Source organism: Ptychodera flava (genome assembly GCF_041260155.1).
Source record: "Ptychodera flava strain L36383 chromosome 3 unlocalized genomic scaffold, AS_Pfla_20210202 Scaffold_26__1_contigs__length_13983176_pilon, whole genome shotgun sequence".
In the NCBI taxonomy this organism is placed as follows: Eukaryota; Metazoa; Hemichordata; class Enteropneusta; family Ptychoderidae; genus Ptychodera; species Ptychodera flava.
Window position 1 is genome coordinate 10,066,298 of NW_027248280.1, and position 136,656 is coordinate 10,202,953.

General features: G+C 39.6%; 11 protein-coding genes and 1 long non-coding RNA gene across 12 annotated transcripts; 5 read left to right on the forward strand and 7 right to left on the reverse strand.

The window, feature by feature from the left end:
* Positions 1-23,741: 23,741 nt before the first annotated feature.
* LOC139125946 (tripartite motif-containing protein 2-like) lies at positions 23,742-30,880 on the forward strand. The gene is made up of 5 exons (XM_070692022.1): positions 23,742-23,799; positions 24,030-24,125; positions 26,758-26,853; positions 28,195-29,403; positions 29,982-30,880. The coding sequence occupies exons 1-5, from the start codon at positions 23,742-23,744 to the stop codon at positions 30,878-30,880; spliced, it is 2,358 nt and encodes a 785-aa protein (XP_070548123.1).
* A 4,356-nt stretch (positions 30,881-35,236) lies between these two features.
* LOC139126022 (tripartite motif-containing protein 2-like) lies at positions 35,237-44,394 on the forward strand. The gene is made up of 6 exons (XM_070692090.1): positions 35,237-35,397; positions 35,641-35,739; positions 35,988-36,086; positions 36,509-36,598; positions 38,664-39,872; positions 40,433-44,394. Exons 1-6 carry the CDS (start codon positions 35,340-35,342, stop codon positions 41,302-41,304), a joined length of 2,427 nt encoding a protein of 808 aa, XP_070548191.1. The 5' UTR covers positions 35,237-35,339; the 3' UTR covers positions 41,305-44,394.
* Positions 44,395-49,150: 4,756 nt separating this feature from the next.
* On the reverse strand, positions 49,151-51,987 carry LOC139125988 (E3 ubiquitin-protein ligase TRIM33-like). The gene is made up of 2 exons (XM_070692059.1): positions 51,855-51,987; positions 49,151-51,271 (listed from the first exon to the last, which is right to left on the reverse strand). Exon 2 carries the CDS (start codon positions 51,258-51,260, stop codon positions 49,989-49,991), a length of 1,272 nt encoding a protein of 423 aa, XP_070548160.1. The 5' UTR covers positions 51,261-51,271; positions 51,855-51,987; the 3' UTR covers positions 49,151-49,988.
* Positions 51,988-55,757: 3,770 nt separating this feature from the next.
* On the reverse strand, positions 55,758-58,629 carry LOC139126029 (uncharacterized). Its single transcript, XM_070692095.1, has 3 exons — positions 58,250-58,629; positions 57,710-57,850; positions 55,758-56,607 (listed from the first exon to the last, which is right to left on the reverse strand). The coding sequence occupies exons 1-3, from the start codon at positions 58,443-58,445 to the stop codon at positions 56,378-56,380; spliced, it is 567 nt and encodes a 188-aa protein (XP_070548196.1). The 5' UTR covers positions 58,446-58,629; the 3' UTR covers positions 55,758-56,377.
* A 7,830-nt stretch (positions 58,630-66,459) lies between these two features.
* On the reverse strand, positions 66,460-70,812 carry LOC139125880 (claudin domain-containing protein 2-like). The gene is made up of 3 exons (XM_070691966.1): positions 70,214-70,812; positions 68,737-68,877; positions 66,460-68,339 (listed from the first exon to the last, which is right to left on the reverse strand). The coding sequence occupies exons 1-3, from the start codon at positions 70,404-70,406 to the stop codon at positions 68,119-68,121; spliced, it is 555 nt and encodes a 184-aa protein (XP_070548067.1). The 5' UTR covers positions 70,407-70,812; the 3' UTR covers positions 66,460-68,118.
* LOC139125882 (uncharacterized) lies at positions 70,802-71,492 on the forward strand. The gene is made up of 2 exons (XR_011550397.1): positions 70,802-70,940; positions 71,296-71,492. It is a non-coding gene; the product is annotated as an uncharacterized lncRNA (long non-coding RNA).
* Positions 71,493-72,134: 642 nt separating this feature from the next.
* LOC139125947 (claudin-11-like) lies at positions 72,135-73,062 on the reverse strand. Its single transcript, XM_070692023.1, has 2 exons — positions 72,876-73,062; positions 72,135-72,283 (listed from the first exon to the last, which is right to left on the reverse strand). Exons 1-2 carry the CDS (start codon positions 73,060-73,062, stop codon positions 72,135-72,137), a joined length of 336 nt encoding a protein of 111 aa, XP_070548124.1.
* A 1,386-nt stretch (positions 73,063-74,448) lies between these two features.
* Positions 74,449-79,582, forward strand: LOC139125881 (peripheral myelin protein 22-like). Its single transcript, XM_070691967.1, has 3 exons — positions 74,449-75,134; positions 78,298-78,438; positions 79,046-79,582. The coding sequence occupies exons 1-3, from the start codon at positions 74,924-74,926 to the stop codon at positions 79,240-79,242; spliced, it is 549 nt and encodes a 182-aa protein (XP_070548068.1). The 5' UTR covers positions 74,449-74,923; the 3' UTR covers positions 79,243-79,582.
* Positions 79,583-82,655: 3,073 nt separating this feature from the next.
* Positions 82,656-89,465, forward strand: LOC139125792 (claudin-11-like). Its single transcript, XM_070691885.1, has 3 exons — positions 82,656-83,003; positions 88,515-88,661; positions 89,147-89,465. The coding sequence occupies exons 1-3, from the start codon at positions 82,802-82,804 to the stop codon at positions 89,383-89,385; spliced, it is 588 nt and encodes a 195-aa protein (XP_070547986.1). The 5' UTR covers positions 82,656-82,801; the 3' UTR covers positions 89,386-89,465.
* A 6,019-nt stretch (positions 89,466-95,484) lies between these two features.
* On the reverse strand, positions 95,485-97,677 carry LOC139125948 (tripartite motif-containing protein 2-like). The gene has a single exon (XM_070692024.1). The coding sequence runs from the start codon at positions 97,675-97,677 to the stop codon at positions 95,485-95,487; it is 2,193 nt and encodes a 730-aa protein (XP_070548125.1).
* Positions 97,678-105,845: 8,168 nt separating this feature from the next.
* Positions 105,846-108,023, reverse strand: LOC139125949 (tripartite motif-containing protein 2-like). The gene has a single exon (XM_070692025.1). It carries the CDS (start codon positions 108,021-108,023, stop codon positions 105,846-105,848), a length of 2,178 nt encoding a protein of 725 aa, XP_070548126.1.
* Positions 108,024-120,461: 12,438 nt separating this feature from the next.
* Positions 120,462-122,399, reverse strand: LOC139125950 (E3 ubiquitin-protein ligase TRIM71-like). The gene has a single exon (XM_070692026.1). The coding sequence runs from the start codon at positions 122,397-122,399 to the stop codon at positions 120,462-120,464; it is 1,938 nt and encodes a 645-aa protein (XP_070548127.1).
* Between the last annotated feature and the right edge of the window lie 14,257 nt (positions 122,400-136,656).

Below are 136,656 nucleotides of genomic sequence, written 5' to 3' on the forward strand. Positions count from 1 at the left end.
GTGTTTTTTTCTTTATTTGCATGAGGGCACCATTTAACGTTTGGGCAAACGTTTATTATTTATCTTGCTCAAAATTGCACATGCAGTCCCAGTGGACAGTTTATCATACTTGTATAAATACCCCTCAATGAGTACATTCCCACGAACTTGTTTAAGTTTGGAAGTAAAATCACAAAAATAATGCTCAAACATACAGCTACAGGGCCTTTAAGGTATGCGCCTTGAAAGTGAAGTACTTGGACTTGTGCTCAAACTTTCCTCGATGAAAATTTCGACCACTCTAACGCCAAATCAAGGACAAAAATCAGGGGTCACTGTTCAAAATTTGTTACTAGAGAGACAAATTAACAAAGATTTCCCGATATTTGAATTTCAAAATGACACTATCCCTGTGTTTACTCGATGGGAAAACGACATTGTCGATATCCGAAATACTAACTTATTCGGTGGAAACTTCTCACACCAAGCACTTACAAACGTAGAGAGCGCCCTCGAACGATAAATCTTTCATATAGTAGGGAACCAGAATGAGCAAGAATCTACGAAGGAAAACCACAACTTGATAAATAAACTTTGCTACTCCGGGTACTAACAGTAGGAATGCTTTCGTCAATAGTTCAGAAACTTCGATATATTTTTACAAAACTCCAAGTATTATTCAAATAGGCCAATGAATTTTAAACAATATTTATTCACCTGCAGAAATTCTCAGTAATGTCTTTTTCATTCAAAACTTGAACGCCATTTAAGTTATGAACAAAGTTGATAATATACGTTTTACTAATTATATATACATGTACCAATTAGCCAAGCACTACTTAGTAAAGAATTATTGTAGAGGGTCTTTAAGGTGGGCCCGTAGACAATATTTCACTTTAATGTAGTTTATTAAGTCGTGTTATTTTCCCATCTTTTGTTTTTCAAGTTAACAAAGCGCATATTGGACATACACATACATCAGTGTGTACGGCTTGACATTTGCTGAAATAGTGTGTCTTTACCATGGCTTTACCCTTTTTACTGAGATACCATGTCTCTACCACGGCTTTACCCCTTTTTCTGATCATATGTCTGAAGTAGGTTTAGGATGGAGCTAAAACGAACAGGAGTTGTGAGCCGAACACCAAAACCAGGTTGAGATCGATATCTGTCCATAGGTCATGCACAAACCAACGTGGTATCCGAGACAACATGATGACAAGTAATCAATATCGGGTGTGGCCCAGCTCCGTCATTCTAATTTCTTATTTGGCAGTTCGTTATGCCATGGAGGTATGTTCATACTATGTTCGTCGTACGAGCAAGAGTAGTGGCTTGTGGATGACAAATAAGAATCTTTATTTCTTTGATTAAGATGCTTACAGACGATCCCACTCATGATAAAATGATAATTTTCTGTAAAGCTACCACTGCATTTATGCATTTAATGATGACAAGACATATGGCTGAACATCACAAATTACAAAGGTGCAAGTTACAAAGTTACTAACTAAGGCCCGCCATATTGAAATTTATGCAAAACTCATCGTTGTAAAATCATAATCAACCTCACCAGTCAACTCTTGTTTCTTTTGCGGTCCATTTCGTTTATCAAAGCATGGGAATATGATCAAAGGCCCCGCTAGTGCTACACCGCCTACCTCTGTGAACACTTGTTCGCGATGCATAAGGTCTTTGTTGATCGTAATAGTCGTTCTGGAATGAAAATTTGTGAACAACCCAGCCGATTCTTCTATTGTTTTAACGTTCCTCTCAACACTTCCGGACAACTTATATGATGCATACCATACTTCACACCTTCCACTCTTTCACCAGGTTGAAAGTTGCAGTGAGCGCTAATGTGTAGACAATGCATGCAACTGCTGGTAGCTACGCAGAGTGTGTGAACTAAAGGATGGCGGGAATATTTTAAAGCGTAGTGGGGAGAATCAAAGCGTAGCGGGGGAGAGGCAATTGCGTAGCGGGACCACTACGCTAAAATGGCCTGGGGAGAACACTTTATTACTTAATTTATCAATATAGTAACATTTAAACTGTTCATGCAATCACTGATCATGTGCCCCAAAGAATGTTTTCTTTCTCTTCAGCCGTTTTGGTTTGGTGTTACAGTAATCAGTATGTAGTTTGCCACAGCCGCGGGCCACATACCAGGGAAAAAAGGGTGACGCGCTGTTGTTCAATTGACGCGCGCGCTGACCAGAAACATTTCTCTTTTTTTTGGCCTAACCATCTGATATAATTGGTCATGCTCGTAAAAGAGTCCATTTTTCATGCTCGTAAGATATTGATTACATTGTTTTCAGTGTTAATGAGACGATGACGTGTTTTCTGACTACTTCTCCATCTGGTTATTACAATTTTATTACTACTGAACGTTGAAAGATTGTTCAATCACCTTCTTTCAAATTGTCAATGTTTCCAATTAATATATAACTATTTTAATTATGTCGCTCTCGACACCTAACCCTGTTGGTTATGACAGATAGGGATTTCTCCGTCACTGTGGAGTTTTTGCATCACTTTGGAGTTTTCTCCGCAACAGCAAATGTGTATACACTGTGGTTATCCTCTAGTTAACATACTATTTGTATCCCCTTTCACATTTGTTTCGAAATCTTGCCTGTCATTTTGTTTTCACTCCCTTAATTTCGATCGACTGGTCTGATTTAATCGATGATAATTTGCCGGTACGATGTACAAAATTGCTCAAATTTGCAAACTCCTTTTTGTTTTTGATATTAAATACCCCGGTCCTGTAGTTTTACTTACTGTAAGTTTCCCATTTGGTTTGATTAAGTAGAATGATATTTTCTGGTGTAAATTATCCTAATTTTGGATGAAGGCGACTCACCCGCTAGCACCGTCTTGTCATATATCAACGACCGCATTTACGTATGAAAAGTCGAGGTATCTTTGACGCCGGTCGTAGTCTTATCCAAGATTTCCGACTGCGCTAACACGAATATGGCGGTTGCCGAAAGACAAAGACCAGGTGTCTCGTGCAAATTGTTGTCGAAGGCAGGGGCCGAGCGGCAACGCAGTGTGATATGACTTGTCTCTCACGACTGAACAGTTCGGTGAAACTGAGAAGACAAAATGGTTTGCAGAGTTGACATTTTGTCGTCATATTGACACTCAGTCTACTCTTTGTGATTTCGGCAGAATCGACCAAATGTCCGGCCGTTGGGTGAGTTGAGCGAACTCGAGGGGCAATAAGGTGATAACATTAATACACGTTTGTCGTGAGTTATTGGGTTCATTGACCAAGGGCATCGCTTTGGCCGGATAAAGGGGCGAAACACCAAGCAGAGAATATTACAATGAACACAAGACTTTCATTTGGAAAGAAAATACGGTTCATACTCATCTATGCAAAGCATGAGGCTGCTGAACAACTTTGATGTTGATTGAGTCAAAAGCAACCATCCGTGGTTGAGATATAAATGAAAAAGGAACTTTTCCTATCTTTCGCAATGTTGACAAACCCATAAAACCCCTGATAAGTCCACGGATTAGATAATTAATTGTGTTGACTTATTAATTACAAGATGTGTAAATGAGAGATAAACGTTCTTGTAATGGGGTGTGAAATAAATGAAGAGTCAAGAGGCTTGGCTAGGTTATATAATCATTTTATTTTATTTACTCCGATCAGTCAGAGCATGAAGAAACGGAGAGGAACAGATAGAGAAAACTGAGAAAAACTTAATATGTCTGTGTCGCCTGTGCCGCCACGTTCCTAAAATGGGACGTAAATGAAACAAAATACAGACAAAAATATTATAAGTTGCAGCTTTTTGAGAATAAAACTTATTTATTTTCACGCTGTCATTTATTTGTTGCCTTCGTTCGAATGCCTGTACAAAAACGATATAATGTTTAGATAATGATCTTTATCGAGTACGATTACATCACGTTTTGTTCCACTACAATTCAACCATTTCAGATCAAACAAACATGCAAATTGTCTATCACGAAAAACTCAAAATTAGTTTTAACATTTGCATTGAAGAAATACTCAGAATTTCACTCCTGTAAATTGAAAACTGTCGGCTTCGAAACGTCTCATTTCGAGAATGATTTGATCTCGCAGATGATTAGATTGGACTGCAAGAGTAAATATCGAATAGAAGTATTTGGGAAACCTACAATCCGATTATTTAGAATGCGTTGGGTATGCCCCTAGTATGTGTATGCTATTGATTCTCACGATGATACAATAGATATATAGGCGATTAGATGTGCATCGCTACTCAGTTTGACGCTGCCTCACTTTGTCCGTTTTCACTCTCAGGTTGATGTCCAGTTTGTCATATCTACAAACTCAATACATAAGTATGACAAAAGTACAAAAGTATGACGCTCAGTTAATTGATTTTGGGGCCCATACATTCCGCGAGCTTGTGCTATGAAAAGTAAAATATTTGTTCAAAAGTGTCACTCAGCACTTTTGAGCTTTTCATCTGTGCTCATCCCTGTCACTCTGTCTGAGAGGTGGGCATTCAATGTGCAACCCTCCTCCCCCGCACAAACTCTTAGACTCTTAAAAGTAAAAGGCCAAAACACTTGTGGATCAAATTCTGCGTATACATTTCATCCATGCATTATACTCAAAGAAATTTTGCCACCGTGATCTAAGTCCCTCAGAACTTTAACTTGCGTCCCTCTTCCCCTAAAACAACCTGTGCCAAGATGCAAGACGAAATGGTTTTGACCCAATGACTGATGAGACAAATCTGTGTGACTTTGAACCAATCGACTGAGCTGTAACTCTTTTCGTAATCAATGCATGTTGATATAGCAACATTATGTTCTCAACACAATTAGGATACTTTCTACTGTAAAGGGTAGCACTGTGTAAGGGGACGTCGATCATAAAACCTGACGCACTAGACGCGAAACGCCTTGGTTTTGGTGTCAAACCCCCTTTCCTCTCAAAAAACTATGTTGTTTATCATGTATGGAGAATACCAACCTGTCTTCAATGCACACATTGGGCAAAATCTACACATGTATAAATATACACAAACTTTACGTTTAGAATTTTTCAACATTGAAATCAGAATACATTCAGAGTTGTAATTATGTTTTTTGTAAGGTTGTTGTAATTTGTCTTTCTTTCTTCTTCTGATATGGAATTAGTACTGTGTCAGAGCAATATAATCACATTTAGTTGAATCAACACGTTTAAAGCTCCATAAGCTGTATCTTTTTGCTATTTTTTTCAGAATGTTTGTTTTGTAGTTTCCCTACACTTTCTGTATTGAATCCCTGTCATTTATTGCTAAGTATTTAGCATCTCAACACAATCTCTATGAAACACGATTGGAACTTATAGGGGATAATTGGATGGTGAAGTAATGTCTTTAAAATCTTCAAATGTAAGCTCATCTGCTTTTCTTTTTACGTTGCACACTTGTTTTTATGAGTAATTTGTAATATTGAGACATTCAGCCATAAGGCTACTAAAACTTTTGAGAAAATTGAAAAATATGAAAATCCAATTATCCAAAATTAGTTCCAATCGTGTAATGAGTATAATTTCCGTTGTTATTGTTGAAAAGTATATTCAAGTCCGGACTAGAATTCATTTGTAAACAATAAACAATGATCACTACACAAATACAAGCTGTGCCCTCTATGGAATAACCACCTTTCTCATGTGCACACTCAGTGGCCACATGTTTTTAATCGCTCTAATTTGATACAAAAGCTATGTATAGATAATGACCTGCATTTAAGAAAGTTGAATGAATTCTGTCAAATTGAGGATAGCTGCTTCAAAATTTCCACTTTCTCCCAAGTTGTAGTTATTTCTGTGGTTTGTCTATTGAGCCTGGTAAAAAGAGGATTAAATGCGTATCACGATTTTAAAGAGAGTTATAATGTTGAATTTCATCTTTGCCTATTGAAATGCGCATATCAGCACATATCACTTACACTGACATCCATGGCCCTCTACATAGAAAGGCCAAACTCCATATAGTGGTCTCATATTCTCAGTGCCTTGTGTGACCAGTATAGGTTTGACTGTATTGAAGCAAAATGAAAAGCGATATCGCATCCAATTTTGGAGAACAGCTGCTCAACGGAGTCTGTTCTGATTTATCATTTATAGAGCATCCATGGGGTAGTGTTTTTAAGAATTCCGTTAATATTAAACATTTTCTGTAGAATAAGTAGTGCTCTATATGCAGATCGATACAAGGCTAGAGTTTTATGATGATTCTTATTGAATGTAGAAATTCCAATAGCAAACCATTACCATGATATATGTCCAGCCTGACAAATCTACATGACTGTCTTATATTTTGATATATATATGAAGATTTGAACTCAATTATTTTAACATATGTCTGAGAGTTCCATTTGTACATGTTTGCTGCAGTTACAAAGATTTAATTCAAAATGAGGGAAACAACAAAATAAATGCAAAACACAGACAAAGAATTAGAAAGACCCGTTACCAAAATAAAGTACAAACAGGCGTTAGAGTATACTGGGAAATATGTATGAAATCTTAACTAGAAATAGTCTGGAGAATTTTAGAAATTTAAGGTGTTCCTTTAAATTGAATTTAACACTAACATAATACAAACGAAGAACAAAACACAGAAAATATAGCAATAAGTCCGATGATATTTGTCCTTGTTTGATGTATATCCCAAAATTCATATGTTTATCAAGTTCCAATTTACTGTACTGTTAACATTTTATGACGAGAAACCTAAATGTCTACGTGGAAAATAAAATGTTGAAACGTAAAACTACTCCATGAATGTCTCGATCAAATGTCTTGTATGTCCTGTGAATACTCTAGTATGATAGAGCGACAAGTCGTGCTCCTTATAGCAGGCATTTACTTCGATATCCCTCGCTTGGCATCATGATGAGGACCTTAAAAGTACCGGTACATAGGAGAGACGACGTGTGAGTTTATCACATAATATGGTACAAGGGCAATGGAAACAGCTATATAACACTGACTATAGATGACTAGAAAGCAACAATACTATAAAAAACCTGTCAGCGTGCTAGTTAAGATCGTGTTGATGCACTAAAATGTTCGGCGTTTGAAACAAGCAAGCTGGGACCATTCAGTAAAGTGAAAACGAAAGGGCCTTCCTGGTGAATAGTCTTATATGGCTTTTTTAACATGTATCATTGGTGATGTGGAGTTGAGTATGTAGAGAGCAAAGAAGTCGTTTTCCCTGTTTTAATATTTTCCAGAAGACTTGAGCGAGGATTTTCCAGGAAAAGACTGGTTTGTTAAAATTGTTATACTATACATACTTACCTTCTGGTTCCCCATATAGATGTGTGCTGCATGTGTGTGCTGTCATGGTAGTTAAGACATTTTTTATTACTCATCCACAAGCAAACCCAATTACAGGATGAGGTACCCATAACCCACTATCCAATGGAGCACTGAGGAGTAAAATACCTTGCTCGGGGGCACAACTCCGTGCTGGAGTCTCGAACTCAACATCCTCCGATAGTTAGTCCGGTCCTTTAACCACTGCCCCACGGTGCCTCCCTTAGCTAGACTAGCTATTCAACAGTAATGGGTGTCTCGAAGGACTTTTCCTTGTTTGTAAATATTTTATCCGCTAAAGTAAAATTATCACAGGAAGTAATGGAGATACGCAGTCATGCTAAAGAAAGAAGTACTGCCCTTAGATAATTGCGCTTGAAACGGCGTGCACTACTTTCGAAGCATCACACGTTTGAGGACACTTCAGAATATGCCTGTTTGAAGAAAGATTATCTCATAGTGACTATAGACAAATATTGGGTGTTCGTATCTAAATCATAGGCCCTTGCTCCGAGTCTGTGTCTCAACCAGCATTATACATACTATGAATGTAATATATCCTCCCATGACCAAAGTCTGTCTGGCCGCCCTATTTATAGGGTGTATATACTCAATCAAGCAGTCTGTTTTTGGAGACACTCAGTCTTTAATGAAAACACATGCATGCTGTTATCCGAATATGGCGGAAACTTTGAAAACTTAAAGAGGGGTCACGCAAAATGTGGAGAGGAAGACGGGGGTTACTCAATTTTGTGCGCGAAATAAATGGAAACACCTCTCCGACTGCACCATTACAAACATCAATTTCTCAAAATTGTCGGCTTTTTCGTGCTTTCCCCTTGGGGCATTCTACCAGATGTACTAGTAAAATACAAATCGGAAACACATCTTAAACTGCACCATTGCATACATCAATTTCTCATTTTTTTCACAGGATCTAGGACAAAACTGAATTAATCCTTTATTTAAGCAATAATGCACCCCCTCCCGACTCATAATGGACGAGAGCAAACTTTGCACGACATAATGTACGAGGCGAAGCCGAGTACATTATGGAGTGCAAAGTTTGCTTGAGTCCATTATGAGCCGGGAGGGGGTGCATTATTGCTATTATTTTATAGCTTTGGCAATGCCAGTGAATTTGTAGTTGTAGAAAACGAATAAAAAAGGAAATTTTAACCGAGTTTGAGGCCAGTGAGTGTCGTCCAGCATGATCGGCCCTGACTCTGTACATATTACATGCACTCCACACTTGCACAGTGCACTGTACTGAGCACGCGTTCAGCACAAAAAATGACCAGCACTTTCACGGTTCATTTTGAATTGATAAACGATGTATTTTCGAAGGAAATGAAAAGTAACTGCATCCCTACCGTCTATATCAAACTTGAAACATCACCTTTAAATATCATGCCATTCAAAAAGCCGACACGTTGAAATGCCAGATATGAAGAAAACGGAATGTTCATGCATCGACATCAGCATGATCAGCGAGCTGCATGCCATGGTATCAGATGATCAATACGATCATTATTATGTCGCTAGTAGTACAGCATTCATTGCAAACGATATCAACAGAGTTCAACATTGTTATTCAAATGTTTATATTTCAATAATAATTGTGTCTATAAATTTAATTTTCGATGGTTCCTTGAGAAGAGCTATTTTATTTCGGCGAACGACAGAACTTGACGTAAACGGATGCTTGAAAGGTACAGTTGACAAACATACTAGAGGGTTTCGGTACCGTCGCGATATCGAGAACAAGGCAAGGTAAAATCACAGACATGGAGAAAAAAACGATGAATGAAAGTTGTCTCCGATTACAGTCAGTGCATCAGAATTAGGTGGCCGAGATGTTAGATCAACGGAGAGTCCACGGCCGTCATGATTGTTGGTAGTAGCTGACCTTGGACCGAGACTTTGAATGGCTCCGTAGTAATTTCCGGTCAAGGTTGATGACAGCAAGCTGCCGTTGTTGGCCCGTTTACGGCTGGTTCGAGTAGCCTTTCACGCTTGCATCGTTTACATGGCCACTGACATACATAATATGCCACGTGTCAAACCCAGTATCGTCTAGCAGTTTGCAAACGTACTGAGTTCTGTTTCACCTATACGGCAACGAAGCGAACCATGTTGTAAACAAACGTAGTACTACAACGAGCGTATCGGACGGGGACTGCATGCTGAGCGCCCGCCAGACAGACGACAAGTGCATGCGTGAGGACTCAAAAAATGTAATAAATCGTACAGTAAGACATTGTTATCAATATTGTGAACCATTGTCAAGATTTATAGTTTTGTGTATTACATGGTTGATCCGATATTTCCCCTCCTTTTAAATGCGCAGTTCTTTTTACGTTTTCCAAAAAAAACTTGCTCGCTGTGGGACCGCAATGCTGAATAATGGAATACATTATCAGTAATAATCTATGGATATGACGTCACAAAATTCACTGGTATTGACAAAGCTATAATATAATATCACAGAAACATATATTTTCATTGCTTCAGTTCAATAACTATTATGACTGTTAACCATACCATATTCAGGCTTTTCATTAAGTGGTGGCAGCTGAAGAAATAGCACAAGAAGGTAACATATTTTCCGTTCCTGAAATTTTCTTTGGTCTTCAGTTTCTGGCAAAGTGAGAGCTGTCTTTTACAAAATGCATTGTCATCGTTTGGTTGTTGAATATTGTGACTCAAACAATGATCATGCAAAAAATGTAATAAAAATATCAGTGTTCAATGTCCTTTTCAAACAATTTTACTGAGTACATAATAAATTGAAAAACCTAATATTGCAACTACACTCACATAAATTTCTCAAAATTTTCGATACAAAAGGGGGACCCCCTCTCGTGCTCTCCCCAGGGGTATTCTAACAGTTTTACTTAAGAAACGAAAATGGAAACAAACTCTCAAATTTCACCAGATTGCACCATTACACACATCAATTTCACAAAACTTTCCACGCAAGATAGGGGACAGCCCCTTTGACACTTCCCCTGAGCATATAGTGTGTTCTGCCTCTGTCCTTTCAAATTCTGCCCAGTCAGATATCCCAGTGAAACTCTGTCATGATACTCATCCAAGTTAAACAATACGATGAGGTTGGATACTGGTTATAGCGTGGGCTTTTATATCTGTTTTCTTTTTTGTTGTCACTTGAATTTCATTTTGTTGGTTTCACCTTTTTCAACCGTTGTTAGATAACCGACGATATTCTAGCAGGGTGCACCAGGATTTGAAAGGTCTTTATTGCTGTATTTATGAAAAGTTTACAGACACATGTATCGGTATTAACTTTTCTAAGTTAGGGTGGGTCAGTCAAAATATTGGAGTTAAAGGGGGGATACTCACATTCATCGTGGTTAGCATGGTGGATTACTAGAAATTTCGGCGTTTCTGATGAAAATCCTTCGACCCAACCCCAACCCCAAGCCGTAAATAATGACGGCTCCCTAACGTAAACCAGTATTTTATGATTGCCTCGCATGAAATTGTGTAAGCGATACATGTTTAACACCGATTTTGACGAAGCCGCTCATTGGCATTCGGTTGTTGCAGTAAAATGTGAACGTATGAGGGCGAACCAATGAATACTGGTGGGCGTACGTTGACCCAGAAAGAGGACTAAAGAACCGCAGCACAGTCTTCAGAGGGCATCGTATTTGACGATTTTTCCTGAAAATGAAAGCCATTTTTATACCATCCGAAAAAAATATTGAAGCTGGCATTGTTCATAACTAGCTGATCTGTGGCAAAAAAAAAAGCTTGCTTAGTTTCACTGTGCACGTTGTCACCCTCAGGATTTTATGCCATGCTATAGTTCCTATACATTCGTGTCGGCAAAATTGGTCGATGATGATCGATGACTTACTTGAATTCAGAACAATAAAATACAAAGTGACAAATACACAAGACACAAATCAATATTTTTAACGGCTGCTTGTCACCTACGTATGTTTGCCGTTTGTCCCACTAAGGGCCCTTTATATAGGGACTATGACCTTAGCCAAGGTTTTTGCGTATATGTGCTTTCCTCTTCCCGCTGCCCAACCAGTCATAATAAATCCCCCAAGCCTACCAAGAGTCAGCACATTGTTGCTGTAGACGGAAACCACGTACCAAGTCAGCACCAGCTCTGAAGTAACATTGGTCGCAAAGGTATGTATACTGTGCAGTATATCTTGCATATTTAATATCCATTTTCAGTGTGTACCATATTTCTTATGTTTTAACTTTGACTTAAGATTATACGGGTGAACTGTGCTCTATTGTGTCACCTGTCTACAAGAAGCTCTTCAAAGTAGGAGAGTTACCATCGGCACGCATGTGAGGAACGACTTTCAGTTAAAAAGTGTTATTGTGTGTTTATTGTGAATTTCAAAACTGAAGTGTAATATTTTGTGAAAAAATAGAGGCTTGGGCGAAAATACAGCGTTTGTGGTGTGTTGTGTAGCTACAGTGCAACGGTAGTCATGGCAACGACATCAACAAACATCACGCGAAAACACTTGACAAAAATGGACATGGTTGTTCGTTAAAAACTGACGCAATCTTGATGGAGTGTTTGGTAAAGACATGGAGAGATTCTACTTTAAAGAAATACATATTTGGTGCTCAGTTCTTCGACTAAGAAATGTGAAAAAATATATACTTGAATGTCAAGCACAAAGCGCCAGAATATAGTCGATCTGAAGGCATAATCTACAATTTTAAACACAATAAGGGGTCATAAAGTGCCGACACGCTAAACTTGAATATCCAATCAACTTGGAAACAATGTATTTAAAGTAAGCTAGAATAGAAATTTACGCATACATTTGGTGAAGATACTAAAGTTGAGAAATTGAATTACCCTACTAGACTAGTAAAGACAAAAGACAGAGATAGACAGCTATGGACATAGACAGTTGGAAATTGATGGCATCGACACCATTGGTTTTATACCTTGAAAATAGTTTCATTGTTTTCCCACAATACTTGCAAGGTACTTTTTAAACGTCCGTTCGATTCCACAATTATCAAGAGGGCAAAGCGGCGGTGTTTAAGAAGGAGCATCCCCGGGTAACAGACCATACATTCAACAAAAGCGACATCACCATGGACTCAGACGCAGAGAGCAACGTTTCACTGTCGTCCACGGACTCGGACGATGAAGGTAAACCATGTTTCTTGCTTGAATCTACTTAAAAAACATGAATGTATTACCACGAAAATAAAACCCAGAGAAATAGTGGAGTGACTTTTTTCGTTTTTCGGGGTCGGAGTAGATCGCGTCATAATCGCTTTGATGTATAAGTAGTAATTTAATATTGTAATGTCACCTGTTACAAAGCCCATTATTTGCAAACATATACCGACACATGTCGACATTATTTCGTTTCACAGACACCAGCGACGAGGAACAGTTAAACACCTACATAGCTAGGGAGGATAGCAGAACGGAACACTTTACATCAGCGCCAGCGAGATTTATGCGGAGAGGTAAATCACTAAGCGCCATGCACTCGTATAATAAAGCACTTTGAAGCTGGGGGGGGGGGTACTCCCATAGAAAGGTGAACGGGTATGTGCCGCCCGAATGGGTCACTTTTTTCGCGGAAAAATCCCTAAATATGGGTCGACTTTTCATTGGAAAAATCCCTAAACATGGGTCGCAAACACAGCGAACATCCCTAAATTTTTTACATGGATTAGAATAACGGTATAAAATCCTCAAGACCCATCCCTCGGGCCGGCCGCGCCGACCGTGATAGGCAATGCGCGTACGCGGTGATGTGGTGACGCGACTCTCGATCGAAAACCTTCTCTGCAGTAACGTGACCCAGGTTGACCCCACTGAAAGACTGTTACTTAGCAACCAATGTCGTCAGTTCCTGGAAGTCATCTGTCATGGCGGCGTTTGGTGTTTAAGGTGTCGCGGGAGGTTTTGCTCATGGCATTCACACATTTGAGGTTATAATTCCAGTCTTTCTTTTCAGAAAATCCCCTTAGTTTAAGTTATAATAAACCCCCGGAAATAAACCTCGATCTTTTATTCAAATATTACAAAAAAGTAGGAAGCTGTGAACAGGTGAAAGATATCGGGATTTGATTTTATTCATATGTTGTCGTCTGGATGGCTTTTCCTTGGCATGGCTTCCAGTCACACATAGCCGGAAAGATGAAATGTGCTGTTCCGAGCGAGCTTAGAGAATATACTGTGCAGTTATTGTGATTTTGCATATTCTAAAAAATGATCCAGGCTACACAGTGAAAATCCATTTCTGTTTTTTGATGACTGGTAGAAATGTGGGCTTATATAGCACAGTGGCAGTGAAGACATTGCATGCATGATAATTAAGGGACTGGTCAGTTTCGTCGGCCATGGGGGCGGGGGGCCGGTGGATTCATGGGGGTCACCCTGTTTTTGATTTGGTGATAGGGGTTACCATGTTTTTGAAATGCCAAATAGGGGTCAGTGTGTTTTTGGATTTTGACACGGCCTCATAATTGCGTAAAATGCATCACGTCAGCCACAAATTTCATCATTCAGTAATTTGTTGCAGTTTTCGGCACGCCCTTCGGGCGCATAACTTTAATAACCAGACATAATTTTCAGCACACCCAACTTAAATATATCAGACATACATATATCAGAGATATATCATATCTGTATGTTCAATACCCGGGTTCAATATTTTTCAGAGGGCTCTTTGAGCGCATTACTCAATTAATCTATCAGACATTTTTAGCACGCCCGGCCTTCCAGCTGATGACTTAAATATATAAGACATATATATCAGAGATATCAGGATGTTTCATATTTTTCTGTGCGCTTCGGGCGCCGCACTTTAATAAATCAGAGATATATGTCAGAGATATCTTGATGTTTGCTAAGTGAAAGTGTACCATTATGAAATCTGCAGTTCATAAGAAAAGCATGACAAATTCATGACAAATTCTTTTGTTTTGTTGTGTGTGAGCCACGTCTTAGACACAACAAAAGTACCTTTTAAGTCTCAGCTAAATGTTCAATGAATTAGTCAAATGTCACCTCCGATGCCACCAGAGAACACCATTTCCACTAAAAATTTCATTTTTCGCCTTGCGAGAGGGGAGACACCCCCCTCCCGCACTCTCCCCCCTCGGTCGCTTCGCTCCCTCGCTGTCCACCCGTCTACTTTCTTAAATTACCTGCCTACTTTTAAATATAAGGACAACACTTTCTGACTATAACTTACATGAACCTCTGAATGTGGCTGCCCCATGATATTTTTCAAACAGACAGTGATCGCTGCATTTTTCCCTAACTATGGGTCTGATTTTGACAAAAAGTCCCTAACTATGGGTCTATTTTTGACAATACACATGGGGAGACGTTTTAAACTTGGGCATATTGGCCAAGTGGGAAGTTAAATGACGCATATCGTAAAAATGGTACTTTTCAATTAGGCTGCTTCAGGAAGGTAGGGCTTTGTCAGTAAGTAGAACGTGTTTCAAACAGGCAAAATACCACGGACAAAGTAAAAAGTATATTATTTGTTTCCAGTCCGACCAGCACCTTTTGTGCCTTCCTTAAATTCCAAAAAGTTTTAAAAATCAGGTTTGATTTGCCAAATTTTGCCTCTTATGGTAGCTCGCGCCCTTACAATACAAAATTAAACCAGTTCCCGACCGACTTACCTTATTTTCTAAACAACGTTGAAGGGAAAGTTTTTCTAATATTTAACCAATACACTGCGATTACAATTAATAGTAAGTATAATTTTTTCATATCACATGTCTCTCCTTCCTCAGGCGGCGACACAAACGACGAGGACGATGAGGGCCTTAAAGGGAAGTTAGGCAAGGCGGAACCGTCCACGTCAACGGCACAAAGACAAATACAGAAAGGTAAGGTGCGAGGTGTGAAAAAGCTTTATAAAGCGAGACACCCGGTCCGGCGTTAAAAATACGGTTTTGCATTTCTCATTTGACTGTTACCTGGGATAAGTTAAGACATTCTGTCGTCGTTTAATAAACATCTGAACGAGAGACTATTTGTAACGACATTATACTTCATCGTCGATACCAAAAATCGACTTAACACAAAGACGACTTCTTATAAATTGAAACACAGTCAATGGTCGGGAGTTGCAATGGTGCGGTATCTATGAAAAAGACCGTTTGTTTTCCCGTGTGCTTGTGTATCTAATCTTAGCGCACGAATACGAGGGGTCGCCATTTTCATCTTATCCCAGCGTTGTAAAGACAACTGACTTGAATGATAAAAATAGTGTGTACGATGTTACGCGCATATTTCGATCACATGAAATTTACAGATGGCCTGAGTGAAATGGGTTTAAGGTCTGAGCCTCGAACGACATTTTGGCGTGTACTCTAACTAGATATACTATTGGCTTTGTCGTAACTCAGAACAGATAGTAATGACAAATCCTTAGGCACCTGTACATGATTTATCAATACCCACACATCAAAGTGCTATTTATATGGCAATATATATGAGCTAACTCTATTGGTCACGCTCCCTCCCAAATCAAACTACATGTTTTGCTGCACTGCATGCACACAAATGGCCTGTTACGTTAATTGACTCTCCTTCACAGTGTATACTTAAACTTTGAACTGTTGAACAGAAGTGCTTGCATACCAAACTATCTACCTACCTACGTACCTAGCTAGCTACCTACCTACACATACATATACATACATACACACACATACATACATACATACATACATACATACATACATACATACATACATACATACATACATACATACATACATACATACATACATACCTACCTACCTACCTACCTACCTACCTACCTACCTACCTACCTACCTACCTACCTACCTACCTACCTACCTACATACATACATACATACATACATACATACATACATACATACATACATACATACATACATACATACATACATACATACATACATACATACATACATACATACATACACACACACACATTTGTATGCATGCATGCATGCATGCAGACGGACAGACAAATAGTCAGGTGCTCTCACGATTAAACACTGCGAATATCTTGACAAAAATTGAGTGTTTATGTTATATATTCACAGTTCCCCTCGTCGAGAGAGACACAATAAGTCCACGTGAATATTATTTTGGAGAGAAAAAAGTCGGGGAGACAGATCGCTCCCAAAAAACTTACCTTCCTGCAGGGGAACCACAACTCAGATTTCTTGACTGTCCCCAGTGCGACAACCGTTACCGTGTACCAAAGATGCTGCCATGCTTCCATACATTCTGCAAACAATGCTTGACAAAAATGTCGGATTCCAAGTCTATAACTTGTCCACTCTGCAAAGACAAACACAGCTTGGAAGACATGGAGGTAGACGACCTTCAGAACAACACTTTTATCTTGGACCTCATCGACTTCTTCATGCACGCCGCGAACGAGCCTCCCGAGTTGCTGTGTCGAATATGCACAAATGCGCAGTCGCAGTCGTACTGCGCCACCTGTCAGATTCTGTTCTGCGGTGACTGCAAAGTTCTTCACGCTAGTCTGCCGGTGACCGAGAGTCACAACCATGGCCTCATGACAAGCGATGACTTCCGTAAAAAGGTGCTGAAAACCTCTCCATTCACCCGAGCTGTGACGTGTCCAGAGCATTTTGGCGAGGATATGTTCCTGTACTGCGTGTCATGCCACGTTCCTGTCTGCTCAGAGTGCGTTCATACCAAACACTTTCACGTGGATTCCAGCCCCATGGAAATCAGCACCATCATAGATGGCACGCTACTCAAACTAAGAGATGTCTATGGTTCAACACGCACAACCGTAAACCAGCATAAAGTCCTGAGAGAGATCGTGAAAAACGAGAGTGAAGTCAACGACTCGAAACGACAAATCCTCATCACAGAAATCGAGAGCGAGGCAAATTCTGCATCTGATCGAGTGAAAGGCTTAGAGGGCGATCTTAGGCGGCAAGAAAGTCAACTCATGCAGCAGTTGGAGAGAAGGTACAATGAGAGGAAGAGCGTTATCGGCAAACAACGGAACGAGGTAAACGCCGCCCTCGTGAAAGTGACGAAATCAATCGAGATGGCGGAAAGCCTCAACGATCAAACAAACGAGGCGGCATTTCTGCTGATGACCAACCAGGCGTTCGCTGAATGGCGCAACTTGCTATTCGTTGACATCGAGGGCGGTAATTCCAACAAGCCGCCTATAATATTTTCTCAACAAGTAAACCCGCCACTCTGCGACGAACGAACTGGAGTGCTCGGTATGATAAAGACATCGGACGTTCTACGTAAGAAGGGTAAGTTCACATTTCTAACTTAAACTCGTACTTGAATATAATTTATTTCGCAATTAAGGTAGAATGCCCTTTTGGTATAGCTATTTGGGCTCTGAAACTTTGCCAAAACTTTCCTCGTCTACCGCTTGTGTGGGCATATTCTGAAGCCTTTGGAGTAAGGTCGTCATTGCTCACTCTTAGATTTTTAAAATCAAAGAGAAAATGAACATTGCAATGGCGGCCATATTGAATTAAAACTATCGGTAAACGTTAGGTAATTTGTTTCACTAGTACTAAAATTGGAAAGGTGGATTATTCTTGATTAGAAATAACATTTATATAAATGTTTAGTTTTTTTTAATGAGCAATGCTTTAACTAACTTAAATTTCAAGGCACATACTACTGTAATTTGAATAAATAACTCTGTAATTATACCTAGCCGCAGGCCATCCCAAGCCTTCAGTTTTTGCAAGCAAGAATTACAGAATTCTTAGAGTACACCTCTTAAGTTGCAACCAATATTGCCCTTTCACGTTTGTGGCAAATATTTTTGGCTGATGTTTGAATGTTCTTTATCTTTTGTGTAGGCACAAACCCGAACAAAATGGCGTTTGCAACTTTTGACGTAGACGGGGTTGCCATATTTGGTAGGAATATGCTAACGGACCCCTCAGATGTTGTGGTGCTACCGGACGAGAAAATTGTTGTCATAGATAAAGGGAAGCAGCAAGTGGCGGTGCTGGATAGAAATGGCGTTTTCTTGCAACCAATAAGTCAACCTGTTCCTTTCAAGCCAGCATGCATAGCGCTGCTCGGCAATGACAAGCTGTTGATTACGGATCCCGCCAATCAATGCATCCATCGTATCGACGTCGAACGAGGGATATTCCGCCATGCTGGCACATTTGGCACCAATCTTAGACCCTATGCTATTGCCACTTCTGACCACGGTCTCATTTTCGTTGTAAATGACAAGACCAATCGCGGCATCGGCCTTGAAATCGCCGTCTTCGACCAGAGCTACAATGCGGGAAGGACCATTCCCATCCACGGGGGAGGTGTCTGCGACTCTGTCTCGCTCGCCACCAATTCTATGTGTGACGTCATACTCCTGCAGCAAGATAAGTTCCAGGTAACCCTCCTTGATTTCAAGGGGCGTCACAAAGGCAGCGTCAAGGTCGCCGATAGCGGTTCAGTCACCATCAGCTCATCCCTTGCTGTTGACCAGTACGACAACGTCATTGTCTGCGGCTGGGGCAAGGTCAAGATGTACTCTTCGGAACTCAGGTTGGTCACCCACATCGACGAAGTCGACCAGAGTTTCAGTATAACAGGCGTGGCTGTCTTTCCCTACAGTCCATACAGACTGGCAGTGATCGATGCAGACAAAGTGTGTATCAAGGTGTACACAGTTGAAGATGCGGGAAAAGGTAGACTAGTTGATGTAGATGATCTCTAATTGATCATGCTTGCTTATTGAAGGTACCGTCCAAGCGCGCGTTAGCCTTAATCACGTCTCCCCGATATTGAAAATGTAAACTTAGAACAAAAATATGTAATATTATGGCAAAACGGAATCCAAATGATACCTAGTTTTATTTTATGTGGATCGTGCTTTTGTGACAATATTTATAAGCTTATCATAAGCTTATAAATATTGTTACAAAAACCCGATCTTATTTTAATGCTAACAGTCGATTTTTCACACTGGCGTCATTGGCGAATGGCGCAGGATTGGCTGGTTTCAGAGCGCTACCCCTAGTAAAAGGCGTTTTTACGACATTTCCATTCCACGCACTCTATGCACTCTGAATGTGCTTGTTGTACGTGATTATCAGTCCCTTACTTGAGCGCGCCACTTGTTCACCACTGATGCCGGTCGCTGACAGTGGGCTGAGAAAGCGTACGCACTCCTCAGCTCAGATTACAAGAATACTAGTGACGAACGTACGGTCTTCAGAGCTTATTATTCAGTGGGCCGTCAAAATGCAAATCTCTGAAGAAATATCACTTTTTTCATCGTATACAGTCAAGATCAGCGAATAATAACTGCATTGTCAAATATTGAGTATTGGTATGGATATAACAGATATGTCGTACACTCAGAATTTTACGGTACCCGGCTTGTCCTTTGCGTGTGTAGATTCATTTTATTTTTGTGTAGCAAATACAGCTTTTCCGCGTTTGATAAACACAAGGACTTGAGATACTTTTGCACTTAAAATACGCAATTTGAAAGGGATGGTTTATGGTGCCCTTGAAGAATTAAGCTTCTGTAATAAGGTAAGAAGGTGTGTCTCTGGGGGTACATTACACCCTTCAAGTAGGAACACCCATCTTGAGGCATTCACGCTATAGTATCCTAAATCAAACCAGTACACTAATCTGTGTATCTAACTCTGCACTATGTAAGTGATGCATTAAGTCAACTCTTTTGTAGGAGATTGTAGGCTGCGAAGATTTTATTTGTAATTAAACAGTCAAAATCCTTTGAAGTTTGTTTCTCTACTTATTGGAACTCAATTATTTAACACATGTCTGAGAGTTCCATTTGTACATGTTTGCTGCAGTTACAAAGATTTAATTCAAAATAAGGGAAAAAATAAAAATAAAAAAAATAAAAAACAAAACTCATACAAAGAATAGGAAAGACCCGACACCAATATAAGGTAAAATCAGGCGTAGGAGTATAATTGGAAATATGTGTGAAATTTTAACCAGAAATAGTGTGGAGAATTTGAGAAAAGTCATCCTTTAAATTGAATTTTAAGTTCACACTAACATAGTACAAAAGAAGAACAAAACACAGCAATGTAGGAGATGAAGCTGTATAAATAACTGATATTCTATCTACACAATTGTCTTAAGCAATCATCAACAGAGGGGTGAAGCGTTATCGGCGAATAATGTCTTGTTTCTCGATTCTGCGTTAAAGTCCGATGACATTTGTCTTTGTTCCATGTATATCCCAAAATCCATATATTTATCAAGTGCCAATACACTGTACTGTTAACATTTTACGACTAATGTCTACGTGTTTGTGGAAAATAAAATGCTGAAACATAAAACTACTCTGTCTCGATCAATTCTCTTTTATATCCTTTGAATAAGCTAGTATGATAGAGCGACAAGTCATGCTCCTCATAGCAGGCATTTCGTACTACTATATCCCTCGCTTGGCATTATGGTGAGGAACTAATAAAGTTACGGTACATAGGAGAGACAACGTGTGAGCTTATCACATAATATGGCACAAGGGCAACAGAAACAGCTATACAACTATGACTATAGATGATTAGAAAGCAACAATCTAGTAAACTGTCAGCGTGCTAGTTAAGATCGTGTTGATGCACTGGCGTTTGAAACAAGTAAGCTAGGACCATTCAGTAAAGTAGAAACAAAAGTGAAAAGTCTTACATGACTGTTTTCACATGTGTCATTTTCACAGGATCTAGGACAAAACTGAACTGTCTTGAATTCATCCTTTATTAAAACAGAAACATATATTTTCATTGCTTCAGTTCAATAACTATTATGACTGTTAACCATACCATATTCAGGCTTTGAATTCATAAAGAGGTGGCAGCTAGAAAAATGGCACAAGAAGGTAACATATTTTCCATTCCTGCATTTTCTTTGGTCTTCAGTTTCTGGCAAAGTGAGAAGTGTCTTTTACAAAAGGCATTGTCATCGTTTGGTTGTTGAATATTGTGATTCAAACAATGATCATGCAAAAAATGTAGTAAAAATATCAGTGTTCTATGTCCTTTTCAAACAATTTTACTGAGTGCATAATAAATTGAAACACCTAATATTGCAACTATACTCACATCAATTTCTCAAAATTTTCGATACAAGAGGGGGACCCCTTTCGTGCTCTCCCCTGGGGTGTTCTAACAGTTTTACTTAATAAAGGAAGAAATTAAAAACAACTCTCAGATAACACCAGAGTGCACCTTTACACACATCAATTTTCCACAACTGTCCACGCATGATCGGGGACAGCGCCCTCTGAACACCCCCCCCCCCTGAGCCTCTCGCGTGTTCTCCCCTGTACTTTCAAATTCTGCCCTGTCAGATATTCCAGTGAAACCCTGTCATGATACCCATCCAAGTTAAACAGTGCTATATTGTTGGATATTGGTTATAGCGTGAGGTTTTATATCTGTATTTTGTTTTCACTTCATTTTGTTGGTTTCAACTTTTTCAACCATCATGAGATAACCGATGATATTCTTGCAGGGTGCATCAGGATTTGAAAGGTCTTTATTGCTGTATTTATGAAAATTTTACAAATACATCTATCAGTATTAACTTTTCTAAATAGGGGAGGTCAGTCAAAATTTCTGAGTTAGAGAGGGGGTTTCTCAAATTCACTGTATTTAGCAGGGTTGGTTACTAGAACTTTCGGTTTAAGATGACATTCCTCCGGACCCCCCCCCCCCTCCACGCCAAAGCCTTAAATAATGACGGCTCCCTAACGGAATCCAGCGCAGAGGTTCCGGGTGTGTATTGTATGATTGCTTCACATGGAGTTTTTTAAGCGATACATGTTTAACTCCGATATTGACGAAGCCGCTCCGTGGCATTCGACTGTTTCAGTAAAATGTGAACGTATGAGGGCGAACCAATGAATACTGGTGGGCGTACGTTGACCCAGAAAGAGGACTAAAGAACCGCAGCACAGTCTTTAGAGTGCATCGTATTTGACGTTTTTTCTTTACAAATGAAAGCCATTTTTATCCCATCCGAAACAAATATTGAAGCTGGCATTGTTCATAACTAGCTGCTTTGTGGCCAGAAAAGCTTGCTTAGTTTCACTGTGCACGTTGTCACCCTCAGGATTTTATGCCATGCTATAGTTACACTACATTCGTGTCGGCAAAATTGGTCGATGATGATCGATGACTTACTTGAATTCAGAACAATAAAATACAAAGTGACAAATACACAAGACACAAATCAATATTTTTAACGGCTGCTTGTCACCTACGTATGTTTGCCGTTTGTCCCACTAAGGGCCCTTTATATAGGGACTATGACCTTAGCCAAGGTTTTTGCGTATATGTGCTTTCCTCTTCCCGCTGCCCAACCAGTCATAATAAATCCCCCAAGCCTACCAAGAGTCAGCACATTGTTGCTGTAGACGGAAACCACGTACCAAGTCAGCACCAGCTCTGAAGTAGTGTTGGGCGCAAAGGTATGTATGCTGTGCAGTGTATCTATCACATTTAATATCCATTTTCAGCCTGTTCCATATTTCTTATGTTATGATTTGATTTAAGATTATACGGGTGAACTGTGCTCTATTGTGTCACCAGTCTACAAGGAGCTCTTCAAAGTAAGAGAGTTACCATCGGCACGCATGTGAGGAACGACTTTCGGTTAAAATTTGTTATAGTGTGTTTATTGTGAATTTCAAAACTGAAGTGTAATATGTTGTGAAAAAATAGAGGCTTGGGCGAAAATACAGCGTTTGTGGTGTGTTGTGTACCTACACTGCAACGGTAGTCACGGCAACGACATCAACAAACATCACGCGAAAACACTTGACAAAAATGGACATGGTTGTTCGTTAAAAACTGACGCAATCTTGATGGAGTGTTTGGTAAAGACATGGAGAGATTCTACGTTAAAGAAATACATATTTGGTGCTCAGTTCTCCGACTAAGAAATGTGAAAAAAAAACATACTTGAATGTCAAGCACAAAGCGCGAGAATATAGTCGATCTGAAGGCATAATCTACAATTTTAAACACAATAAGGGGTCATAAAGTCCCGACACGCTAAACTTGAATATCCAATCAACTTGGAAGCAATGTATTTAAAGTAAGCTAGAATAGAAATTTACGCATACACTTGGTGAAGATACTAAAGTTGAGAAATTGAATTACCCTACTAGACTAGTAAAGACAAAAGACAGAGATAGACAGCTATGGACATAGACAGTTGGAAATTGATGACCTCGACACCGTTGGTTTTATACCTTGAAAATAGTTTCATTGTTTTCCCGCAATACCTGCAAGGTACTTTTTGAACATCCGTTCGATTCCACAATTATCAAGAGGGCAAAGCGGCGGTGTTTAAGAAGGAGCATCCCCGGTAACAGACCATACATTCAACAAAAGCGACATCACCATGGACTCAGACGCAGAGAGCAACGTTTCACTGTCGTCCACGGACTCGGACGATGAAGGTAAACCATGTTTCTTGCTTGAATCTACTTAAAAAACATGAATGTATTACCATGAAAATAAACCCAGAGAAATAGTGGAGTGACTTTTTTCGTCTTTTGGGGTCGGAGTAGATCGCGTCAGTAATCGCTATGATGTATAAGTAGTAATTTAATATTGTAATGTTACCTGTTACAAAGCCCATTATTTGCAAACATATTCCGACACATGTCGACATTATTTTGTTTCACAGACACCAGCGATGAGGAACAGGTAAACACCTACATAGCTAAGGAGGATAGCAGAACGGAACACTTTGCATCAGCGCCAGCGAGATTTATGCAGAGAGGTAAAGCACTAAGCGCCATGCACTCGTAAAATAAAGCACTTTGAAGCTGGAAAAGGGAGAACAAATTATTCAGTATACATCTCCCGAGGTGTACTCCCATAGGAAGGTGAACGGGTATGTGCCGCCCGAATGGGTCACTTTTTCGCGGAAAAATCGCTATATATGGGTCGACTTTTCATTGGAAAAATCCCTAAACATGGGTCGCAAACACAGCGAACGTCCCTATATTTTTTACATGGATTAGAATAACGGTATAAAATCCTCAAGACCCATCCCTCGGGCCGGCCGCGCCGACCGTGATAGTCAATGCGCGTACGCGGTGATGTGGTGACGCGGCTCTCGATCGAGAACCTTCTCTGAAGTAACGTGACCCAGGTTGACCCCACTGAAAGACTGTTACTTAGCAACCAATGTCGTCAGTTCCTGGAAGTCATCTGTCATGGCGGCGTTTGGTGTTTAAGGTGTCGCGGGAGGTTTTGCTCATGGCATTCACACATTTGAGGTTACGATTCCAGTCTTTCTTTTCAGAAAATCCCCTTAGTTTAAGTTATAATAAACCCCCGGAAATAAACCTTGATCTTTTATTCAAATATTACAAAAAAGTAGGAAGCTGTGAACAGGTGAAAGATATCGGGATTTGATTTCATTCATATGTTGTCGTCTGGATGGCTTCCTTGGCATGGCTTCCAGTCACACATAGCCGGAAAGATGAAATGTGCTGTGCCGAGCGAGCTTAGAGAATATACTGTGCAGTTATTGTGATTTTGCATATTCTAAAAAAAAAATGCAGGCTACACAGTGAAAATCCATTTCTGTTTTTTGATGACTGGTAGAAATGTGGGCTTATATAGCACAGTGGCAGTGAAGACATTGCATGCATGATAATTAAGGGACTGGTCAGTTTCGTCGGCCTGGGGGGCGGGGGGGGGCGGTGGATTCATGGGGGTCATCCTGTTTTTGATTTGGTGATGGGGGTTACCATGTTTTTGAAATGCCAAATAGGGGTCAGTGTGTTTTTGGATTTTGACACGGCCTCATAATTGCGTAAAATGCATCACGTCAGCCACAAATTTCATCACTCAGTAATTTGTTGCAGTTTTCGGCACGCCCTTCGGGCGCATAACTTTAATAACCAGACATAATTTTCAGCACACCCAACTTAAATATATCAGACATACATATATCAGAGATATATCATATCTGTATGTTCAATACCCGGGTTCAATATTTTTCAGAGGGCTCTTTGAGCGCATTACTCAATTAATCTATCAGACATTTTTAGCACGCCCGGCCTTCCAGCTGATGACTTAAATATATAAGACATATATATCAGAGATATCAGGATGTTTCATATTTTTCTGTGCGCTTCGGGCGCCGCACTTTAATAAATCAGAGATATATGTCAGAGATATCTTGATGTTTGCTAAGTGAAAGTGTACCATTATGAAATCTGCAGTTCATAAGAAAAGCATGACAAATTCATGACAAATTCTTTTGTTTTGTTGTGTGTGAGCCACGTCTTAGACACAACAAAAGTACCTTTTAAGTCTCAGCTAAATGTTCAATGAATTAGTCAAATGTCACCTCAGATGCCACCAGAGGACACCATTTCCACTAAAAAATTTTATTTTTCGCCTTGCGAGAGGGGAGACACCCCCCTGTCGCACTCTCCCACCCTCGGTCGCTTCGCCCCCTCGCTGTCCACCCGTCTACTTTCTTAAATTACCTGCCTACTTTTAAATATAAGGACAACACTTTCTGACTATAACTTACATGAACCTCTGAATGTGGCCGCCCTATGTTATTTTTCAAACAGACAGTGAAACCAGTGCATAAACCTATAAGAATTTTACAGACCAACGTGTTTCCATCCAATAGATCTCGTTGGACAGAATATACTTCACAGAGTCAAGGTATTCTCCATTTTCATTGTAATATGTGAAGTATTAATGTTTTCATGACAGTGCAAGGTAATATCACTTTATTGGTAGAAATCAAATAATATCTTAAATTATTGAAAATATTTAAACTTGAACAAATTCAATGACATTGCAGCTCACGGCCCTTTAATACTTTTGTTTGCTAGTATTCTACTTGACAACTGGTCAGCTTATTTTCTTTTTTGATCGCTGCATTTTTCCCTAACTATGGGTCTGATTTTGACAAACAGTCCCTAACTATGGGTCTATTTTTGACAATACACATGGGGAGACGTTTTAAACTTGGGCATATTGGCCAAGTGGGAAGTTAAATGACGCATATCGTAAAAATGGTATTTTTCAATTAGGCTGCTTCAGGAAGGTAGGGCTTTGTCAGTAAGTAGAACGTGTTTCAAACAGGCAAAATACCACGGACAAAGTAAAAAGTATATTATTTGTTAACAGTCCGACCAGCACCTTTTGTGCCTTCCTTAAATTCCAAAAAGTTTTAAAAATCAGGTTTGATTTGCCAAATTTTGCCTCTTATGGTAGCTCGCGCCCTTACAATACAAAATTAAACCAGTTCCCGACCGACTTACCTTATTTTCTAAACAACGTTGAAGGGAAAGTTTTTCTAATATTTAACCAATACACTGCGATTACAATTAATAGTAAGTATAATTTTTTCATATCACATGTCTCTCCTTCCTCAGGCGGCGACACAAACGACGAGGACGATGAGGGCCTTAAAGGGAAGTTAGGCAAGGCGGAACCGTCCACGTCAACGGCACAAAGACAAATACAGAAAGGTAAGGTGCGAGTGTGAAAAAGCTTTATAAAGCGAGACACCCGGTCCGGCGTTAAAAATACGGTTTTGCATTTCTCATTTGACTGTTACCTGGGATAAGTTAAGACATTCTGTCGTCGTTTAATAAACATCTGAACGAGAGACTATTTGTAACGACATTATACTTCATCGACGATACCAAAAATCGACTTAACACAAAGACGACTTCTTATAAATTGAAACACAGTCAATAGTCGGGAGTTGCAATGGTGCGGTATCTATGAAAAAGACCGTTTGTTTTCCCGTGTGCTTGTGTATCTAATCTTAGCGCACGAATACGAGGGGTCGCCATTTTCATCTTATCCCCGCCAGCGTTGTAAAGACAACTGACTTGAATGATAAAAATAGTGTGTACGATGTTACGCGCATATTTCGATCACATGAAATTTACAGATGGCCTGAGTGAAATGGGTTTAAGGTCTGAGCCTCGAACGACATTTTGGCGTGTACTCTAACTAGATATACTATTGGCTTTGTCGTAACTCAGAACAGATAGTAATGACAAATCCTTAGGCACCTGTACATGATTTATCAATACCCACACATCAAAGTGCTATTTATATGGCAATATATATGAGCTAACTCTATTGGTCACGCTCCCTCCCAAATCAAACGACATGTTTTGCTGCACTGCATGCACACAAATGGCCTGTTACGTTAATTCACTCTCCTTCACAGTGTATACTTAACCTTTGAACTGTTGAACAGAAGTGCTTGCATACCAAACTATCTACCTACCTACGTACCTAGCTAGCTACCTACCTACCTACACATACATACACACACATACACACACATACATACATACATACATACATACATACATACATACATACATACATACATACATACATACATACATACATACATACATACATACATACATACATACATACATACATACATACATACATACATACATACATACATACATACATACATACATACATACATACATACATACACACACACAAACACACATACATACATACATACATACATACATACATACATAAACACACACACACACACACGAACACACATACATACATACATACATACATACATACATACATACATACATACATACATACATACATACATACATACATACATACATACATACATACATACATACATACATACATACATACATACATACATACATACATACATACATACACACACATTTGTATGCATGCATGCATGCATGCAGACGGACAGACAAATAGTCAGGTGCTCTCACGATTAAACACTGGGAATATCTTGACAAAAATTGAGTGTTTATGTTATATATTCACAGTTCCCCTCGACGAGAGAGACACAATAAGTCCACGTGAATATTATTTTGGAGAGAAAAAAGTCGGGGAGACAGATCGCTCCCAAAAAACTTACCTTCCTGCAGGGGAACCACAACTCAGATTTCTTGACTGTCCCCAGTGCGACAACCGTTACCGTGTACCAAAGATGCTGCCATGCTTCCATACATTCTGCAAACAATGCTTGACAAAAATGTCGGATTCCAAGTCTATAACTTGTCCACTCTGCAAAGACAAACACAGCTTGGAAGACATGGAGGTAGACGACCTTCAGAACAACACTTTTATCTTGGACCTCATCGACTTCTTCATGCACGCCGCGAACGAACCTCCCGAGTTGCTGTGTCGAATATGCACAAATGCGCAGTCGCAGTCGTACTGCGCCACCTGTCAGATTCTGTTCTGCGGTGACTGCAAAGTTCTTCACGCTAGTCTGCCGGTGACCGAGAGTCACAACCATGGCCTCATGACAAGCGATGACTTCCGTAAAAAGGTGCTGAAAACCTCTCCATTCACCCGAGCTGTGACGTGTCCGGAGCATTTTGGCGAGGATATGACCCTGTACTGCGTGTCATGCCACGTTCCTGTCTGCTCAGAGTGCGTTCATACCAAACACTTTCACGTGGATTCCAGCCCCATGGAAATCAGCACCATCATAGATGGCACGCTACTCAAACTAAGAGATGTCTATGGTTCAACACGCACAACCGTAAACCAGCATAAAGTCCTGAGAGAGATCGTGAAAAACGAGAGTGAAGTCAACGACTCGAAACGACAAATCCTCATCACAGAAATCGAGAGCGAGGCAAATTCTGCATCTGATCGAGTGAAAGGCTTAGAGGGCGATCTTAGGCGGCAAGAAAGTCAACTCATGCAGCAGTTGGAGAGAAGGTACAATGAGAGGAAGAGCGTTATCGGCAAACAACGGAACGAGGTAAACGCCGCCCTCGTGAAAGTGACGAAATCAATCGAGATGGCGGAAAGCCTCAACGATCAAATAAACGAGGCGGCATTTCTGCTGATGACCAACCAGGCGTTCGCTGAATGGCGCAACTTGCTATTCGTTGACATCGAGGGCGGTAATTCCAACAAGCCGCCTATAATATTTTCTCAACAAGTAAACCCGCCACTCTGCGACGAACGAACTGGAGTGCTCGGTATGATAAAGACATCGGACGTTCTACGTAAGAAGGGTAAGTTCACATTTCTAACTTAAACTCGTACTTGAATATAATTTATTTCGCAATTAAGGTAGAATGCCCTTTTGGTATAGCTATTTGGGCTCTGAAACTTTGCCAAAACTTTCCTCGTCTACTGCTTGTGTGGGCTTATTCTGAAGCCTTTGGAGTAAGGTCGATATCGTCTCACTCTTAGATTTTTTAAAATCAAACAGAAAATGAACATTGCGATGGCGGCCATTTTGAATTAAAACTATCGGTAAACGTTAGGTAATTTGTTTCACTAGTACTAAAATTGGAAAGGTGAACCCCTGATTTTTATTCTTCATGAGAAATAACATTTATATAAATGTTTGTTTTTTTTAATGAGCAATGCTTTATCTACTTTAAATTTCAAGGCACATACTACTGTAATTTGAATAAATAACTCTGTAATTATACTTAGCCGCAGGCCATCCCAAGCCTTCAGTTTTTGCAAGCAAGAATTACAGAATTCTTAGAGTACACCTCTTAAGTTGCAACCAATATTGCCCTTTCACGTTTGTGGCAAATGTTTTTGGCTGATGTTTGAATGTTCTTTATCTTTTGTGTAGGCACAAACCCGAACAAAATGGCGTTTGCAACTTTTGACGTAGACGGGGTTGCCATATTTGGTAGGAATATGCTAACGGACCCCTCAGATGTTGTGGTGCTACCGGACGAGAAAATTGTTGTCATAGATAAAGGGAAGCAGCAAGTGGCGATGCTGGATAGAAATGGCGTTTTCTTGCAACCAATAAGAAATGGCGTTTTCTTGCAACCAATAAGTCAACCTGTTCCTTTCAAGCCAGCATGCATAGCGCTGCTCGGCAATGACAAGCTGTTGATTACGGATCCTGCCAATCAATGCATCCATCGTCTCAACGTCGAACGAGGGATGTTCCGCCATGCCGGCACATTTGGCACCAATCTTAGACCCTATGCTATTGCCACTTCTGACCATGGTCTCATTTTCGTTGTAAACGACAAGACCAATCGTGGCATCGGCCTTGAAATCGCCGTGTTTGACCACAGCTACAAACCGGGAAGGACCATTCTGATCCACGGGGGAGGTGTGTGCGACACAGTCTCGCTCGCCACCAATTCTATGTGTGACGTCATACTCCTGCAGCAAGATAAGTTCCAGGTAACCCTCCTTGATTTCAAGGGGCGTCACAAAGGCAGCGTCAAGGTCGCCGATAGCGGTTCAGTCACCATCAGCTCATCCCTTGCTGTTGACCAGTACGACAACATCATTGTCTGCGGCTGGGGCAAGATCAAGATGTACTCCTCGGAGCTCAGGTTGGTAACCTACATCGACGAAGTCGACCAGAATTTCAGTGTAACAGGCGTGGCTGTCTTTCCCTACAGTCCGTACAGACTGGCATTGGTCGATGCAGACAAAGCGTGTATCAAGGTGTACACAGTTGAAGATGCGGGAAAGGGTAGACCAGTGGATAAAGATGATCTCTAATTGATCATGCTTGCTTATTAAAGGTACCATCAAACCGTGCCTTAGTCTTAATCATGTCTCGCCGATATTGAAAATGTAAACTGAGAACAACAAATATGTAATATTCTGGCGAAACGGAATCCAAAGGATGCCTAGTTTTATTTTCAATGGCATCGTGCTTTTGTAATATTAATAGGCTTATATCTTATTTTAATGTCAACATTCGATTTTTCACCTTGGCGTCATTGGCGAATGGCGCAAGATTGTGGAATGAAAGGGTCACCGGCTTTTCACGTCACTCCATTCCATGCACTCTATGCACTCCGAATGTGCTTGTTGTACGTGATTGTCAGTCCGCAACTTGAGCGTGACACTTCTTCACCACTGAGGCCGTTCGCTGACAGTGGGCTGAGAAAGCGTACGCACTTCTCAGCCCAGATTACAAGAATACTAGTGACGAAAGTAGGTCTTCGGAGCTTATTATTCTTTGGGCCGTAGAAATGCAAGCATCTCTGAAAAATCGGGTTTTTAATCGTTTATACAACCGAGATAAGCGAATAATAACTGCATTGTCAAATATTTAGTATTGGTATGAATATAACAGATATGTCGGACACACAAATTTTTACAGTACTCTGCTTGTCCTTTGCGTGTGTAGATTCATTTCATTTCCGTGCAGCAAATACAGCTTTAAATGAAAATTTGGTTTTCCTCGTTTGATGAACACAAGGACTGGAAATAGTTTTGCATTTAAAATACTCAATTTTAAAGGGGTGGTTTATGGTGCCCTTGAAGAATTAAGCTTCTGTAATAAGGTACGAATGTGTTTTTCTAGGGGTACATTACACCCTTCAAGTAGGAACACCCACCTACCTTGAGGCATCCACGCTATAGTATCCTTCATCAAACCAGTACACTAATCTGTGTATCCAACTCTGCACTCTGTAAGTGATACATTAAGTCAACTCTTTTGTAGGAGATTGTAGGCTGCGAAGATTTTATTTGTAAATAATTAAATAGTCAAAATCCTTCCTTTGAAGTTCGTTTCTCTAGTTATTGGAACTCAATTATTTTAAAACGTGTCTGAGAGTTCCATTTGTACATGTCTGCTGCAGTTGCAAAGATTTAATTCAAAATGTGGGGGAAAAAATAAAAACAAAACACACACAAAGAGTTAGAACGACCCGTTACCAAAACAAAGTGCAAACAGGCGTTAGAGTATACTTGGAAATGTGTGTGAAATCTTAACCTGAAATAGTCTGGAGAATTTGAGAATAGAGTTCCTTTAAATTGAATTTAAGTTCACACTAACATAATACAAAGGAAGAACAAAACACAGCAATATAGGAGATGAAGCTGTATAAAGAAGTGGTAGTTACTCTATCTATAAAATTGTCTTTAGCAATCATCAACAATGGGGCGAAGCATTATAGGCGAATTAGGTCTTGTTTCTCGATTCTGCGTTAAAGTCCGATGATATTTGTCCTTTTTCTCTGTATATCCCAAAATCCATATATTTATCAATTGCCAATTTTAACAGTACTGTTAACATTTTATGACTAGAAACCTAAATGTCTAGCCCATGTTTGTGGAAAATAAAATGTTGAAACGTACAACTACTCTGTCTTGATTAATTCTCTTGTTTTTCCTTTGGATAAACTAGCATTTTCTTTGGTCTTCAGTCTCTGGCAAAGTGGGAACTGTCTTTTACAATATGCATTGTCATTGTTTGGTTGTTGAATATTGTGGCTCAAACACTGATCATGCCAAAAATGTAATAAAAATATCAGTGTTCAATAACCTTTTCAAACAATTTTAACGAGTGAATAATAATTCAAACACCTCAGATTGCAACTATACACACATCAATTTCTCAAATTTTTCGATACAAGACGGGGTATCCCTCTCGTGCTCTCCCCTTGGGTATTATAACAGTTTACTTAATACATAAAAATAAAACAAACTCTCTGATTGAACAAGATTGCACCATTACACACATCAATTTCTCAAAACTGTCCACGTAGGATACGGGACAGCCCATCTGACACCCCCCTGAGCCCATCGTGTGTTCTTCCCTGTACTTTCAAATTCTGTCCAGTCAGATATCCTAGTGAAACTCATGATACCCATCCAAGTTAAATAGTACTATAAGGTTGGATATCGGTTATATCGTGAGCTTTTATATCGGTATTTTGGTTGTCACTTGAATTTTATTTAGTTGGTTTCACCTTTTTCAACCGTCATGAGATAACCGATGATATTCTAGCAGGGTACATCAGGATTTGAAAGTCTTCATCGTGGTTAGCATGGTGGGCTACTAGAAATTTTAGCGTTTCCAATGAAACTCCTCCGATCACCCTTCCCCCCCCCCCCCATCCCCAGGCCGTAAAAAAGACGGCTCCCTAACGGAACCCAGCGCAGAAGTTCCGGATGTGTATTTTTATGATTGCCTCACGTGAAGTTGTGTTAGCAATACATGTTTAACACCGATATTGATGAAGCCGCTCAGTGGCATTCCGGCGGCTGTTGCAGTAAAATGTGAACGTATGAGGGCGAACCAATGAATACTGGTGGGCGTACGTTAACTTATAAAGAGGACAAAAGAACCGCAGCACAGTCTTCAGAGTAAATTGTATTTGACGTTTTTCCTAAAAATTAAAGCCATTTTTGTCCCATCCAAAACAAATATTGAAGTGGCATTGTTCATAAGGCCAGCTGCTCTGTGGTAAGAAAAGCTTGCTTAGTTTCACTGTGCACGTTGTCGGCCTCGGGAATTTATGCCATGCTATAGTTACACTACATTCGTGTCGGCAAAATTGGTCGATGATGATCGATGACTTACTTGAATTCAGAACAATAAAATACAAAGTGACAAATACACAAGACACAAAATTATATTTATACCGGTTGCTTGTCACCGTCGTATATTCGCTATTTGTCCCACCAAGGGCCCTTTATAGAGGGACTATGACCTTAACCAAGTTCTTTGCGGATATGCCCTTTTCTGTTTCCGCTGCCCAACCAGTCACATATCCTCCCTGACTACCAACCTCAGCACATCGTTGCTGTAGACGGACACCACGTCCCAAGTCAGCACCAGCTCTGAAATAACGTTGGCCGCCAAGGTATGTTACTGTGCAGTATATCTAGCACATTTAATATCCATTTTCAGCCTGTACCATATTTCTTATGTTTTAACTTTGACCAGAGGTCCATATATCTTTCTTTCATGAATATGAGTTTGTTTGTGTACCATCGATTTACTGTCTGTTCTGTGCTGTTTCGTGTCTACTTTTACAACTATTGTCTTGCGAATTCTGACCTACTATCATTGGATTATGGATTGGTATGATTGCGATTATTTGATTTAAGATTATACGGGTAAACTGTGCTCTATTATGTCACCTGTCTACAAGGAGCTCTTCAAAGTAGGAGAATTGCCATCGGCACGCATGTGAGGAACGACTTTCGGTTAAAAAGTGTTTTAGTGTGTTTATTGTAAATTTCAAACGTGACGTGTAATGTTTTGTGAAAAAAAATAGAGGCTTGGGCGAAAATACAGCGTTCGTGGTGTGTTGTGTAGCTACAGTGCAACGGTTGTCACGGCAACGGCATCAACAAACATCACGCCAAAACACTTGCCCAAACAGGGTCATGGTTGTTCGTCAAAAGCTGACGCAATCTTGACGGGGTGTTTCATAGAGACATGGAGAATTGTACTTTACAAAATACATATTTGGTGCTTAGTTCCTCAACTAACAAATATGAAAAACATACCGGATTGTGAAGCGCAAAGCGCCAAAATATAACCGTGTCGCTGGCAAATACAGGTTCGTCACTAAATAACTTTATCGTCCACCATTATGAGGTTTTAACCTTCGCACTTTAAATCAAGATCTCATTCTTTCCGTGTGCCAACGATACTATTTTCTCTGTCTCGCTATCAAATCGATCTGAAGGCAAAATCTACAGTTATACACACAATAAGGGGTCCTAAACTAAGTGCAGATACGCTTATAATTTATAACAGCCAATCAACTTGGAAGGAATGTATTTAAAGTAAGCTAGAATCGAAATTTACGCATGCATTTGGCGAGGATTGTAAAGTTGAGAAATCGAATTACCCAACTAAACCAGCGAAGACAGAAGCAGAGTGACAGAGAGACATAAATTGACAGATAGGGAGACAGAGAGTACAAACAGAATGACAGACAGACAGAAAGAAATACAGACAGACAGAGATAGAAGGTATGGACATAGAAAGAGGGAAATTGATGGCATCGACACCATTGGTTATTTTCATGACAGGGAATGGCTTCGACAAACTCTGAACCGTAAATATATTTTCATTGTTTTCACACAATACTTGCAAGGTACTTTTATACACCCGTTCGAATCCACAATTATCAAGAGGGCAACGCGGCGATAAGAAGGAGCATCCCCGGTAACAGACCATACATTCAACAATAGCCACATCACCATGGACTCAGACGACGAGAGGAACTTTTTACTGTCGTCCACGGACTCATACGATGAAGGTAAATCTATGTTTCTTCGTTGAATCTACTAAAGATACATACATGTATGACCTTGCAAATAAAACACACAGAAATTGTAGAGTGAATTTTTTTCGTCTTGAAGAGGGGGTCGGAGTAGATCGCGTCAGTAATCGCTAAGATGTATAAGTAGTAATTTAATATCGTGATGTTACTTGTTCAAAAGCCCATTATTTGTAAACATATACTATTACCGACTCATGTCGACATTATTTCGTTTCACAGACACGAGCGATGGGGAACACAAAAATGCCTACACTGGTACTAAGGAGGACAGCAGCGCGGAAGGCTCTTCAACAGCGCCAGCGAGACAAATGCAGAGAGGTAAAGTACTAAGAGCCATGCACGCGTATCGTAGAGCACTTTGAAGTTCGAAAAAGGGAAAACAAATTATTCAGTATACATCCCGTTTGGCAGTTTTTCTTTTGACCTCCGATGGGCACTTTAGAACTGAGTCACTGAAAAGTGTTCCTACACACAAGAAATGCTATGATAGCCCATGACTACAGAAAGAAATGGGCAATTTAAATGTAACGGTGTTACCAATTACTGCCGTATCTATCGTTTCTCAGAGGAAAATACTGAGGAAGAGGAAAATGAAAACCATGGCGAGGAGTTGGACAACTCTAGACCCTCTTCGCCAGCCCCTCCTACTAAGCAGGTAGAGAAAGGTAAAGTACATTTCAATATGTCAGGATCACCGTATTATGACACAGTCGCCACTGGGGAAGTTAAATATCGCATATCGTAAAAATGTATTTTTTCAATTCGAATGCTTCGGGAAGGTAGGGCTTTGTTAGTAAACCGTGTTTCAAACGGGCCAAATACAACTGATTAAGTAAAAAGTATATTCTTTTTTTTTTCCAATCCAACCAGCACCATTTGTGCCTTAATTCCCAAAACTTTGTTTTAAAAAAATCACGTTAGATTTGCCAGATTTCCTCTCATATGGTGGGTTGCGCAAAATTAAACAAGTTCCCGACCGATCTACCTTATTTTCTAAAGGACCACGGCGAAAAAAGAAGGTTTTTCTGAATGTTTTAACCAATACACTGTGATCTCAATTAAAAACAAAGTATCCCTCCTTCCTCAGGCGGCGATACAAAGGACGAGGATGACCTTAAAGAGGATTTAGGCAACGCGGGACCGTCCACGACAACGGCACAAGGTCAGACACATAAAGGTAAGGTGCGCATGTGTGAAAGATTTATAAAACGAGACACCGGCGTTAAAAATGCGGTTTGGCATTTCTCATTTGACTGCCACCTGGAATATGGTCAGAAATTGTCGTTTAATAAACATCTTAACGAGAGACTATTTGTGACGACATTATACTTTCTCGACGATACAAAAACAATCACCTTATCACTCTACTTCTTATAAATTGGAGCACAACCCATAGTCGGGAGTTACAATGGTTCGCAATCTGTGAAAAAGACAACTTGTTTTCTCTCGGGGCTCGTGAATCTGTTCTACGCGTGCGAATTCCAGGGCTCCCCAGTTTCATCTTATCCCAGCGTTGAAAAGACAGCTGACTGGAAGAACAAAAATTAGTGCCCATAATCTTATGCTCATGTTTTGATAAAATAAAATTGATTTGGAGATGACCTGTAACAACCAGTATATCAAACATATCTAGCTTCATGCATGGTCGGTAGTTTCAAATGAACCTGGGTTTAAGGTCTGAGAGGTAAGCCTCAAACTCCATTTTAGCGCGTACTCTAACTAGATATACCAGTGGTTTTGTCGTCACTCAGAACAGATGGACATGAAAAATTCTTAGGGACCTACACATGATTTATCAATACCCACACATCAAAGTGCTATGTAAATGGCAATATATATGAGCTAACTTTATTGGTCACGCTGCACTGCACTGCACACCAACTACATTACTACTTAACCTTTGAACATTGGAACAGAAACCTTTGCTCATATTGCTGTGTGCAGCATACCTACCTATAAATATAAATATACGATCTAAAGTTTTTGTGCGATGTGTGAAAATTGAGTGTGTGAGCGTGAGTGCTTCTGAACTATAAAACGTATGGAGGAGTCGCAGTGAGAACCAGATATGAACTGAAAGTGCTCGCGTGTTTCATTATATATTGCAGTTATGTGTAAATTTGAACTTTTGTCACATGTGTGCAACTGCATTGAAAGTGTTATGATCAACATAATGAACAATATACACCATAGATGAACTCTAAAGGTCATTAAGTATTCAAATATACAATTAGCTGAAATAAAAATAATTAATTTCTTTGACTGCTGTCATTATATCACCACTTTATATAGCAAGTGTAATTGCCTTTGGTCAAGTCCTTCAAGCTATATATACCAACATGTGAAAGCTCATCAGACATGCAAATTATAAATTAGCTGACATGAAAATGCAGATGACTTTAAATGTTTTTATAACCTGGTATAATCATCAATGAACATGGCATGGTTTGCCAACTTTGATCAAGTAAATCCAAGTATATATCCCTAATTAGGAGAAGTCATTATTATGCAAATAAGGAATTCACTGAAATCTTCTCATTATATATGCAAGTTAGAAATTGGCTTAAGTAAAAATGCTAAATGACTTTCAATAATGTTGTATCATAGTATCTATATACATAGCAAGTTTAGTCAACTTTGGTCAAGTCGATTTAGATAAATATCCTTAATTAGGACAGTTCATTAAATATGCAAACAAGATATTGGCTGACGTAATTATGCTTGTTTCGTATACTTTGGTCTGGTCGATTCAGTTATATATCCCTAATCAGAAAAGTTCATTAAATATTCAAATAAGGAATTGGCTGAAGTAAAATTGCATAATGACTTTCAATAATGCTATATCATAGACTGAGAAATGGCAGCGACATTAGCTCGCATGTGTTAACACGCGAGCTGAAAATGCAACAACTTAGCTCGGTGATTTAACCACTCTTTTTGAGAGTGGGGATTTGGCCGAACGGTTCCGTCTGTTGCTTCTCCGCTAGATGACTGGATGCCATATGTTGAGGGTTCGAACCCCGAATGAAGACACTGTATATTATACACATACATACAATAAATACATACACACACATTGACAGACAGACAATGTCATACATACATACATACATTCATACATACATACGCACACACACATTTGTATGCATGCAAATGTGTAGACGGACAGACAAATAGTCTGGCGTTCTCAAGATTGAACATGAGAAGTATCGTGACTTAGAATCTGTGTTCTATATTCGCAGATCCCCTCGTCGAGAGAGACACAATAAGTCCACACGAATATTATTTTGGGAAGAAAAAAGGCGGGGAGACAGATCGCTCCCAAAAAGATTACCTTCCTGCAGGCGAACCACAACTCCGATTTCTTGACTGTCCCATGTGCGACAACCGTTACTGTGTACCAAAGATGCTGCCTTGCTTCCATACATTCTGCAAGCAATGCCTGACGAAAATTTCGGATTCTAAATCTATAACGTGTCCACTCTGCAAAGACAAACACAGCTTGCAAAACATGGAGGTAGACGACCTTCAGAACAACACTTTCATCTTGGACCTCATCGACTTCTTCATGCACGCCGCGGACGAGCCTCCCGAGTTGCTGTGTCGAATGTGCACAAATGCGCAGTCGCAGTCGTACTGCGTCCACTGTCAGATTCTGTTCTGCGGTGACTGCAAAGTTCTTCACGCTAGTCTGCCGGTGACCGAGAGTCACAACCATAGCCTCATGACAAGCGATGACTTCCGTAATAAGGTGCTGAAAACCTCTCCATTCACCCGAGCTGTGACGTGTCCGGAGCATTTTGGCGAGGATCTGAACCTGTACTGCGTGTCATGCCACATTCCTGTCTGCTCAGAGTGCGTTCACACCAAACACTTTCATGCGGATTCCAACCCCATGGAAATCAGCACAATCATAGATGGCACGCGGCTCAAATTGAAAGACGTCTATGGTTCAACATGCACAGCTGTAAACCAGCATAAATTCCTGAAAGAGATCGTGAAAAACGAGAGTGAAGTCAACGACGCGAAACGACATATCCCCATTACAGAAATCGAGAGCGAGGCAAATGCTGCATCTGATCGAGTGAAAGGCTTAGAGGGCGATCTAAGGCGGCAAGAAAGTCAACTTACACAGAAGTTGGAGAATAGATACGATGAGAGGAAGAACGCTATCGGCAGACAACGGAACGTGGTAAACGCCGCCCTCGTGAAAGTAACAAAGTCAATCGAGATGGCGAATAGCCTAAACGATCAGACAAACGAGGCGGCGTTTCTGCTGATGACCACCCAGGCGTTTGCTGAGTGGCGCAACTTGCTATCCGTTGACATCGAGGGCGGTAATTCCAACAAGCCGCCTCTAACATTTTCTCAGCAAGTGAACCCGCCAGTCTGCGACGAACGAACTGGAGTACTTGGTATGATAAAGACATCCGACGTTCTAAGCAAGAAGGGTAAGAGATTACTCGCACTTCTAACTTTTACTCGTACTTGAATATGATTCATTTCAAAATTATGGTAGAATGCGTTTCGGGGATATTCGGATTCTCAAATTTTGCCAAAAGTTTCCTGATCTATCGCTTGTGTAGGCTCATTCTGAAGCCTTTGAAGTTCGTTAGGTCGTCGTTGTCTTAGTTTTGTAAAAATTGAACATAAAATGCTCATAGGGATTGCGGCAATATTGAATTCAAACTATTGGTAAACGTTAGGTAATTTGTTTCTCTATTTGCAATTATAATTATAAAAGTCGTTCTTTTTGAACAATTGAGCAAAACTTTATTTATTTCAATTTCGAGGCGCACACTACTTTAATATCAACACATAACTCCTAATTATGTCTACCTATGGATCAGGCCTTCCTTAGTCTGTACTTATTTCTTCCATAAATTTTTTGCATGCACGAGTTACAAATCCTAGAGTAAACACCTCTGAATTTGCAACCAACATTGCCCTTTCAACGTTTGTTGCAAATACTTTTGGCTGATGTGCGAATGCCATTTTATCTTCTGTGTAGGCACAAACCCGAACAAAATGGCGTCTGCAACCTTTGACAAAGACGGTGTCGCCGTGTTTGGTAGGAATATGCTCACTGACCCGTCAGACGTCGTGGTGCTACCGGATGAGAAAATTGTTGTGACAGATAAAGGGAAGCAGCAAGTGGCGGTCCTGGATAGAAATGGCGTTTTCTTGCAACCAATAAGTCAACCTGCTCCTTTCAAGCCAGCATGCATAGTGCTACTTGGCAATGACACGCTGTTGATTACGGATCCTGCCAATCAATGCATCCATCGTCTCAACGTTGAACGAGGGATGTTCCGCCATGCTGGCACATTTGGCACCAATCTTAGACCCTATGCTATTGCCACTTGTGATCACGGTCTCATTTTCGTTGTAAACGACAAGACCAATCGCAGCACCGGCCTTGAAATCGCCGTCTTCGACCAGAGCTACAAACCGGGAAGGTCAATTCCAATCCACGGGGGAGGTGTCTGCGACACAGTCTCGCTGGCGACTAACTCCATGTGTGACGTCATACTCCTGCAGCAAGATAAGTTCCTGGTGACCCTGCTTGATTTCAAGGGATGTCACAAAGGCAGCTCCAAGGTCGCCGATAGCGGTTCAGTCACCATCAGCTCATCCCTTGCTGTTGACCAGTATGACAACATCATTGTCTGCGGCTGGGGCAAGGTCAAGATGTACTCCTCGGAACTCAAGTTGGTCACCTACATCGACGAAGTTGATCAGAGTTTCCGTATAACAGGCGTGGCTGTCTTTCCCTACAGTCCGTACAGACTGGCACTGAGCGATGCAGACAAAGTGTGTATCAAGGTATACTCAGTTGAAGATGCGGGAAAGGGTATACCAGTGGATGGAGATGATCTCTAATTGATCACATGTTTGCTGACTAAAGGTATCATCCAACCGTACGTTTGTCTTAATCATGTCTCCCCGATATTGAAAATGTAAAGTGAGAACAAAAACATACTTAATTTTTATGTCAAAACGGAATCCAAAGGATACCAAATTTATGCTTAGCTGCATCGTGCTTCTGTAACAATTAATAAGTTTATATCGTATTTAAAGCGCAGTGGTCGTCGCGCTGCGCATCCTCCTGAGAGGGTCCCCCTCTGTTGTAAACAAATCCAAGAACGCCGCACATGTTACGGGTTGATTGTAATGTTTGCGATATTGCCGCTTGTAAAAATGGCGGCTGATCTGTCGCAAGCATACCAACTAACCAAATGTAACACGCAGTAAAAGGTCAATTAATCTAAGTTAAATATCTGCTGAATATTGAACAATAATTGCATGCTGGATTGAGATCACATTTGCTCATGATTTTCTTGAATCAGTTGAATGGGGCTCGGCCACTGTTATCGCTCGAGCCATAGAGCTAGACGTACGTATACGCCAACAGATTATCAACGACCGGGCTCTAGTTTTCGACATCGCTAGCAAGGACGAGAGCTTTCATTTTAAGAGGCCCGACAGGAGTACAAAGACAACAACCCAAACTACAGAAATCTACAGCTCGCAGAGCAATGCCAGCTGCAGCAAGAAGCATCTCTGCATCTGGTCCGTTCCGTGCTCTGTATGAACGTCCGTGTCAAACCGGGTATATGGCGCGCTACACTCTGCTGTGGAGAATCCAACTCAACTACAAAGTTTACTCCATTTGGGGGTGCAAACGAGAATTCCGAGTACAGGTATCAAGTCAAGCGAAGGACCTTTCATATGTCTTCTTGTTATGTGGGGGTTATCTCACTTGAAAGAGGATTCAGACATACCCGGTAATCAGGAGGTACAACAACGAAGTTTGCCCAGCACCGGTAGGCCTACACAAGCTAGCGGTTGGATCACTGCCATGACCGTGCACAGGACCGGGGCACAGGATCTCTCGTTACGTCTATGCACGGTGTATAGCCGTGCAATTTTCCTGCCAAATGCCGCAAAAACCCGCTCGTTTTGTCTATTGTTTCCTGTCATTTTATTATTTCTTACCACGTAATACTAGGAGAAGTAAGATATGGTGATCAACAGTTGGTTGTGGGCCAAGTCGTCGCGGGCCAGTACGTGTTGGACCGGATTTTCTATATCCGTGTACGTCAACGAGGTGACCGTATCAAAATAATATCCCCCGTGTCCTGCTCTGGCTTGCCGATCATGGTCTTGAGTGTAATTTTTTGTGTTAGGCATTGTGCTTGTTGCTGGTCTACATATATAGGCAATGTTGATCATTTTAGTTATGCATTTTCACTGTACTGTACATAGCATTGTGTACAACCAACGTGATCGCGCGCGATCAAACCTTTTTGTTCACTGTGTCTACGTGCAGTAAACTCAGCGACATAATGTGCTGAGTGTAATGTCCCAATGTTCGTAGCTCTGCACGAGTTTATAGATAGAAATACACCACTGAAGTTCGTTTCCGATCTTAATATTTTACTATTGCATGATGTTGAGTCTTACAAAGGCCTTAACAATGTGGGGGACTACTCCCATCTCACTCCTATTGAAGTTGAGAAGAGTTATTATGTTTACAAAAATTTATGTTTATCAACAAAAAAATCACGCACGCGCAGCACGACGACCACTGCGCTTTAAATGCCAACAGACGATTTTTCTCCTTGGCGTTATTGGAGAATGGCGCAAGATTGAGAAATGAAAGGAGTGGTTTCAGAGCGCGACACCAGGCATCGGGCATTTCTGGACATTTCCCTCCGATGCACACTGAATGTGCGTTGTCGTACGTGATTGTCACTGATCATTAGATAGTCTGCAAGCCAGCCACGTCTTCCCACTGAGGCCGGTTGCTGAGAGTGGGTTGAGAAAGCGTCCGTACTCCTCAGCTCAGATTACAAGAATACTAATAACAAACGTACAATCTTCGGAGCTTACTATTCAGTGGGCCGTCAAAGTGCGAACATCTCTGAAGAAATACAGTCAAGATCAGCGAATAATAAGTCCATTGTCAAATATTGACTATTGGTATGGATATAATAGATATATCGGACACTCAAAATTTAATAGTACTCTGCTTATCCTTTGCGTGTGTAGATTCATTTTATTTCTGTTCAGCAAAAACAGTTTTTAAATGAAAATTTGGTGTTCCCCGTTGGCTAAACACAAGGACTGGAGATGATTTTGATCTTAAAATATCAGTAAACTTAAGGTGATTGGTTTCCACAATCCGAACATTTTCAGGATGAATCCTGATTGTCATTCTTGAATTTGGAAAAGGGTGGTCAATGGTGCCCTTGAAGAATTAAGCCGATATAATAAGATAAGAATTTCTGTTTCTATAGGAGTATATTACACCCCTGAAGTGGGAACCCTTCGAAGCTTAGCTGCTATTATCCTACACCAAACAATCTGCACTCTGTAAGTGGTGCACTTGGTCAAGACTTTTGTTGAGATTGTAGGCTGCGAATACTTTATTTGTAAAATGATTAAACATTTATAATAATCCATTGTTTGAAGTTCGTTCCTCTAGTTATGGTAACTCACTTATTTATACATGGCTCAGAGTTTCATGTGTACATGTTTGCCGCAGTTACAAAGATTTCAGCCAACAAAAAAAAGAAAAATACCAAAGAAAAGAAAAACACATAGAAGGATTTGAAGGAGCCATTGCAATTGAGATCAAGTGAAAATAAATTACAAACAGATATCAGGATATACTGGAAAATATGTGTGACATCTTAGCTAGAAACAGTCTGGAGATTTGAGAAAAGTGTTCCTCCAAATGGAAATCAAGTTAAATAAATACACTAAATAATACAAACTAAGGACAAGTAATACAGCTAATGCGTTAGATGCAGCTGTATAAAGCAACGGTATGGTATCTATCGTATTCAACATTTGTCAACAGAGGGGCGAATCATTATGGGCGAATTAGGTCTTGTCTTTCGATAAAATGCATAAAGTCATTTTTTTTCATATTCTATGTATATCCAAAAATCTCTGTAGTTATTAATTGCCAATTTACTGTACTGTTAACATTTAATGACTAGAAACCTAAATGATTATATGGATTGTGGATAATAAATTCTTGAAATGTAGAAATACTCTGTCTAGATCAATTATCTTGTATGTTCTTTGAATAAGCTAGTATTGCAGAGTGGTTAAGCATTAACAGATATTTTGTCCTTCGATATCCTTCTCTTGGCATCGTTGTGAGTATCTACAAAGTGAAGTACAGAGGAGAGACAATTAATCTTTGAACATAACACATAGTGTGGCACAAAGGCAACCGAGGCAGCTGTATAACCCTGACTGGAAATGATTAGAAATCAATAATACAATAAGAACTGTAAGCATGCTAGTTAAGATCGTGTTGGGGCACTAAAGTGTTCGGCGTTTGAAACAAGCAAGACCATTCAGTAAAGAAAAAACACGGAATAGAAAGGGCCTCCTAGGTGAATGGTCTTATATGACTGTTGAGTATGAGGAGAGGTAAGAATTCATGTCCGCTATAATTGTTTCGAGAAGACCAAAACGTAAAGCATTAAAAGAGGGTTTTTCCAGGAAAAGCTTGGTTCGTTAAAATTCTCACACTATACATACTTACCTTTTGGTTCCCCTCAACAGATGTGTGCTCCATGTGTGTGCTGTCATGGGAATACAGACTAGCTATTCTCTTAGGCCTTATCCTTGTTTGTTAATATTGTATCCGCTAAAGTAAAATTATCACTTGAAGTAATGGAGATACGCAATTATGATCAAGGAAGAAATGCTGCCATTAGATAAATTGCGCCTGAAACGACGGGCAAGGCTTTTCAGGCATCATGGGTTTTGAGAATACTTCTATTAGAATATGCCCATTTGAGTAAGGGAGTCTTCAGTAGTTACAAGGGAATGGGCTAGGGGCATTTAGTGTATATCCGTACTGTAAAATGTGACCCTTCCCATCGTCGTGTCTAAAGTGTGACCCTCACCTCAGTTCAACATTCTAAAACTTGCCCCACCCCTCCAACCAATGCAGTTTTCATCCCTGGAAATTCTGAAGCAGAATCTGCTAATTTACGTAACAATTGGTTTGTTATGTAAGATAGGGACAGAAATTACAGGGAAAGGGCTGGCGTCTTTAGAGGGAAGGTTGCAATTTATCGCGCAAGCATCTTTGAAGGGACATGATATTTCGTGCATTTGCGGGAGGCTCACCATATTTTGCGCAAGTACCGGTATCAAAAGGCAAGATGCGGTTTATATGATGCTTCACCAAAAAATTAAAATAATAATACATGGGAGTCTATCAGGAAAACTATTGACAATTTTCCCCCGCAAAACAAGCTATATCTGTGCATTTATATATATTTGATTAAATATGTAAATGTACTTTGCTTGAAGTGGAAAGTAAAACGTTCATGTGTGTACTACAAGGAATTGGGGTTTTATGGACTTCATCAGAAATGTTGATTCACTACACTAATAACATCTGTGCATTTATAGACGTTTAATAATTCATTTAAATGTATTATATTAGACTAGGGTGGTTACAGGTACTCCAAATGTGTGCAAGAAATTTTATTTCACTCATACATTGTACTCTATGAGGAAACTATGAATAGATTTTTTTCCAATACAAAACTAGCTAAAGCAGTGTATTTATAGACGTTTAATGATTCATTTTAATGTACTTGATGAGACTATCTAGGGTGGTTACAAGTCCATATGTGTACAAGAAAATTCATTTTGGAATTCCACAGAACTGTTGATGCACAATACATTGTAGTCTATAAGAAAACTATGTATATCCAATAGAAAATTAGCTAAATCTGAGTATTTATAGACGTTTGATCATTCATTTTAATGTAAATGATTCGACTAGGGTAGTTGCACGTCCATGTGTGTAAGAAATTTGATTTTGTAATTTCACCGAAATGTTGATTCACTGCACATTGTAGTCTATAGAGAAACTATAATCACTTTTTTCCAATATAAAACTAACAATATCTGTGCATTTATGGACGGTTGATAATTGATATACACTTTGCCACCTGTCCTATATGTTTTTTTTCTCTTGCGCAGGCCTTTCATCAGTTGTAACTGTTCAAGGTGTTTAATGTAGGATACCACTCCATCATCTTTGCTTGTGAAGCTTGTGGATAATGTGTGTGTATTTAAAAGAATCGTTGTATTTTGGAAAAATCTCATAGACAATCGAAGGCCAGGCTGTAAAATCAGCTTCTGTTAAAAATGACCCTGCCTCCAAGATAGGTTTATAAAAAGTGACCCTTCTCGAATTCCCCGAACAACCCCCTGTCATTACTGAAGGCTCCCTAAGATTTCTTTTGTAGTGCCTAGTGTACACACACATTTTGGGTGTTTCTATCGCAACAAACATAATATCTATTATGCATGTTAGAAATCCGTAGGTAATATTTCCTCCAATAGCCAAAGTGTGTCGGGTCGCCGTATCTATTGGGTGTATACACTCTGGCAGTCTGTTTTGGGTGACTCTCTGGCCCTGAGGGAAATCAAACGTATGCTGTTACCCGAATATGGCCAGTCAATGTGTGTTTTGTATACACACCTCATCCAATTTTCTTCCAAAAAATCGAGAATTTCCTCAGCTCTCGGTCGCAGACAACACTTCAACCTTCTTTACTCATTCTAGAATATACGCATTCGTAGACACCACTTTCAAATTCCCCCAGTCAACAGTTGTTCCGAAAGGTCAACACGTTAACGATTTGGGAAACAGCTGACATGTAAGGTGCTCTTTGCATGTACCAACGTCAAAATGGCATATAACACGTGACCGTAAATCAACGAATCGCAACAGATAGTTCGGACGAGGTGCGTTACGATGATTTGTTGTTGCAAATGGCACATATCGACTAATTATGTTCGGGTAACAGCATACGTACGCGTTTGTTTTGGCATGTGCTGTTACCCTAATGGCCGGTCAATATGTGCATAGTATGACAGGCAAATCTTGCTGCTATTTTTCGCTTGTTGCCTAAAGATGCCAATCGGATATTTCTTCTATATTATTATTATGGCACTACGTAATGGCCCACAATACTTTGCGCATTCTGTCTCAAGTTCGTTCCATAATACAGTTTGTGCAGTGGTACTGACCCATCAACAAACACGCAAAATACTCAAAGCAGTTGAACTTTCAAGAATTTATTAATAATTTTGCGACGTAAAAAAAACTTAAATACATAAAACGCGAAAGATATATATTGGAATAGGGCCAGATTTGCATTCTGGCTTGAGAGTTTGGCAGAGTGACGCGGAGAGAAGTGTCCCCTTAAGCTTGCCTCGGAGAAGGAAATAAGCGAAATGGGGACAGGACTTGACTGTCCCGTGCCCGTTGCTAGGCCAGGCTGCAATTAAACCAGGTGGAATGTTTGGGTGGTGGCAGGTAATGTCGACGAAAGTTGAAGTTTGACCAAAACAGGGGCGTTTGTTGACAATCGCTAAACTCGAAGTTAAAAGCAGCTATGTCCAATGAAATATACATGCCGTAATTGCAGAGATGTTCAGACTTGAACGCCACCCTCAACTGATAACAGAAGATAAATAGTAACAATGAAATGGATACTTGTGAGAGAACTGTGGTGAGTTTTGAAACCACCCCTTGCTTTAAAATCAAACGGTTACATTTATGCACTGGGATATGCAGGTTCTTTCATGGTTTTAATGGCTAGTAACCTGCAAATTTCAAAGATTTTTTTGGAATTCTGAATTTGTCTAACAATTGAATGCTCTCCTTTGACTCCAAAAGCACGATGAAACACCTACTATTTAGTTTGTCAACACGGCGGTCTCTATCATTTATGTGCGTGTAAAATGAAATTTTGTTGTTTACTTTTAACGTCAAGCAGTTACTTACCAAAAATAATAATTTAGTTTACATATATCTACAGAATACGTTGAAAATCTGAATACTGTATATCTCAATATGCTTTGGGGAATAGAACAATAAACTATAATTACACTGAAAACATAACTTGTGAAATTAATAACTGTACGGACATATTTTGACATATTTTACGCGGTGACCTTAGTCTCTGCTTCTCCGCACTAGTCTTTGTCTCGGCGAACCCAACGTCAACACCAAGCTCCTTGCAACCAATACTGAAAATCTTGCATACATTGTCAAGTTTTTTAAGGTACCTCAATCGTCATGCACTGATGACAATTTGGGGATGCAACCATAAATTGCGATGTACAGTCGGCCATCATGCTGAGCGTCTGCAAAGCACTGCTTGTAAACTGACAACCAATGACGGCAAGGATAAGGTGTGTGGGTGATAATCTGAACGATTAATCAGCGATTGATCGTCACATGATATTGTAGCTGGGATTCTTAATGGTCAAGAGAAGCAATTTTACTCAAAACGATGTTTTCTCGAAGCCGAACGTTTTTATACCGATCTTTGTCGCTTTTCATCGATAGGGTGAAAATAGTTACATGATTAAAGACAAGATCATCACAACAGGCATGTACACAGTGTTGAAAACGTCACTAGGCTTTGTTTTGTAATACAATTTGTGTTCTGCCCACCTAACACCGTAAGTATATATCTCAAAGATACGAATGACGAACATTAATTATTCCATATGTGCTAAAGTACAAATACCCTCGAGCTCTCCTGAACAACCGAACTAAGGCCATTTCAAAAAAATTCTTTGTTTCTTGTCGTCTTTGGATATTTGAAAAAAATACCAGATGGCCAGGGAAAAAACACAAACAGGCAAAAGCACAAGTGTATTATCATGAGGTCAATTTTTATTTGGTTTCTCTTGGGAAAATACTATTTTTATTTGTTATAGTGCCTGTGGTTGTCTTCTTAATTTTCTCTGGAAACCTACAAGCATGCTGATAGCAAACAAATAATTTTATATAAAGCGCCTTATCAAAGAAAAAAATCAACTGCAGCGGTTTTTGTTTCTTATGTACACAAGAAAGAATATAAAAAACAATACAGGAGTGGAATATTGATCGCTAGAATTCAAAACATACTAGTCTAACTATCAAGTGTAAAATATATATGATTTTCAAAAGGTATCAGCAATGATATAAGTAGTACTGCCCCGGAAGTGCCTTAAAAACTTAATGTCCTTCTTCCAGCAGTCTTGAAATCAGAGGTTAGGTTTGTGGCGTGTTAACAATGCATCCTCAGATTACCATAGTTGAACACCCTGCGAACTTGTTAGGTTGCCAATGTACCGTAACTTTGTTCTCTTATACAGGTCAAGTTTGATCTAATCGAGTAAGCTGGCGAAAAACACGACGTTATCAAAAAGTCTTTGTTATACTTTGATGGTATCAGGTACCGACAGATACGTCCGGGATCAAAGTTTAATGTACGCAGACGAAAATATCCATTATCTTATCGGCAGATGTCCTTTTCGGTCATTTTACATTCTTTGCAATTCAAGCATGTGTACTTCAAAATCAAATAACACGAAGCTGGAAAAAAAACCCACAAAAACTTAATAAATTTGCCCTTTGCTTTTCTCTGTGTGGCGAACGTTGCTATGGACGGAATCAAATGATTTTCCGGTTTGTTTAAATCCGAAATCGCCTCGCACCCGACTCTGAGGCGCAATCAGCCAATGGTGCCAAGCATGTCTGCTGCTATGGTGATGTTCATCGCGTCGGGATTGTTGACGAACCTGACCTCCCGGATGTTTGTGGACGTAACCAGGTGACACTCGTTGCTTTCGTACTCGTTGAACACTTGTCTGCACAAGAAGACAAATATGGCACCCTCGCCGTTGTCGAGGAGGCTTGCGGCGGAGTGATACGACTTCTTAGTCTTCGCAATGCCGTTGTCTAGGCTGTGCTCCGCCTTAGCAATTGCCTTCTCGCGTTGTTTGAACTCGTTGTCAACGATATCAAGGAGTTCGCGTTTGCTCTTGTCCACCTTTGCGCCGACGTTTTGCAAAGTGGACATCACAGCCGCCGATCGTTTCTTTATCCTCTCTACGGCGTGCTTGTACGTGCTTTCGTTTTCCTGATCTTCTCGTTCCAGAAATTTAATTCTGTTGTTCACTCTGGCCTGGAGTTGTCTCAGGTTTTCCATTAAAGTTCTGAGTTCGGTTCTTTTTCTTACCACCGCTTCATCGAGGCTTTCGTGCTGGTGTTGGGGAACCGGGTGGTCTCTTGCCGAACATTCAGAACACAGCGGTCTGTCACAGGTCTTGCAGAAAACAGTGAGATCTTTCTCGCCGTGCAGTGGACATTGCACGGGTCTTTCAAAAGGCGAGCCTTTTTTCAGGGCCTCACGGTACTCTTCGATCCCTTTCAAGTAGTGGTTTCGTGTCGGTGGTATGTTTTTATGCTTCCGTTTGCATTCCACGCAGAAAGCCACCCTACAGCTCGTACAGAACACGGTAGGTGCTCTACTTCCACACGGCTGACACGTCCTCGACTTCCGCAGCGCTTCCTCAGCGCCGAAGTACTCGATGACGTCCTGAATAAAATAGTTGTCGGGCAGGTTCTCGATGCCTCCGGGTGGAAGCTTGTCAAGTTTCTGTTCACACAGAGGGCAGTTGAAACCCTTGGAACCTCGCTTGCGAGGGACGTTCTTCATACAACGCATGCAGAAGTAATGAAAGCAAGGCAGTACTTTGATGGGGTAGTTGAAGATCCCTGTACAAAGAGGACACTCGCATAACCGCGGTGCGATCTTTTTGCGGTCTATCTCGAAAGGTTTAGGCGCCACTTTTGCAGTCTTCGCATTTGATTGCTGGACCACGTTTGTCTTCTTCCCATTTCCGTGATCGCCTCCGCTAAGGACATTTTGTTTTGCTCGTCCTTCCTCATGACTTTCCGCGGGAGATACTTCATTCTTGCCCCTTGACGCTCCGCTGCCCATTTCTCTTCAAGCTGTTGGGAATAAAACAAGAATGAACTGACGGAAATATAATATGCCCCCCGGAGATACTTGTCGGATCCTCAAATCATAACCATGCCATTCTGATCTTGTAATCGTGTGACATCATTTAAAAGCCCGCGCAGACGAAGATTTTTCTTGTTTCCATAAGTACATTTCCTTCTGGGAGTTCATACAGAACACAGCAGCCATTTTAATTTGAATTTTAAAATTATCGTTCAATTTTTAAGTAATTCGTGTTTCAGACTATAACTTTGCATTATGGCTCCTGATTGATACCGTCTATGCTTAAGCATGATCGTTAGATTCCGTTAAAATTAATTTGCGCACAAGTTTAAACATTTTCTGCTTCCATAACAAGTACACCCGCAACCCGCCAAAAAAACCAAACTTCGTCTGCATCGTTGACGCAAAAGCCTGCAACTTCTTCTACATCGTGGCGCCAGCATGGTAGATACTCGACACACAATATTATTTGCATGTAAACTGACGAGTTTGTCGAAAGTTTTAGAATGAACAACAGTTTTTAACGTTGTTAAAAGGTGAGTTTAGGTGAACAGCAGACGATCAGCTTACCTTTTGATCGACAAAAGTAAAAATATGCCCGCCAATAAAGTTGGAGGAGAAAACGCCCCACTCGAGTCGTCTTTTACCTTGTCACGGACTATCGATCGGCGTGAAAAAACAGTCCGTTTTGTCGTTTGCGGTTAATTTGTACGAGCTGCCTATCACAGGGCCGCATCGTTTCGTTGTGACGGCAACTGCTGATATGGGTCGAGCAGAGTCACGACTCCGAGATATTGGCGTCCTATTTTGATAAAGTGAGTACTAAAAACCAACAAAACTTGTAAGCATTGACACCGGTAATAGATTGTAAAGAAGTCAGGCCACACCACCTTGCCCAAGATAAACGCCCATGTTTTGTTTGCGTGAACTAGTTGCTATGGCAATATCCTATGGCAATTGAAAGAATATGGTCCACTTTGAAAATGTTTACGAAAGTATGTAGCATTTATTTTTGAAATCAATATCTACCCCTACAAAGTGGAGAGTGAAGTATGATGATGAATTTTAAAATTATGTGCATTAAACATATTCTGCTCACACAAGCTATTATCTAACAATTCCCGTACATTAATTTGAATTTGCTTCTGCACATTATCTCAAAACTCCGATAGGGGCATTAACCCTTTGAGCGCCAAAGTCAGTTTTTGTCATCTATATTACATAATATCAGTCAATTTTTTTCAGATTTTGGAAAAAAAAACTGTAGCCAATATAATGTAATGTCCATTTGGTCCAAAATTATAAAAAAATGAGAGGAAAATTTATGAAAATTGGTAAAATATTGCACTAAAATTTTGGTGGGAAAAATTACAGCACTCAAAGGATTATAACCGGCCGCATTTTCATTTAGTAGTGCTAAAAAGATCCGCTCATTTTCTTCTGTTTGCCCCCGAATAATCATGTTGTAGTGCTTTGTCGCGCCCGGGCTGCCACCGATGCGAGCGATAAATTTTGCCCATAGAAAATTAGAGAGCAACATCGCGTGCCATACATTAATCTTGGCATTTGTCTTATTATCATTATGAATCAAATATCCACCTTTCAATGTCTTTACTTAATATCCACTTAAAAGTTCACTTTTTTCCAATTAAAAGACACATGCGTCATACGTATTTAATCGGTTTATATTTTATTCATTGGTGAGTCGATAATCTGATGTGACAATTGTATAGTTTTTTTCCTAAATAAATATTTTGAATGCAGCACCAGCTCTGCTGGGGACGGATTTCAATAGGGAGACGAGTTGTTCGTATATTCATCATCGAATGGTGGGCACACAGTCCATGTAGCCGACAATGAGATGCAAATGATATGCGGTCAAGGTCTCCTCAATTAACTTTCAGCTGGTTCTTCACTTTCTACTATTTTATATTATTTTTTACTAAGGCACATACTTATTCTACCTGCAACTTAAAACTGATAGTGATTTTGTAGCTCATTCTTTACTATTTTTCATAGTTTTTGGTAGCCGGTAACAGACACTTCGTGTTCGTGTCGGCTACATGGACGATCTTCGAATGGTTGACGGCAAGTTAGTGTAGCAGATTGCCTCACATTCTGAGGAAAACTCTGGTAGTCATGAAATATTCATGCCACGGTTTAGTTCATTACGTGAACACCCATACTCATCCACCCTATACGGTACCTCTAATTACATCGGTTGATTTTCGTTTAGTGGAGTTGCTACGAAGTGGCCGCACAAATGGAAAGTAACGCTTTTGATTTCGTCGGCAAAAAACACAGAAAGTACAGCTGGTTCCACTGAAAACACTTCAATCAAGCCAAAAAAAATGCTAGCCGCTGGATGAGGATGGTTTTTCGTAGTACTTCGATAAAATCCGTAAACAATATAAGAGACGACGAACATGAGTAGATTGAAGTTCCGACGTCGTTTGTTTGCCGTTCACAACAGTTAGCTGTGCTAAAAATATGCCTCCGTGGTCATACATCAACAATGTTTGATCTGGGACTCAGGTTTCATAACACGCTATACCTTTATTCAGCAGATTCTGTGACTGTGAGTTTGCACAATTACGGACGGATTTAGAAAAATAATTGGTCTCATAAAGAAGTCTTTTTGTACAACAGCTAGTCTTAAACGAGTTGGAAGTCACTTAAAATCGTTCCGAGTAGCTATTTACGTGAATTTAAAATGCCTGGCAAGCTGTCTGAAGGGCCAGATACATCTACTTATCTGACTTATGTCGGGACCTGCGATAAATTTCTTTGCACTCCACTACGGCCTGGCAGTCTTGTACGCAGTACAATGTGCAAGTATCCTTATCTATCGGGAAACAAACAGACATAGATGTGGCCGCTTGCCTATCAAACGATTTATCGCATACAAGATTGTCCAGAACACGTTTGATCAGATAACAAGGTTGTTTGTAATGTCGGAAAGTGTGTGTATGAATTAAGAAAAAATAAAACAGCGTGAAAATATTGATTGATGGGATACTTCATGCTCCAACTTACTAACACACACACGCACACACACACACACACCCCCTCTCTCTCTCTCTCTCTCTCTCTCTCTCTCTCTCTCTCTCTCTCTCCGTCTAGTCGTCTAGTCTCTCTCAATAAATAAAATAATTTCCACTGGTTCAATTAACGCGTACATCAAGCGGGTCGATCGATTGGATGTAACTTTGCAATTCCATGTCGCTGTGTTTCGACCTTTTCCGGCCTAAATTCTAAATTGAACTCTGCTCTACGTGTACACATTTACTCAAACGCTGTTTTGTGATACAGTATAACGCAACTGGTACTGCGCCCCTGGAGTCAAATATATAACTGCTATCGTTTAATGAATAATGGTTTGCAGCAACGACGAAGTTCTCTTATCTCCAGAAATTAAAGTCAGTCCCCACAGAGTGGATTGTGTAATGCCATTATATTTATTACGATCTCCGATGACGGATCCTCTGAAGTAATATTAAATCTGAAATGAAAGTCTGCATCCAATCATTGACTTCTGTTTATACGTATCAGAGATTTTCCCTGGATTTCCAAGTACAGCATGGATACGTCGCATTGTATAAATAGAAAATTAACACACTTTCCAAATTAATTCATCAAAACATTTTAAAATGATCTTTGAGTTTTCTTCTGCCTTTCCTTTTCAGCAAAATCTGACCCCAAGTGTGGCAACTCTGATTGAGCCCAGGAGTCAGAAATTCGTTCTTTTGCAACAAATTCAAATGATTCAGTTTTGGATTGTTTTCTCGTACAACCTGCTCATTTCTGTCACGGTGAAAATGTGCTTCTAAAAGATAGACACAAGGTTCCATGATTGTAACATGAAATGCTGTACGCAATTGAAGTTAACGTTGTTGCAATTTGAGATTAATGACTTGGTTTTGCGATAGAAGATCGTCAACAACGGAATATTCTGCACGAATTTTTTGTGTTACTTTTTCCTAGGCGATACATGAGCTCGGACGCAAAATATAGAATTCCACATTCTCCGGCCACATACTTGCTGGGCTGAGTTGATGTGTCTTCTATCGCATAGTATTCGCCTCGAAAGCGAATGTTTCATATTTAATTCAATGAAACTATCGACATTTTCTCACCAATCTGAATAAAAAAATCAAAGGTTAACGTGCAAAGTTTGGTGCTAGAGAAACAAATTAGCCAACATTCATGCCGGTATTTGAAACTCAACATGGCGGCCATCCCTGTGTTAACTCCATGGGGAAATTGTATTTTCTGCAACCAAGATGGTGAAAAGTTCCATTAGACAAAGACCTTTAAAATGAAGCCACAGAAGAGGTAGACAAGTGTTGAAAACAAAGGCTCAAATATCTTTTATGGAGGCGCATTATACATTAAGAGTACCTGAGGTACAGATACCCTTGTAACAGTTGTTCCACAATGCTACAGTAATAATGTACCTCAAAGACAGGTATTCGGCTCCCTGCTTGTGTTTCAACAAATCCTTGATAGTATGATGCTTGCATGAACTTACTTTGAAACTTGTGAGCTTGCGGAGACTCTGAAGTTTTTATGGCCGCGCCTTTTGTGAAAGAACCAACGTATAAATATAGACGAAATTTATGAAGTTTCAAATATTGACGGATTTGTTTGTCTAGTACCAAAACTTGTACAATGACCCTTGACCTTCCTTCTTCACGTCAAGCGAGGCCCGTTTCGACGATTTCCATACTCAAATTAAATGATACGTCTACTCAAATGATACGTCTTATGTTATTACATGTATAATAAAGGAATGAAAACAATTCTCAGTGAGTATAAAATCCTAGGAAGACATTTGAAAAAAGTCAACGTTATTTGATAATAAAGTGGAACACGCCGGTAGAAGGACATTCATTCGTCAATGTTGTCTAAGCAACTATCTAGGATATGCTTGCTGGCAAGGCGTTCATCGCCTCCAACCAAATGAACTTGACCAAGCACAAATCTCGGTCGGCGCTCAAAACATTTACAAAGTATAAATATATATTTATTAAAAACGAATGAAAAAAAATATCGTCTGGTCAGACCCGTTCAAAATTGTAATCCTGAACGCACTACATAGTCATTACTGGTCTATATTCCCGCCAAGTCCCTAAATGGTGGCGCAATTCGGCGATGTTATCACCTATTCCAGCAAATCGTAAAAGGTTCCATCCTGCGAGGATATTCGTTGGCATGGCAACCTGACACGCGATGAAGGAGAATCCAACACTGTAACCGTATTCTGCGTTGAGCGATGACGTCCTGTGATGATACCATAGCGTCGCCATTAGCGTCGGTAACGCTGTAATAAATAAATAAATAAATAAATAAATAAATAAATAAATAAATAAATAAATAAATAAAAAATAATGTTATAGGGATTGGATATCCGACTGTCTGATTTTAATAATTTGAATTGGTGTGTTGAATTTGAAGATTGCTCAAAAGTAATGACAAAATGAATACACTAAAATTAAAAGCAAGATATGCGCAGAGAGAACGATAAAAAGACTGCTGGTAAAACTTTGTTTTGAAAAATAATTTTTTTTTTGCAAAGTGTCACGTAAATCAGTCCCAGATTTTGGTTGCTTTCTCCTTTCTATTCGTTTCTCTTTCAGAATCTGTATTGTCATTTCGTTAGCCACTTTTTTAATGAATTCTTGTCCTTTCAATAACTAGCTTATCATTGCAAACGAAGTATAAACTTATCACATTTTATCAGCTTACATTCTTTCCCCATTCGTCCTCGTAAAAAATCCTTACTTCTACCATTCTCAGTCTGTGCATGCTGTTTGATGCACTCTTCTAGACTGAACTCTTCAGCTCTGTCCCATACTAGGATCTTATCTTTCTGTCTACGTCATACTCCAGTCTCCACCCCATCCGAAATATTTAATGCTCGGATACGATTTCATTTTGCTCACTATGCTACGTAGCTCTTTCGCTTTTTACGATCTTTATGTTAGTGGATATGGTGGACATAAAATGTAAAAATGGACACTTGGTTCGATAAAATACTATGATTTTCAATCAAACATATCACAGATTGACGAACTTACAGTAGACATGATGGACTGTTAGCCCACGCAGTGCAATGTACACGCACTACGCACTGCAATATACACGGACTACGCGGTGAAATTTACATGGAGCAGAGGTCTATGCATGAACATAATCTTGACCTTTTCCGCATGGCAAACGAAAGAGAACACAAATCGACTGGGCTGCATTTCTTAAAATTGAAGTGTAAATGTACAGTGCCGAAAACGAGGCCATTGTATGTATGTCTCTTCATGATTATACGCTTAATTAATTGTAATAAGGTCAGCGTTGCTATACGCTATCCATTCTCATCCGTTTTTCGTCTGCGTGCATGTTTGTCTGGATATTTAATTGTCGATTACCTGTGAAGACCACGGCGTATCCCCAAATCTTGAAGGTGGCCTTGTGAACTTGATCGGCAAACGCGAAGGTCACCATGATGATGCCCAAGCCTGTCACCAGACAGGCCGCCACCACGCATGCTCTGGTCACATAGACGTGCCCTGTGGTCATTGCAATATGTCAGGAGATAAAGGCGATTTGCGTTAAATGATCGTAAGCGACGAATTTAGAACAGACTAGACGCCGAGTGTATAAATGGTTTGGTATCCTAGGCATGCAAAAATCTGTGACATTATACAGGGTATAAATGCACGCATGTAAATATTTATATACTGACGATGGCACAGTCGCACATGAAATATTAAATTTGATATATAAGCCAATAAAAATATTTCTTGATTGTATATAGGAGAAAAAAATAATAAAAAAAATATGACACGCTAAAGTTTAGTGATATTAAGAAAATAACAGTTGTTTTGTTGATGTACATTTCCAGTCTCACATATGGGGATTGTAACAGTACTGTTTTAATCACCGAGACAATGGGTGGATATATTTACCATGATGACCAGAGGCCAGCTCGATATCTTCACATTCTTGATAATCCTTGTAGCAGACCGTCCAGAGCCCTACGTGCGAGTACAGCGGGTGATCGGCCAGGGTGTACCAGTGTGACGTGATCAGCGACACCAGCGTTGCGAAGTAGCCGAGCAGCAGACAGACAGAACCACACTGATACTGGAGCTGAGAACCCATCGTATGACGTATATTACTCAGCTACTCCTCAAGGAGGGACAGAATCGGCTTCCTGTGGTTACATCGTAACAAACCACGAGGGGACATGATGAGTTGTGTTGTGGTCCATGTTTTACACTACTCATACAATTATTAACGAGGATTCTACTTGTAAATGATAACGATTGATTTACTCGACGCTGTATGTCAGATATTATAGCTCGCTGTGTTTTTAATATCATAACCGTATAAGGTTAAAGGTCAAACAGATCCATAAATATTGCTTTTTGTGCTTCTGTTTTTATTATACATGATGGTGACTGCATTTGTCTGTTACCGTCACTGTCCCGCGTGCATGTCTGTCCGTCTGTCTGTCTGTCTGTCTGTCTGTCTTTTTGTCTGCCTGCCTCATTCTGGCCGTCTTTGTCCTACTCTCTGAGACTGTTTGTCTGTCGTTGTCTTTGCTCCCCCTCTCTAATTACTTAGTTAAATAATTTAATTTATTAATTGAATCATATATTTATCTATTTAACATTCAGTAGTTAGACAGCCACCGCTGTAGAATAAGTGGCATCTAACTAAATTAGTGAATGCAATATTGTAGAGTAATCGCAACTATTTTTTTCTGACCATCATGTAGTGAAGTTATCGCGATTCCGGGAGAAATTGCCGATCACGTTAACTCCACGCATGCGCAAATCTACTACACATAGTACCTCTCACAAGCGTGAAAACATGCGCGAGGTGTTATTGCGAATCTTAGTCAAAACCTTTCCAATAAAAAATAACATTTTGTGCGTTGAAGCTCAATGAAGTTACTTTATTTTTTGGCAATCACGGACTTGAACCAAGTTTAAACACAGATGGCTGTTCTGCATGGATATCCGACTCACCGAGTTAAAGCCAATTCCAGCTGCGTCGAACCACAGGCTGTGTCCCTCCACCCACGTGGTCGAACACTAGTTTCCATTGGTATTTTGTGTACCGAGTTGTAATGTACAGACCATTGCATCTGCGCCTCAGTCGTTGGGCGAGCATAATGCTTTTGTTTAATATAAAGCGGACATGTACTAGCATCCGTAGCCCAAAATCAACTGTATTGCTCGGAGTAAACTGAAATCATAGAGCTGAACTGACATGGACAAAGTGAGACTTGTTATGTACTAGTATATAATTTATCATTCATCATTGCTTAACATTTATGATATCAGTAGCTCATGCATATGTAAAGTAAATATGTATCAAAATTTCAGGCAGTGTAGACATATTGTAAGAAATGATTCCAAAATTCAGACGCTGTTGCTCATGATCAGCTTTATACATTTCGTCACGTGTTGTATGCGCCAGTATCTAAATATATTGAATTATATCCACAGACCTGTGTCAGAAAATTATCACAAACCTGTTGCCATCCTAATACTTACATAATTTATGATATGTTCAAGGGGTGAATATTATTTTTCTTTGAATATCGGATATTATCTTCGAGTATGGAGACTTTGTGTAATATATATGGCACACATCAGTCGAATTAGAATGACACAGGCCCCGGATGTGCAGCCCGGTCCCGGGAGCACTCACTGCGTCTGCAAGGCTCAGAGGGAAAGACTTTGGGCTTAATGATATTTGTAGCGCCATCACACACACAACTCAAATGTTACTTGTTCTTTGTCGTTACTGCAAAAAAACTTCATGCCGGAAAATGCCGAGAGAGTTTGACCGGTTAAGAAGGGCTTGACTACGTAGTTTCTGCGTAGTGAAGCTTCATTACGTATTCATGGTGACCCCTGGCCAGCTGTCAATAACTTTGGGGGCTTTTGTCTTTTGGCCTGCTTTGCATATGCGTCGTTGGACACGACCTGCCAATCACCCAGGTAGTCAATTAAACTATTAATTGACTGTTTACTGACCCAATTAACACTATCCAGCAGTATCAGTCATATTTTAATCGCGTGGCCCGGGTAGGCACAACGTAGGAACGCGTGTATTTCTGTGTGTACGTTTCACTTGTGGTGTTGTTTGTACCATCGTGTGTCCTTGTTTCACCTACAGCATTACCTTCAAGGTGACAGGCTTACTATTAATGTTCAGTATCATTGCACCGAGTTCTGCCCACGGTGAAAACCACCTGTTTTGCCTACTAATTACTGCCCGTCGCTGCCCGTCCTGAATGTAGCCTGTAGCTACAGTAATCACATAAATCATTTATCAGTTTTGATATATACTCCTAAATTGTAAGTTTGATCAAAATCGAGACCACATTCAAGGGCTATGCAGACTGTCCATGTAAGCACACACAGTGACAAGAAGGCGGCAAACACCTACTCACCAAGCACATCGAATCGGCGAAAAGAAGCATAAAAAGCTAGGCTTATCGCCAAAACAAACGCGCCAAGCGCTAACAAAAACCCATACCAAGCGGCCCTTTTCAGGGCCACCAAATACTCAAAAAAGGGAACTACCAAAAAATACGATAAGATGACATAGAACACACAAACACTTAAAAGAAATAACAAAAATCGTACACATAACAAACAACTGAAACACAACATTAAATACAAATAAACAATCACAGTAACGTAACAGAAAACATGGCCGTGGAAATAAATCAGCTATTTCCAAAGAAAAGCCGACAACAACATGAAATTCAACAACAACCTATCATCGCTCAAACTATGAAACTCCGAAAAATAGTACTAGGCGAAAGCCTTAAAATTCATTCGGACACCAACAAAACCAAACAGAATAAACCACCTCAGGATTTCAACAAATAAAGTCGTATAATGTGACTACGCTACATCGTGAGACACAAACAATCGCAACAACACCAATTCAAAGAAAAGTCAAATTGGACTCCACGAACAACAAAAAAACAAAAATTTGAAAGCTATCTGAAGCTGCTAAACTCGCACTTCTAGAGATACCCTTTCAAACAAGGAAACAAAACATGTCGCGTGCCAAAAGAATCGCGATAAACAGCTTGCAAACATTGGACAAATTTTGGGAAAATAACCCTTCGACAAGGGTCGGTTTTTCGTTATTGTCAACACAAACGATTACGTACTCGAATGCGAAAGGCAATTACGTAACACTCAGTATTATACACAACAAGCCAGAACAAACAGTAAACAAAGTAAATGAACTATTAATTAAAATGTACGAGAACAAGCACATCAACCAGGATACTTGTAAGTATCTTGATCCAATAAACATAAAATCCGTACCCCGCAGTGGTACTTATTGCCTAAAAATTCACAAACCTCCGCAAAAATCTAAAAGACACACCAGTCAAAACAAAATTTACCGAAGTAAAGAAATATAGAACAAACAAACCGAACCACAAACGGACTCACAACGTGACCAAAATTAATATACTTGCCTCGCTAATCGGAAAGCAAGACCACTAAAATGCATTAAAATAAATTTTCACAAACACAAACTAAGGAAAGAATCTACACTGCGACTGATGAGAAACCACACTCGGGTTTCGAAACGCAAGCGTCAAAGGGCGACTCTATCAACTTTTGTAACAACATAGGTCCGGCTGCGTCTCGCCATAAGCTTTCCCCACACAAACAAAACATTACCGTACACACTAATCCAAAACTTCTCTACAAATATGCAAAGCGAAACAAACATTCATTAACACAAACAATCGGATAAGAATGTAGGAACACATTTTCGAAACGAATCAAACACAAACTCGACACAAAAACATTTAGGATAGTTAGGTGGGGAGCCTGTTTCACATTTTTTACATCTCGCTATACTGTCTATGATTCTAAAAATAAAGTCATCTGCCACTTTTTCTGTATACGCGGTTTGGCAAAACTCATCTCTTCAATCGAAAGTCGGGCGATTTCATGGTTCTTTGGGGCACTTAAGTGTACGTCGAGCTTAAGGAATGTAGTTACATTCGCGATGTTTTATTCGAAAATTATTTATTCCTTCAAGGGCAAATGCACATAATTTATGCTGTTGGAAATACTGGCCGCTCATAAACAAGACAATAAACTCAATATATGTGCATTTTACTTATATTGTCAAAGTACCACCGACACCACAAAAAACCAAATGGTTCAGTCCAGGTATTTGCAACTCTGCCATCCGAATGGTCAACAGGAAATCAACCATAGGTGTCTTTTGGCACGCGTATACGCCAGTCACCTAGGCGACGGTAATCTGCACCACTTATCACCATCGGGAAGGTACTCCTCCCCATATACCACTGGTGATCCCACCCTCAAGGCACTGCGTCATTCGACCAAGCATTGTTATTGTAATTTCCTGAATAAAATTAACAGCGAGGTCAACCGGTCAAACTCTCTCGGCATTTTCTCTCATGTGTACAAAATTTATTGTCACGTCCATTTGAGAATTCGTTGAACAACACAAGCTGCATTCATGTAAATTTTTAACCTCTCTTTGCGATATCACCACATGATTTCCGTGTTTCAATATGATTTTAGAACTATGAAGTATTTCGTTGGGGTCTCACATACACATCTTAGAATATATCATGACAATAAAACAAAGTACAGTATTTGAAATCATTCGAATGGGAATAAAAACAGATATGCATATAAATGGTTGTGAGCAAGAAAATATGTTGCAATGACAACACTGGTCAAAATAATTGATAAGTGGCAAGCTAGACGATGATCGTTGTCTGTTCATACTCTCGCAAGGACGTTTGGAGGAGACGGAACCCTCCGATCGATGTTACCACCTTTTCCGCCATAGTGTAAAATTTTCCATCCGGCTAGGATATTCATTGGCATGGCAACCTGACACAGGATGAAGGAATAGCCGATATTGTAACCATAGATGGAATTAAGTGATGAGGTCTCGATGTGGTACAAGAACGTTGCCAGAATCGTCGGTATAGCTTAAATAAATAAATAATAAATAAATAAATAAATAAATAAATAAATAAATATAAATAATATCTACCTATTAGATCTATCCATCTATCTACATCTATGCGTGAGTGTACACACATATGTCAGAGAGAGAGAGAGAGAGAGAGAGAGAGAGAGAGAGAGAGAGAGAGAGAGAGAGAGAGAGAGAGAGACTTAAAAATAAATTACTTGATGGTTGATGGTCCTAGGGTCACAAAGTTTGAAAAATGGCAAATATAGTGGTTTGTCGCAAAGTTTCCTGTAACAGATAGTTTAGAAGTCATGTTTAAAAAAAGTTACGTTCATTGGCGACATATTGAGTCCAACGCAGAACATATATTTAACAGCGAGGGTTTGTCAGCATTACTGGTTCATTATCAGCCTACGAATAGTATTGTTAGCACCTAGTGCAGCAGTAAATGTTTAAAACTGGCCCTTTAACGTTTTATCTCCCGTTATGCACTTTCACTAGCGAAACCCTTTTGCATCTATAGCTGCAAAATCAGTATTGAATATCGCATACTTACCTGATAGGATCACGGCGTAAGCGCACACTCTGACGGTGACCCAGGGTACTTTCTCGCCGAATGCAAAGCTCACCATGACGGTGCCCAGACCAGTTAGAAGACAGGTCGTCACCACGCATGCTCTGGTAGCATAGACGTGCACTGTTTAGGGAAACAATATTATGGTAAATGGCTTTAGTTCGGTGTCCGCAGAAATACGGGAATCAGGATTGAAATAATATAAATATGAATGTGTGAATGTACCAAATTTAAGGTAGAACGCGCGCCTTAGGGACATATAATCGAACTCTCAAATTTCTACAATTCTTTTCTGATCTACCACTTGTGGGGGCTCATTTTAAAGCTCTTGGAGGAAGAAAAACTTTCACCGGCTTAGTTTTTCGAAAATCCAAAATTTAATTTCTCCCCATAGAGTCAACATAGGAATGGCGGCCATTTTGAATTTCAAATATCGAAAAATGTTGAGTAATTTGTTTCGCTTTTTTTCAAACTTTGAAGGGTGACCCCCGATTTTTATTGTTGATTTGGTTGAATGCTTCATTCAGGAAAGTTTGAGCAAAAGTATAACTCTTTCACTTTCGAGGTGCATAGCTGAAATATTGAAAAATGCTGCGCCAAAAAAATGGATATTTTTGTATCTATGATTATCGAATATTAAATAATGATTCTTCACTTCACAAGTAGAACTAATAACTCAATACGATTTAATTGAACGTTTCGGGAACAGGTGATGAATAATTACCAGGCTCCAATTCCAGAATATCACATCGCGGATAAAGTTTGTAACACACGGTCCACAGTCCCACATTCGAGTACGCCGGATGGTCGCTGAGCGTGTACCACTCAGCGGTGGTCAAAGACAGTAAGGTGGTGACGTAAGCCAACAGCAGACAAATAAGCCCGCAGGGATACAGACGACGGCAGACGACCAGTAGTTGTTTTTTTCTCATGGGAAGGGGGACCAGGGCCGAGTCCCGCGCTCACAGAAATGGACACTGCACAGGTACATGCTCAGTCAGATTAAATTCAGTTGTGGGGATCTGGCGCGTTCTCTTCCCGTTTTCTTTGTTACGTCCGATTCGTCTCAGAGCAGATGAGAAAGGCCATAAACAACAAATAAATAAAATAAATAAATGAATAAATATAAGGTGGTGACGGGCCATATCTTTACATCAAAATTCATTTGGACACGCTGTCAGCCTTACTTCCTCGTTTATTATCCGAGTTGGATTAGAAAGCGTGCTTAGTATATTTTTTAATTTTTTTTATTCTTTAATTCGAGAACGTGCTCATAAATTATAAGGAATAAAGACAAAGCATACGCAACAAGAAAATTACAAATCTACACATACTCTATACTTAGAACACAAGTAAAAAAGTTTAAAAACAATCAGAGAACATTTTGCGCCAAAAGTTGCTGTGTCGAATTATATCAAAGGATAAAGCTGCTCCGATCAGATGATTTTCCATTATAGACCACGGTCTTTGAACTTGAACTTTCAAGAGCAGTAGCTGTAACTTTTGATTTTTCTCTATTTCTTTTGTATTTAATGTCAACTCCAGTTTCTTGTTCGACTCCCCAAAACATGCTGAGATACACAGTATTCAGTTCGTCAACTCAGCCAGGCCTTGTACTTGTGTAAACTGCATTGTTATTGTTGCCACTGAATTCTGATCCGCACGAGAACTCAAAATGTAAATAGCAGTGCACTTTAACAGGCTGCGTTGGCGAGCTAAATAGCAGGTGATCTAACTTGCTTTGGGGAGTAAAATATGAAGTTAAGGTTGACAAAAAAATTAAAAACAGTGAAAGAAAATCGAACAATACAGCTCTAGGCCCTTTAACCCTTTCACCACCATGGTTTGTCCCAAATCCATTGTTTTCTATGGTAAAGTTGGACCTGTATACAGGGAACTGGGGGTGAAAGGGTTAAAGGCTCGATCCCGGATGGTGGAGCGTCGTCGCTGAGGGCGGTATAAACTTACCCTTCACAAGGGTGAGGCAGAAGGTTTTGTAGTTCGGTTGTAATCTGTTGAATCTGTCTATGTCACGATAACAAATCAGTCAAATATTCACGGCCAGAATTCTCAGGCAACGCTTACGACTTTGGTCCAGCATCTTAATTTAAAATTTCTGTAGATATGCGATGCACTGTATCTAGTAGGCTCAACAGGGCAGCTACCGGCGCTGTGGTATCATCTCCAAAACAGATAACACTTTAAGGGACCGACGACGCTTTCTTTTACAACCAGTCAAATCAGCTGAAAGGAATACTACGGTCATTTCGTGGTATTATAGATTTTTGTATTCCGAGTTATCTTTTTTAGTGTTGAGAACCATATCAACAGCAGAATTGTAAGACTGTGAGACAATGATTTAAGAAGAGGAATAAATGTGAGTGCTTTTTCTAAAACTGCTGCAATCTTCTAAAGGCTGAAATACCCAGTAAAATCAGAAATTCGGGCCCTGGATTTTTGTATTACTTTGCGATTATCAAGTTGACATACTTGTAGATTTGACGACGATTACAGTGACTGTCATTATGGCAATACTGTCTATAAATCATCATATGTCCATTTGAGACTAGATTTTAGTCGTCTTGGGTACATGGTGAATTTCAAAACTTTTATATTTTATTTCTATATAATATAACGATTGCACAAGATGCATAAAAATATACAATTTCATTTCCTAAAGAAAACAGTTTGTGCTATAACAGATTGATGCCTTTACTTTCGTAAGGCTTTACAAATGTAACATTTGCAATATATTCGATTCCGTTTTTGCTGAATAAAACATGTATCTGCGGGTATTCGATCTATTCGCCAAGTGTAGTTATTTCGTTGAGGGAGATGTAATTATTCGCAGATTAAAATAACAGCTCAAAATCAAAAGACAATACAATAAACGATGGATAAAAATAAAATAAAAAATAAAAAAATTAAAATTAAAACACCATAGCCAAATTGCTGTTTATTACAAAATTGAAAGCCTTTGAATGCATATACTAAGTGCAGGTGGAAGCTATACAAGGCTACGTTTTCTGGTAAACCTGAATATGAAACAATTTGACAAAAGTGACACTTCTCGTCTTCGGAAGACATGCGCAGTGAAGGTGATATTTGATAAATGATTGTTGGACCAGTTTAAAGCAAGCGCCTCCCGTGTACAAATCCCCCATTGCTAGCTACAGAGCACAAGCGACAAAGAAATCGATACAGTTTATTACTTTATAGTACCGTGCATGAAACGTTTTGCTCGCTCCATAAAATTACACCGTTTGTGAATCAGGCCTTCGTTTTGAAATGAAAAACCAAAGAAGTTAGAACAAGTTTGCAAAACACTTCTTTAATCTATTTGCTGAAACGACGGGGATCATCAATATGGTGCATGGTTCTTGTCTGGACTTGAACATATTTTGGGCAAGTCCATTAGGACCGACAACGAATTATCCATGCAACAAAACAAAGCTTTCTAAGCCTAGAAATTAACCGAAGAATGAAATAAAGATTGTAATAATTATATTGTCAAAATGATGATGATGATGATGATGTTGATGATGGTGATGGTGATGGTGGCGATGGTACAAATACGGACAAAGTAGAGGATACAACTAAGCTAATGTGCACGTACGTGACTATCTAACTTTCTAATGACATTTTCACTCAATATTGTAATGATTGTGACCAACATTATACAATGTAATACACAAAATTAGTCAAATAATTCAATCGGAAATGCTGTGACTCACATTGTTTACAAAAACACGAAACATGATTCTTCCCAAAGACCCAAGTTGTATAAAACGTTAATACGTACTAGGTAAGCGGATTAATTTCACTCCAACGGCTAGAAAATTCTGGTCAGAGAAAGGACAGGGAGGAAATATGAATGAAAAATTCTATGATAAGGACTAAATACACCAACGAATGAAGAAGCAACGCCGATTCTGTTACTTTCCAGGTCACAGGCTGTCGCAATAAATGTCAATCCGCAAATGATTTTGTTTGTGATTTGTTTATTTTATATTATCCTTAATGTATAATTTGCTTTGAGCGACACCACCTTTTTTCACCTGGCATATTCAAATTAAATCGGTTTTTCATACTAGCCATTCTGGCTTAGAACCATTGTCAAGTACAGAAAGGGTTGAGAATTGTCCCAGCGTCCTTAAAATTGGAATGCCAGATTACAGTAGCACGACCACTAATTTCCAATGCGTGTCTCCAGAAATAATGTCATCCCGCGAATATTTTCCCGGACACCTAGCTCGGATCGGCGTCATAGTCCGTCTCCAACGGGAGGTAGCCCGATCGACGACGCAGAAGTACTGAGAGGCAAATCAGGACGCCGCCGCTCATCGACATGGGCACAGAACAGCAGCCTATAATGATGGAGTGTCCCGGATGTTTGGAGAGGGTATCGTCAGTTATGTCCCCGATACAATTGATGCTGTAGCCAATAATTGCCATAACAACTAGTATGCCTGGTGAAAAAGGGAAAAAAATGAAGCGCCATCTCATTTAAATGTCTGACTGATTGTTGCATTGTGTTGTAGGTAGCTGTATGTATACAAGAAGTGTGATGAGACAAATAGATGTTCCCATCTTATTGTTTGAGATATATCATGTAGACATACACCATATCATTTTTTTATGCAGCTCATATTACTTTTTCGTGAACATTTCCAATGACGTTTTCATAAAAACCTGGTTGGATTATGCTCTCGTACACCAGGACTGTCTCCCCCCACTTCTTACCGAATAACAACATTTGTCTGAGTCAGTGCATTTTAAGTAAAAACACTTTTAAATTCGCAGAAGAAATCATTGCCTCGCGCCAGTAACGGCAACAGTGAACCAAATACAGGTACAACAACTTACCAGTTATAGCGATGATACAACCTAAAGCTACCATCAACTTTCCGCCGAGAGATTTCCTAACGACGGCCACCACAAACATACTTGAGAGACCTCCTAGGATACAGGCAACAACCATACATCCTCGAGAAAAGCGAATGTACCCTGAAGTGACCGGAGAAAGAAAATGTCTGTTATTAAACCTGAAATCATTCTTTAACTGCAATGGGCATCGTAGATGTGCCTCGGGGCAGTATTTCCAACCACTTTGACTCTAGTTTCCGCAACGCTTTTCCTGTCCACTGTGGCAGAGTGAATAAATACTTTGCATGTATCGAAAATCCAATTTATACTCATTGTAAGTGAACGCCGATAAGGTATAGCGCTCATTATGAAATTTAATATATCGTTAAGTACTTCTCTAACTACGGACTTTGAACTTTGACCTCCGATTTTGCATTCTTGATTATGAAAGACATTGATTTCAAGTTTCGTGGAATAAACTATCAACAGAAGCTTGGAACGTGCAATTTCGGGGTGCTTCCATTGTCTTGGACTATATTCTCAGTGGCCATTGTCCGTGTAAATTCGAATACGATTAAACTTGTACTTTATGATAAAATCCGAATCATCCTAAACGAAGTTTTTTTTCTCCTCGCTCGTTGAGGTCGATCAAATGTTGGTACGTCTGACTGCTTTTCCCAAACGTATTTCAGAATAGCCTTTCAATATATTTGTTTGTTTGAATTACTCCGCGCTGTGTTTGGTGAGTTTTACGTCTAGTCTCAAAATCTACAGTAAACCAATATAAGTTTAGTGAAACGTGGGCTGTCGCGCGCTTCTAGCCTGTTTCCGATATATATATATATATATATATATATATATATATATATATATATATATATATATATATATATATATATATACATATATATATATATTTGTGTGTGTATGTATATATGTGTTTATATATATATATATATATATATATATATATATATATATATATATATATTATATGTGTGTGTGTGTGTTTGTGTGTGTATGTATGTAGGCATGCATGTACCTGTGTATATGTGTATGTATATGTAATATGTGTAATATGTGTAAACACACACACACATACACACACACACATTATATATATATATATTATATATATATATATATATATATGTGTGTGTGTGTGTGTGTGTGTGTGTGTGTGTGTGTGTGTGTGTGTGTGTGTATAACACTAATATGAACTTTGTACATGTTGTCTTCACCCCGAGGTTGATCTTGTGAACAACGCAATTTTGAAAGGTTTGTATGATGTATTCCGTACTTGTGATCGGACAGTGCTGATATCTGCTGACGTAGTCACTTTATGTTATTTTAATTTCCATTCGAAAAATACACATCTATCACCGACTACATGTATCGACAGTGTAGCTACCTTTGTATTGGAACAAATATGGCCGCGTCACATGACGTCACACTAAGTACAACCATACATTCTTACCTGGGACATCGTGGGTGCCGATGGCTTCACATCCGGTGGCGTTGCTGCAACGACGCCACAGGCCGATGTTCAGTTCCTCGTTTCGCGTCGTCGACATCACCCAGTAATCCGTGGCCGTGCACAGTATGTAGAGCAGCACAGAGCTGGATCCAAGGGCCAGACCCAAGACCAGAAGACCCCGCCGATGTTGCATTGCTAGCTGATAACCGCAATTTCCGTCGAGAGGACAGTCAGGTTCAATGTTTTTTTTTTCGCAGCGTTCGCCCGATGATGCTGTTTCTCGTGCACTTTTATACAGAAAGTGCCATTTTCATCTTCAGAATATCCATTCCATGTCCACGACTGTCGACATCAAAGTCCACGAAAGGAGTTGACGATTAAATTCGACCTTTCATAACCTGAACATTGCACTGTTAAAAATTGACGTTCAGCATATCGACAACCTGACTCGCCGCCACTGTGTGAAAAGGTCAACAGATGAATATATTGTCTATCAAACGGCGAAGGCGGAAAATTTATAACGTTATCAATCTCAATGGCGTTCATGTTATCATGATAACTGATGACTATAGATCGGTCAGCGACGCTGCTTCATGTGTCGGTGGACTCTCTTTCCTCTTCTGGATATTCGTACTTGTTTTAAAATTTCGTCGGATAAATTTACGTGATCTCATATTTTACAGCCACGAAAAGTCCGTCTTCAGAAGGAAAAATGGCAAATATAGAGGTTTGTTTTTTTGTTTATAGCTTCGGTTTGCATAATTTCAGAGACTCCTTTGTCACATGGGATTGAAAATATCGACTCTACTTGGCTAAGATAAAATGTACGTTTTCGTTCATTAATTTTGCTCAATTTGTGAAGAAAATGAAGAGTACATTTAATTTCTAGCGACAGTATGGGCGGTCCGTAATACGAAGGGAAGAAAACGGCGTAGGTTGATTTCCCGATCGTGCGATTACCACACAACACATTACACTGTCCATTGCACATCATACAATCGGCTTGGTCAATCTCAAGGTTGAATTTGTTCCAAAAGTTTTCTTTGTGTACCGCCACTGTAATAACCATTGCTTGATTTCAGTTTAATAATTGGTAGTCGGGTGTCGGCTGTAGCCTTGCGGACAAGGCTAGGAAGGTGCTGCCGACTATGGACACCGATACGGACGACAGGCCGATGAATACCGATTGGCCGAGCTGGCGAGAGTTATTATCCGAGCCGTGTGCGTCATCACCAGACTGCAGAACATACTGGATTATCGCCACCAGGACCAGCAATCCTAGACAGAGTAAGCGACAATAGAGTATCGTGTGAACGAATCGTCATTTTGTCTCAATTTTGAGCCAAATTGAACAATGATGAAGATTTATGAAGATAGAATAATTTCGAGGTCGACATATTTCTTTACTGGTCTATTCTTATCGGTCGGTTCAAAATGGTTGCAAGCTCACATGAAATGGTGACGTCATACTTGTGTGTGCAAAAACATCACAATATCAGTATCATGGTAATCACATAATGTTGTTCTAATCCAATTTCCTTTTCAGCGTTAAAACACGCGAAAGTACAGTGCGTTCTGATTGGATCTTGTCGACCGGAACTGAGTTTGACTCCTCCAAAAAACCCAACATTTTTTCGTATCGAACGACAATAATCAAACCGATATTTCTATCCAATTAAGGGGCAAATAAAACTAATGAGATAGTGAGAAACGAAAGGGAAATAAGTAGTTTGTCATGACATGACCTCAAACACATCTCAGTACTTGTTTTTTTTACACATGAGTTTTATATTCTGATCTACTTTTAAGCATTCCATGATACTTTTACTTTTATAGAACATTTTTGTTGCTGTCATTTTTTACTTTTAATTTTATTGTAAAGCGAATTGAGATATCTAAAAGATTGTAATTATTACGATTATTACTCACCAGAAAACGCAATGACTGTGCATGACGCTATGATGGATTTCTCATTGAAGGACTTCCTGACGAACACGGCATACAACATGACTGCAAAACCTCCCACGATACACGCACTTATCATTAATGCCCTGGCTATGTGAACGTATGCTGTAACAAAAATGCAAAAACACCTTCTGCCGTCACTCGTTATCGTATTTAGTTTTATTTAACGTGGCTGTCCCGGATGACGTAAAGCATGGGATCTGTGTCACACTCAACGCCACTGGCGGCGCTCTTTGGAAATTATCACCATGCTACGACATAACTTTAAGACGAAGAGGACTGAAATGGTACAATAATTTGACGTACGAGAAAACCGTATTTGAACGGCAGTGGAAAATATCATATCTATTGAAGAAAGCATAGCAATAAATAGTGTGACGTCGAAAGAACAGTGTGGGTCACGCCTGTGGGGGCGCTGATCATGTCCAACCCCAACTCCATGGTTTGACAGAACTTGAACGTGAATGTAAAATGATGGTCTTGTTTGATCTATTTGGGTAGCACATACGTGTGTTACACACACAGTGTGCCACCTCCATGTTCGATATTTTTGGCCAGGGTGTTATATCGACTTTCAATGGTCATTATCACTAGTAGACGGAAACATCAAATTTCAATTAACACCTCTGTCCAGTGGAAACACCCTGTCGCATCAGAAACGAAGGTGTGTGATATGACAACCTCTCTGTCAACTTACCTGCGATGTTGTGGACTCCGAGAGCCACACACCCCGTCTCGTCGACACAGTGCCTCCACAGACCCGTGTTCGTTCGCTGCGGATACGTCGTCACCAGCCACGCGTCACTGGCCGTGCATATGACGTAGAGGAGCACAGCTGTACACGACGCCGCGAACCCTGTCACCGCTAAGACCGGTGATAGCATCCTGCTAGCCGGCTGATCACTTGTTCAAGAAGGACCTAGCTTGTCAGTGGTGACTTCAGTGCCACAGCTACAACGCCGCACATCAAACCTATCGGCAGTAAACACCAAGGAACAGTAGCGTCATCGTACAAATAGGCTACTGGTACAAGGTTGTCCTGAGGTTAATAATTTTAGTCGACTATCAGATAAAGTCCATGGCCAAGAGGTACCTTCTTGCTGACCGTACCTTGGCTGTTGAATAAAATCAATGGAAGAGAACAATGCATTGCGAAGCGACAAGTGTTCTATTTCATTTCTATTACGTAACATCATTTACCGAGGTGCGCAGCTACTGTCAATGGTTTTCACAAATAGATGACCTTGCTGGGTCAAACATGATTGCAAATGACCTTCGTCATATGATTTACAGTGTTTACTCACAAGTCCCGTGTGTGGAGGGACTGTGGTTTACTACACTCCATGTGATTGCGAATTGTATCTGTCCTAGAACTCTGTGATGTTTTAAAATTTGACAGTCCATGTTTTCAGTCGATATTCTGTTTGAAACCTGTACGACACTGTTGTCATATGGTACAACACCTGACTGCATATTTTTCACATGGTTCGGGGCGGCTGGTCTTATCTCGAAGTGATAAGAATTGCTCACATATGATATTACGTTTTTGTTCAAGTTTCCGACCACAAAGAAAAGTTGTACCTACCCTTAAAGGTGTACTGTCACCTGTTCAAATTTTGCCACAGTTACCATGGAAAGAGAAAATCTTACCAATCACAGATTTTAAGCGGGTGGCCGCTTTTTAAAAACAGCGCCCTCACATGGGCATTTTGAATACCAAGGAACGCCCCTTTGACCATATATGGACATATTTAGGTTATACGTGACTGTATACCTTTAAAAATGATGTGCTTCCAGACCCAGATATGCCGAAATTATGCAATAGCGTTGGGAAATCAAGACGGCATCCGCCTGGCTGCGGCTACAGACGGACTGAAAATACAACCCTGAATAAGACATGTGCGGCAGGTCGAAGGCAGCACTTTCTGAATAAATGTTGCCCTGGCAACGAAGTTTTACAGCTAATCACAGCGATCAAAACACGGGCATGAAATTTTTCAGTCCAAATTGCACTTCTAAGCACCACCCTCGCTGCCACGCATATATGAAGGACCTAATCAACAAACCGTAATAATAAACTGAAAACAGACCATGTAACCGTGAGGAAGTGATGATGCTATTCCGCCCTCATCGGTGTACTTTCTTACTTTTTCCGTTTATTTTTTTTTTCGATGTACGGGCCAATATTGACTGCACAAATGCGAGTTATTTACGGACCAGTATTGACGGTAAATAAATCAGTTTCTTCGACAGTTTGCTTTCGTTTATTTCTCTTCCATCCTTTCACTGTTTGCGTTACTATGAGTCCGCCTTGATTGCGCGCAAAGTATATCGCCCACTCTCTCATCCCTTCGAAATATTTCTCTAACGTTTAGATTTGATCAAAATTATTGCTGTATACACTGCATGGATTCAGTCATTACTGTACATGTACCTGTCGCCCTGTTTTATCAAAAAATGTCACCTTGCCATAAATAAGGTACCACTTTAGTGGGTAGAGTTATATATCACAGGAGGATCTACACAATTTGTCAGGCGCTTGGTAAAGAGAACTTTGACCCAGCAATGATTCTTGCGTGTTAACTTCTTTTTTTTCGGGGTCAGTGGGGGTGAACGGACCGGACGCATATAGCCTCTCTCCGAAGTCAGGGTAGGCTTGAGTCTCCTAAACGCTGAAACAACCAGCGGACAGAATAATGACGTGACAGCGTTGAATTTTCACGCGGACAACGAATTCCAATAACAATGGCGGATCTCCAGCGGACGTATATGTGGCTCTACGGGTGCTTTGTCTCCCTGGTGGCGGCTGTGCTCTACGTGTACTGTACGGCGTCGCCCTACTGGTACCGGATCGCCGAAGACCCAGAGGCGCACGGCGGGCTGTGGTACGAATGCGAGAGGAATTTCGACGTGGACGAAATTTCCTGTAACGACATACTATTGGTCGGTGTTCAAGGTAACGAAAATATCCTCTACCCGCTTCTTTTTTTGCGAAAATGTATGTTTGTGTCGATCCTTGCATGACCTTTCATAGCATATCATTGATAGCTTATCAGTGGCAACGGTCGAAGTTGTGTAAATATTGTTTTAAATTTATAGATATGCTTTTTAACACTTCATGGCCACGATGCAATAAATTCATTCAAAGTTTGGCTGGTTAATTGTAGGCGAGGTTACACAGACTGTAAAGTGAAAAACTGAAGGACCGTTGGAAACAAAATATCTGTTTTTGATATGAGAGAGAGAGAGAGAGAGAGAGAGAGAGAGAGAGAGAGAGAGAGAGAGAGAGAGAGAGAGAGAGAGAGAGATTTTCAAGTTGACAAGGGGTTGGAGAGTTGATTCTGACACGAGGAATGGGATATGAGACAACGATTGTGAAAGAGACAGACCATACAGAAGAATGGAAAAAAGTACAGTAATATGGTACATTTCAAATACACAGATGTGTCTTTGGAGATGAACTGACAGTAAGACAACGTCGGCGATTTAAAACCCGAAATGACAGAATTTCTTGTGATATGTCGGGATAGGGAGATCGAGAATCCGTATAGGGCTGAAAAATAAGGCATGAAAAACAGACATGCCGCAATCATAAAACGAGGCGAGAACTATTTCCACTGATACTGTATATAACCAACAAAGAAAATTGACCGGCTACTGAAAATATCCACACTACACATACAATCCAGATACATATGCGGATGACAGTGGACGGCGAGACATGGGCTTTCGTAAACTGTAATCTTAGCTCTTCCATGTAAACACGGTGATGCCTGTACACTGCTGATTCGTTAAACCAATAGCATCTTCATGTTTTGATTTGAATAACGATCTGTCCCTGACGTTACCAGGCTGCGCAACCCGGCGTAGTGCGATGATGTCACCACGTGTCATCACGGCGTTCACACAAATATTACTCAGAGTACGTACAGTGAATACGTACTAAATCGATTTGCACTAATTATTATTTCATTCAGAAAGCTAACTACTCAGTTAGGTAGTCAGTCCGTCAGACAGTCGTCCGCTTATATCTACCCGTGCTGTAAATAGCATGAAATTTCGCGATGCTCTTTCAGAGCAAAATTAGAAATAAAGTCACTAGAAAGGTTTACTGTACGCTATGCAATAGGTTGTTGTAAACACTTCTTCCGTTGAGAGCCTGAGTAAACCACATGACACGGCAAAACGATTCGAATCGTAGTTTATTTTTCTGAAAATAACGGACATACCGCGTGATCGAAACGAATATATCGGGCGTTATTTGCACTTGATAAATGTGTAAATACTCGAACTACACACCCTATCAGTTGATGCAAGTCAGCTGATGTTTGCAGTGTGTGTGCTATTGCTGGCGAGGTTACACACGTTTTCTGTCATGACTTTTAATTGGAGCGACTCCTCCCAAATTGCGCCACGTGACATTGACATATTAAGGTCACCCACTTGCCCACATGTGTATCATTACCCATCTGAATCCCGCGTTAGAGCGAAAGGCCGTACAAATCGCATCGTCAGGTGATGACATCATCAGCTCGATCACAGACAAATAGGAATACTGTCTCTCTATTTGTCTGTGGCTCGATGTAGCGTATTGTCACAGTGTGCTAGATATGCCGTCTGACGGTATGAAATCCGCCACGCCGAGCGTACTGACGCCGCACAAGTCAGGCACCGTATGATTAATGGGACAGAAAAAGTCGGCTTGTTATTATCATCAACAGCTCCTATTACTTTATGCAGATATCTGACGAGGTCTTGCAAGGTCAAAACCTGACACCCCCGGGCTGTCAGCCATACTCAGTAAGTGTCAACTGAGTTTACTATTCTCGTATTTTCTTACAACAGGCATTCAACTTGAAAAGGGTCGGTAGCCGCCTGGCGTCACCCAGGACAGGGACCGGCCAAAACATAAAGAACTAAAAAATACAAACAGACAAGTAAGAGCGACAAAAGAAGCCACACCATATATATTATTATCATCGTATGAACTCCGTCGGCAATTCAATACATTGAGGGTAACATAATTATTTAAGGTATCTCGTCACAGTTTGCTGGTACATGGTACACAATAATAATTACTATACAACTGCTCGCCTAAAACTGATGAGAACGTACAATTGCAGTTCCCATCGACGGGCTGAACAGGAGTTTCCAATCTAACAATCTTCTCTATAGGCTTCGGACTTTCTGAGTCGAACAAAAATGTACTATTAATCTTTATTGGTTGGAAGTACGGTGAGGGTTTGCCCTGTTGAAGGCCCGCTGGCTAAGCGAATGTAGGTTATCAACATATTAAGCTGGCTTGACTGTATAAACAATATATAAGACATGCGTGTTTTTATATCCGAGTAGGTGTTGAACTTGTGACACACATAAATACTTAGATGACGACAATCTTCAGTATTGAACAGACAATTATTCAGTTGGAATTTCCACTAAGATAAAAGAAGTCGGAATCATTGTAAATTTACTTTCTTGTGCCTCGCGCCTTCTTTGTATATAATTAACTGCCTGAATATCAAAAACTTATTGTGCTTTTTGGCTAGACAGAAATTGCGTTATTTTATTGCGCATTCTTATTGTGTGAGCTACTTGGTGAAATCAGACCGGCTGTTCGGTGTGGTTCACAGGGCAAACGGTGAGGGCGTTGCCTTCATGGCTCTCCGTATTCAAAACTGATTCACCGTAGGGATATGTGCACCGGGTTAGTGTCTCTAGAAAACTCGACGCTGGGGCACTTCGGGTGAAAACATGTTTGGATGAAAGGTGGCAGAATACCCTTGATTATGTTGCACCTCTTCTCTTGATAGGCCATATGTAGTGATAAACGTTTTGTCCAAAATTGGCGTGATTGCCGTAGATCGAGTCTCCATGATTTGCCAAAAGTGAGGTCAACAGTAAGGTTCTATAGCCGCTCAGTGTTGCCAGCGTATATTTCTTTCATTCCATCGGCGTTTGCATGATAGGGAGAAAATGCCCAAATGTTTCTTCAAAAATGATTTTGAAGAACTTCTGTCCACCTTACTCGATACTGATTGATCTTTAACGTATGAATGATAAAAAAATATCGGTGAAATGTTTCATGTCCCTCTTACCTGCATTTTTTCTTTTTTTTGCAGCTTATATTCACTTCGCACGTGCATTTATGATAATTTCAAGTCTGTTGATACTGTGCACGCTGTGGACACTGGTGGTCGCCCACGTTGTCAAGGTGCTGAGTAATAAACTCAAGATCGCAGGGATCGTAATTATGACATCAAGTAAGTTATTCACTTCAGAACATCCAGTTTTTGATTAAGATTAATATTTTTCGACGTTTTATTGAGTAATCATCATTAAAATGACTGACATCGAAAAATTTTAAAACACTAGCTAAAATTGTATAGATTCTACTTTGTGAATCGTACTGAAGTGAAGGAAGGGCGCCCAGGCACGGTCATTGACGGACAGGTCAACAGACAGAACGAGTCAGTTTACCACTGAGCGTCGGCGGCACTTTGATTAATTTTAATTCAATCGTTACAAAGACAAAGAAGGATACACGTGACAGCTTTGTCGTAATCAAAAACAAAATAAAATCAATGTTTTAGATCTGTGTACATCGCATTTGGGCATAAAAATGGACCAATGTTTTTATACATTCATGCATATAGACGAATGTGATGGGCTGAGTCAGCCTGATGCCAGGAGAAACAGTACACAGTTTATGTTCAAATAGTCTGCCAGCCGCGGTCTCCGCCTTGTCAAAGCGCCGCCAACGGTAACATGAAGCGCTACAGTAAAAGAACTTCCTTGTCATGTTGCATCTTGCTGTATATTTCACTATTAAAACTGATAACTGTTTACACGTCGACTTACCTTTAACAGCTGTACCTGTGTTGATAGCCACTGTGATGTACTGGTCCTTGAAGTCCGATGAAATGGAGAAAGAGCACCTCAATGCAGAAGCCAGCCACGCTGTGATTCTCGGCTGGGTGTCTATACCCATTGCCTTGGTTGGAGGCGCTCTGCTGGTTGTCGAACACAAGAGGTTACTCAAACAGCAGGGCTACCTGAAGCTGTAGTCTGTCAGTGATAGTGGTATTTCTATCATGTTTTGCCGCACGTTTCCATGTTTTGCCACGAAAAGACTTCATCTTGAAAATTGTTATTTGAATGTGTTACATGTAAATTGAATTGACAAACGTATGATCTGACACGTCGGTGCTTTTACAACGTATTTTCAAAGAGTGTGTACCGCAGTTTTATATTTTGCAGATGTTAAGCAAGACTTGTTCGCCTTATAAATTCGCCTACACACTGACCAAAGTGCACTTTGCACTCGAGGCTTCGCATGTAATGTAAACAAGCTAAGACATTCCTCAGAGCTAAATAAACGTTCGTGTATTCCGTTTGTTCACAGTATACATGACACTGTATGGCAGCTAACTTTTAGACGGTATAGATTTAATCAAATCGGCATGGTTAATTCGAATAACCAGAAATCAACATCGTTGCTAAAATTCATCTGTTTCTTGTTCTGCACCGGAAAATATCCTTTTTTTATGATTGTCATGAAATGGACATTGTTGCTAAGGATACCATTCTGTATCCTGGTAGAAATGGTTTGTTTATCCGATTTCGCTGGAAGCTGTGAATGACTCGTACTGGTCCTAATTCCGGTGAGCCTAGCTCTCAAATGATTTGCGTTTGAAAAGATGACAAATGAATTCTTAGATGATGAGAAACTTAACACTCTACATCAGTAGAAAAAAAAAACCCAGGGAAATGTTAAAATTCAATCATGCAATATTCAAAACGTGAGGCACGAACGTAAAATTTGACAGAGCAATACAAAATTAAACTTGAAATTGAATTTCAAAGCAACAATACACGAGCGGAGGTCTTTATGTCTACCTGCCAATCCTTTCTGATAACCCCTTTTCCTTTTAAAAAAAGTTGTAGGCGATTTAGGACCGATTTTACTTTCATTTTGTATGAAGGGCGAGATTTTACTGACATTCCATGTTCGGAAATCAAACTTATTTGAAATAAAGTCAACAGCCACCAATCAATTTTCCTGATCACATAAAGTTTCCGTTAAATTAAGCCGGTGAGATGTGAAAATTCAAGATGGCAACCAATCCAATGTTTCACTTTACAGATAGAAGACAGCGAAGAACGACTAAAGGGACAATTTCGATTCTATTTTCATAGTTTATGATTACTTTCTTTTGTTCTATAAAACAACAGTTTTTATTCTTTCCCAAAAGAAGTAAGTTTTAAACACAGAATATTAGCTCTCCTTGCAAGTCGCATTGGTACAGAATTTTAAAGTGTTAGAAATCGATCCTTTGTCGGACGGAAATTCATCTGTCAACAATATATACATATAATGTCGAATATATTACAAACATACAGAATATGATGACGAGTTGGAATACTAGGAATTTAGCATATAGTCAGGAGTTGACATGAAATTGCATGTGAATTTAAAAACGGAAAAATATTACAGGAAAATACTTTTCAACTAGTTAAAATCTGTATGGTGAACTTTGACTTCTAAATATAATTTAGTACTGTCCCTAATAAAGATTTTGAATCTATACATTTTGTTAAAAATTCTTCGCTTTTCCAGTGTCATAATATTTAAACTGACTCGATCGGTAGAAACAACACCGGAGAGGAGTCGGGTAAAACACAGTATTATTACTATTATTATTACTACTAGAGCAAATTAAAAGAGAAGACAAGGCGTGCAGATTTTCACGATCGAAACCGGCAAATCCAGATAAAAATAGGATTTTACAACAATAGAATGGGGGCAATAACACATAGACGTTTATGGTACGACCTTTTGTGACGGTGATGAAGACTTCCTCAACGACGAACGGTCGTACTGGAAACGTCGGTGTTTTATCACTTCCGTTTCGCTGGTTATGCAATTATTTACCCGGGCCGATCTTTCCGATCTCGTTTTGTTGATGGGTGAAAATTGTTTAACTATTGTCTAGACATGAGGGAAATTATGAAAGTTGCGTAATTTCTGGTGCGAACGGCACGTGGACGCATCCATGGCCTAGTACGGATATACATATGCATGTACTAGAGTGTACGGAGTGAATGCGATCTCATTGAATCCGGGAGTTGGGCTTCGGATTGCGTCTAACCATCAGTGACTGTCAGCGTGTGCTTTCTACTCACACTCCAAGCATTGGCTATGATCTCAGTGATGAAGTAGTTCTCATTTGAGCTCCCATAATTCATATCTTTTGAAGAAGAATGGAGAACACTGACCCCAAACTGATCAATTTCACAAGTCGACATCAATCCTCATGGGCACCATTTTAGTACACATGGGAGTGGCCCTTCAAAACCCAAATTGTCTGTCATAAAGAAAGAAAGATTTATTCTTGTCAGTAACCTTCAGGGTCACCTAGTTTTAGTAGTCGTCAATTAACGATACTCGATACGCTGTTTCAGCCGCCTGGTTTTTATTCATCAACTTAAACCAAATCTAATATTTCAGGATATGAGAGTAATGTGAATGAAAATAAAAATATAACGAAACATTAGAACTACAATAAACCACGATTATGAGGAAAATACTATCCATTGGTCTATTTTTAGATAATGATAAACAGCTGTAAACAGCTGAATATTAGTGTAATTTGCCAAGTTCAAAAAGGCCCAACCATCACGTAAACTGGTGGATCTGAAATTGAAGTAATTGTAACCATAATCAGTAGTAAATTTCAAGGGCAGCCGAGCTTCCGAAAATGTTTTAGATAACATTTACCGCTCTGTTCCGTCGGAGTTCGTTTGTGTAATTGACCCATTTATAAATAATCGTGACTCCAGGGTCATACGGGAAGTATCATGATAGCCTGTAATGCGAAAAGCGGACGGACGTCCGGGGTCATGACGTCATCACTAGTGCAAGCCGTACGTTGCCATCATTCATGATGAGTGTACTATAGTATGACAGGAAGTAAGGAAGCGAAACTTAAGGGTAATTTCAGTGTTGTTCGGCTATAAAGATTTTAATGAAAGTTTGCCTATTGCATTACTTTTTTTACGAAACTCTATAGTCGTCAGAGGTCTCTCACAGTTGCCTCCCTGATCGTCAATTTTTAACGTCCTGTTCTGTCATCGAGCGTTGTCTGGTCGAATCGCATGACAACAACGTGCAGCATGAAAGATAGGTATACTACAGTTTCAGCTCTGTCGATATTCTGGTATTTGTGAATCATTTACCACTGTTTAATGGCGCTAATCTGCCAGTCTGTGAAATAAATTAGTTTTTTATAGGGTAAAACTTGTCAACCGTGGCTGACAAAATTTGCTTTTTTAAAAGACAGTCTCGCTCCTATGCTGTTCTGAACGACAGCAAACCGCACTCTCGTTGTGGGTCACGTGTACACAGTGACTTCAAAAGTAAACATGTGGTTTAATCGCCTACGTATGATATCAAATCCAGCATTCTGAATCCTGCACAAGCCGTGAATGTCATGCGCAGAGAGCCACTCCCTGCGTGGCCGGACGGATCAACGGGAAGGATGGGTCAATTTGTAACTTGTTGTTCCCGCGACCGGCTTCCAATTCGAGTCAGCGATCATTGATTGGAAGACTCGGTGAGAAACAATGGAATATGTCCCCGTCGTCGGTTTAATCTCGTCGTTTCTGTCGTTCGTTTTCTTCACCGTGAGCACCGTCACAGTCGGCTGGCTCAAGGCGACCGACGCCGAGTCGGGATCCCACGTCGAATACGGACTGTGGAAAGTTTGCGTTGCCGAGCCTGGCTATCTAAAGTGGTGCGGGCCGCTCACATCGGATGACTTAACAGGTGAGTTTGTAGTCGGCACCTACCTGTTGAACAAGCGCATAACAATAGCGCGAGCGGCGTTCCTGAACAAGGCGAGAAAAGTTGCGTTGCGACGCAGAATTTTCGTCATTTAAGCCGGGCCAGGATAGTAAAGCAGTATTACCAATGACCTACTTCCTCCCCGGCCTGTTTAAAATACCCCCTTCCAACGGTGATAGGATTGCTCCAAATGAAAGTGCTGCTAATGTGTTCCTGAACAGCAATAATCAATGATGACACTAGCCATAGACCCTCGAGAAAAACGTTTTTCTGGAGGGTCTATGCACTAGCTAAGCATTGCCTTATAGCGTATTGTATGATCTGATAACGTATTACCTTTGAAAGTAGTGCGTGTTTAGTTTTATCCTGGGAGAACTGTTTTCTATGTTATGTTGTTGGATGGATGAAAATACTCGAATTACATAGCATATGATCCCTCAGCTCGCCTTCAGAAAACGCTACCGCTGCACATTGTAGAATTCTGTCAGGGGTTACGCAACAGCCTTCGTCGACGTAAAACTGACAGAATCGCCGATCAATATGTGACCACAGTCACGTTCGGTAACCCGTCCCTTCGTTATGTCGACCTCTCTCTCTGCTTTGGACTGTGGCCAGTAATTAACAATCCTTTTGAGGGCCACTCGATGATCACCCAGAATTAAAGGCGTGGGAAATCATGCCCGGGAGTAAAAGAACGAACACGAACGCCCTTTATTTACATAGATATCGTTTCCAGGCTGCGACAGTACCGCTGTAGGGTTATTGTAATAATTTACCTTGTGTTGGATTATAAAAAAATCATTACTCTTTAACCTTATTTAAGCTTATATGGTCAAAGTTGCCCAACGGTCGATTTTAGAAAAAACCGCGGTTCTGGAGTGACAAACCACAGGCCTATGCGGACTTGTTTGTTTCAGTGTAGAGTATGCAACGCAGTATAAATCTACACAGTCCACATACGCTTGTGTGACAAACAATTGGACATCGGTGTGCAAATACACTATACAATTTGATTACGTGAACGGAACACCTGACTATCCGCTCTCTGGATAAGAGTGAAACAGGGGTTCTGTTATTGTTAGAGAAAAAGGGATTTGAACAAGGAGGGCCCGGGGGTGGGGGCGTTTGAATGCGGAAGGACGAAATTGAAACAATTCTACTGCGGACAAAACTGCCTAAAGACATTTGAATGATATCAGTGTGCCTGCACGCTGCAAGCATTCCTATTCTGGTATTGTTTGACCTCAAAAATAAAGGGTGCATATTACCGTGGTCATTAGTGACTGATAGAAAAACACCATGGTTACCCGTGACGTAATTTCCGTACGGCCGGCTTTCAGAAAGGCACACTTCAACTTGAACTGTGCTGCGAATGTAGAGGGTCACGTTTATTTGTGGGAAACCAGCACTCTTCGATGCGCCGTGTTGCCGGGAAGTGATGACTTCGAAATTTCCAAACATCTGTGAACATCAGAAGATAAAGACATTAATTAACGCTGTTTCGTGTAAACCTTACAATTTGAATTTAATAATTGGTTTTATAACATGTTCGATTGGGCGTTTGACACAGCTACATAATTTGGTATGCAGCTATTGTTATTTATTTATTTATTTATTTTGTTTTTCTTTCATTATTTTGTGGAACAAAAGAGACCCAACGCCAGAAAACCCATGGAATGACTGCTGCATTGGTAACCCAATGAGCTACTAACCACCTCTATGTTTGAACCATTGTTGTAAAAAATACTGTAGAATGTGTCGCGTTATTAGATCGTGTTTAAACAAGGGAACTAACACACTTCCAAAAATATGCCATTTAATGAGGGAAAAACAGAATGATATGATGGTAGGACCTACCGTGGTATAGAGGCAGACCGAGGCTTGTCGGGATGTGAGAGTGACACAGGCAGAAAACCGTGTTTTGGTTCGCCTATACGGCTTTGCAATATACCTTGTAGGCAGCCGTTTCCCATATTCGGAATCATCTCATTGACCGCCTGGGCCACGATCCATCCATGAGACGACCACTGGCAGACTACCACGGGTGACAAATTTCTGAAACACCGTACGTGATGGGACAATGTACCGACGACCTATTATTACCTCGACTCTATTAGCGCTATTAAAATATTGTCGAGTGTAGGCACTTTGGGGGGCATCCGCCAACACCAGTAAAAATCTACTTAAAATTCCCTGAGTTGCTTAAAGTTGTTCGTTGCCAACTTGAATTTCCCTTTAATCATCTATTTTCTCAACGAGACATATGGTACTGACATTTATCCTCTTGTATTTCTACGTCGGGACAACCTCCGTCTGTTATAAATTTTGGTATGTCGGAACAACTTTTGCGCCCGACTTCGATGAGCTCGTCAATGGAAGTTGAACAATATGGCGTCCGGCATTTCTCCTGCAAAAACAATGTGTGTACGACTTGAAAAATTCGTAAAAATCAACATGTAATTTTTAGAGTCTAACTTAGTAAACCCCTTCGCAAATATGAAGGTTCGTAAGTGGTACGTACATCTACACGCGAGCGACTGAAATTTGGACGCACACGAATACTTTCATGCGGTGGACATACAATTTCCACAGCAACAAGGGGGTCAAAGGTTGCGTCTGGGCCGCTCGCTGAGCCTCCAAGCGTCATGGAATCTATATCTACAGACTGCAACAATAATAATCCGGACAATGGAAACATAAGAGTGTAATGCCAGTATGTTCCAAAGGAATTACGCTGATAATTTCGGAACCATGAAATTCTATGCTTGTCGCACCTGTCGAACATCGGGTCGGGTGTTATATATATATATATATATATATATATATATATATATATATATAATGTATGTATAGATAGATAGGAGAGAGAGAGAGAGAGAGAGAGAGAGAGAGAGAGAGAGAGAGAGAGAGAGTGTATGTATGTATGTATGTATGTATCTGTGTATCTATTTATAATTTCGCACGACGCACGCTAAGACTTAGTGAGTGTATATCATTTACCCTGAACACTAACGTGAGTTCCTATTTATATTTTTTAAAAATATTTTTCTAAAAGCAGTTTGAAATTTGAATACGGAATCATTCAGGAAAATTATAATTTTCAAAGAGATAACGAATTTTTGGCTTGTGCCTGCGCGTCTGATAAGTATTTTATACCCGAATATTCCTCTCCGTTCAGCTCCGAAAGTACTCGTGACGTCTTTACGTGTCGCCACACGGTCTGATTATGTTATTCACTGTCAAAACAATGCTGTTCTCAGTCAGTCTACATAATATTGCATAATATAAAATCTGCCTTGCTGACCCAGTCGGAGAAGTATGTCCATCTGTCGACATCATTGCTGTCTCGGCAACGGCGACAGATCGTACTAATCCTCCGATAAGATTATACGTATCAGTCAGTGGTGTCCGTAGGGTTATGCGGGCTTGGAAGTAAAAGCGACTCCCTTCCTCCTTGACTATGGTTATATGGCAAGGACAGTTGCAAGATTACGGTAATATTGGTAGATTTTGTACACGTGATCCAAAATCGTCTGGATTAAAGTGGAAAGAGTGGGCTGTGTTTGCAGAAAATGTGATATGACTGAGAAAACACAGACCCAACCCCCCTCTCTCCTTCTACCTCCACGCCCAAACCCCCCTAGCCCACGTTCTACTTTCACTCCTCTCTCTCTCTCTCTCTCTCTCTCTCTCTCTCTCTCTCTCTCTCTCTCTCTCTCTCTCTCTCTCTCTCTCTCTGTATGATAACACAAACTACTTCAAGTACAAAGTATCTTCAGATAGAAGTGAAAGATTCTTAGCCGTACACTCTCATTTATATGTTTTGGACGTACCATTCTATTTGTAGGTGGTGTTAAAATTTGATTGATAATATTTATTTTGGTTGCGACATTTTGAAACCAATTCAGAGCGTTTGTTTAATAGCGTAGATTTAGCGTTGATAATGTGCAGCTTTTTCTTACATACAAAGATTACATCGCTTGCTAATGCTAGAGTAGCTCGATGCTTTGTCAATAATTGACCACGAAATGTCAAAGACTTGGTCTTTAATTTTAAAGTTCCATACAAACTTTGTGACAGTTTTGTACTATTTTTGTATTTCTCGTTACGGAACGATTGCATGTGGTTAGTGAAGCGCGTATTGGAGGTGTTATCAGTGAGGCCGATGTAAACCTTCTCCGTGTTGTCCGTCCGTTGATACTTTGACCTTTGGCCTTGTAATCCGCAGAAACGGCTCCCTAATTACCACGGTAATGACTTGATAAACGATAATGATGTCCTGATAAATAGAATTCACCTCGGGGATGGATGTTTATACCACCCACAGACTAGGAGCTGTGTCTATACTCAAAGGTTTACAACATTACTCTCGTGTGCCGCTGCTCTGAAGACCAATTTTGAAATGTGTTGAGTAGATATTTTTATGGGTTTGTTTGTTTTTTTGTTTAGATTGAAACTTTAATTTTTCCCGGTATTGAGCTGATAGCATAGATATATTCATCTATTTCGAATTCCATCATAAATTGCTAAATTATAGGTAATTTGTCATTCCTAGAACAAAATTTGCCTTCCTAATTCTATTCCAATTTTGAAAGAGGGTTCATTGGGACAAGCTGCAGCAGAAGAGTAGTTCTGTGATCAGTTCTGAGGCGTACACCTCATTAAGACTTCCTGTCTCGATTTTTCAGCTGGCGATAGCATGATCACAAATGCAGAAAGCATGACAGATAATAACTTCCGTAGTCTATAAATAATCTGGTGTTCATACGGATTATCAAACTGGGCGAAGTCCTCGCACAGATCCCATTACGAACATGACCATGACAGTCCCTCTACACACCACTGACCGTCATACAACATGACTTTGATCTTTCAGCCTGTAGTTCGACAAACGCCTAGATCATTACCTCACCACACACTGTTAGTACAGTGTTATTACATAGACCCTCGAGAAAAACGTCTTTTCTCGAGGGTCTATGGTTAAGGCCCCTCTGGAGGGACTTTACCTCACATAACATACCAGTAACAGACTTAACTTATGATGTCTGCCCTCAACGGTCAGGAAAGCCCCTTTAGCACTGTCATAGGAACTGTCCGGAGTGAGCTAGGCTGCAGCCGGCTGCGCTAGTCTAAAACAGCAGACATGTAAAATCAGTGTGAGTGAGGGACATACAGCGCCGGTATCAAATTTGGTTATTCTGAGAAGCCCCAAAATGCGCGCCCCCAGCGTCGAGTAGGGGAGAAACGTTGGCTGGTCACTGCCACGATGCCTATCAACCAGTGAGGGGAATTTTCCCAACTGCTGTCGGTTTTTGAGTGGGTTCAAAGTCAATTTTTACACGCTATGAAAGCTCAGATGAGGTCAATACACTGAGAGGGGAAGGGTTAATGGCAAGCATAAAAATCGATACCTGACTGACTCGGTTAAAGAATTGGAGATCGCCATGCGAGCTGGTCGGTAGTATTTATCTTTTTTCACTTTTCACATTTCAGATTATGTGTACGGCACACGGGCTTGCATGATAACGGCAACCGTGTTATGTGGCACGGCACTGGTGACAGTTACCCTCGTCTTCAACAGATCATTCAGCATCAAACAGACGTGCCGTCGAGGAATACCACTGCTGGTAATTTTGGCAGGTGAGACGATGACAGTTACAAGAAATTTCCAGGAAACATGTTTTACATCAAGAGTACCATATCACAACATATATTTATCAATACTAATAAGTTGGAGGGAAAAACTATAACTCTTTCTTGATCAATTCATAATGTCGCCTGTGTGAAATCGTTCGCTATGTTACACGGAAACTCGTATGTTTGTTTCATTATGATAATTGTTGACAAGAGTAACTCTGACTGCGAATTTGACCATTTTGTCAGTTATGAGAAACGCAGGACAACCGGACGGCAAATAGTTGCCATCTCGGTTTAAGTGCGTTTCGAGGGATAAAAGTGGGGATGTGAAAAGCGACCGATCCATTCGATTGTACTGCTAATAATTTCTGTCATCGGAATAAGCCGATCTTTCCCTTCAATGTGAGCATCTAGTAATAATTCCTTCCTACATGTTGCGCTGCGTTTTTAGCTTAAGCACGAGTTCATTAAAACAAAGTTTCTTGCAGGTATACCGGCATTGGTAGGAGTCACGTGGTACGGACTCAGCGCCAGACCAGATGCAGTATCGAGACAAGGATACGTCGCCGTAGAATTTGGGTTTTCGTTCATTCTCGCCTGCCTTTCCATACCACTGTCCGTTGTTGGAGGATGTGTGCTATTTAATATCTTCAAGGACAAAGTGACTGAAGACGACGGCAAAAATGTCTACCTTTGCTGTTTAAACCCACCGATTGACGACGTTTGATCAGGGCTTATACGACATCATAAATTATATTATTTATATAGATCTATTTAAATTTTTATTAAACAAACTATTCTATGTAACACGGTGAATGTGTTTTGTCATTTTTTACACGTTTGACTGGATTACATAAAGCTGTGTTTTAATCTCTGCCAATCGTGAGAATGCTCTCCCCTTGTTGATTTACCGGACTTTTGAAGTGAGGGGAGAACCATTTGATTTTTTTTTTGGGGGGGGGGGGGTATGGAGGAAGTGGGTATGGGAGCAATTTTTTTTTCTGTCAGAGTGACAGCAATTTTTTTTCTACTGTCAGACCTGTATCAATTTTTTGTTTCAAATGGAGTCGCAGTGCATTTTTTTATTGTCATCAAGTTTGTAATGCGTTGTGTATAATGGAGCCGTCATTATTTACGGCATGAAACTCCGAAATTTCGAGTGACCCCCCCCCCCTCGCCAACCCTGTTGAATTTGAGTAACCCCCTGATGTACTCTGCTAGACTATCGTCAGTTATCTCGTGATGTTTCAAAAAAGGTGAACCCATCAAAATGAAATTCAAAGTCACAATAAAATAAAGATATAAAAGCTCACGCTATAACCAGTATCTAACCATATAGTATATTGTTTAATTTGGATGGGTATTATGACAGGGTTTTCACTAGGATATCTGACCGGGCAGAATTTGAAAGTACAGGGGGAGAACACGCGAGAGGCTTAGGGGGAAAGTGTTACAGGGGCTTTCCCCTATCTTGCATGGAAATTTTAAGATATTGATATGTGCAATGGTGCAGTCCGGTGCAATCTGAGAGGTGTTTTTAATTTTTTTTGATAAGTGAAACAAAACACCCCAAGGGGAAGAGTACGAGAGGGGTGTTCCCCCCTCTCGTATTTTTCTCGTAAATTTTAAGAAATTGATGTGTTTAATGGTGCAATCTGAGAGGAGTTTCAGTTATTTTGCACTCAGTAAAACTGTTTGAAAATGACATTGAACACTAATATTTTTTTACATTTTTTTGTATGATCAGTGTTTGAGTCACAATATTCAACAACAAAACAATGACAATACATTTTGTGAAAAACAGTTCTGTTTGCCGGAGACTGAAGACAAAGGGATATACAGGAAAGGAAAATCTGTGACCTTCTTGTGTCATTTCTCCAGCTGCCAGCTTCTAATGAAAAGCATGAATATGGTATGTTGAACTCTCAAAATGGTCATTGAACTGAGTTCATTTAAAACAAATGTTTCTGTGATAATAAAGGATGAATTAGCAAATAGTTCAGTTTTGTCCTAGATCCTGTGAAAATTTTGAGAAATTGATGCGTGCCTTAGTGCAGTGTAGTGCAATCTGAGAGGTATTTTCAGTTTGTCTGTTACCAGTAAAACTGTTAGAAGACTAAAGGGGAGAGCACAAGAGGGGGGTGTCCCCCTCTCGCATTGAAAATTTTGAGAAATGAATGTGTGCAATGGTGCATGCAGTCTGGGATGTGTTTCAATTTATTTTGCACAAAAAATGAGTAACCCTGCCCCTCCTCCTTCTTCCTCTCCACACTTTGAGTAACAATCGACAATTTGTTCAGTCCATACTCGATTGAATTGAGTATATTTTCCATGTTGTCGTTCTGTCTGAGGTCAACGGAGCGGAGGATAGTTTATTTCCGGTGAAACTTTTCTGGATGAATGACATCGTCATTCAGTCGAGTTCAAAAGGCTATTTTTAGACGCCCCGCCTACATACATGAATAATTAATAAATATGCTCTTTCATCTGTCCGATTTTCGAAGCATTCTATTGGACAGTATATATAGCATGCTGGTTCGAGCCAGACCTCGTAACCTGCGGTTACTCGCTGCTCGCTCTTGTTTGGTCACGTGACTGGATGTTTGGTCTGGCGTGTCTGCTATGGATGAACTTTGTTGTGATGTCTACAGGACAAGTTTACAGGCTTTTCGCTCCGTGATTAGGCAGTGTTTTGCTTGGTTTAGACAATCATCTTAGACTAGTTTGATCCGTTTTCAAAGAGAGATGACCCTATATTGATCCTATAAGGGAAAGGGCCAGCCTGGTACGTGAACATGTGGAGTCTCATTTCTAGTACCGCCATGGTGTACACAACTACAAGACAAGTTGGAGCCAGACAATGGACCTCCTGACATTTACTTTTTGAGACTTGGATATAGGCGAATTCTAGAGACAAGTAGTCAATAGCATTGATTTCTTTGTAGACGTATTTGTCACGCTTATTAAGGTAGCTACATACCTTTTAGACACTTTCAGATTTTTATTTTTTTCTCAATTGAACACGTCCCAAACCCCAATAAAGTATACATTTTCTGAAAGCCCTGATATAGAGCTATCTGACCAAGCACAGTACACGGTCATTATTTGCATAAGAGTCACGTGACAAGCGTTTTGCTGAACCTTCCAAAAACCGGTTTTTCCCGCCTTATGCAAACACGCTGCAAGATTTCCGGCTGGAATTTCTTCATTGACAAGCCTTGACAATATCCTTCAAAACCGTGTCTGGGATTTTCTTTATATGCCTTTGTTTTTTTTAATGCGCTCTTAAAGGTCTTAGATGAAGGTGCTTTTCAAGGAATTTTAATTATCACGCCATATAATTTGAATGGAGCCTCCGGGAAAAAATCGCAGACAGAGAGTTAATTACATTCTAATTAAAGTAAATACGACTTGCTTAAATCAAGATTTACGTCATAAAAACAGCATATCTGTCAGGTTATGAAGAATCTTGAGCTGGTTATCTTTTAATATCAGTATTTCATCCTATTAACCAACCACATTTTAACTTTCAAATTAACATTGTAAGTTCTGTTGAATAAGTTGAGACTGTACGTACTCAGAGAAAGCACACTGAAGAGACAAGTGTTTGAAACTTAAGAAGTTCAAGATCATCAAAAGATTATAAGGAATCATGTTACACTTTCATTGCACTGTTTACACAGATTGCATAAGTGCTATAAATAGCACATGAGAAATTTCCGCTTCTCCTTCCCCGAGAAAATCACTTCACAAAATTGATAGTGATCGCCGCTCATTGGCAAATAAAACACTCCGGATCACAGACAACAATCACACACATTCGGCAGAGATTTTGGATTCCACAAATTCGACCGTTTGTAAAATCAATATTGAGAAGATGCGTTGTCTGTCGAGTAGTTTGCGGCAAATCCTACAGAAAACCAATCCCCGCACCCCTACAGAGTTGTAGATTGAGTGATGCTCCACCCTTTACTGTTACTGGCGTGGATTTTACTGGTGCAGTGTATGTCTCAGTAGGAAAGTCTGAGCAAAAAGCGTACATTTGTTTATTCACGTGTGCCGTTACTCGAGCCATACATTTAGAATTAGTCGCAAACCTCAGTAGCGAGACATTTTTACGAGCCTTCAGGAGGTTCGCCCCAGACGCTCCTGCCGCGCAAAATTATGTCGGATAACGGATCCACATATTTATCAGCCGCGGCGGAAATAGAAAACATGATGAAATCAGTACCAGTACGGAACTATTTTGCAAACTGTCGCGTGGAATGGACTTTCATTCCAAAACGTGCGCCGTGGTTTGGTGGCTTTTGGGAACGACTCATCGGCTTGACTAAAACTACCCTCAAAAAGTTCTCGGTCGATCGTTCGTATCAGTCGATGAGTTACAAACAGTTCTTGCTGAAATTGAAGCTACGTTGAACGATCGTCCACTGACTTATCTTTCCACCGATTCCAACGATCTTTCACCCTTGACCCCTTCACACTTGTTGCATGGTCGTCTTATCACAACTTTGCCATATTACTCAATCGATGAAGATGAGCTAAATGACCCAACATTTGGTAGCCAAGAACGTCTCCAGAGGAGATCAGAGTATTTAGGCAAAATTCACACTCATTTCTGGAAAAGATGGTCTCAAGATTACCTCAACACATTGCGTGAAAGAGATCGAGTTCAGGGAAGGGAGCCATTCAGAATCAGATAAGGGTGGGTGATGTTGTTCTAGTGGAAGACAAATCTGTCCCACGGATAGGTGGTCTCTTGCCATTGTTGAAAAACTTAACACAGGAAATGATGGTTTAGTGCGTTCCGCTTGCATCAGAACGCGTACCGGCAAAACTAGTAGACTATCACTAAATTGTATCCATTAGAAGTTAATTCAGAAGTTGAAAATAATGAAACGTGCGCCGACACTGACAAAGGTGCACACACTACAAATAGTAGCGTGAACAGTTCACGACCAGTTCGTGAAGCGGCTATGAAAGCCCGTCAACGACTAAAGGAAATGTCATCAATTCTATAGTAAGTTTTGTTTCAGACTCGCATTCACTATCTTCAGTGACTGCTTTGTAGTTTTAGAGTTTTACTTTAGTTTGTGATATTTGTAACTTTGAACTTATTTCAGTTGTGATTTCATTATGACGTTCGCTATGAACATCCGTTAGATTGTAACTTACAGTTATTTTTTGAATTAGAGATTAATGTAACGTTTACACAAAGTATTTCCGTCATCTTATTTGTAGTTTCTTCTGTTAAAGCTTATAACGAACTAGTACTGTAAGAAGGATTTAATTAAGTATAGTTTATATAAGGATTTGCATTAGAGTTCTCTTTGAAGTTTGTATCACGCGCCACAAACAGAAGCAGATTGTGATTTAATCCGTACCAGGCGTACTTTCTTATCAAGCATGATTAGACACCAACCGCCATTGATCTTTCAGATTATTCTTTCCAATCTTACGCTTATCATAGACACTTTACTCTTGAGATTTATTTCGTGTTGTTTTTTGCATTTTTGAATTCAGTTGTGTAAGATTTTTGAAACTCTTTATCTTGCTGGCGGGAGGATGTTGGGAATCACGTGTATGGTGTAGCTCCGCCCACCCTTTCCTTTACTAATTATTTAGATTATGCATTGGGCGTGTCATTAGTTAGTCGTGTCATTCATTGATTCTAATGATTATTCATACTACACTGTATATATGGACCTGTGATAGTAATAAAGGTCAAGATTTGAACTTGGTCATACTAAGACACAATACAAAGCTGTCTCCGGCCTATTCTGTCTCTCTCTAACCGAACCTACCCCCAAGTGTGTAACCCACATTACCGTAAAACCCCATCACTTTGACCACTCTTTTAATTGACCACTCCATTATTGTCCTCAAAAAGTAATCTTATTTTATCCTTACCAAGTCAACCATAAATGGAAATTAGAACTTTCTCTATCTCTATTTATTTGACCACCCTATCATGACAAACTATTGTGAGCAATTTCTTATAGATAACATAAATGGTGGTTCAGAATATATCAAAGTTGGGATTCGGGAAAGTTGCCTTTACATGTTTTAATCCTCCAAGATGGTAAGCATTTCACTATGAACTGTCAAAAAAAGTTGAACTTTCTGATAATTCCACACTAAAATTATTTATGGCTTTGATGATTTCCTAATTAATTAAATTATTTAAAATCATATTATTTTTTTCAGGATGAATTGATAGGGTTTATACAGTACAAGAATTCCATACAATGTAAGTCAAATTTTGACCAAAAATGACCAAAAAAATTCCTTAAAAATACACATTTGCATATTTAATCACAATTTGAACAAATCTAAGTTGGGTTATCCCTAGGGACCTGTATACCAAATAACAAAGCTGTCTGACCAGCGGTTATGAAGAAGAATATTTTTTACCAAAGACACATTTTTTTTGCATTAATTTGCCCATTTTCAACAATATCAAAAAATTGAAAAAAAAAAGTTTCTCAAAATCATATTTTTCATCTACACAACAAATATCATATCAGTAAGTACTGCGGTTCTAAAGATATTTGAGTGGACGGACGCCTCACAAACGGACATACATACATACATACATACATACATACATACATGACGACATACATACATACATACATACATACATACATACATACATACATACATACACACATACATACATACATACATACATACATACATACATACATACATACATACATACATACATACATACATACATACATAATGACGACGGACGTCGGACGGATACCCACCAATAGCTCTTATAGACTATAGTCTATAGTAGCAAATAAAATGACATTCCTTACACAGCATAAACTACAAGCGAATGATAGAACTGGTCACTGATAAGCACTCGGGATGTATTGTCACCAGTAAATACGATTCCATGGTAGTACGTCCAACTAGACTGTTTGGCATGGATTCGAGACACAATTTTGCCCTGCTTGTTTAATTTATACAAGCCATTGCTCGAAGAAAACACTGAAGCATTGTTGACAAGAATGCATCTATCACTGTTGATCGCTATACCACTGGGGCATTCAAGCTTCTCAGATTCCATAGTCATGTTGCCCAGTGTGTCACATCCATACACACGACCTCGATCCCTGTCCGATACAAATAGTGTGCCCTTGCTATTAATAGCAACGAAATGAGGGCTTTTGAAGACCACTTGACCCCTGCCTGGATTACCAAGTGTTCTGATGTGTTCACCATCTTGTGTATACACCTCCACTGTATTGCTACGGTAACTACACACGTACACATTATCGTCTACAGGGTGTATTGCAATCCCTCGGGGGTCTTTCAGTTCATCTTGTCCAAAGCATCTGATAAGCTGACCGCCTTCTTTACTGACAACCACTTGATTGTTTCCAGAATCAGTCATAAAGTACGTATTGTCATCTGATATCGCTACATCTCTCGGTTTGAATGGATTCTTAAAATTAGGAAAAGTAAGAACATCTTTAAAGACAAGCGCCTCGTTAAATATTTGTACACGATTGTTGTCAGTGTCAGCAACGGCTATGTTGCCACGAGAGTCTCTGGCTATGCCTGATGGATAATTGAACTCTCCTTTTCCATTTCCCCTGTTACCAATAGTTCTTACTAGTCCTGTATGCGTGGGAAATGCAAACGGTGAGCCGGGTACAGCTTGACCGTCTATGGTCACAGTAATGCTATTCTTACCCTCAACATCAGCACGGAAGATTGTAGACAGAGTACCATTATAATTGTTTGAAAATTTCAGATGAACAACTTCACCGTTTGGTTTGTTCAGAGTGCCGTTCAGTTTCTGTCTCGGAATGACGTCATTTCCTCTGGCATCTCGAGTATGTACAATCAGACACGTCTTGTCACCCTTCCACACTGTCTTCGGAAAGTTTTCGATCGAGCACTTCATGACGCAGGCGTCTGCTTTTATTCGTCCGAGATTCGCATCAGACGCTGCCTCGTCAAACTCCACTCCATCGACAGGTTCCTCCCACTTATCAATGATTTTTAAAAGTTCGTCGGTACGACGTGTCACTTCAGGTCGCGTTGACAAAAGCTGTACGGGATTCGCATGGTTCAACAGTGTCTCTGCATAGTTACGAGCGCTATTGACACTGGTGTGGTTGAACTCAAATTCTTCAATTAAAATGTCAGTTTCCTTTATCCTTGCATCGCGTCCGTTATGTAATTCATTCACCAACCTTTGCTCTTCATTCCTTACACTTTGGACCAATTCCTCGGCCTTCCTGTTCACTTTCTCTTTCTCCTGGTCAAACAGCGTGTGGATTTTATCCCGCCATTTCTTGACCGCTGTCATGTTTGTGTCGATGCAATCCTCTTTCAATTTCAGTTTTGTCACGGTGTCCTTCAGCTGCACAGCATATTCCTCGGCAGCCACACTAAGGTAGCGGTGCGCATGCTCAGGAACACGATGGTCGACAACAGTGCAGGCTATACAAACTGGTACTTGACACGTGTCGCAGTAAAACTGGACTTTGCTCTCTGGGTGTGTCCGACAGTTGACATCGTGCTCTGCAATCGACTGTCTTTCTGCCCCTGGCTCGTTGAGCTCTGACATCAATCGCACTTTGTGTGACCTAGTAGCCTTGATTTTTCCGTGTGTTCGCTCACAGTTCACACACAAATATTGGCGACACACTGTGCAAAAATGACTTACTTCTTTATCTTCACAGAGTTCACATACTCTGTCTTGTCCGGATGCAAGCTTTCTCCTCTCAATCACCAGGTCAACCAGCGAGCTCATGTAAAAGTTGTCTTTCAGTTCGCTCACTCCGCCATCTTGAAGTTCACACGGCGTTTTACAGGCAGGGCAATTAAGGTCACCGTGCTTTTCGACCCAGCCACAAAGACACCGCTCGCAGAACGTGTGGAGACACGGTAGAACTTTGGGTTTCGTATACCTCTCTAGGCAGATGGAACAGGCGACGTAATCGTCGTCAATCTTGTTGAGAAACTGGTCGAGATCAGATGAAACCGCCATTACTGTACGTCCGGACAACTCACGTGGGAATGCGTTGATCTGATAACAGACGAGGCCGAACAGAAAATGTTTCCCTATCTTTGCCAAAATTAGTAATACGGTAGTTTTGCATGTGAGTAGCGGAGCCATGCTAGCGGTAGAAAGGAGGCAGGCGGACCAGATTGACGGAACGAGAAGTACCGACGCTTAGGCTGCTTTCAGAAAAATTGGTTACATTTTACATTTTCCAATTCCAAGTTTTTGTAGGTAATTCCATAAATAATGAATACCAATTATGTCATCTACTTGTTGTAATGTTTGTAATAGTTTAACAAAGAACCATTATGTCACATTTCATGATTTTTATCGCAACTGTTAATGATTTTTGCAATATTTCTTTGCAATATATCAACAACAGTATCTTGCTGTTTCTCCACAGCATCCTCAAACACACACTATACAGTCCGTCGACAAAGCCTGTATATACAAATATGTATTTGGTGATAATTTAATTAGAGTCCAGGCTGACAGTCAGTTTTCTGTGATTAATACATGCAGGGCTTTCATTAAGTTTTTTATTAATAGGCTGAAAACTTTTATCAGGCGGCTAGTTAAAGCAGGAGGCGTGTGGTTTACCACGATGGGTGGTAACGGTCTGTCGTGGCCATGTACTCAGTCTCGGTCACAGTGCAGTTGATGCCATCGAACTGACCTTTTTGGGCTCGCCTGGATCGTAAACTCGTGATATTTTGAAAGCTTAGACACCGCTTGCGCGGAGAAGCCAACCCCCTTGCCAGCCAAAGGCGGACTCCCTTTGGATTCTTGGCAGCGCGGGACAATGATAAGATGGACAAGTTCACGTGACCGAATCTGTATGTCTGATTGGTTAAGATGGCGTTCGGGGTATCAAAATTTAAATTTTATCGGATTTATATGAAGGTACCTTGTAAACATTTGCTTATCTCCAGGACAACGGGCCGTGTTACCATGGATGTAAAAAATAGACCCACTAAATGAAAGTAATCTCGGTAAATAAAACCAAGATCGCGCCAGTGTTTTTGCAATCCTTTTGCGATTGGTACTTTTTAGGTAAAAGTATTACACGAGATATGTATAATTTCGTTGAATCCATGACGAACATTCACAAGGTGGGTTAGAAGAAAAAAATTCACACGGTAAAATGTGGTGGGTCTTCCTTTAATTAACTCAAGTATCATTGCTAATGTGTTAATTAACATACAATACAACTACCGGTCGGTCAATTGAAAAGGACTGGAAAACAATCAACAACTTTACTTTTCATTAAGTACGGACAAAAGATGATTACTGACATTATGATGGTACAGGTACTCGATGGGACACTACGGCTAAAACAATCAAGTGTGACACCGACATGGTGACGTCACTTTGGTCAACAAACAAACTAACAATTAACTTTGGAATGAAACAATAGCTCAAACATATGTTATCAAAATTCTGGCTCCACAAATCTTGACCATGTAACTTTAATAACTATAATTTTTAGAAGTCGGCATTTCTCACAAGAACATAAATATTAAAAAGCGTCGGTTGGTATGCCGAGTCAACAGAATAATGAATATCTTAAAACTTTCTCAAATTAAGTATTTGGATTTTCATTTCATATCAAATCGCGTACTTTGCATACTTGTTAGCCAGTGTACGATTACTTCCAACATGTTCGGGTACGCCCTGAAAAGTTGTCTATTTAATGAAAAGTTTTAAGATATTAAGAGTGGACTTATGGTCGGTCCCACCTGACGGCGTATCAATAAACATCATCCACTTCAACTTATACGACGTCTCTGTGTAGTTGCATCCTGTATTACGTCTCACCGAGCTAGTTCGCAGACTGAAGTTGTCGACAGTGTAAAGAAGATATGAACTGTAAATGCTCACGTGTTTCATTATATATTGAAGTTATGTGTAAATTTGAACCTTTGCCACATGTTTGCAACTTCATTGAAATTATTATGATCAACATAATGAGCAATAATCACCGCCATTTAATTCTAAAAGGTCATGAAGTATACAAATATGTAATTCGCTGAAATAAAAATATTAAAGTAATTTACTGCTCTTATTGTATCACCACTTTATCTAGCAAGTGTAATTACCGTTGGCCAAGACCTTCAAGCCATATATGCCGAGATGTGAAAGCTCATTAGATATGCAAATTATAAATAAGCTGACATGAAAATGTGAAATGACTTTCGATATTGTTTTGATCTAGTACCTGGTATAATCATCAATGTACATGTTTTGCCAACTTTGATCAAGTAAATCCCAGAATATATCCCTAATAAGCAAGTTAATTAAATATGTATATTAGGAAGTGGCTTTAGTAAAAATGCTTAGTGATTGTCAGTAATGTTGTATCATGGTACCTGCAATATGTGTAGCAAATTTTGTCAACTTTGGTCAAGTCAATTCAGACATATATCTCTAATTAGGAAAGTTCATTAAATATGCAAATTAGGAATTGGCTGAAGAGAAAATGCTTGATGACTTTCAATAATATTGAATTATAGAGTCTTTAATATACATAGTAAGTTTCATCAATTTTGATCAAGTCCATTAAGATAAATATACCTAATTATGAAAATTCATTTAATATTAAAATTAGGTTTTGGCTGAAGTAAAAATGTCTTTTGACTTTCAATAATGTTATATCACAGTATATTTGATGTATATAGTAAGTTTCAACAACTACAATCAAGTTAATTCAGATATATATCCCTAATTGGGAAAGTTCATTAAATATGCAAATTCGGAATTGGCTGAAGTAAAAATGTTTAATGACTTTCAAAAATGTTGTATCATAGTAGCAAGTTTCATCAACTTTGTCCAGTCATTTCAAATATATATTCCTAATTAACAAAGTTCATGAAATATGCAAATTAGGAATTGGCTGAAATTAAAACGCTTAATGACTTTCAATAATGTTAAATCATAGTATCTTTAATATACATACCAAGTTTGGTTAATTTTGATCAAGTCAAATCAGACATATATCCCTAGTTAGGAAAGTTCATTAAATATGCAAATTAGCATTTATCTTTCATGTAACCCTTAATGGTTCCCACTGCTGATATATCTTGGTGTGATCAACATTTGTAGCAAATCTCATCAAATTTTGTGCAGTTGTTTTTAATATATATCCATTTTTTCTAAAATCATTAATTATGCAAATGAGCAAAAAGTATGCAAGCCAGACCCACCAAAAACTAATCAGTTCTTGCCATTTGCTAACTGAATATATGTACCAGATTTGATTCTGATCTGATAAGCCGTTTTTGAGATAATGGACCAACAGACAGACAGACACACACACACACAGACGGACAGACAGACAGACAGACAGACATCGCTGCGACATATGCCCATGTGTGTAAACACGTGAGCAAAGAAGCGGGCAACAATCCTCGACCATAATTTTGATCCATCCACATCAAACGAAAAGTATAAAAACATGTGATAACTGTACAAGCCCATGGTATTTTTCTCTGTCTGACGTCACCGTATACGAGTGATGACGTCAAAGTTTTTCACTCGTATACGATGACGTCAAACAGAGAAAAAATTCATGGAAATATATATAGGAAATGGACATATGGCAACATATTTATCTTTGTAATGTGATCGCGCCATTCGATTGCTTAGTATTTGATCACTTGAATTTAGTTTTTTTTACGACTGACAATGACTCTGATCGACATTTTGTGGAGTGACCGTGATTAACCCTACACGTGATACACCGTGAGAGTGCTCTTTCCCTGTTGATTTACTGGACCCTTGGGTAACCGTTCCTCCTCTTTTAGTGAGTGTATTGTTTTGACAACTCTAGCATCGACTTGACATTGAATCAGTACCTCCCTGCTCTATGTTGACAGACCTACTCAGAAGGGAGTGACCTCCCTCCCCGATTGTCTTTCGTCAATTATAGATGCATACCATAGGCATGACAATGTGCAGATTTAGAGACGATTTACGTTGTACACTTTCTAGACAGAGAGGCACTTCTCGACGCATTCCTGTACAGAGATTTCAATAGACGCTCTGAGACCTTCACGTACCCGACTGCAGTGAGTCTGTTGGACTTTGGTGGACCACGTGTTTGTAGACGACCGACCTTTCGACTCGCCTGTATGTGCGTTATTACCGGCCCTGTACACAAGTAATCGGAATAGCACCGACCACCACGAACAATATACGTACCGGGACGATCACAAACCCGACGACCACTCGACCAAACCATGTTACAGTAACATAGTAAAGCCACAATGACAAGACATTACGAACGCGTACGTGTTTGCAGTGTTTTCGTCTCATTTTACTTTATAACATTTCTTTAAAATTCTCTTTTGGTGAAATAAAGAAAGACATATTTCATCGTAATAGTTTCAATTCCATTATTTTAATTCGGATCATTGAATGGCCATTTCTAAGAAAACGGGGAAAGAGATAATTAAGCGCCTCAAAGTATTTCAGGGTCGTTTGTCTTTGTGGTTTTTAGCTCCCATAGCCATATGTATATATGGCAATGGAAGCTATTCTTATAGGCTAGGGAAATGTCTGTATGTATGTATGTCTGTATGTCTGTCCGTCAACATCAAAAACTCCAAAACCGCTGTACATTTCATCTTGATATTTGGTGTGTACATGGATGATGGGCTGTAGATGAGATTTTGTTCAAATGAAGTTGTCATTGCCAAAAATATGCAAATTAAGTGAAAAAATGTAAAAACAGTCAAAACTGAAAAAAACTCAATAACCACTGAGCAGATTACATGAAAAATTAGCATGTTAGTACTTTGGGCTGACCTGAAATGATTGTGCACATCTTGGGTCAGTATCTTGGACTTGCTATTTTTCATGATTTTTTTTGTAATTTTCTCCCATTTTTGGTCAAAAAATCTTTTCTCTGAAACCACAAGTCCGATTGATTTGAAACTTGGTATGGAAGTGCATAGGAGTGACCTTTCCCAAATTTGGGCAAATCGTGGTGAAATTTGCATATTTTTAGTTTACACGTCCATAGACTCCCATGTATAAGGCAGATCTCCATAGACTCCCATGTATAAGGCCAAGAAAAATAAAAATTTAGTTTCTCATCGTATTCACATTGCAAAAAGGATACAGTGACACAGTTTTTAGTCCCCATGGATGAAGTCCAGGGGCTTATAGATTGGGTCATGTCCATCCGTGAGTCCATCCGTTCACGCAGATATCTCGGATATTTTGACAAAATGTCATGTGACCTTGATGACCTTTGATCTCAAATATACATATTTGTCCATAACTCAGTAACCACAAGTGCTACCACCCTTCATATATGGTATGATGGGACACCTTATGACGTCACATATTGTACCTCATTAATTATGCACATATCTAATATTGAGCGAGCCAATAGAGCTAGAGGTCTGATTTTTGGTAGCAATACAATTTTTTTGACAAAATGTCACGTGACCTCAGTGACCTTTGACCTCAAATATACATATTTGTCCATAACTCAGTAACCACAAGTGCTACAGCCTTCATGTATGGTATGATGGGACACCTTATGACGCCACATATTGTACCTCAATAATTATGCACATATCTCATTCTGAGCAAGCCAATAGAGCCGGATGTTTGATTTTGGTATATAGGGATAACTATAGGAGAGAAATTTTTGACCAAATGTCATGTGACCTCGATGACCTTTTACCTAAAATATATGTTTAAGTCAATAAATAAGTAACCACAAGTGCTATGTCCTTTGTATTTAGTGGATGGGAGACCTCATGACAACACACGCTTTACCTCATTAATTATGTACAATCTAATTCTGGGCAAGCTAATAGAGCTAGAGATCTGATTTTTTGGCATATAGGGATTAATTAGCAATATAATTTTTTTTTTTCAAAATGTCATGTGACCTCGATGACCTTTGACCTTGATTACACATATATATGCATATCTCAGTAACCGCAAGTTCTATACCCTCCAATTTTGATAGGATATTAGACCTTAAGATGTCATATCTTGTACCTCATTTATAATGCGCATATGTATTTCTTGGCTGGTCAATACTGCCAGAGGTCTGATTTTTTTTCCCGATTTAGAACCATAACTTAGACATGCCTCATGTGTTTCAAATTGGGAACAACGACATAGACCTATGTGCCCATAGATCTCAACATATACACTCCAGTGATACTTCTTAATGACCACATTTTCCTGCCACATCAAGACTAATACTCCTATTACAAGTGGGGACTATGTCATTGTAAATGACTTGTTGAGTTAATGGTTGTATCACAGTATTCGATATATCTAATTCTGTTTTTTTCCATTTTATATTCTGAATAAGTACATTAAACATATTTCACTGTCTCCAGTAGATTACATTTAAGTATTTTAACTTCATGCACTTTATCCCTTTCACACATGTTCAAATATCTGACCAGAGAACAAACACTAAATAGTCCAGGATGGGATCTACAGTGTCATTGACTGTATTTTTTCTTGTGGTGGCTTTGAAATTTCACTTTTAGTAAAGTTACACTTGTGCCATGCGACCATTCTAGCTCAAAACTTTTGTACTTTTATATTGGAAAATACATGTTTATAGTTTCCTTATAGTCGACTACCATGTATAATGAATGAACATTATCGATGAAAATGTAAAAATTACATTTTTGTACACCCATGCACTTTGACCTGCTACTTCAAGCAAAGTACATTTACATGAATTAACACACACATATGATGTGATATTTTTTGGACAAAGCATAATATCGGACACATTTTGCCTTTCTTTTGAGAGGGGGCGGGCATCAAAAGTATGGCAAGTCAGAAGGGGGACTTGAACACATTGCAGTTTTGTTGGTCACTAATTTTTGTGCAGGTACTTTTGAAGGGTCACTATTTTTGATACAGCGGTGTTTCGAAAAACACCGCCTCCCTGCCAGTAATTTCTGTCCACATTTGAGCCAGTGAGAGTGGAATGTTACTGATGAGGTGTTGGAAATTGATGATACTAAAGTTGAAATCATCTCTCTTGTCATTAAGCCTGGGAGAAAGGTTACCGTTAGGGTTATATTCAAAGAAACGAAAGAATCCAGATATGAAACAGAAGAGGCCGTTTCGGTAGTTTCTTAAATATAAATCACAGCAAGATCGTCACTGAATTTGAAGTTATTCATTGAAAGAACATGGTCTATGTATATAAATGTTAGGTTTAAAGTTCTAGCTGCAGAGATCTTTTCTGTTTGATTAGGTTCTGGATAAATTCTGCCTCACATGGGAACAGAAATAAGTCGGCAAGCAAGGAAGCACGGTTAGTACCATAGGAATTATTATACACTGTTGGGAAAATGTGCCCTCAAATATGTTGTCAATGAGGAAATACCACTCATAGAGGATGTGGCGCTGTTTGTTCAACTCGATTACATGTAGAAACTGACTACATATTTCTTTCTGTAACAGGCAGTCCAAATGACAATAACTGAATGCGAACACGCGCCGGGTATCAATTCTTCATATTACTTTATTACATATGTACTATATTCTCTATGGAAAATGAAGAAAGATACGCATTTCAACGTATTTGTTCCCATTCCATTATTTTACATCAGATCACTGCATTATCATTTCAAGGAAACGCAAAAGATTAGCATCAATAGAGTATTTTTCATTTCGTTCGTTTTTGATTTTTTCTTCTGATCGTAGCTCTGTAATTTTACTTTCAGTTACAGCTGTGTCATGCGTCATTTTTAGCTCAAAACAGGTATGCATGTACAAGCGGATACAAATTTAGACACACTTAAGTGCTACAGGGGCAACCGATCTTTTCACAAACACCCTAGTCTTCCACTTCTCCTCGCTTACGGTACACGCTCGCTTCCGCTGAAATCTACGAAGCGTAGCGTATACAGTGATCTAAGAGAGGTCCTATCCAGGCCACCAACACCCAGTGGAACATCTACATTTCAGGGCGTCGATATTAAAGTACAACAGAGTGAATGTCTGCTAATGAAGTTCTTGAAAAGAAATGGAAATCCACATCCGCAAAACACGACTGATCGATTCCTGTCTAGAAAATATGTCGAAACTGACAAATCTAACGTAACAAATATTAAATCATGATTCCGGTTAGAGAGTTTTGAATAAAATGGCTCTCCTTACACAACATAAACTCTTAGGCAATGATATACGCGGTCAGTGATAAGTACTCGTGATGTTATGTCATCAGTAAACACGATTCCACTGTAATACATGCTAACATATTCCTTGGCATCTATTCGAGACAGTATTTTGCCCTGCTTGTTTAATTTATATAAGCAACTATCCCAAGAAAATAACGAGTTATTGCAGACAAGTATGCATCCATCACTATGGATCGCTATACAACCGGGATATTCAAGCTTCTCAGATTTCATCGTCAGTTTCCCTAGTGTGTCAAATCCATACACATGACCAACTTCTACAGAGTTGGTCACAAACAGTGTGCCCTTGCTGTCACTAGCAATGGAATGAGGGCTTTTGAAGACCACTTGACCCCTGCCTGGAGTACCAAGTGTTCTGAGTAGTTCACCATCTTGTGTGTACACCTCCACTGCTCCGCTGCCGTGACTACACACGTACACATTACCGTCTATAGGGTGTATTGCAATCCCTCGGGGGTCTTTCAATTCACCTTGTCCAAAGCATCTGATAAGTTGACCGCCTTGTTTGCTGACAACTACTTGATTATTTCCAGAATCAGTCATGAAGTACGTATTGTCATCTGATATCGCTACATCTCTTGGTTTGAATGGATTCTTAAATTTAGGAAAAGTAAGCACATCTTTAAAGACAAGCGCCTCATTAAATATTTGTACACGATTGTTGTCAGTGTCAGCAACGGCTATGTTGTCACGAGAATCTCTGACTATGCCTGATGGGCGATTGAACTCTCCTTTTCCATTTCCCCAGTTACCAATAGTTCTTACTGGTCCTGTACGCGTGGAAAAAGCAAACGGTGAACCGGGTACAGCTTGACCGTCTATAGTCACAGTAATGCTATTCTTACCCTCAACATCAGCACGGAAGATTGTAGACAGAGTACCATTATAATTGTTTGAAAATTTCAGATGAACAACTTCACCGTTTGGTTTGTTCAGAGTGCCGTTCAGTTTCTGTCTCGGAATGACGTCATTTCCTCTAGCATCTCGAGTATGTACAATCAGACATGTATTGTCACCCTTCCACACTGTCTTCGGAAAGTTTTCGATCGAGCACTTCTTGACGCAGGCGTCTGCTTTTATTCGTCCGAGATTCGCATCAGACGCTGCCTCGTCAAACTCAACTCCATCGACAGGTTCCTCCCACTTATCACTGATTTTCAAAAGTTCGTCGGTACGACGTGTCACCTCAGGTCGCGTTGACAAAAGCTGTACGGGACTCGCATGGTTCAACAGTGTCTCTGCATAGTTACGAGCGCTATTGACACTGGTGTGGTTGAACTCAAATTCTTCAATTAAAATGTCAGTTTCCTTTATCCTTGCATCGCGTCCGTTATGTAATTCATTCACCAACCATTGCTGTTCATTCCTTACACTTTGGACCAATTCCTCGGCCTTCCTGTTCACTTTCTCTTTCTCCTGGTCGAACAACGAGTTCTTGACTGCTGTCATGTTTGTGTCGATACAATCCTCTTTCAATTTCAGTTTTGTCACGGTGTCCTTCAGCTGTACAGCATATTCATCGGCAGCAACACTGAGGTAGCGGTGCGCATGCTCAGGAACACGATGGTCGACAACAGTGCAGGCTATGCAAACTGGTACTTGACACGTATCGCAGTAAAACTGGACTTTGCTCTCTGGGTGTGTCGGACAGTTGACATCGTGCTCTGCAATCGACTGTCTTTCTACCTCTGGCTCGTTGAGATCTGATATCAATCGCACTTTGTGTGACCTTGTAGCCTTGATTTTTCCGTGCATTCGTTCACAGTTCACACACAAATATTGGCAACACTCTGTGCAAAAATGACTTACTTCTTTATCTTCACAGAGTTCACATACTCTGTCTTGTCCAGATGCAAGCTTTCTCCTCTCAATCACCAGGTCAACCAGCGAGGTCATGTAAAAGTTGTCTTTCAGTTCGCTCACTCCGCCATCTTGAAGTTCACACGGCGTTTTACAGGCAGGGCAATTAAGGTCACCGTGTTTTTCGACCCAGCCACAAAGACACCGCTCGCAGAACGTGTGGAGGCATGGTAGAATTTTGGGTTTGGTGTACCTCTCTAAGCAGATCGAACAGGCGACGTAATCGTCGTCAATCTTGTTGAGAAACTGGTCGAGATCAGATGAGACCGCCATTACTTGTGCGTCCGGACAACTCACGGTGATCTGATAACAGACGAGGCGGAACAAAAAATGTTTCCCTATCTTTGCCAAAATTATTAATACGGTAGCTTTTGTATGTGAGTAGCGATAGCGCAGCAATGCCAGCGGTAGAACTAGGGGGCAGGCGGACCAGATATACGGAATAAGAAGTACCGACGCGTAGGCTGCGTTCACAAACGTTGGTGGGGGGGGGGGGGACAGGAGAAATTCAGGCGGATTCGAAAATTTTTGGGGTAGTATATAGAGGGGGACTTGAAAAGTTTGCTCTGCCTGTAGGGGTGAGACTTGAAAATGTTTTGGTTCCCTTTTACATTTTACATTTTTCCAATTCAATGTTTTTGTAGATAATTCACAGAATAATGAATACCATTTATGTCATCTATTTGTTGTAATGTTTGTAATAGTTTAACAAAATCTAGAACCATTATATTACATTTCATGACTTTATCGCAACTGTTGATGATTTTTGCAATATTTCTGTGCAATATATCAACAACAGTGTCTTGCTGTTTCTCCACAGCATCCTCAAACACACAATATTCAGTTTGTCGACAAAGCCTATATACACATATATGTATTGGGTGATAATTTAATTAGAGTCCAGACTGACAGTCAAGTGTCAGTGATACAAATGCATGGTACACGTACACATGCTGTGATAGCAAACTGAATACCGGATAGTTTAACATGCTGTTGGGAGTAGAACAAAGACGCAGTTGTATAAATTGAACAAAAATATCAAAGTTAATACAGTTACTGTCTACGGGCAGTGTCACTATCAGGTATACCGCCCTGCTAGTGTAGTGTCACTGTCACTGCATACCTTAGCAGTGATAGAGATAGCCCTGACTCTGATGTACATGGTAGTTGAAGAAGAGTTTGCGTTAAATGTGACGATAGTGAAACATACGTATACTTGTACACAAGATCAGGCCAGACAGCAACACATAGAAGACCATGAGACTTGAAAATTTCCTTTAGTTTTTGAATTCTGGCATATGAGAATAAACATATTTAAGAAAAAACGTGGGTTCACCATGCTTGATTTCTAGATTTTCACATTGTCGTCATAAAATAATACAAAATAAAACTTTGAACAGAAAAGACTAAATGAAAAAATATGGAACTAAATGGAGTTATTTATTTTTAACCAATTTGCCATTATTACACGCAACTTTTCAGAGATTAAAACATGTATTTGATGGAATACTAGTATTGTAAACTTCTAATATTGTCAATAGTGAGTAGCATCTAATTCATGTATGTCTTGTACTTTTGAAACAAATTTTTAGTAGATAGGTCAGTAGATTTTAAAATATATTAATTAACCAGAATTTACAATTTGCCTACTCTCTCGTGATCATCATTTTGTGTGCTCTTCGGCAGGAGCAATTGACCTGGCCAGAGTTGCATTAACTCAAGTTGGCCGCGGCAGAGATTGATAAATCCAAAAAGTTCACTGATGCATTTAAAAATGAATCAATTTAAAAACTTGCGTTAGAAATATGACTTTACTTAGTGCTAATAACAGGTAATCTTGAACATCTGCGAGCGAAACTGCGCAATACATGTTTATTTTTTTCTGCGCGCACATCCATTACAAATATGCGGGCTTGTGATAGTTGGGGGGGTAGACCAATGGATCCGTCGCTCGAGCCCTCGAGCGACGGATCTTTCAGTCTAGTGGGGGCCACGAAACGAATACGTCTCTGATTAATATGCGGGGACGTAATCAAGATACATACGGCGCTTTTTGTTTTTGTCGTCTTCACGTGTTTTAATTTGTTTATGATAACTTATGGTATATGTGTATGTATTGATTGATGCATGTGTCGAAAGATGGCTGGATGAATGGCTGGGAAGACGGAGAGATGGATGAAAGGACTGGTGGAAGACGACCGATGCAGTAAGTCGGTACTAAAAGTCTTACAATGCAAACATATTAGTGAAAATTACTGTGTGCTACACCAAACATGTTTTACTCCGAATCCTTTGGTGAGGAATAATGCCCGTGTGTCTCAAAGAGTTTGATTTGGGACAGCTTCTGGTCTTACTCTGAGGAAAGCGGCAAGCATAAATGCGAGGAAGACACGTGTCCAGAGCCCGACTGCCAGATAAACCGCCGAGTTTACATGTGCTATTATTACTTCGCCCTCAGCGCCGTGTTTTGTCTGCCCAGGCCATCAGCACTAAAACTTTTATGTCAATAACTGTTCAACTGATTTTATTTGTGTATTAATGCGAAGGTAATTACGCTTGGTTTCCTAAGGACGACTACAGTTTTCGACCGTTGAGGTCGCTAGACCGGCTTACTTTCACTGCTCCGAACATGACTGCCAGGCGTTTACTCGTTGGCAACTCTAGAATAAATTACAGTATATAAATTCGCTTGGCTTGCTTTGTTTTGAGCGGACATTGCTTAATTGCTGTCATGTTGAAAACAGGTCAAGTATTCATATTGCGGCTGTCTGAAAACTTCAGTGCATTTAAGTTCAACTCGCACCTGCGTGAAAAACTCAAGTATAACGTCAAACACAGAAAAATTCCATAAGGTTATATATTTATCACAACAGTCTTCATATTTATATTTTTATGTGAATAGATAAAAATTATTGCCAAAAAATGCATGATTTTCGTCTCGATTGTGTGTTATTTAACTTTATTGCTTTCATTTTCTGAGTAAAGCGGACCGTACTCCGGAGATATGCAAAGATTTAAAGGTACTTTCGTGCATAAATTCGATCAAGTAGAAATTTTGATACACCGAATGGGTATCTCCACCAATCATGAACCGTACTGGAGCTGAAAAAACGTTCCGGTTGATGACGTACAACAGGGGTAATATGGATTTCTTATCTGTGCTTGTCTACGTCACACAGGTGGATATACATGGCAGTTCATAAGATATATATATATATATATATATATATATATATATTATATATATATATATATATATATATATATATATATATATATATATATATATATATATATAACAACAATTTATTCAGATACAATAGGCCACCGGCCTTAAAGTATTCCATATCTGTTACAAAAGATTCACTGGAGGACGCACTAAGACATGTGCATACAAAAACAAACCCAAAAAAGAACAGTGTTAAATAATGGTGACATCTATAGCGTCAGAACGCTTTTTCATGGCAAAGAAAATAAATTTAGAAAGATTACATAAAATCAGTGCACTCTGGGATTGCATAAGAAGAATGAATTTATCAAATGTTGGGACTGTATGATAGTATTTTGGAATATACTTTGAACGTAATTCACAATAGAAAGGACAGACAATACAAAAGTGAAATTCATCTTCAATGTTACTATTCTCGCAAAATATACATATTCTTTCTTCACGGATATTACGTAATGGTCGATCTTTTTCTATACGAAGGGAGTGAGAGGAAACCCTAAAACGACACAACGCCTCTCTGTAGCGACCTTTATCTATTAATCGCAGATACTGTTCCTTTTCGAATACTAATTTAAACTCTCTATAAGTGTCAAGTTTGGGAAATAAACATAAGGAGCTACGCCAATTTTGAATGTCTAAATCCTGACAGCGTTGCTTAAATAAATTGAGAAAATTTACAGTTCTCCCAACCCCTTGGTTAAACCATGCTTCACCCATCCCCGTTGAGAAAAGTAACATTTTTACATCATAAGCCCAACAAAACTTCCCATTTTCAGCTTCACTATATTGGAACAAATAACATTTATACGCTAAACGATTAGGTGGCATTGACAAAAGACGAAGCCAGTATTTGATAATTCTTACAAGTCTATTTGTACGTAACATAAAACGACCCAATTCGCCTCTAACTGCAAGACTGGGTGCATTACTATAAAGTTTTAACACAAAACGACAAAATTTGTTCTGTACAGCTTCAATCTGATCACCCCTATGGAAACCCCAGATTTCACTACCATACATTAAGATGGGGAGAACTTTACCATCAAAAATTTTAAAATGATATATTCACATCAATATCCCCAAATCTGTTAATGACCTTTTTGAATTCAAAAAGTGCTTTGGTTGTTTGGTTAGCCAGATTTCTCTGAGCACAGCCCCACAGGCCAGAACTAGAAATAAAATACCAAGATAATTATACGTAGAAACAACTTCTAGTTTTTTACCATGAAGGAACCAATTTTCATATGATTTCAGCCTGCCACCTCGTCTAAAAAACTAAATTTTTGATTTACTTATATTCACCTTAAGTCTCCACTTGTTTGCATAGATAGATAAATTATTCAAGAGTCGTTGCAGACCAATAGCAGTAGTACTAAAGAGAGCAAGATCATCTGCAAACAACAAATAAAATAACTTGATGGTTGCAATATGTACACCAGCATATTCATGATACAATGCATCACCAAGGTCATTGATGAATAAGGTAAACAAAAGAGGTGACAAAATACTACCCTGTTGAACTCCTAGTTCACATCTAAAAAAGTCAGAAATTCCAACAGGTGTACGGATACATGCTATATATCACGGTACATAGATTGCAAAACTGAAAACAATTTTCCTCTCATTCCTACTTTCGCCAGCTTATAAACAACATGTAATGATTTATTTTGTCGAAGGCTTTCTCGAAGTCTATAAAGGCACAGTAAAGTTTACCATTCAGAGACATATAACGCTTAATAATAGTAGACAAAATAAAAATATTATCAATAGTGGAATATTTTTTCCTAAAACCTGCTTGTTCTTCAACGAGGGGATAATAAAGTTCTACCCAATCAAGCAATCTACGATACACAATGTCACTAAAAATTTTCGTAATGGTTGGCAAAAGAGTGATTCCCCTGTAATTATTTACAACATCTCTTGAACCCTTTTTATGGAGAGGAATAATCAACCCTTTAACCCACTGATCTGGAAAAGAACCTGTACTAAGGATTTTGTTGAAAAGAACAAGAAGTATTTTTTTAAGGACAGTGGAATGTTTTAAAAATTTCAGGTGAAATCCCATCATGACCTGGAGCTTTGTTCGGTTTAAGACGAGCAATAGAGTTATCCAATTCATCCATAGAAATTTCACAGTCAAGGATACTAGTGTCAATATCCAAATCAAAGTCTGACATGGTCTCTAGACCCTCCAGAAATTCTTTCACTTCCTCAAAAAAGGTGTCGCCATCTGACCCCACTTGTGAGTCAGACTCAACAAATAGCTTTGAAAAGAAATTAAACCAATCATGCAGCTGGATATTTGCTGATGGACCACCTTGTCTAGTTTTCACCATTGCCCAGAAGTTTTATTAGAATTTGAATCTTTCGCTGCATTTAATAATTTTGATTTTTCATTAATAATAAAGTGATTTTTCTTGTCTCTAATGATATGACGATATGCTTTTCTGAGCGAAATATAATTATTCAAACTATCAGGTGATCTAATTACGAAAATGACGCAATGCACGTTTCACCAGACATTTCATCTTGTGACCTCCTTATCAAACCATGTATTCTTCCTATAGATATGTGTATTTGAGTTCTGCTTGAGGTTCATACAAGTTGTCGCACTGTATAACATTTCTATAAGAGTGTCTGCTGCTTCGGAAATATTATTGGAATTAATAAAAACATAAAAATCGTCAGAGAGTGTTTTTTGTAGTTCACCAGTCCAAAATAAATTAAAATGTTCTATATAGCGTTCATTCCAATTGTATCTAATGAACGAATTATTATTTTTTGTCACTGAGGTATTTTCACATGGTTCTTCAGACTTAATACTAAAAATAACAGGTAGATGATCAGAGTCTGGTCTTTCGGAAACACCAAAATCACTTAAAAGATCAAAATTTTCAAAATAAGAAAGTACATAGTCAATAACGCTGGCTCCTGTATCCTTAATACAGGTAAAGTGACCTAAACCTTTATCACTATGAAGTCTGCCATTAAGTATTCTGAGACCTGAATTTTTACACAAATCCAGTAAGAGTTTACCGTAATTATTGATTATACGATCATTTGAAGATCTCAGGGGTAACTGTTCATCAAAAAAGTTGACATTGTTTTCAAAAATAAAATCACCACTATCAGTTTGAATAAAGTCTGGTTCCTCAGCCGTTCTGGCATTAAAGTCACCGCAAACAAAAAATTTGTAATCGGGAAACTTGGCCATATAGTTTGCCAGCTCGTCCTCGAGAATTTGAAAACTAGTATCATTTGAATAGCTACTTGAACCTTGTGGTGAAAAGTAAACAATGCAAAAGCAAAACTTTAACTCCCCAGACTGGACAAGGAACCATACAATATCGTCGGATAAATCAGAATGAGAAAATTGAACATTTTTGAAACGGTGAGACCTGTAAAAAATACTAATTCCACCAGATGGACGACCAAATTGAGTTTGTTTCTGACGACCGTGATGAAAAAAATCATAACCCTCTAATTTAAAAACACAATCATCAGACATCCATGTTTCTGTCAAGAATATCAAATCAAACTGTTTCAAATATAGCAAAAAATCTGGATTGCTCCATTTCGTTTTTAAACCATTCACATTCCAAACAACACATGAAACAAGTGAACAAGGACTCTCTGTACTATGCGCTTCGATATTGCAAGGCTGTCGGCCTTGGCCACATCCCTATCTTTTACCAACTTTCTTAATATCATTTATAGCATTATCATAGATATAGAGTTCACTCTCAATTACCAGTTTATCATACCGTAGAGTAGCTTTCTTTCCATCAGTCCTGGCTTTAGCGAGGAAAGGGCCGAGCTTTCGTCTGGTTTCGCGCACCATTGGTGGGAAATCTTCGGCAACGCGAAAGGGAGAACCTTGTAGTTTACCTCGAGCAGCTTGTATTACTTGATCTTTATCTTTAAACTTGGTAAATTTCGCGATTATAGGCTGTGGACGCGACCGCGTTTTCAGTCTATGTGCACGTTCTATTTCAATATCCTCCCCAGACAGGTCAAGCTCTTGGCAAATTACTTCTCGGATTTTGGATTCAGATGTAGCCCAATCCTCATGGTCGTTAGCTTGCGCTATTCCGTGGAATATAAGGTTGTTTCTGCGTAGCTGGCCTTCTTGGCGATCCTGTTCAGCTTCCGTTTTCTGTTGTCTGTTTCTCAATTCGGCATTCTCCGCTTCTAGTTCAGCAATGCGAGTATTTGCTTCTTGAAGTTGTCTCTCAACTTTTTCGAGACCATCTTTAATTTCCTCGTTTCCTTTATCTGCCTTCGCTTCTAATTTACTGAATCTATCTTCGATCGAATCCTGCAACGTGTTCATCTTGGTCTCAATGAACGCTTTCAATTGTTCGACAATGCCGCCTTCTTCAATATTTGTTCCACTTGGGTTAACAGGTGGTTGATTTGAATGAGCAGCATGCGATGTCTCCGATACATTTGAACCATGAATTGTTTCAGTTATAGTTGCCTGTCTTGAAAATCCTCCTGGTTTGGAAGTAGATCTAGTCCCGGGGCCAGGATTAACTTCGACATCCCCACATAGCATTAGACTGAGAAAGAGTATGACTCGAATCATTAGACTCACGTGTAACTGCTCAGTTTGGAACCCAATATGGCCTCCATACCACTTTCCTTGACATGGCTGGTGGAAACAGCCAATTTTCTGGCGCCACTGGACCAAAGAAACTCCCATATTATAAACGAAGCTGGTGTATGATGCGTTATTAATGTGTACACCCGGTTGAAGACAACAAATTTGTCATTTGACAGAAGTTTCAGAAAGTATTTAGCTGGACCGAAGTTACGTGACCTGCTCACTGTCTAAGCAGGAGTGCGCCCTCAATATATATATATATAAATATATATATATATATATATATATATATATATATATATATATATATATTATTTATTTATTATTTATTTATTTATTATTTATTTATTTATATCACATGAACTTACCCGAATCGCCACAGGACAGATAGAAAATCCAAATTACCCCTGTTGTACGTCATCAACCGGAACTTTTTTCCTGCATATGGTACCGTTCATGTTCGTCGCGACACAGACCGATTTGTCATAATCGATGCTGTCAGTGCTCTCGTGACATTTTTACAAAAATCTGACCCGATAAATCCAGACATGCAAATGGAAACATAGAAGGCACTTCCAACGAAATTTTGAGTTCCTTAAAAGTATAGCTATTCCCGAGAATTGAATAGGGATACCGTCGATGGTTTTATTTTTTTTATGGTTCAGTAACGTCGCGGCTAGCGACTCCAGCAAGTCGTAAGGTTCAATATTGACGCGTACCGGTCGACCCCCGTTGGCGATAAACCCGAATCTGTACCGCAACGTAAGTTCGACTGAGTAAATGAGTACTGTATAATCTTCGGGAAAGCGACATAGGAGGCAGAAGCATAAAGTTATTAGACTAACAACGATAACTTTCCTTCATCACACGAAAAGTTCCGTTAATTCCCGATCGGAAGCAAACCTGCATAAGCATAAGGTTGTACTAAGTGTGCGAGCTGTAGTCAACCTGCGGTGCAGCCCTGTGGAATCCGATGTCTTTCAAAAGTTTTACTCAAACACACTCACAACAGATCAGAATTTCCGTCAAGTAATAAAATTAGGATGTATATACCAACGAGATATGTGTCACTGCAAACATCAAAGTCCGTTAGACGAAAATAGTGAAGACCAAGATCGGGATTGACGAGTTGACACCGCACCGGCGGAGAACGGTGTCTGCAGCGTTGTGGCCACAAACATGCAATGTTATATGTTGTCATCGAACGGAATGTTTCGCGCTGGCCAAGGTCGTAGGCCTAAACTTGTGCAATATTTTCAAAAGCTACGACATCTTTAGAATGAGAATTACTGTTTCGCGTTTCGTTGCATTTACTTCATAAATCTACTCGTAAATATTCTAAATAACTCTGAAACTATGGCTATCTGTCGCTAGCACGATGAAAGCTATATCCGCCCGATGGCCGACTTGTCCTGGCATCGGTACAGCGCGAGACAATTAATGCTTGAAACGTTCACGTGACCGAATCCATATGTCTGATTGGTGGATATACCATTCGATGTATCAAAATTTCAACTTGATGGGATTTATGAATAAAGTGTCCCCTGGGTGACGGACCGTTTTACTTATTAAATGAAAGTAATCCGCGTAAATATAACACAGATTGCGACGAAATTCGTGCAATTTGTTACAAAAATTTGATCCATCCACATCAAACGAAGAGTAACAAGACTGTTTTGTGATAAATATATAATCCCATGGAATTTTTCTCTGTTTGACGTCATCGTATACTCGCGTTACTTCTCGCCCTGGGCTCGAACAATTTGGGAGCAGATAACCTATGAGTTATTTTTAGTTTCCTCAAAACCTACAATGCATAGTGAATCAACATTTTAGTGAAATTCAAAAATCAAATTTCTTGCACGATCATGGACTTGAAACTACCCTAGTCTAATTATGAATATTAATACCAATAATCAAGTGTACATTAATGCACAGATTTACCTTGTTTTGTATTGGAAAAAAATATTCATGGTTTCAGCATGGACTGCCATTTATAGTGAATTGACATTTCAGTGAAATTCCAAAATCAAATTTCTTGCACAATCGTAGACTTGAAACCAATCTAGTCTCATCAATAGCATAAATATCTATAATCAAGCGTACATAAATACACAGATTTGCAGAGTTTTGTATTTTTATTTTATTTTTTCTCCTTTTCTTTTATATTGGAAAATACACGGTTATAGTTTTCTTATAGTCGACTACCATGTATAATGAACATTATCGATTAAAATGTAAAAAATACCGCAATTATACGGTGTCGCTCACATTTGATCAGAATTGGTACATACCAGTATGGGTACCAAAGATCAACAATAAATGTTGTTTCTATATGTTCAGTGCAGGAAAATTCTACGTTGATGTTATGACAATAATTTCTGCACAGTACAACCAGAAAAACAACAAGAATGACAGAAGTTTGACATACTGCTACAGAGAAATTGATGTTTTGATCAAAAAAGGGCAAAAATTGTCCTAAAAACACAAATATTGAAATTTCACCACATTTTTTGCAAACAGCTTCTCAGCTTGTCAAAAGATGATCTGCAACATTTCGCGAAATCTATCAGCAATATAAATCACTGGGCCATAAGTAGTTACAGCACGCAATCTTATTTGCGCTAGTGATATGGATGTACATTGTATCTCAGACAGCGTCTAACTAAAAAAAATTATAAATCTGAAAATGTACTAGTAAAAAATATTAGCACAGCTTTTCTCATTTGGAAAAATTTTTTTTAGAAATTTACAGTTGTAAAAAAAATGTTCACAATTTCATTGAGGCCACCCCCTCCCAAGATCTAATGGTCTGTCCCTTAGTTTGAGCAGGTCTGTTAATATGTAACAGTTCATAAACAATGACAGGAAATGACTAGAGGTCAGTGGAGTATCCTGTTTCAGCCATTGGCATGCGACCACTCATGAACATTTGCAGAATTTCCCTTTTTCTTACCTCATTTGCACATTTTTGACACTGATGTGTTCATTTGAACAAATTCACATCTCAACCCCTACATCTACCTGTACACCAAATACTGAGACGGTAGCTTTGGCGGTATGGGAGCCTTTGTGTGTGACGGACATACATCCGCACATACCCACAAATATACAGACACAGACGCCACTCAGACTCATCATATAAGCTCTTTTTGGTATTTATATATAAAACCAAATATGAGCTAAAAATTACATTTTTGTACACCCATGCACTTTGACCTGCTACTTCAAGCAAAGTACATTTACATGAATTAACACACACATATGATGTGATATTTTTTGGACAAAGCATAATATCGGACACATTTTGCCTTTCTTTTGAGAGGGGGCGGGCATCAAAAGTATGGCAAGTCAGAAGGGGGACTTGAACACATTGCAGTTTTGTTGGAGTAACAGGAGAGGGTCACTTATTTTCATGCACGGACAAGAGGGAGGGTCACTAATTTTTGTGCAGGTACTTTTGAAGGGTCACTATTTTTGATACAGCGGTGTTTCGAAAAACACCGCCTCCCTGCCAGTAATTTCTGTCCACATTTGAGCCAGTGAGAGTGGAATGTTACTGATGAGGTGTTGGAAATTGATGATACTAAAGTTGAAATCATCTCTCTTGTCATTAAGTCATCTCTCTTGTCATTAAGCCTGGGAGAAAGGTTACCGTTAGGGTTATATTCAAAGAAACGAAAGAATCCAGATATGAAACAGAAGAGGCCGTTTCGGTAGTTTCTTAAATATAAATCACAGCAAGATCGTCACTGAATTTGAAGTTATTCATTGAAAGAACATGGTCTATGTATATAAATGTTAGGTTTAAAGTTCTAGCTGCAGAGATCTTTTCTGTTTGATTAGGTTCTGGATAAATTCTGCCTCACATGGGAACAGAAATAAGTCGGCAAGCAAGGAAGCACGGTTAGAACCATAGGAATTCTTATACACTATTGGGAAAATGTGCCCTCAAATATGTTGTCAATGAGGAAATACCACTCATAGAGGATGTGGCGCTGTTTGTACATATTTCTCTCTGTAACATAGGCAGTCCACAATAACTGAATGCGAACACGCGCCGGGTATCAATTCTTCATATTACTTTATTACATATGTACTATATTCTCTATGGAAAATGAAGAAAGATACGCATTTCAACGTATTTGTTCCCATTCCATTATTTTACATCAGATCACTGCATTATCATTTCAAGGAAACGCAAAAGATTAGCATCAATAGAGTATTTTTCATTTCGTTCGTTTTTGAGTTTTTCTTCTGATCGTAGCTCTGTAATTTTACTTTCAGTTACAGCTGTGTCATGCGTCATTTTTAGCTCAAAACAGGTATGCATGTACAAGCGGATACAAATTTAGACACACTTAAGTGCTACAGGGGCAACCGATCTTTTCACAAACACCCTAGTCTTCCACTTCTCCTCGCTTACGGTACACGCTCGCTTCCGCTGAAATCTACGAAGCGTAGCGTATACAGTGATCTAAGAGAGGTCCTATCCAGGCCACCAACACCCAGTGGAACATCTACATTTCAGGGCGTCGATATTAAAGTACAACAGAGTGAATGTCTGCTAATGAAGTTCTTGAAAAGAAATGGAAATCCACATCCGCAAAACACGACTGATCGATTCCTGTCTAGAAAATATGTCGAAACTGACAAATCAAACGTAACAAATATTAAATCATGATTCCGGTTAGAGAGTTTTGAATAAAATGGCTCTGCTTACACAACATAAACTCTAAGGCAATCACATACGCGGTCAGTGATAAGTACGCGGGATGTACTGTCATCAGTAAACACGATTCCACTGCAATACATGCTAACATATTGCTGGCATCTATTCGAGACAGTATTTTGCCCTGCTTGTTTAATTTATATATTAAGCAACTCTTCGAAGAAAAAGAAATGATGACTTATTGCAGACAAGTATACATCCATCACTATGGATCGCTATACCACCGGGATATTCCAGCTTTTCAGATTCCATCGCCATTTTCCCCAGTGTATCACATCCATACACATGACCAAATTCTAAAGCGTTTGACACAAACAGCGTGCCCTGGCTGTCAATAGCAATGGAATAAGGGCTTTTCAAGACCACTTGACCCCTGCCTGGACTACCAAGTGTTCTGAGGCGTTCACCATCTTGGGTATACACCTCCACTGTATTGCTACGGTAACTACACACGTACACATTATCGTCTACAGGGTGTATTGCAATCCCTTGGGGGTCTTTTAGTTCATCTTGTCCAAAGCATCTGATAAGCTGACCGCCTTCTTTACTGACAACCACTTGATTGTTTCCAGAGTCAGTCATGAAGTAGGTATTGTCATCTGATATCCCTACATCTCTTGGTTTGAATGGATTCTTAAAATTAGGAAAAGTAATAACATCTTTAAAGACAAGCGCCTCGTTAAATATTTGTACACGATTGTTGTCAGTGTCAGCAACTGCTATGTTGCCACGAGAGTCTCTGGCTATGCCTGATGGACGATTGAACTCTCCTTTTCCATTTCCCCTGTTACCAATAGTTCTTACTAGTCCTGTACGCGTGGGAAATGCAAACGGTGAACCGGGTACGGCTTGACCGTCAATGGTCACAGTAATGCTATTCTTACCCTCAACATCAGCACGGAAGATTGTAGACAGAGTTCCATTATAATTGTTTGAAAATTTCAGATGAACAACTTCACCGTTTGGTTTGTTCAGCGTGCCGTTCAGTATTTGTCTCGGAATGACGTCATTTCCTCTAGCATCGCGAGTACGTATAATCAGACATGTCTTGTCACCCTTCCACACTGTCTTCGGAAAGTTTTCGATCAAGCACTTCTTGACGCAGGCGTCTGCTTTTATTCGTCCGAGATTCGCATCAGACGCTGCCTCGTCAAACTCCACTCCATCGACAGGTTCCTCCCACTTATCAATGATTTTTAAAAGTTCGTCGGTACGACGTGTCACTTCAGGTCGCGTTGACAAAAGCTGTACGGGATTCGCATGGTTCAACAGTGTCTCTGCATAGTTACGAGCGCTATTGACACTGGTGTGGTTGAACTCAAATTCTTCAATTAAAATGTCAGTTTCCTTTATCCTTGCATCGCGTCCGTTATGTAATTCCTTCACCAACCTTTGCTGTTCATTCCTTACACTTTGGACCAATTCCTCGGCCTTACTGTTCACTTTCTCTTTCTCCTGGTCAAACAGCGAGTGAATTTTATCCCGCCATTTCTTGACGGCTGTCATGTTTGTGTCGATGCAATCCTCTTTCAATTTCAGTTTTGTCACGGTGTCCTTCAGCTGTACAGCATATTCATCGGCTGCAACACTAAGGTAGCGGTGCGCATGCTCAGGAACACGATGGTCGACAACAGTGCAGGCTATGCAAACTGGTACTTGACACGTATCGCAGTAAAACTGGACTTTGCTCTCTGGGTGTGTCGGACAGTTGACATCGTGCTCTGCAATCGACTGTCTTTCTACCTCTGGCTCGTTGAGATCTGATATCAATCGCACTTTGTGTGACCTAGTAGCCTTGATTTTTCCGTGTGTTCGCTCACAGTTCACACACAAATATTGGCGACACTCTGTGCAAAAATGACTTACTTCTTTATCTTCACAGAGTTCACATACTCTGTCTTGTCCGGATGCAAGCTTTCTCCTCTCAACCACCAGGTCAACCAGCGAGCTCATGTAAAAGTTGTCTTTCAGTTCGCTCACTCCGCCATCTTGAAGTTCACACGGCGTTTTACAGGCAGGGCAATTAAGGTCACCGTTTTTCGACCCAGCCACAAAGACCGCTCGCAGAACGTGTGGAGGCATGGTAGAACTTTGGGTTTGGTGTACCTCTCTAGGCAGATGGAACAGGCGACGTAATCGTCGTCAATCTTGTTGAGAAACTGGTCGAGATCAGATGAGACCGCCATTTCTGTGCGTCCGGACAACTCACGTGGGAATGTGTTCATCTGATAGCAGACGAGGCGGAATAAAAATGTTTCCCTATCTTTGCCAAAATTAGTAATACGGTAGCTTTTGTATGTGAGTAGCGATAGCGCAGCAATGCCAGCGGTAGAACTAGGGGGCAGGCGGACCAGATATACGGAATAAGAAGTACCGACGCGTAGGCTGCGTTCACAAACGTTGGTGGGGGGGGGGGGGGACAGGAGAAATTCAGGCGGATTCGAAAATTTTTGGGGTAGTATATAGAGGGGGACTTGAAAAGTTTGCTCTGCCTGTAGGGGTGAGACTTAAAAATTTGTTGGTTTCCTTTTACATTTTACATTTTCAAATTCCAAGTTTTTGTAGGTAATTCAATGAATAATGAATACCATTTATGTCATCTATTTGTTGCAATGTTTGCAATAATGTTATACAATCTAGAACCATTATATTACATTTCATGACTTTTATCACAAATGTTGATGATTTTTGCAATATTTCTGTGCAATATATCAACAACAGTGTCTTGCTGTTTCTTCACGGCATCCTCAAACACACATTATTCAGTTTGTCGTCAAAGCCTATACATACAAATATGTATTGGATAATTTAATTAGAGTCCAGACTGACAGTCAATTGTCAGTGATACAAATGCATTGTACACATACACAGGCTGTGATAGCAAGCTGAATACTGGATAGTTCAACATGCTGTTGGGAGTAGAACAAAGACGCAGTTGTATAAATTGAACAAAAATATCAAAGTTAATACATTTACTGTCTACGGGCAGTGTCACTATCAGGTATACCGCCCTGCTAGTGTAGTGTCACTGTCACTGCATACCTTAGCAGTGATAGAGATAGCCCTGACTCTGATGTACATGGTAGTTGAAGAAGAGTTTGCGTTAAATGTGACGATAGTGAAATATACGTATACTTGTACACAAGATCAGGCCATACAGCAACACATAGAAGACCATGAGACTTGAAAATTTCCTTTAGTTTTTGAATTCTGGCATATGATAATAAACATATTTAAGAAAAACGTGGGTTCACCATGCTTGATTTCTAGATTTTCACATTGTCGTCATAAAATAATACAAAAATAAAACTTTGAACAGAAAAGACTAAACGTAAAACATGAGAGAAAATGCCGAGAGAGTTTGACCGGTTGACCTCGCTGTTAATTTTATGCAGGAAATTACAATAACAATGCTTGGTCGAATGACGCAGTGCCTTGAGGGTGGGATCACCAGTGGTATATGGGGAGGAGTACCTTCCCGATGGTGATAAGTGGTGCAGATTACCGTCGCCTAGGTGACTGGCGCATACGCGTGCCAAAAGACACCTATGGTTGATTTCCTGTTGACCAGTCGGATGGCAGAGTTGCAAATACTGGACTGAACCATTTGGTTTTTGTGGGTGTCGGTGGTACTTTGACAATATAAGTAAAAATGCACATATATTGAGTTTATTGTCTTGTTTATGAGCGGCCAGTATTTCCAACAGCATAAATTATGTGCATTTGCCCTTGAAGGAATAAATAATTTTCGAATAAAACATCGCGAATGTAACTACATTCCTTAAGCTCGACGTACACTTAAGTGCCCCAAAGAACCATGAAATCGCCCGACTTTCGATTGAAGAGATGAGTTTTGCCAAACCGCGTATACAGAAAAAGTGGCAGATGACTTTATTTTTAGAATCATAGACAGTATAGCGAGATGTAAAAAATGTGAAACAGGCTCCCCACCTAACTATCCTAAATGTTTTTGTGTCGAGTTTGTGTTTGATTCGTTTCGAAAATGTGTTCCTACATTCTTATCCGATTGTTTGTGTTAATGAAATGTTTGTTTTGCTTTGGATATTTGTAGAGAAGTTTGGATTAGTGTGTACGGTAATGTTTTGTTTGTGTGGGGAAAGCTTATGGCGAGACGCAGCCGGACCTATGTTGTTACAAAAGTTGATAGAGTCGCCCTTTGACGCTTGCGTTTCGAAACCCGAGTGTGGTTTCTCATCAGTCGCAGTGTAGATTCTTTCCTTAGTTTGTGTTTGTGAAAATTTATTTTAATGCATTTTAGTGGTCTTGCTTTCCGATTAGCGAGGCAAGTATATTAATTTTGGTCACGTTGTGAGTCCGTTTGGTGGTTCGGTTTGTTTGTTCTATATTTCTTTACTTCGGTAAATTTGTTTTGACTGGTGTGTCTTTTAGATTTTTGCGGAGGTTTGTGAATTTTTAGGCAATAAGTACCACTGCGGGGTACGGATTTTATGTTTATTGGATCAAGATACTTACAAGTATCCTGGTTGATGTGCTTGTTCTCGTACATTTTAATTAATAGTTCATTTACTTTGTTTACTGTTTGTTCTGGCTTGTTGTGTATAATACTGAGTGTTATGTAATTGCCTTTCGCATTCGAGTACGTAATCGTTTGTGTTGACAATAACGAAAAACCGACCCTTGTCGAAGGGTTATTTTCCCAAAATTTGTCCAATGTTTGCAAGCTGGTTTATCGCGATTCTTTTGGCACGCGACATGTTTGTTTCCTTGTTTGAAAGGGTATCTCTAGAAGTGCGAGTTTAGCAGCTTCAGATAGCTTTCAAGTTTTTGTTTTTTTGTTGTTCGTGGAGTCCAATTTGACTTTTCTTTGAATTGGTGTTGTTGCGATTGTTTGTGTCTCACGATGTAGCGTAGTCACATTATACGACTTATTTGTTGAAATCCTGAGGTGGTTTTATTCTGTTTGGTTTTGTTGGTGTCCGAATGAATTTTAAGGCTTTTGCCTAGTACTATTTTTCGGAGTTTCATAGTTTGAGCGATGATAGGTTGTTGTTGAATTTCATTTTGTTGTTGGGCTTTTCTTTGGAAATAGCTGATTTATTTCCACGGCCATGTTTTCTGTTACGTTACTGTGATTGTTTATTTGTATTTAATGTTGTGTTTCAGTTGTTTGTTATGTGTACGATTTTTGTTATTTCTTTTAAGTGTTTGTGTGTTCTATGTCATCTTATCGTATTTTTTGGTAGTTCCCTTTTTGGAGTATTTGGTGGCCCTGAAAAGGGCCGCTTGGTATGGGTTTTTGTTAGCGCTTGGCGCGTTTGTTTTGGCGATAAGCCTAGCTTTTTATGCTTCTTTTCGCCGATTCGATGTGCTTGGTGAGTAGGTGTTTGCCGCCTTCTTGTCACTGTGTGTGCTTACATGGACAGTCTGCATAGCCCTTGAATGTGGTCTCGATTTGATCAAACTTACAATTTAGGAGTATATATCAAAACTGATAAATGATTTATGTGATTACTGTAGCTATAGATAGGCTACATTCAGGACGGGCAGCGACGGGCAGTAATTAGTAGGCAAAACAGGTGGTTTTCACCGTGGGCAGAACTCGGTGCAATGATACTGAACATTAATAGTAAGCCTGTCACCTTGAAGGTAATGCTGTAGGTGGGTAATGCTGTAGGTGAAACAAGGACACACGATGGTACAAACAACACCACAAGTGAAACGTACACACAGAAATACACGCGTTCCTACGTTGTGCCCACCCGGGCCACGCGATTAAAATATGACTGATACTGCTGGATAGTGTTAATTGGGTCGGTAAACAGTCAATTAATAGTCGCGCCAGCGGCTTACTGACTACGCATGCGCTTATTCATAATATACTATGCGAGTAACCGGAAGTGTACCCTTCTTTCATGGGCGCCGCCATGTTTTTTTTTGAGTACTCGTAAATAAACAAATACGAAACAAATTACTATTATTTAACATGCCTTTTTATAAATATACCTCTTTTATAAGCCAGTAAATGTTATTATGCACCTTGTCGCTGATACAGAATATCGTTAATATATAAAGGGAGAAAACTGTCGTGCATATGAACGGTGGCATACGCAAAGAATGCTGGGATGGAATTATAGAAGAGCGCCCCCTGTGTCAATAATTAGATTCAAAAATTGCCAGTTTTTAGACGGACGCTATAGTTTTCAGCTTGCACGTGGAAGTTGGGCAGTGCGGTTACCATTGCAATGATAGATAATGATTGCATTACGTCCCTTGTTTAACGCAATAGGCTGTTATCATTGTAAAAATTGCCAATTTTTGTCCAAAATTTTTACACGCTACAGAAAATCTATACCTGCCCTGCTGCAGGGTTTGACGTCGTGTACGTACGTGAACTGCTTTCATCATAGGGAAGTGGGCATAGTTGTCATATAAACGTTTATGAAGTAACAATTACAGTTTATCATGAATCAATACAAATAACATTGCCAATCTTAACCCCTGGCGCGACACCAAGGGCTGAGCCCTATATAATATTAGTTTAATTGACTACCTGGGTGATTGGCAGGTCGTGTCCAACGACGCATATGCAAAGCAGGCCAAAAGACAAAAGCCCCCAAAGTTATTGACAGCTGGCCAGGGGTCACCATGAATACGTAATGAAGCTTCACTACGCAGAAACTGCGTAGTCAAGCCCTTCTTAACCGGTCAAACTCTCTTGGCATTTTCCGGCATGTAACGCAACTTTTCAGAGATTAAAACATGTATTTGATGGAATACTATTATTGTAACCTTCTAATATTGTCAATAGTGAGTAGCATCTAATTCATGTATATATGTCTTGTACTTTTGAAACAAATTTTTAGTAGGTCACTATGCTCAGTAGTTTTTAAAATATATTAATTAACCAGAATTTACAATTTGCCTACTCTCCGTGATCATCAATAAGTCATCATTTTCTTCGAAGAGTTGCTTAATATATAAATTAAACAAGCAGGCAAGACGAGAGATGGATGAAAGGACTGGTGGAAGACGACCGATGCAGTAAGTCGGTACTAAAAGTCTTACAATGCAAACATATTAGTGAAAATTACTGTGTGCTACACCAAACATGTTTTACTCCGAATCCTTTGGTGAGGAATAATGCCCGTGTGTCTCAAAGAGTTTGATTTGGGACAGCTTCTGGTCTTACTCTGAGGAAAGCGGCAAGCATAAATTGCGAGGGAGACACGTGTCCAGAGCCCGACTGCCAGATAAACCGCCGAGTGTACATGTGCTATTATTACTTCGCCCTCAGCGCCGTGTTTTGTCTGCCCAGGCCATCAGAACTAAAACTTTTATGTCAATAACTGTTAACTGATTTTATTTGTGTTAATGCGAAGGTAATTACGCTTGGTCTCCTGAGGTCGACTATAGTTTTCGACCGTTGAGGTCGCTAGACCGGCTTACTTTCACTGCTCCGAACATGACTGCCAGGCGTTTACTCGAAAGCAACTCTAGAATAAATTAAAGTATATAAATTCGCTTGGCTTGCTTTGTTTTGAGCGGAAATTGCTTAATTGCTGTCATGTCGAAAAACAGGTCAAGTATTCATATTGCGGCTGTCTGAAAACTTCAGTACATTTAAGTTCAACTCGTACCTGCGTGAAAAACACAAGTATAACGTCAAACAGAGAAAAATTCCATAAGGTTCTATATTTATCACAACAGTCTTCATATTTATATTTTTATGTGAATAGATAAAATTATTGCCAAAAACTGCATGATTCGATTTGTGTGTTATTTAACTTTATTGCTTTCATTTTCTGAGTAAAGCGGACCGTACTCCGGAGATATGCAAATGATTTAAAGGTACTTTCGTGCATAAATTCGATCAAGTAGAAATTTTGATACACCGAATGGTATCTCCACCAATCATGAACCGTACTGGAGCTGAAAAAACGTTCCGGTTGATGACGTACAACAGGGGTAATATGGATTTCTTGTCTGTGCTTGTCTACGTCACACAGGTGGATATACATGGCAGTTCATAGGATATATATATTATATATATATATATATATATATATATATATATATATATATATATATATATATATATATATATATATATATATATATGTGTGTGTGTGTGTGTGTATATATATATATATATATATATATATATATTATATATATATATATATATATATATATATATATATATATATATATATATCACATGAACTGGCCCGAATCCCACCTGTGTGACGTAGAACAGGACGGATAAGAAATCCGAATTACCCTGTTGTACGTCATCAACCGGAACTTTTTTCTTGCATGGTACCGTTCATGCGGGTCGTCGCGACGTGAACATAGACCGATTTGTCATAATCGATGCTGTCAGTGCTCTCATGACATTTTTACAAAAATCTGACCCGATAAATCCAGACATGGAAACATAGAAGGCACTTCCACGAAATTTGAGTTCCTTAAAAGTATAGCTGTTTCCCGAGAATTGAATAGGGATACCCGTCGATGCTCAATGTTGACGTCGTACCGGTCGATCCCGTTGGCGATAAACCCGAAATCTGCACCGCAACGTAAGTTCAACTGATAATCTTCGGGAAAGCGACATAGGAGGCAGAAGGATAAAGTTATTAGACTAACAACGATAACTTTCTTCATCACACAAAAAGTTCCGTTAATTCCCGATCGGAAGCAAACCTGCATAAGCATAAGGTTGTATCTAAGTGTGCGAGCTGTAGTCAACCTGCGGTGCAGCCCTGTGGAATCCGATGTCTTTCAAAAGTTTATTTAAACAACACTCACAACAGAACAGAATTTCCGTCAAGTAATAAAATTAGGATGTATATACCAACGAGATATGTGTCACTGCAAACATCAAAGTCCGTTAGACGAAAATAGTGAAGACCAAGATCGGGATTGACGAGTTGACACCGCACCGGCGGAGAACGGTGTCGGCAGCGTTGTGGCCACAAACATGCAATGTGGTTATGTATGTCATAGAACGGAATGTTTCGCGCTGGCCAAGGTCGTAGGCCTAAACTTGTGCAATATTTTCAAAAGCTACGACATCTTTAAGAATGAGAATTACTGTTTCGATCGTTTCGTTGCATTTACTTCATAAATCTACTCGCAAATATTCTAAATAACTCTGAAAACTATGGCTATCCGCCGCTGACACGATGAAGGCTATATCCACCGATGGCCGACATGTCCTGGCATCGGTACAGCGCGAGACAGTTAATGCTTCAAACGTTCACGTGACCGAATCCATATGTCTGATTGGTGGATATACCATTCGATGTATCAAAATTTCAACTTGATGGGATTTATGAATGAAGTGTCCCCTGGGTGACGGACCGTTTTACTTATTAAATGAAAGTAATCCGCGTAAATAAAACACAGATTGCGACGAAATTCGTGCAATTTGTTACAAAATATTTGATCCATCCATATCAAACGAAAAGTAACAAGACTGTTTATGTGATAAATATATAATCCCATGAATTTTTTCTGTTTGACGTCATCGTATACTCGCGTTACTTCTCGCCCTGGGTTCGAACAATTTGGGAGCAGATAATCTATGAGTTATTTTTAGTTTCCTCAAAACCTACAATGCATAGTGAATCAACATTTTAGTGAAATTCAAAATCAAATTTCTTGCACGATCATGGACTTGAAACCACTCTAGTCTAATTATGAATATTAATACCAATAATCAAGTGTACATTAATGCACAGATTTACCTTGTTTTGTATTGAAAAAAATATTCAGAGTTTCAGCATGGACTGCCATGTATAGTGAATTGACATTTCAGTGAAATTCCAAAATCAAATTTCTTGCACAATCATAGACTTGAAACCAATCTAGTCTAATCAATAGCATAAATATCAATAATCAAGCGTACATAAATACACAGATTTGCCGAGTTTTGTATTTTTATTTTATTTCTCTCCTCTTCTTTTATATTGGAAAATACATGTTTATAGTTTCCTTATAGTCGACTACCATGTATAATGAATGAACATTATCGATGAAAATGTAAAAATTACATTTTTGTACACCCATGCACTTTGACCTGCTACTTCAAGCAAAGTACATTTACATGAATTAACACACACATATGATGTGATATTTTTTGGACAAAGCATAATATCGGACACATTTTGCCTTCCTTTGGGAGTGGGCGGGCTTCAGAGCGAGTCCGAAGGGGGGGGGGGCTTGAACACATTGCAGGTTTGTTGGGGGGTACTGAGTAACAGGGGAGGGTCATTTATTTTCATGTACGGATAAGAGGGAGGGACACTAATTTTGTGCAGGTACTTTTGAATGGTCACTATTTTGATACAGCGGTGTTTCGAAAAACACCGCCTCCCTGTAATTCCTGTCCAGTCCCTAAGCTAGTGAGAGTGGAATGTTACTGATGAGGTGTTGGAATTTGATGATACTAAAGTTGAAGTCATCTCTCTTGTCGTTCAGCCTGGTAGAAAGGTGACCATTAGAGTCAAATTCAAGGAAAGTATGCAGATATGAAGCAGAAGAGGCCGGTTCGGTACTTTTTTAATAGAAATCACAGCAAGATCGTCACTGAATTTGAAGTTATTCATTGAAAGAACATGGTCTATGTATATAAATGTTAGGTTTAAAGTTCTAGCTGCAGAGATCTTTTCTGTTTGATGACGTTCTGGATAAATTCTGCCTCACATGAGAACAGAAATAAGTCGGCAAGGAAGGAAGCACGGTTAGTACCGTAGGAATTCTTATACACTATTGGGAAAATGTGTCCTCAATATGTTGTCAATGAGGAAATACCACTCATAGAGGATGTGGCGCTGTTTGTTCAACTCGATTACATGTTGAAAATGACTACATATTTCGTCTGTAACATAGGCAGTCCACAATAAGACAAAGCCTATATACACATATATGTATTGGGTGATAATTTAATTAGAGTCCAGACTGACAGTCAGGTGTCAGTGATTAATACATGGTACACGTACACATGCTGTGATAGCAAACTGAATACCGGATAGTTTAACATGCTGTTGGGAGTAGAACAAGTGCGCAGTTGTATAAATTGAACAAAACTATTGTAAAAATTATCTTCGCTCCCTCACAGTCCACCAGTCGACTTTCTTAAATTACCTGTATACTTTTAAATATAAGGACAACACTTTCTGACTATAACTTACATGAACCTCTGAATGTGAGCACATGTGTAAGTTTTAAACAGATAAATGATTAAGTGGTGCCGCACCCAAATGTGGCTGCCCCATGTGAATTTTCAAACAGACAGAGAAACCAGTGCATAAACCTATAAGAATTTTATAGACCAACGTGTTTCCATCCAATAGATCTCATGGGATTGAATGTACTTCACTGAGACAAGGTATTCTCTATTTTCAGTGTAATGTGTGAAGTATTGGAAAATTGCGGGAAATTTAAGATTAACTTAAACTATGCAAAAATTCCTGGCTGATTGGTAACAAATTATTGTTTTCATGACAGTGCTAGGTAATATCACTTTATTGGTAGAAATAGAATAATATCTGAAATTATTGGAAATATTTGAACTTGAACAAATTCAATGACATTGCAGCTCACGGCCCTTTAATGCTTTTGTTTGCTAGTATTCTATTTGACAACTGGTCGGCTTGTTTTGTTTTTTGCTCGCTGCATTATTCCCTAACTATGGGTCTGATTTGGACAAAAAGTCCCAAATAATGGGTCTGTTTTTGACAATACACATGGGCTATACCCTAGATGTTTTAAACTTGGGCCGCACACATCCGTATGAAAATAATGAGAGTACCCCCCCCCCCCACGGGAGATCCAGAGATCAACAACATAGATACAATATAAAATTAAGAAAGAGTTATATCATGGATAGACAGTTGGTTTACCTCCTTGTTTATATAAGCGACTGAGGAACGAACCGGTTACGAAACGCGGGGTCAAAAGAACAAGGTGGTCTGAGACACACTTCCACGTCTCGCCATGCTTATCTTAAATTAACAACCCATTTGTTAATTTTGACACTAACAACCTTACCTAATACCGACACAAATAACATTAAAGCACATGCAAGACAAGCGGAATGATATGTGAAGCCACCTGCCAATTTACAATTACACAAATCGTTTCGGTAACACTGCGACTCGGCAACGGGGTCATGACCTCTAGGATGGCTTGCGAGATGGCCCGATAGCGTACACAGCGACCAAATTTCGAAAATTTCAACTTGTAGAGTGCCCTATTTTTCAGAAACTTTGCTATTCTCAAACTTAGGCTTAAGAGATCTTTACAACCGTACCTTTAACATGTGTGATTTGGTAACGTTTCCTTTAAAAAAATACCGAAATTCAAACAAGAATTGATTTTTTTCCAACAAATTGTGCGTATTTGGCAGAAATATCAGGGGATTAACTCCGAAATTTCCTTGGTAAAGTATATTAGTCAACTGACTTGAGTGTACTCTAATATCATTTGCCGAAAAAATACAGTTTAAACTTTGTTTAAAAGATGAAATATGCCGTACATAATATAATCGATTTTGGCGGGCAAATGTCGATATAAAAATCACGTGACATTTTTTATTCAAATTTAAATGACATAAACTGAAAGAGCTATCCAAACTACGTAATGTGTACCAAATTTCATCAAAATATGACCAGTAATTAATTAATTTCAGCCAGAAATTCAGTCAGGACCCCTGCCTTAACTTACGTGCGCAATGCTTGATTTCTACATTTTCACATTGTCGTCATAAAATAATACAAAAGTAATACTTTGAACAGAAAAGACAAAATGAAAAAAAATATGGGACTAAATGGAGTTATTTATTTTTTAACCAATTTGCCAATATTACACCCAGCATTTCAGAGATTAAAACATGTATTTGATGGAATACTAGTATTGTAACTTTCTTGTCAATTGTGAGTAGCATCCAATTCATGTATGTCTTGTACTTTTGAAACAGATTTTTGGAAAGTCACTATGCTTAGCATATTTTACAATATGGTAATTAACCAGAATTCACAATTTGCCTTCTCTCTAATGATCGTCATTTTGTGTCCTCTTCGGCAGGAGCAATTGACCTGGCCAGAGCTGGATTAACTCAAGTTGGCATAGATTGATAAATCCAAAAAGTTCACTTAACTGATGCATTTAACAATGAATCGATTTAAGAACTTGCGTTAGGAAAAATATGACTTTACAAAGTGCTCATAACAGGTAGTCTTGAACATCTGCGAGCGAAACCGCGCAATACGTATTTATTTTTTCTTCGCGCACATCCATTACAGATATGCGGGCTTGTGATAGTTGTGTGTGTGTGGGGGGGGGGGGGGGTTAGACTCCGTCGCTCGAGGGCTCGAGCGACGGATCTTTCAGTCTAGTAGTGGGGGCCTTGAAAAGTTTTGATCATGTGAAGGGGGCATTTGAAATTTTTTAGGGTATTAAAGGGGTCTGGAAGAAAAATTCAATCGCGATTCCTCCACTCCCAATAATTATTTGTGAATGCAGCTTTAGGGAGGCTCACTACACCACCGTGCTCAAGATGCAAGAGTGGCGTCGCAAATCGGTGGAAATATCATATTGTTGACATTATTTACAGAAAACATGCAAATGAGACTATTTTAGCTCGGCAAAGAAGCTGTCATCCAAATTTTTATAAGCTCGGTGAAATTTTCTCAACCTGATAGGCCTATCAGGTGAAAATATGAATAAGATTTTTCTATAAGCTTATATCTGTAGCATATGGGTGTAAACGTCACACCAACGCCAAAGCTTAGAGCTTACCCCATTTAGTCAAAACAGTTAGACTTGCAAAACGGAACAAATCGAAGGACTAAATCAGCAGACTGTGGCACTATAGCAGGCTGCTGTCGCGTAGGCCCTTGGATGAACGCATTCAAGTTGGCGTGGCAAACCAATAACTGAACACCTACCGAGAAAAGCTAGGTGAGTGGGGGCCAGTCCACAATACAGTGTTTTGTTTTCTGCTTGTGTGTGTGTGTGGGGGGGGGGGGATTGCGAATCTTGGAAAAATCCTTGCAATTCCACTTTTAGTTCCTCTCTTCATCTATGCACTTTTAAAATCACGTGTCATCAAAACAATTAGAAAACACTGAAGTCATCGTTCTACACGTATAGTAATACAGTTTGGTAAATTTACAAAATACGTTTGCATTCTTCATTTATAACATAATGTGGAAGAAACATGGGATAGTAGGATGTCTTTTAGTGTCAATGTTCGGCCAAGTTTCACCGTTCTACAAAATGCAAACTACCAGTATTTGCAAACGAATTGGCCTCACGAGAGGTACATTTAAACATCCCGACATACTTCAGTTTATCTATAAAACCGTGACATACATGTACATGTGTACTCTCTACAGCTAAGGTTGTTAATTGTCTTAATTTCACACATATCGACTACATTTGCCTGCATGTCAATTACATCCGCCTAAAATGTTGATGTTACATGAATATATACGGGGTTCCCTCCGCGGTTTTGTATGCTCGTGAAAAACAAATGTCAAATGTCAAAGTCAAATCTATGTGCTCTTCGGTTGACACGCCTGGAAAGGGGGGGGGGGCGAGATCCCAGATTTCATAGGACACAAGAGATTGGGCCGAAGTTGAAAAAGGATTGAATCCGTATCCGACGAAATTCAGAACGCTAAATAAGAATATACGCCAAACTCTAATCTTCAACCGAGACTGTGTACATGCTTATTGCATTTACCGCCAAGTTAGTTCGGGCCTCGAAATCGAAAGACAAACTTTCTTCAAGCAAACTTCGTTCCCTAATAAAAATCAAAAGAAATTCAGAACGCTTGGAAAATAGCCAACTCTAATCTTTCACTGTAACCATGGACACTCTCATTGAATTTACCGGTAGACCACTTTAGTCGTCGGCGAATCATCGCAAAACTTACAGCAGAAAGTAACAAGTTCAAGGATGTTCGCCATTCATTTCCTGAGAGTCGTATACAAGTTCCCAAGTACGCATATGTCTAACTCCCATTTCCAAACATGGATCCACATATTCATGGTGGTGACCACATTTCCTAATATACGAATGTGTATCTTCGATCACGTGTATTAAGTTGATCTGTTTGTTTGGTTTTTTTTTTTTAATTTTATAACGCGGGTGAATGCAGGAATAATAATCCAAACCAAAAAAGGTAGCTACTAAGGTATCACTCCTCAGGTGTCATCAAAGTTATCAAAGGCATAGGTCCGCCTACTCTGAAATGTACTCGGCCACCCTTTGAAAGCCGAAGGAAATGCTTTCTTCATAATGCACTCGCGCTTGCGCTGTCGACATACCGAGAACTGTTTTAACGAGATGTATTGTCATTTTTTATATTGTTGAGACTCAAACACTGATCATGCAAAAATGTAATGAAAATATCAGTGTTCAATGTCATTATCAACAACACTTTTACCGAGTGCCATATAAACTGAAATACCTCTCAGATTACACCATTGTGCAAATCAATTTCTCATAATTGTCGATGCGAGAGGGCGCCACCCCATTCCCTCTTGCACTCTCCACCGTTGGGTGTCCCATGTCATTTTCAGTAGTTTTACCTTCTAAAATCAAATTGAAAAGACCCAAGATTGCTTAAACTGCACCAGTCATCATCAATTTCTCAAAATTTTCACACATAGAGGAAAGGGCAACCCTCTGACACTATTCGTCACATCATTGATCACTATATTTCTGTCTATAATTTTTATGGTGACAGAAATACGCCCTACGTGCAACCATAGACCCTCGTTTTTCTCGAGGGTCTACGGTGCAACTCAATACTTTTAATTTTACCAGTATTCATTTCTTCGCTACAATAAAGTTTGTGTGCCATTTGTGACAGTGAGCGTACGGGCGTGAGTGCTTTACGAACTCTACAGCGTGTGGAATGGTCGCAGTCAGAAAAATGTAACAATTCAGATCGGTTATTGAAAAAAAAAATCTTTTTTTTTGAGATTGGGGATTTGACCGAGCGGTTTATCTGCGGCTTTTCCGCTGTGGTTCGAACGCGTAGGCCCATAACAGGTGCAGCCAACGGAGCTATTCATTGAAAAAGCTATTCCAGGAGCAATTTTTGAGAGCAGGGGAAATTTTGTTTGGGCAGGGGATATATTTTTAGGTGGCAGGGGAGGAAATTTTAGGTTTTTTTGTCGGGCAGGGCAGATATCGGTTGATTGTCCCGGGGACAGGGCTTGGAGAAAGACGAGGAGAGAGGGGAAGCTACTTTAAAACGGGGACAGGGGAAGTTGAGCCATGGTACGGTGTTTCCGGTAGAAGGCCACTGCAGTATGTGTCTGCATGGGAATGTTAATT

Bases quoted from the DNA above. Each gene is read 5' to 3' on its own strand.
- LOC139125946 (XM_070692022.1), top strand. From the start codon at position 23,742: ATGGACTCAGACGCAGAGAGCAACGTTTCACTGTCGTCCACGGACTCG. The intron at 23,800-24,029 runs GTAAACCATGTT...TTTGTTTCACAG, and splicing joins CACGGACTCGGACGATGAAG to ACACCAGCGATGAGGAACAG. The intron at 24,126-26,757 runs GTAAAGCACTAA...CTCCTTCCTCAG, and splicing joins AGCGAGATTTATGCAGAGAG to GCGGCGACACAAACGACGAG.
- LOC139126022 (XM_070692090.1), top strand. From the start codon at position 35,340: ATGGACTCAGACGACGAGAGGAACTTTTTACTGTCGTCCACGGACTCA. The intron at 35,398-35,640 runs GTAAATCTATGT...TTCGTTTCACAG, and splicing joins CACGGACTCATACGATGAAG to ACACGAGCGATGGGGAACAC. The intron at 35,740-35,987 runs GTAAAGTACTAA...ATCGTTTCTCAG, and splicing joins AGCGAGACAAATGCAGAGAG to AGGAAAATACTGAGGAAGAG.
- LOC139125988 (XM_070692059.1), bottom strand. From the start codon at position 51,260: ATGGGCAGCGGAGCGTCAAGGGGCAAGAATGAAGTATCTCCCGCGGAA.
- LOC139126029 (XM_070692095.1), bottom strand. From the start codon at position 58,445: ATGGGTTCTCAGCTCCAGTATCAGTGTGGTTCTGTCTGTCTGCTGCTC. The intron at 57,851-58,249 runs GTAAATATATCC...CAATGACCACAG, and splicing joins GCTGGCCTCTGGTCATCATG to GGCACGTCTATGTGACCAGA. The intron at 56,608-57,709 runs GTAATCGACAAT...TATTTATTACAG, and splicing joins ATACGCCGTGGTCTTCACAG to CGTTACCGACGCTAATGGCG.
- LOC139125880 (XM_070691966.1), bottom strand. From the start codon at position 70,406: ATGCAACATCGGCGGGGTCTTCTGGTCTTGGGTCTGGCCCTTGGATCC. The intron at 68,878-70,213 runs GTAAGAATGTAT...CGGTCACTTCAG, and splicing joins CGGCACCCACGATGTCCCAG to GGTACATTCGCTTTTCTCGA. The intron at 68,340-68,736 runs GTAAGTTGTTGT...CTTTTTCACCAG, and splicing joins TTGTATCATCGCTATAACTG to GCATACTAGTTGTTATGGCA.
- LOC139125947 (XM_070692023.1), bottom strand. From the start codon at position 73,062: ATGCTATCACCGGTCTTAGCGGTGACAGGGTTCGCGGCGTCGTGTACA. The intron at 72,284-72,875 runs GTAAGTTGACAG...TTTTTGTTACAG, and splicing joins CGGAGTCCACAACATCGCAG to CATACGTTCACATAGCCAGG.
- LOC139125881 (XM_070691967.1), top strand. From the start codon at position 74,924: ATGGCGGATCTCCAGCGGACGTATATGTGGCTCTACGGGTGCTTTGTC. The intron at 75,135-78,297 runs GTAACGAAAATA...TTTTTTTTGCAG, and splicing joins ACTATTGGTCGGTGTTCAAG to CTTATATTCACTTCGCACGT. The intron at 78,439-79,045 runs GTAAGTTATTCA...TACCTTTAACAG, and splicing joins GATCGTAATTATGACATCAA to CTGTACCTGTGTTGATAGCC.
- LOC139125792 (XM_070691885.1), top strand. From the start codon at position 82,802: ATGGAATATGTCCCCGTCGTCGGTTTAATCTCGTCGTTTCTGTCGTTC. The intron at 83,004-88,514 runs GTGAGTTTGTAG...TTCACATTTCAG, and splicing joins CACATCGGATGACTTAACAG to ATTATGTGTACGGCACACGG. The intron at 88,662-89,146 runs GTGAGACGATGA...AGTTTCTTGCAG, and splicing joins ACTGCTGGTAATTTTGGCAG to GTATACCGGCATTGGTAGGA.
- LOC139125948 (XM_070692024.1), bottom strand. From the start codon at position 97,677: ATGGCGGTTTCATCTGATCTCGACCAGTTTCTCAACAAGATTGACGAC.
- LOC139125949 (XM_070692025.1), bottom strand. From the start codon at position 108,023: ATGGCGGTCTCATCTGATCTCGACCAGTTTCTCAACAAGATTGACGAC.
- LOC139125950 (XM_070692026.1), bottom strand. From the start codon at position 122,399: ATGCCTCCACACGTTCTGCGAGCGGTCTTTGTGGCTGGGTCGAAAAAC.